Below are 144,179 nucleotides of genomic sequence, written 5' to 3' on the forward strand. Positions count from 1 at the left end.
TTTTTCCTGTATTTCTTAAAAAGACTGCAGATTTCTTGGCTCTAAAGTTACCTGTTATTTTCCGAAAGTTTGTAAGAAAAGGTTTTCTCAGCACTTGTTGGAGAATTGGTAATGTTAGGCTACTCCATTATATAAATGTGTCTGTGGTAGCTGAAGTCCAACTGACTACCACCCAATTTCCATAACTTCTAGATTATCTAAAGTTTTTGAGCGTCTTTTGACAAAACGTCTATAGTAAATAGGTTTGATGAAGCTAATCATGTGTTCCGTATTTTGTAGTTTGGCTTTCATAAAGGCCTTGGAGCATGTGATGCCCTTCTAATATCTCTAATGCTGTACAGAAATCCCTTGGTTGTGGTCAGGAAGTTCGTATGATTGGCCTTGATTTTAGTGCCGCTTTTGACCGTGTTAATCATGAGGCCCTTGTTTTCAAACTCAAACAGTTCGGAGTGGGTGGGATTTTTCTTAGTATCATTGCTGAATTTCTAAGTGATAGATTGCAAAGAGTTGTTGTTGATGGGCATCATATTGAGTACATAAATGTGATATCTGGTGTTCCTCTGGGTAGCTCCATTACTTTTCATACTATGTACACATGACATGTGGTTTGACTTAGAAAACAAGCTCATTGCATATGCAGATGATGCTCCTCTCTTTACATCAATTCTATCGCCTGAATGTACATCTTGGGTTGTTGAATCCCCTTATAGAGATATAGCTAACATTAGTGCTTGGTGCAAATTATGGGGCATGAAGTTGAACCCTAACAAAACTCTAAGTATGATTGTAAGTAGGTCGAGGACAGTGGCTCTGCGGATCTCGGCATTGATAATTATTCAAACTTGAGATTTTAGGTGTAATTCTTGATCGCAAACTTAGTTTTCAGAAACACATTCGATTTGTCTCTTCTTCAATTGCATAAAAAATTTACTTATTGAGAAAGTCTTTTAAGATATGCGGTGATCAATCTAATCTGAAGAAGTGTTTTAATTATTTCATTCTACCTTGTTTCGAGTATTGTTCTCCGACCAGCTGCTGAATCTCATCTTAATCTGTTGGACAGAAACTTGTGGTCTATGAAATTTCTTATTCCTGATGTAGATATTAATCTATGGCACCGTCTTTCAGTTAGTTCGCTATGTATGTTGCATAAGATTTTTCCTAATTATATTCCTCCTTTGCATTCAGATCTTCCCGGACAGTACCATCCTTTTCGTAATAATAGCCATACTGTTAATTCTAATAACCAATCCTTCTTCATCATGAGGCTTAATGCAACACAGCAGTCTAGAGTTTATTGCAACTGCGACCAAGTTGTGGAATGATCTTCCAAAATCAGGTAGTTGAATCGGTGGAACTTCAAAAGTGCAAACTTGCAGCGATTTTTTTTATTTTGAACAGGGTGAATAAGTCTCTTTTTATAGACTATTGGTGAAAGGTCTATTTTAATGTTGTAAATGTTCTTGAAATATATCATTTTAATCGTTCATTACTTCTCTTATAGTTTATTTATTTCGTTATTTCCTTTCCTAACTGGGTTATTTTTCCTTGTTGGAGGCCCAGGGTTTATAACATCTTTCTTTCCCAACTAGGGTTGTATGTCACGTAAGACGAGAATAAAATTATTGAAGTTAGGAAACGAAGCAACGGTCCATTACCTCCTGAGAAATAATGATAACGGATTCCGACAGTATTGAGAAACACTGCGTCCATGTGGCGGTGTAAAAATATTGTCAACACAACTCCATTTAACGCATTGATTCATCCACCAGGTCGAAGTGCGTGAGGGAGGAAGGTCGAAGGTCGCGAGAAACTGCGGTTTGCAAAAACGAGTTTATTACCATCTCCGAGCAGGGTGACCAGACGTCATGTATTTGACTGGATTATCCCATATTTATGACATTTGTTCCGTGTCCGTATCGACCTTCCCCGGAACGCCTTTTATCCCGTATTTTCAATATTATATATATATATATATATATATATATATATATATATATATATATATATATATACATATATATATATATATATATATATATATATATATATATATATATATGTATATATATGTATATATATATATATATATATATATATATATATATATATATATATATATATATATATATACACTTGTCCTGTTCTAAGCTCATCACATATGTTCAATCCAAACACCATCTCTTTGGAATAGTTGGATCCAGTGCAAAATATGACGAAAAATGAAAAATAAAGTACTAACAACAATGAGGAAATAATTCCTAAAGGAGTATGAAAAATTTATCATCTTGTGTATTTTATTGGCTGCAATTTATTCAATATGTTGTGACAAGTCACTTCAGTCATGTTATCCTTTAAAGCAACAAAACATGCTTGATTGCAATATTGTAATATTTTAACACGCATAATGGACAGCTGTTTGTAACAAATTCTACAACGAATGTACTGTAAAACAGAAGAAAAGTCGATAAAGTAGGTATTAGACAATCTGGGCCCAGCTGAGTACTTCGCGTTGCTTAGTGTGTTCGTAACTTGACAGAAGTGCTTTTCAACTACATCTCCAACTTAGGTTTCATTGGCTTAAATGTTCAAAATCTGATCACCCTAGCCAAAACCGTCTATTATTCCTTCGAATAATTACATTATACTTGAAATGCAAAATAATACGAATTACAGTTACAGTTCATTCACTATCTAAGCTCGATATAATAATAGTACATATTTGAATATCGAATATCAATCAGTCATTAGCCAAACTGTAAAGTTCATCCTACTCCTTGTGATATTCGAAAGATATATTATTCCTAATAAAAATAATGATTTGTTAGTCAATTTATTCCTCTGATAGAATATGTTATACAAACATCATATAAGAGATTGTCCAGCATAACTAATTCTCTTAAAAGAAAAAAAAAAAATCAGGACCGTCCTAAGTAATCGTTTAAATGTAAATTCATCGAATTTCAGGCTAGATTTTCGAACAGCAAAGCATAAGTGCTTGGAACTCCCTGAAGGCAATACATTCTAGTCCTCTGGTTAGCTATTATAACTTCCTCAGCTGTGATTGGTTGTTGCCTTCGTTATAGCTTCACACACACACACACACGCGCGCACACACACACACACGCACACATACATATATATATATATATATATATATATATATATATATATATATATATATATATATATATATATATATATATATATAAACACACATATATATACACACATATATATATATACATATATATACTGTATATATATACATACATATATATATATATATATATATATATATATATATATATATATATATATATATATATATATATAAAACATCATAGCCAAAGCAATCAATTATTCCTTGAAATAATTTACATTGTAATTTACATTATATTTACACTGCAGTTCCTTCATTATGTAAGCTCGATGAAATAAATAGTATTTATTTGAATATCGAATATTAGCCACGTGTTATTCAGTACCTCACTCAAACCAGCAAACAGAATTATGACGTTACAAGACTTTTTTACTTAATAGAAATATTTTTAGGATAATTAGAATGAATCTCTCCGATAAAATATGTTATTAAACCTCTTATAAGAGACTGTCTCTATATATTTTGAAGAAAATATATCTCTAATTCCCTAAAAAAATAAAACAAAAAATCTTTAGGTCCCCCCCCCCCCCGTAGCTGCAGCGTTTGAAAACGATTTTATGTAAAAATCGGACAATTTTTTCGAACAGCCATTCATAATTTCCCAGAAATCTTAATTGGCGATAAATTCCAGTCCTCTGATTGGCTATATCTTCCTTACCCGTGATTGGTGGTTGCTTAGCTTACTACCTAAGACAGTACTGGGAGGACTGGAGCGTCCCATGAATTTCTGCGAGCATTTGCCCGCTTTAGTAGGGTGGGTCTGCAACAGATGGCGCTGATGTATTCAGCGCTTGTCGTCTATTACTTGCTTACAGAAGTCAGTGTTGCCAGATAAAAAAAAAATAAAAAAAAATCACCAGCGTTCTTTTCAAACTATGATGGGTGTTTTTATCAGGCATGATACAAATATATGCTAAACCATAAATACAACAAAATTCAGCATTGAAAAATAAGTTACTAAAGGCTTTTCTATTTCCATTTAAGCTTATGGTTATGTCGTATTTCCATCATTTTCAAGGGAATTTGGGATTTAACAATCTGGTAACGCTAACTCAAGTCTTCAAAATAATTGTAGCAATGCCGTCGCCTTATGTAAAACAAGAAGACTATGTTGAATATATTTCCTTTCAAGCATAAACTATCATTTAATGGTGCATTTTATTTTTCCTCGCATTCATCTATGCAAAGTTGAGATAAAGTTGTATATGGAATGTTTATATGATTATAACTTGCAGAGCATGTGCACTTCATCAAAGTCCCAGAAACATTGAAACAGGCCCTAATGAGGCTAAGACCACTTCGAGGGACCCTTATTTTACTACTGCAAACTCGTACCTGAAGGAACAAAATTCACATTAAATATATGAAAAATCAGAGCATCTTTACCATATCTCTATGTAGTAAGAGAAAAAAAATATGACAGTTAGCAAGCCTAAAACAATATTAAACCAACCACTATTAATCTTATCCCCTCTTAGTTTATTCTTAGGCACAGGTCCTTTTTCGAAAAATTCGGATGAGTGTGTTTCACATATTCTTTAAGGTATTATTAGCAATATTGTATATACATGAAATACACAGCCTAACCTTAACTTGCATTTTGCAAATTGACAAGCAACAATCTATATAAATATGAAAAAAGAATATAGGTAGTCTAATGATCAATACAATTTAACAAAAATATATGGAAAATCACTATAAGACTATAATAAGCCAATTATTGGATAATTTTTATAGTAACATATGAACCTTCCAAAATACCGAAATCGCATAGGTTTTTTTTTCTTTTTTTTTTTCTTTTTTATAGCTAAGTAGTAGTGTGCGTCAGCAATAGATGGCGCTGATTAGCCGCACGGATATTTTTTTTCTCTTATAGGTAGGCTTTTCTCTCTTCCCTTTACTGTCCTTGCTTACTACAGTTTAACAGACAAACACACATACATCTAACATTGTAGCCAGAACAAAGTCAAGCATTCCTTCGAATATGATGTATATATTTAACCTATACCCTTTAACAAGATTCATTTTTTTTTTTTCCATAGCTAGATTAGTAAAAGTTTTAAGTTTATTTCCATAAAAGTTTTAATTTCTAAGTCATAATTTATCTGTGATAAGTAAAGGTATTTCGCCACTACCCAGTTACATTCATTCATAAAATACTAGTTGTATGACGTCACTTACAACAACTAATCACAGCAGAGGACGAATCAGCCAATGAGACGACAGATATTTCCCGCTAAAACTGCATAAGGTGAGAGCATTTCTCTGGCTGAATGGGCTGCTGTTGCCACACGCGTTAAATTAACTATCGTTAAACAGCCTGAGAAGAATATTTTCTTTCGTATTTCTCTTTATTTATTATTGTATTTTACATATTCAAATGTTATATATAAATATATATATATATATATATATATATATATATATATATATATATATATATATATATATATATGTATATATATATATATATATATATATACATATATATATATATATATATATATATATATATATATATATATATATACCTACATATATATATATATATATATATATATATATATATATATATATATATATATATATATATATATATACATATATATATATATATATATATATATATATATATATATATATATATATATATATATATATATATATATATATATATTTATGTATGTATATGTATTTACATATATTATCAAAACATTTTATAAAGAAATCCGAGAAGGAAAAGATGCTTTATTGTAATAAATGGGTTCCAAGCTTAAACATTGCAAATTGAATATAAGGTAAATAAGGGAAAGGGTACTGTTTTTATGTTATATCCTTTAAGAAAATAATTTTCATCGTAAAAACAAAAACAAAAAAACCCTTGATGAATTTTATACCCCTGCAGGCTAAACCGTTTGAATGGGTAATCTTAATATAATCAAAATGGACAGGATTTCAAACAGCAGCTCAACAATGCTCGGAACTCTCTCATGGCGGGATATTCCAGTCCTCTGATTGGCTATAACTTCCTCAACTCTGATTGGTAGTTGTCTTCCCTTACTACAGCTCAACAGACGCACACGCGCACATCCATCATCGTAACCAGAACTCACACAAATATTCCTTCGAGTATGACGTATTTATTTAACTTGTGCACCTTTCAACAACATCCCTTATCTATTTATAAAAATATTGATAATCCTTTTAAGGTTTATTTTCATGAAAATTTTATTTTTTTTAGTCACAATTTATCTGCAATAATTATAGGTTTTTCAATGAAATCCATTCAATAAATACGATTGCATGACGTCACATATAACCACCAATCAGAGCTAAGAAAGAATCAGCCAATAAGACGCCATATTATTTCCACGCTAAAAATGCATAAGGTGAGAGGGTTCCTCTGACTTATGGGCTACTGTTGGCGAATGAGTTAAATTAAGTAGCCTGAGAAGAATATTTTCTTATAATTTAAATACCATTTATATGTTTATCAAATACAGGCTTTCCTTTCAGTAATCCCACTTTTCAATTAGGAGTTAGAAACACAGATAATAGGATTTTTAAGTAAATTTTATTATCATCATTTTCTTAGTATAGTCATTATCATAATGATATTGTTGAATATAAGCTTTTATGAATATTGATATAGCAAAAAACTACCTCAAGTCAGAAGTCCAAAAAGAATACGCAGTAAATAGCAATGCACTGTACCTGTATAGAACTCAATTTCCTTTCTGTATGTTTTTGTTATAAACATTATTGAAACAATGGTTGAAATAAAGAATACAGAAGATACTGTCTTATCAGCGGAAAAAAAGTAACATTTAGAATTTCATTTTGGCAGAATAGGCTTCAAGTTTTCTTCTCAGTTTCCTTTATAAACTGGATTAATTTAACTGTTAAGAAATCAAAATAGCAACTGCAAAACTGATTATTGAATAGTATTCAGCCTACTTCTAAAATTTCCAGTCTTCAACACTCAATTTCTTAACCTAACCTAATAAAGTGCTCGTATTCTTAACAAACTATTGATTGACAAATAAATTACAGGTGTAGACCCATTTGGCGAGAACGTCCAATCAGACTATATTGTATAGTCCTGATTGGCTCAGTCACCTAACATTTTCAAAAACTTTAATTTTACAAATTTGTGAATTTGAGGTCTATAGCCTAGCGTTGGGGTCTGTGAGGCCGTTCAGAGCTAGGATGAACAGACGGGAGTCCCATGTTATGACAACAGTTCCGTATCGACCATCCATGGGAAAAAATGAAATTTTTTACCGACAATGTATTGATAATATCCTTCAAAGCTGCAAAACATGCTTGGTTGCTAAATTGTAATGCTTTGACACATGTAATGAACAACTATTTGTAACTAAATCTACAATGAACGTACTTTAAAACAAAGGAAAAATCAATGAAGTAGGTCCTGGACAATCTGGACCAATATTATGTGCCAATATTGTACAACTACCTTTCCAATTTAGGTGACCCTTATTTCAATTTTCAAAGTATGCTCACCCTGCCTCCAAGTAATATACAGTATATATATATATATATATATATATATATATATATATATATATATATATATATATATATATATATATATATATATATATACATATATATATATATATATATATATATATATATATATATATATATATATATATAGATGTGTGTGTGTGTGTGTATGGTGCTTGTTCATCTCAGCTTTTCATCAATCTTTATCTCTAATCTTTTTAGAATGAGCAATAGCATGCTATATATCTTCATGACAACTGACTCAAGTGTCAGGCCTCTGTAATGATTGCAATCAGTCATAACTATCTATCTATCTATCTATCTATATATATATATATATATATATATATATATATATATATATATATATACATACATATAAACGTTTACCTGGGCTCTACAAGGCACTAGAGGATTTGGAAGACCCAGGCCTACATGGCTAAGGACTATGAAGCATAAAGTAGGAGATGATGAATGGGGAAGTATTGATTTAAAAACTCGAGCCAGAGACGATTGACGAAATTTAACTGAGGCCCTTTGCGTTAATAGGCGTAGGACATGATAATGATGATGTTGATGATGACGGTGATATATATATATATATATATATATATATATATATATATATATATATATATATATATATATATATATATATATATATATACATGTATGTATATATATACTGTATATATATACTGTATATATATATTTATATATATCAACGCTTTTGAATATATATATATATATATATATATATATATATATATATATATATATATATATATATATATATATATATATATATATATATATATATATATATATATATATATATATATGGGGCTTGTTCATCTCTCAGTTTTTCACCAATCTTTATCTCTAATCTCTTTAGAATGAGCAATAGCATGCTATATATCTTCATGACAACTGACTCAAGTGTGCAGGCCTCTGTAATGATTGTAATCAGTCATATCTATCTATCTATCTATCTATCTATATATATATATATATATATATATATATATATATATATATATATATATATATATATATATATATATATAAACGTTTATCTGGGCTCCACGGGGCACTAGAAGAGTTGGAAGACCCAGGCCTACTTGGCAGGGGACTATGAAACGTACAGTAGGAGAGGATGAATGGGGAAGTATTGATTTTAAAGCTCAAGACCGAGACGGTTGGCGAAATTTAACTGAGGTCCTTTGCGTCAATAGGCGTAGGAAGAGATGATGATGATAATAAGGATGATGATGATGATATATATATATATATATATATATATATATATATATATATATATATATATATATATATATATATATATATATATGTGTGTGTGTGTGTGTGTGTGTGTGTGTGTGTATCTGTTTCAACTCTCTTGACAGCATAAGTGTCAGCACTTTGATAGCAATAAATCACCCTTTGGACTGTTATTTGGTCTCGATCATTATCTACAATCTATTCTTGGATTTAAAAAGAACCAACGTAAGAAAAAGTGAAAGCAAATTGATCTGTTGTTGACTCCATTATCAGAGGTCTTGTAATCAGCCTCCTTCTTAGCAACTTCGCCATGTCAGCAAGAACACTTCAGTAGAGCTTCGGCGTGACCTACTTGCCTTAAAGCAATTTAGTTAAGCATACAGCTTAGCTGCTTAGTGTAATAATAATAATAATAATAATAATAATAATAATAATAATAATAATAATAATAATAATAATGATAATAATAATAATATGTTTGCAATGATTTCAACTGTTCTGTAAAGATTGCCTTGCTTTATGCAAGACACGGGCTCTTGCGTTGGTAGCCCGTATAAGCGAATGTGATTGTAATCTTCTTTAATTTACGTTGAAAGAGGGAAGCTTTTAACACTGATATGTTAACAGAGAATAAGCCTAGATATCTGCTGTTTCAGTATTAATGATTTCATAATAAAACAAAAAATGGCAAGGAGTAACTTGAACAAAATTGAATAAAATCGACGTCATTAAGCAGATCCTTGGAAAGCTATTCCTAAAAATTATTTCTAGACACCAATGCTCTTCGTCTCTCTCCCTCTCTAAACAAGAGAATGTGCGTCTCTCTCTCTCTCTCTCTCTCTCTCTCTCTCTCTCTCTCTCTCTCTCTCTCTCTCTCTCTCAGAAAATAATCCTCGGGGCGGGGCTTGCTACACAGGAGAATCTAGATTTTTTTTAATCTCATATAATAAGATAATCAAAGTCCAATTGAAAATCTGATAGAATAAAAAACACGTGACTATAACGTTATCATTGTTCTTGTAATTAAATTGAAGGAGGCTCAAGTTCTAGCGCTTATAAATGACGTGCATACGGCCACCTTTTATTAAGCAAATATTAATAGAATAAATAATGAAATATATACATTATTCGATATATAGAAGAAAGGGTAAAACAAAAAGTCATTTTGGCAAGAACTGTAAAATTGTTTGTTACCAGAGAATTCTTGAAAATCCCCCAAGGTATTTAGAGCGTACCGATGGCTGCACGTTATAATACAATAAGGGGCCCATGTCACCCACGTGGTTGCAGCTTCTACGTCGAAAGTATGGGGTTTGTTCCTTTGCCTACGTTGAAAATCTTAATTCCGTTTATTATTATTATTATCATTATTATTATTATTATTATTATTATTATTATTATTATTATTATTAAATCAAGTTTACAGGCAATTATACTCAGAACAAAATAAAGGCCTAAAAAAAAGTGAAGACTCAGATAGAAATAAAATAACAATTAAGTAGAACATAACTAAAGATTTGATGTGAAGCCTTTACAACAAACTCCGCTGAAAGGAAAAAGGACAAAAAACGAAATATGATACAGGGTTTTAAGTAGGCTATGGAAGAGCATCGGTCTAATTTTCTCTCCTCTTTCCTTATAGCTTGTGTTGGGAAGGATCATTCCCGGACCATACCTCCCTATGGAACTTTCCCCACATGCTACACATAACCCGTTTATCTACTGCGACTAATTTTCATGAGCGCGCGCGCACACGCACAGACACACACACACACACACACACACACACACACACACACTATATATATATATATATATATATATATATATATATATATATATATATATATATATATATATATATATATATATATATGGATGAAAATCAACACAATATCATGTTCAAATAGAAATGTATGAGGTAGACATTTATATATATATATATATATATATATATATATATATATATATATATATATATATATATATATATATATATATATATATATATATATACCGTGCTAGGCGATATATCTTAGCAATCCATGTTTGCCAACGGTTATACTCGTAGGAGCGGATGAGCATCTTGATGGAGTAATGAGAGCTTTGGGTGTGGAGGAAATGCCCCCTTAAATCTCGATGAAGTCACTGGCTGCAGGGGGACGGATTGGGTTTAAGGCGATGGACAAACTGTCTCTTCGGCTTTTACTTCTGATGCCTGCCGGTTGATCTTACTAGAATTAGTATGCCTTAGTTAAATAGTTATTGCGCATCACAAGGAACTGGCTATCCTTTGATGTATCTAGCCAATGAATCCTCTACGATTTAGTCTGTCATGGATAGAGAAGATTAAAGAATGGCCCCCAGTCCCGGGCGTAGCGGGGTGCTAAGAATCTCCCGGTTTATGAATACTAAAGAAAAATTGAAAATAGGTAATTGGAATGTTAGAACCATGAATCAGATTGGGAAGTTACAGCAAGTGGGGAGTGAATTCATGAAATACAGTATTGTTTGGATATCTTGGTGCTAAGGGAAACACGTTGTAGGGGGATTGGTAAGGAAACTTTAGACCAAGGCAATACATATATCTACTCAGGAAGAGCAGATGAAGTTGGAAGAGAAGGGGTAGGAATGATGATGACACCAAGAGCAGAAAAGGCATTAACCGAGTGGAAAGCTGTAAATAGTAGATTGTTATTAGCAAAGTTCAAATCAAAGCAGTGCAATATGAGTTTTATAGTTTGCTATGACCCAACAAATGATTCCCCTGAAGAAGGGAAAGATGAATATTGTGAAGAACTGTAGAGTGTAATAGATGAGATCCCATAGAGAGATATGAAAATCATTGGCGACTTCAGTGCTAAAGTTGGAAGACATAATCAATGGATAGAGAATGTGATAGGTGTCAAGGGTCTTAGCGAAGTTGCAAATGAAAATGGAGCACATTTCATAAGTTTCTGTTCAGCAAACAACCTTGTCATTGGAGGTACTCTTTTTCAACACAAGAGCATCCACAAGTATACATGGACTTCATCATGTGGCAATTACAAAAATCAAATAGATCACATTGTCATTAATAAAGAGAGGAGGACTCTGAGAAATGTAAGAAGCTATAGAGGGGCAGATATTGGTAGTGATCACCAACTCCTCATTGCCAAACTGAAATTAAAACTGAAAGCACCCAACAGAAATATAGATAGAATACCTAGGTTTGATACAACTAAGCTTTTAGAAGAAAAGCAGAGAAACATTTGCAATTGAATGTAGGAATCGTTTTGCAGTTTTGGAGACTCTAAGAGATGAAGAGCAGACAATCAATGAAGAATGGTGTGATATTAAGAACATATGTCAGTCAGTTGGTAGTGAAGTCTTGGGACACACAGTTACAAGGAGAAAGCCATGGATATCAAATAATACTTGGGATACTATAAAAAGGAGACAAAGGCAGAAATTGATTATTGAAAGTTTACAAGGAAGTAATGAAAATTACAAGGTAGAGCATGCTAAGTATTCCAGTATTGATAGTGAGATCAAAAGAAAAGCCAGAAATGACTGGAGAGAATATCTAAACAGCAAAGCAGATGAGGCTGACAAAGCTATGATTTCAGGAAGTGGCTATGGTGAAAGAATTTCTCATAGAATTATTAATGAAATCTCGACTGGGGCAAAGAAGAAGCATATACCCATCAAAAAGAGAGATGGGTCTATTATAACAACAGAAGATGAAGAAAGACAATGTTAGATGGAACACTTTGTGAGGTTATGAATAGGAGATATGAAGGGAATAAATTGATTGATATACCTGAATTTCATGAAGACCTTGATGTGCCCATGAATAAATTCAGTGTGTTTGAAGTCGAAGCTATCCCCAAAACAATCAAGAGATGGAAAGCTTCGGGATACAATGAAATAGCTGCTGAGATGATATTGGCCGAAAATGAAGTGACTCAGACTACTTACAAAATTATTTTGTAGAATGCGGCATGAGGAGGCAAAACCTGATGAATTGGAGTAAGGAGTGTTGGTGGAAATGGCAAAAAAACGAGTCCTGACTGATTGCAATAATTACAGAAGCATCACACTTACGCCAGTTATGAAAATATATATAGTATGCTTATTCTAAAGAAACTGGAGAGAAAGATCGATGACAAGCTGAGAGATGAACAAGCAGGATGTAGAAAATATAGAAGCTGCACTGACCAAATTTTCATCTTGAGAAATGTTGTACAGCAATGCGTAGAATATAGAAACCCCCTTTTGATGGTATTTGTGGATTATGAAAAAGCCTTTGACAGTGTGCACCAACCAATTTTGTGAAGAGTCCTGCATTATGGAATTCCTCTTGAATATGTAATTTTTATTAAGTCTGTTCATGAGCATAGCAAGTGCAAAGTTAATGTTAATGGAGTCTTATCAAATGAATTTCCAGTGAACAGCAGAGTACTCCAAGGGAATGCGTTGTCACCTATGTTGTTTATCCTCCTCATGGATTTTGTAATGAGTTGAACAGTCAGAGATGGTGAAGAAGGATTGAACTGGATTGTTGACAGGAATTTAACAGACATAGAGTATGCTGATGATGCTGTCTTTATTAGCAGAACACCACAGGATTTGCAATGCTTGCTCACCAGAATGCATGAAATATCACAGGAGGTTGGGCTGAAGATAAATAGAAGAAAGACAGAGATGATGAGAACGGAGTATACAATTGAAGATAAAATATCATTGGAAGGAGAAAGGATTAATGAGGTAGAATCATTTAAGTATTTAGGAACTATGAGCTTAGTGAAAAAATGAAAAAAATATATCAGACAATGGCTAGATTAAGTAAAATTTGGAAATCAAATCGCCTGAAATTACATATAAAAATCAGACTATATATATCAGTATAGTGAGACCAGTGTTACTCTATGGACATGAGTCATGGTATGACAATGTAGCAATCTTCAATAGATTTAGTAGATTTGAGAACAAAGCCCTCAGAAAGATATTGGGGGTTAAATGGAAGGACAGGATTAGAAATGAAACTATAAGAGAGATTACTCGGGTGCCATATGTGGATGAGATCATGATGAGGGGTAGATGGAGATGGTTTGGGCATGCTTTTCCCACCCACAAGAGAGATTAGTTCACCAAACGTTCATCTGGGCTCCACAAGGCGCTAGAATATTTGGAAGACCCAGGGCTACATGACTGAGGACTATAAAGTACGAAGTAGGAGATACTGAGTTGAGAAGTATTGAATTAAAAGCTCAAGATAGAGACAACTGGTGAAATCTAACCAAGGTCCTTTTCGTCAATAGGCGTAGGAGGAGATGATGATGATGATATATTATGCAGATGACATAGTACTGTTTAGTGAATAATGGGAAGAATTTCAAAAGATGATAGAAGATTTGACTAGAATAGAAATGTGGGATAGAAAATAAATATGAGTATAGCTAAGATAATGTTCAATGAAAATGCAACGACAACATGTAACGGTTATGGACGAACCTTTAGAGATAATGTTCAATGAAAATGCACCGACAAGTAACGGTTATGGACGAACCTCTAGAGATTTTTAATAAATATATGTAGTTGAGACAGGCAGTAAGTGTTTCCCCTGGACATAAGGCCTAACTTAAAAGTAGGATAAACATAGGATGGATAACTGTTCGTAAGCAAAATGATATTATGAAATGTAAAATGTCACTCTCTCTTAAAAGAAAAGTATGTTATCAGATGGTCCTATAACAGTATGAACTTATGCATCAGAAACTTGGATCCCTACTAAAGCCATAGAACATAAGCTAGCTATAACTCAGAGAGCTATTGAAAGAATATTAATTGGAATAACACTGAGAGACAGAAAAAACGTCAACTTGGATACGAGAGTAGATGATGTCCTAAAGACATGAGCAGGACATATGATGAAAATTACAAATGACAGATAGATATCAAGAATAACAGAATAGATCCGTAAAGAGTGAAAAAGAAGCAGAAGAAGGAAGAGATGACGATGGATTGGTGAACTAAGAGTTTGTGGGTGTGGGCTGGCACAGAGTCCATAAACACATGGGAGTAGAAGAAAATGTTTCAGGCCTTTGTTCTGTAGTGGACTAAGAATGGCTGATGATGATGAGGATATATATATATATATATATATATATATATATATATATATATATATATATATATATATATATATATATATGTATATATATATATATATGTATATATATATATATATATATATATATATAAATATATATATATATATATATATATATATATATATATATATATATATATATATATATATATATATATTTGTGTATGTGTATATATAATCATCATCATCAGCCATTACTAGTTCACTACGGAACAGAAACCTCAGACATGTCCTTCCAAACACGTCTGCTCATGGTCTTTCTATGTCAGTCCACAAACATTCTTAGTCTGTCAATCCATCGTCTTCTCTTCCTTCCCCTGTTTTTTTTTCTTTTTTATTTTAAACTCTAAGAGTCTAGGGACCAATTCTGTTTTTTTTTAATGTCCATCTATTATCTGTCATTCTCATCATGTCCATTTTTTTTTTTTTTTCTAAATGTTGTCAGAATATTGTCTACTTTAGTTTGCTCTTGTATCCAAGTTGTTCTTTTTCTGTTTCTTAGTGTTATCCCCATCATTATCTCATCATAGCTCTTTGAGTTGTAACTAGCTTATGTTTTAAGGCTTTAGTAAGGCTTCAATTTTCTGATGCATAAGTTAAAATTGGTAGGACCATCTAAGCAAATATTTTTATTCTTAGAGAAGGTTGAAGTTTACTTTTCCTAATCTCATTTAATTACCAAAAGCTCTCCATTCCATGCTTATCCGTGCCTTGCATTTTTAGTTAGGATAATTCTGCTAGTTCTATTTCCTCTCTCTTGGATTTTACCCTCATTTCGAATCTTTTCTTTATTAGGTTTTTTATTTTTTCTGATAGGTTTCCTTGATCTTGTTTAGGAACTTCACCACCTATCTCTTACGATGATTCTAAGACAAATTTTGTTAAATCACTGTTCGTTTCTTCTTTATTTGCTTCCATTTCATCATGTAGATGGGAGTACCTATTTTGTATTGCTAAACTAACCTCATCAAATTAGTGTTTATTTTCTTTCTTAGAATGAGTTTTTCTCTTTCTTTCCTTAGATATAAACAAATTTTGCTTTTCCTCATTCAATGGTCGCTTGACTTGTAGTTATTATACAGTGATACTTCTTCAACTAAATTAATCTTTTCACTGAGAAAAGAATCTATTTAGTTTTTTTGTTTCTCTATTTGGATTTCTATGCTCATTTTTATTAAAAAAGGTGTTCATGATTTCAAGATTGTTTCTTTTAGCAAATTCTACAAGCATGGCTCTTCTGTCATTCCTTGCGCCTACTCTAAATTTACCTACTGCTGATTTCTCTTTTCTGCTTATGATCTACTTCAGCCTTGAAATCACCCAAAATTGAGTCTTATGTCTTTTCATAGATACCTCCAGGATCTTCATACAAAGTTTCTCTTTATCCCACTGTATATAACATACGTTTGAATGATCTGCAGTCTATATATATATATATATATATATATATATATATATATATATATATATATATATATATATATATATATATATATACTATATATATATACTATATATATATATATGTATGTATGTATGTGTGTGTGTGAGAGAGAGAGAGAGAGAGAGAGAGAGAGAGATGAGAGAGAGGAGAGAGAGAGAGAGAGAGAGACAGCAAACACCTTGATCCTGAGGCTTGCTCCTGAAGGTTGAACTCTCTCTAGCATTACCTACATGAACACACAGATATTCTCTCTCTGGAGAGAGAGAGAGAGAGAGAGAGAGAGAGAGAGAGAGAGAGAGAGAGAGAGAGAGAACTCTCTCTAGCATTACCTACATAAACACACAGATATTCTCTCTCTGGAGAGAGAGAGATCGAGAGAGAGAGAGAGAGAGAGAGAGATGAGAGAGAGAGAGAGAGAGAGAGAGAGAGAGAGAGGAGAGAGAGAGAGTATCTGTGTTAACACCTTGATCCTGAGGCTTGCTCCTGAAGGTTGAACTCTCTCTAGCATTACCTACATAAACACACAGATACTCTCTCTCTCTCTCTCCTCTCTCTCCTCTCTCTCTCTCTCTCACTCCTCTCTCTCTCATCTCTTCTCTCTCTCTCTCTCCTTCCAGCACTGCGATGGAACTAGCCTAGCCTTGTGTCACATCAACGGTACCAACTTTTGCATATAGAGAAGAATGGGTTCATGATAAATAATCGTAAGAAAATCTTGGCAGGAGACAATGAAACAAAATCCTCGAGACACCATCTATTAAGCGGCCATCTTATGTAATACTGGCCCCCAAATTGTCTGACTCCTGTGCCTGCCTGCCTACTCAGAAGCTCAGGGGCCACACCAAGTTGAGTACAATCGTTAGGCCTACCCGAGGTTCAGTGGAAGAAAACCTTTATAAGCCTTACTTCCTTGCCTGGAACTTGGTCGGGCTAAAACTCCGCCACTTGTTTGCTTGTTTCACCTTTCCTTCTTTGTATGCTAACTTAATTATAGTATGACTAATTTTATTTTCAACATCTAGACCTAGTTAGTCTTGCTTTCTCGTCTCTTATTATTACTACTGTAATAGAAAGCGGGGCAAGTTGAAATCAATAGATCTAATGCTTTAAATCGTCTGTAAAGAAATGAGGCATAATATACCACCCCAAAAATAATTACGAGGCTCTGTGAACTAATAAAAGAATTATTTCTATAAGATATAATTGTTGTTAGCCAAATCTCTCAAGATATCGCACCCTCATCCTACGAAGGGGTGGTGAGTGGTAGACAATCTTGGTGGCCATGGTTGTTCTCTCTCTCTCTCTCTCTCTCTCTCTCTCTCTCTCTCTCTCTCTCTCATCTCTCTCTCTCTCTCTCTCTCTCTCTCTCTCTCGTGATTACTGGTCATTCATCAAATTTCCAGCATCATAATGAAGTAGAAGTTAAGCCTACATTCTGCAAAGTAATAGTAACTAGATAAAAAATGACTGGTATAGACTACTTTCCGTGAGACTCCATAGCCCTAATCTTTCGAGTTTAGTTAAACATTGGTTCTTCCCTTGTGTAGGACGTACGAGCAAGTGTTCACGTGACAGGGAGAATCTGGGATCTTTCATTAATCACTCGTAAATTCCACCACCAAGGAAGCGATCGGACAGCCGCCTCCCTTCCCTTTAATCTTCGACAAGATCTGAGATAAGCCAAAACTCAAAATTTCTCTCTCTCTCTCTCTCTCTCTCTCTCTCTCTCTCTCTCTCTCCTCTCTCTCTCTCTCTCTCTCTCTCTCTCTCTCCTCTAAGATGGAAGATGAAATGAAACGGGGAGCAAAATATAAAACGAGGTAGGTAGTAGGTTGACATTTTGGATGAAAGAAAACTAACTTTTATTGGACACCAGGTTCGGAAACACAATACTCTGGAAAGAACGCTACTAATTGGATCAGTCTATGGTACAAGAACGAGAGGAAGGCCTAAAACTAGATTGAGTGACAATATCAAGGAGATGTGCGGGCTAACGATGGTGGAGTTGGAAAGGAAGGCTCAAGACCGGAATGAATGGAGAAGTTTTGTGCAGAGGACCACGGCCGTTCGACATCGAACACCCCGTACTTGATGATGACGTAGTAGGTTGACCAGATCATCCGACATCCGTTGAGATACTACCGCTAGACGCAGTGGTTCCCAAACCGGGGGGCGCGCCCCACTAGGGGGGCGTGAGGACGATACTAGGGGGGCGTGAAGTCATCTGCTCGAAATTACTTGTTTAATAGAATAATAAAATCATTAAAAGAACAGCAGCATCCATCTCAAAAAATTTGACCAGAAATTGTGCCTTAGTCTCATAAGTATTTCCAAGTATTATATGCCATGTTTTTCAAATTATCTATTCTTAAAATTGCAACTCAATTTTGCTAATTTGCTAATGTTCAAACTTTTTTTTCGTTCACTTTGAACCAAATATTTCGTTTTTAGTTACTGGAATGTACTATTATTTGTTTGAGTGGCTTTTATTATTAAAATGTAATACAAACAGAAACCTGTTTTCCTGTACAATGCTAAGAAATAAATGTAAGAATCATTTCATATAAAAAAAAAAGAGAGGAGTGGGGGCGTACGAGTCTACTGGAAGCAAAAAGGGGGCGTCAGGTAAGATAGTTTGGGAACCACTGCGCTAGAGAGTTATTGTCCTTTGACTGGCAAGGCAGTACTACATTGACCCTTTTCTCTGGTTACGGTTCTGGCCTATTCTTTACAGATTCTCCTCTGTCCTCATAGACCTGTCAACACTGAGATTCCCAATCAATTCTTCTTTACCCAAGGGCTTAACTACTGCACTGAAATTTATCAGTGGCCACTTTCCTCTTGGTAAGGGAAGAAGAGACTCTTTAGCCATGGTAAGCAGCTCTTCTAGGAGAAGGACACTCCAAAATCAAACCATTGTTCACTAGTCTTGGTTAGTGCCATAGCCTCTGTACTATGGTCTTCCACTGTCTTGGGTTAGAATTCTCTTGCTTAAGGGTACACTCGGGCACACTATGCTATCTTATTTCTCTTCATCTTATTTTGTTAAAGTTTTTTTATATAGTTTATATAGGAAATGTTTATTTTAAAGTTGTTACAACTCTTGAAATATTTTATTTTCTTTCCTTTCCTCACTGGGCTATTTTCCCTGTTGGAACCCCTGGGTTTAAAGCATGCTGCTTTTCCAACTAGGGCTGTAGTTTAGCAAGTAATAATAATAATAATAATAATAATAATAATAATAATAATAATAATAATAATAATAATAATCAAAGTAAAACCGGTACGCAGATATAAAAATTGAAAGAAATTTGTAGATATCAACTGAAAAGAAATCTTGGGATTTAAACACAAAAGCCAACTGGCAATTTCAAATTACTTCTGGAACAATGACACCAACATCCACATTTAGTTATAAGACAAAATTAAAACAGGAAATATGGGTAAGGATTGAATAGTACTGCATCTTACTTAGCTATCATTTTTAAGGAATTTGTAACTCCCAAATAAACACAATAGTGCTCTAGTTAAGTTAAAGTATTCATGGACAAAACATTTGTTTACTAACAAACAACTATAAGCAGGGTTCATCTATCTCTTACTATGACGTGGGGATAAATAAATGCCGATTATATGTGTTACAGTAATTTGGTCATAGAAATATCTATTTTTCTCATGACATAGTTCCATTGGCATTTTCAAGCCTCTAAACTATTTTGGAATTAACACCGGTAAAATAATAATATTATTTAGAGAAGGTTGGACATATAAGGCTATGTGCGTGACTAATATACTGGAATGGAAGTGCGCGTCACCAATAAATATCATGTTACACAATGTTGGGTTATGAATATTCACCCAATATCTACTTCCTGTTTCTGTAGAAATAACCACCAGCTACTATACAATTCTAAATGACCGTATTGACCTCTTATAAGAATACGCACCCTACTTCTATAAGTATTGAATTTGCCAGGCAGATGAGAAAAGGTCTTTGATGCTCTCATGTGGCGTAACTTTGTACCGTCAGTCACCCACTTGTGCGCACAAAAGAATAACAAAGCTTCACGTTACAGCAAAGTTCTTTGGCATCAGAACCTACGCCGATAGTTGAAGGTTATCTTTCATTTTGCAAATCTACCTTCGTCTCTTTGGGATCTGATAAGCGTTGGTAAAATTATCTGTCACAGACGCAAGTCAACTGAAACCAAGCCAGTCTTCTAGATAAGACACAGAGATAGAAAGAAAATAAATACACACGGATAGTGGATGCATCAGGCAAGTGTTTCTTCCTCTTATGTGTTTTTGGGGATTCTAAAGGAAACTACTTATAAATAATACAACCGTTCAATTCATGACTCAAAAGTAGGACTTCATTTCTTGGACTAAACAAACATATGATGATAATAACATTAGGCCTACTGAATATGCAAATAGATTCAAATGAATGATTCATCCTTAAAGGATGATAAGGAATTTTGAAAAGAAAATAATATACGACAAGACCAGAAAAATTCTATGTATTGTGTGCGTGACATTATGGTATCGAAAATTCTTATTTAAGGTACTTTTGTTATTGTTTTGGGTGTCATTTGCGGCGCCCATATGAAAGATGCCAATTAGTGTTAAATTTATCTTTATACATGTTTGAATGTTAGTGAATGCACCAATATAAATTATTATAATGCATACAAATGCCTTACGAATGTTATCGTAAATGATAATTTGGTAAAGATAGATATCTATATAAAATACCGGGTCTTTCGTGTTTCCGCCAATAAGATTGCCCACGTGAAACCTCACGTACACATCTTTGAATGTATTGTTCAATAAATAACCACGAATTTTGTCTTTATGGAATTATAAAATGATTTTAAATAAGATATAATACTTCAATAATTTATAAAATATGTAACCAAGGTGACTATATGATTTTGTGATAAAAATTATATATATCTTTAAAACTAGAAAGATGTACATCAAGCTGCATCAGCCCTAATTCCAAGAAGTTCCGCAGTGGCGCTGTGGTTTGTTGTGAAGTGTGAATGTCGCTCCGCGTGTCTATGTGTATTTATGAGAATTTGTTGAGTTATTGTAAGTATTATTCACTGACAGTAGTATATACTATATAGTCAAAGTGCCGTACGTGTTTTGGTGAAGTAGTGAAATCGGTAGAAGCGTAATTAATGGGAGAAAATCGTGTCAATATTGCGGCAACTGTCGTCTGCAGGGCTCTGGCTCCCATGCTGACACTGAGGAGGTTACAGCATGGCCCCGCTATGCACTATAAATATATTTTGGCACTAAATGTCATCTTTTAACAAAGCCTCCCTGTCATATGCTTTTGCCCTTTCAATGCGTGGTTCAGTGTTGCTCTCGCTGTGTCCGAGGAAAGCGGTTAAAAGTAATTTCGCCCACTTTTTAATCTTATTTAGGCTTATTCGTCTGGCGCCATTTAGTGGGATGGTTTTCAGAGCGGGAGAGAGATCTCTAGCACGTCAATTCGTTCGTGAAATCGGGATTTGCAAAGCGGGAACTGAATTATTATTGCCTTCTTTGTTATTTTATTCTTCCACTGTAGGATTACTCTAGTTTTCAGTCTTGTTCCAGTTACTGTTCCGGGCTTGTTATTGTCTAATAGCTGGAGGGGATGAGTTCGAGCAGGTCATGACCCATTGTGGGGGGTGGGGGGTGGGGCGGGTGGTTTGCGCATCACTAAGTTGTTTAAGCTCTGTATTGTTTTTGTTTTTATTTCGTATTCTTCATAGCAGTGTTGGGTGCTGTGCGTAGCCTGAAAGACAAAAAGATGCCATATTATATCTGGACTAGTTGGATATGTTGCAATCACTTTTTTTTTTCTTAACTGGATCAACTGGTTTCTTATAACTACTTCTTGGCTAGGAAAGAGAAATGATGACTTGTAATTCTCAGAATCCCGAAACCATAATTTAAAGCTTTAGTTTAAGAATTGGGGGTTGCATAGTATATTGATTATATATATATATATATATATATATATATATATATATATATATATATATATATGTATATGTATGTATATATGAATAACTACATGGCACACCAGTTAAAATTTTAAACTGGTGCTCTTTTTCATTTTAATAAAAAATCATTGGTGAATTGTCAAAACTTACGGTTGGTTAGACCATTGATCCTGCCCCTTTCAGAATTTGCAAACATTTTGCCATTTATTTAACATGAGCTAAAATTGCCGTATCTTTACCCTAAGCATATGAAAAGTATTGTGTGATATAGCGTGGTGATCTTTCATAATGGAAAGGAAGAAGAGTGTTCGTTTTTCTCTACATAGTCTCCCTTCTTTTAAAAGGTATATTTATTTGAGTGTGGAGGTTGGCCTATATCCTGTTGTAGGGTAGAACTTTACAGAATTACTCACCGCCCTTACTGTTTACGTGCGGCCAACTCACTGCCACATAGCAGGTGTCAAGCTTTTTGGTTGGGAAGATTTCCAAAGCATAGAAATCAAATTGTACAAGGTATTCAGGCATTTTACAATATCCTGATGATTGAGTTAGACAAAATGCACTTGTTCATTCTATTTCCCAAGGAATAATTAGAAAAAAAAAAACAATAAATGAAGACATCAGCATTGTGTTACTTGTGAGCTTGTTTACTGACTGGAAAATAAAATGAAAAAGTGCCAATTGTCATCTTGAGATTCAAGTAGTCAAGTTCAGAGTTATGGAATTGCCCGGTATACATATATTTTTCTGCTTTGGTAATCTTACCATATCAACTTGCTATTGTTTTGATGTTTGCTATTGGAGATTGAGTTGACTGGGTAAGAGTGGTGAGTTTTGTGTAACGGAGTAGACAGCCCACCGATGTTCGCACTCACCGTATAGCTGTAGAACATTACCATAGATTTTAGATGGTTTAATTTTTGTTGTCCCACTGTAAGTACACTAACATTGCTGCATTATAAACTTCCATGCCATTTGTGCACATCATGATATTTTGCTATTCCCCTCTTACATTAATATAATTATTTATTTTGGGGGCTATTATGCAATCTGTGTTGGTATTTTTTCATGTGGGTTTTACCATCTGTCCAGTAGATAAAAAGCACTCGTTTGTTAAAATGCAATTAAGATTTTGTGAGCTTCATTTTAAGTTGCAATTTATATCCACACACAGACACTACTTTGTATCTAAGAAACATACAGTATATACTTGAAGACCAATTAAGTGTTCACCATTAGATGCTCTTGTCTTTTTTATTTTTATTTTTTTGCAGTTAAAACTCTTCTGTTGGGTATTTTTCAGAATTTAGAAATTTATACCATACATTAAAAGTGATAATATAGAAATAAACAGCTTTATACAAGAAGAAATGTCTTAGGTATTATTTCCTTTGTTTTGCTGTTATTTTAGGAAGGATTCTACTTGTCAGACTGTTGATTTCACTGGTATTTTGTTTTGTAATGCAATTTTATTCACTTGAATGCTGTTCTGACATTCAGTTCTTGGGAATTGCTTGTTGAATGTTTACCCCGATTCACTACTGCATATTTGATTATTGCTTCTCATAGTGTAACTTTTTTGTTAAAATAAATAGGCCCCAGTTATTCCCTTTGGGTTTTTCATATTTCTGGGACAAGAGCAATAAGTATGATAATATCCAAAGTATACAGTTGACCATTTTTATCATTTCATGAGAAACTTAATGTGCAGACTATCAGGTATTAATTAAATTACCAAGAACAAGAAACTCATTTGATTATATTTGGAAAATGAAGTAAATATCTGCGAGTTATCAGCGGACGTTGTCTAGTCGTAGCTTGGGTGGAGAGGGGTTTGTGCCCAGGTCATATATATGGTCAGTCTCTAAGGCATTGTTTTGCTTGATAGGGCAATGTCACTGTCTCTTGCCTCTGCCATTCATGTGCGGCCTTTAAATCTTTAAATATAGTTGTGTGTAGTTTTATGTCCTAGCCTTCTTATGGTATTTTGATTTTACTGTATTTGTCATTTAGTATCAAGTAAATTTTTTATATGTAATACCCAAGTGTATATCTTGTATACAGCACTGTAATACCATAGAATACTATATACCTCTGATTTCTCATAAACATTACAAGATTATAAGGGTGCCACTATACTTTGATATCTACCATCCATTTCTTATCAACCAACTGCTGTTATTATGAAATATGATAGAAATAATTAAATCATTATTATAAAAGAAAATAAGTGAAAACTATTTTGAACTAAGTGATTAAAATAATGCAAAAATACTAGCCCATCGAGCTAACCTACACAGTGAAACATACTAGGTCGCAAATAGATGGATATACTACTGCATGGTGGTGCCGTTATAATTTCTGATGTTCTGTGCTGTTTGGTGAGGTATTTGAAGTTTTTAATGAATGAATATTCACTATAAGATTCCTTATTAACTTCTGGGACTAAAAAAGGTTTTCTTTTCTTTTCAGTGTACGTAGTTTCCATGTGATGGAAGCCATAAGTCTAGATCTAGGTGGAAATATAAACTATCTACAGGTAAGCTTTAGTGTTCTTTGAAATTTTCATTAGAAATTCCTTGTTGATTTAACTTGGAATCTTGTATAGTGCTCCCAAACGAAAGTGGCAGTCGAATGACAGTTCTTCTTAATATTTCGTATAGATTTAAAATAATTTCATATCTTCACGACCTCTCGGTGAGGATACAAGAAAACAATTTGCCCAGCTTGACATTTGCGGATTAACTGATTTAGCGTGTCGGACTAATCCTGTTCTTCTCTGAGAGTGGGTGACCTCTAAATCTTAATCTTTAGATTCTTTCTGGGTTATTTTCAGCACACTGGAATTTTTTGTTATCCTTTTAAACACATACATACATATATATATATATACACATGTATATATATATATATATATATATATATATATTTATTTATATACATATATATACAGTATATATATATATATATATATATATATATATATATATATATATATATATATTTATATATATATATATATATATATATATATATATATATATATATATATATATATATATATATATATATTTATATGTATATATATATATATATATATATATATATATATATATATATATATATATATATATATATATATATATATGATTAATGCCGTATATATTCACTCAGATAAAGATGTAAAAATAATAAAGACACATGCGCCTTGTTTTTAAATGCATTAGAGACTGTTAGTCTATTCCAATTTCTTTTCCATTGGCCACCTGGGAAAAATAGCCGAAAAGGGAACTATATCCGGGATAATGACTGACGGAACTGCCCCACCTATAAGACCTTAATCCATCCTCTGCTTTAGGGGCTTCTCCTGGTAAAATGACCGAAATATTTAAGATTAGATGGGAAAAAATAAGCTCTCAGCTGCCACTTTCATTTGGGAGCACTTTAGTATAATTACTATTTGTATGTGTTAAAATAGTTACGTAAAGTATTTTGTAATTTAGCACATGCTCGTTATTCATAGCTTTCCTCTTGCAGATGTCAGTTTATTTTCAAGGTTTTTTTTAAATATGCTAGTTCTGGTCATGGTTCTACGATTATTAATATTAAATAGGTAGGTCTCTTAGTCGTAAATTTTTCGGGAATTAAAATGTTTTCCAGTTTTGGATTCATAGGATACTGTACTATAAATACAAGGGAACACCTAATTTTTGTATGTACAAAATATTGTTTACTTTATACATTGTACACTATTGTATGTGCATACTGTACAGTATTGTATTGGCATTTTGTATACTGTACACTGTATTTTACTCTGATAAATATTTCTGAATCTATGATTAGAAAATTTGCATGAGATATTCAGCTCTCTATTCTGTAATGAACACTGCTGATTTTGTATTGAGATGATAACAAATGGACATAGAGGATTCGTGAAGGTCTAGCCAGACATTTTGATAGTTTGATGGTAGGTTCCTTTTTGGGTATGACTTTAGCCTAAATGTGCATCCTCTAGGGCAGTGAGTCTTAAACTGGGCCCCCCCCCCCCCCTTGGAGGGCGCCAGGAGCTTTCAAGGGGGGCGCAAGTAGTTAAAATAGTAACAATGGAAATAAAGATGTAGTAATTATGATGTTTTTTGTTTTACAATACTACATAAATATGGATAAATCAATTACTAAGGAGGATGTGTAATATTTTTTGATGTGGTCATGATCCAGGAATGATTGTTTTATAAGAGTAAAAAATTTTTATTTTTGCAGTAATTAGTATTTTTTCTAGCATTTTCTATCAATGTAATATGTATAATGCTAAAACAGTTTGAAAAAAGATTATGATAAAATTTTGTTTCATCATATATTTATTTTACCCATTTTCTATGAACAATGTTTATTTTATTGAAATAATACTTTCTACTTTGGCAGAAATTTCAAGGGTGGGATCTATGCTTAATGCAGAAGGGGTGTGCAAGGCAAAAAAGTTTAAGAACCACTGCTCTAGGGTTTTCCAACCTCTTGTGCTAAGAGTTTTAGTGCTGATTTGTTCAGACTGTGTATGTTGGGTAGGCTTTGTATTGATGTCCGAGAATGCCCAGGAGTTTATCAAGAGGCTGCCTTTTCCTTATCTTTTTCGTTATCATTATCTTTGAATCTTCGTTTTCAAAACTAATACTACTGGTTTCTGTATAGTTTATATAGTCTGTTATATTTTTTTTTTGATGGATCATTCTTTACTTCTTTCTCTACAGTAAAGGGTTGTTTTCCCCATTCTACTTTTCCAATTTCAGGGTTTTAGCTTAGTATTAATAGTAACATTTTTAATTTTGATTCACAAGTGATTACTTGTGACAATGTGTGTAATGTATTTTAGTGAGCAAATAATCCATACATTACACACACTAATCAGTGATATGGGTCACAAATTATTTTTGATATTACATAGATATGTTTTAATTAAATTCATGGCATATAGATATTCAGTTAAACACTGTCTTGTTTGTTCATTAGTTTAATTGTGTTCTGTGAAGAAAGTAATTGTAATGTTTGTGTTCTAAACTCTATTCGTCTGGGTCATTAAGAAATGTTCAATAATCAATAATAATTTAATTTCGTATGTTGTGCTAGGTATAGACATACTATGCCCATTTTATATAAGGCCACAGTTCATTAAGGAAGAAACTTCCGGATAAACTTTTTTCCAAGCCTTGCCTCCTTTTTTTACTCTACTTGAAACTTTATTCAACTCTGTCGTCTTGCTATGTCCATTTTTGTCCGTTCTTACTTCTTCGATTAATCCTGTGTCTAGCTTTTTCATGGCAAAATCCACTTGGAAGAATCAGTTTGTGACATCTCTCTGGTCAATATTATTATTATTATTATAAAAAGGTTTAAAAAGAATCTAATGCTTCCAAAGAATTGAAATAGGTCAATCGATCATTGACCTAAATAAATCTGTCAGAAATCATGGATGATAGACTGAGAATGAATGAACATATAAATAATATGGTAAGAAATTGTAACTATCATATTAGAAACATAGCATTTATTAGTAACTACTTAGATGAAAAATCTATGGCCATACTCATTAATCACCACATATTTTCAATAATTGATTACTGCAACTCACTGTTCTATGGCTTACCAAATAATCAGCTAAAGAAAATTCAGAGTACAAAACAGAGCCGCTAGATTAATAAAAGGACTACACAATAGGGAAAGAGTTAACCCTGCACTAATTAAATTAGGCCTACACTGGCTGCTGGTAAAAGCGAGAATTGAATACAAGCTACTCTTTCTAACGTTTAAGATACAGAACCAAAATATCTAAAAGAATGCCTGAACAAACTAGAACTAGAAACAAATGTTAACATAGACACATGAGTGACAAACATAGGCTATCTGAACCAAGAACAAATAGTAAATTTGGTGAAAGGGCTTTTAGCTACTGTGCGCCTAGACATTATAATAAACTGCCAACTGAAATGAAGGACCTAAAGGGAGGAATTGAATTTAAGAAGAAACTAAAGACATTACTTTTCACAAGATCATATGATTTGGAAGATGCTACAATCAAAGAATTGTATAAGTTATAATGAAAATGTTTCGTTAGATGATTGATATGGACCCGCCCGAGTAGTTCACTCGACTTCAGTGGAGGGTTGGATTTAAACCCAAAACAAGTAAGTATTATTACTAGCTAAGCTACAACCCTAGTTGGAAAAGCAATATGTTATAAGCCCAAGGACAACAACAGGGAAAAATAGTCCAATGTGGAAAGGAAATAAACGATATAAGAAGTAATGACAATTAAAATAAAATACTTTAAAAACATTAATAACATTAAAACATATTTAATTTATCAACTATAAAAGGACTTGTGCAAGTTTGTTCAACTTAAAGGTTTTTGCTGCGAGTTTCAACTTCTGAAATTCTATTAATTCAACTACCCGATTCGGAAGATATTGCATGAGATTTTATTCTCTCTCTCTCTCTCTCTCTCTCTCTCTCTCTCTCTCTCTCTCTCTCTCTCTCATGTTTTGAATTAGTCTTTTGTTTGTTATATCTGAAGTCTGCTTAAGATCTAATGACTTTGTGAGCTCAGATTTTAATCCCCAGAGACAAGCACAACAGCAATGATTCATCCACTTGTATTTTTGGAAAATTACAAAGTATGTTCTTCCTGTTAACTCATTTTGTTCTTTTTTAATTATTCTCTCCAATTTTGATTTTTTTTTTTATCACTTATTACTACTGCTTACTAAGCTTCAACCATAGTTGAAAAAGCAAGATGCTATAATCCCAAGGGCTCCAACAGGGAAAATGGCCCAGTGAGGAAAGGAAACAAGGAATTAGATAAACTACAAGAGAAGTAATTAACAATTAAGATAAAATATTTTAAGAAAACTAAGAATAATGAAAAAATTATGAAAACTTCAGAAAACAAGAGGATGAGAAATAACAGAATAGTCTGTTCAAGTGTACCTCTCAAGCAAGAGAATTCTACCACAATTCAGTTTAAGATCATGGTACAGAGGCTATGGCACTGTCCAAGACTAGAGAACAATGGTTTAATTTTGGAGTGTCTTTCTAGAAGAGCTGCTTACCATACCTAAAAAGTCTCCCACCTTTACCAAGAGGAAAGTACCACTGACCAGTTACAGTGAAGTAGCTAACTCCTTGAGTAAAGTGTTGTCAGGTGTATGAAAACAGAGGAGAATATGTAAAGAATAGCCTTAACTGTTTGTTGTATGTGTAGGCAAAGGGAAAATGAGCCATAACGAGAGAGAGGGCTCCAATGTAATAACTGTCAGGCCAGTTAGAGGACCCAATGACACTCTAGCGGTAGTATCTCTATGGGTGGCTAGTGCCCTGGCCAACCTACTTCCTAATAAAGTATTCCTTTAAAGGGAGTACTGTACAATTTCTGAATTATCTGTATGTGATGCATTGTGGCCTCCTTGTCTCTCGTGGGTATTCAATTATTGTTATATATTCTTTCCAAGCATCTTGTTTTCTTTGCTATTCACCTAATAATCTATCAGGAAGTAGCTTTGTTATTCACCTTTCGTAATGTTTTTTTATCTTTTTGTTCTGCCTAAAGTGAGGAATTCGCTAAGCAATTACTGTTATGTAAACAGCCTGTGGCATGATGGAGTGTTCTTTTTTTGCTGTGATTTCCATAATAAGATTGTGAATGTTATCATTTGTATCATGAAAAATTAAACTTAGATAATTAATGAAAGAGATTTCTTCATGAAAAAAGAAATAAAGCAAAGCATGTAGTCTAGGTGTCTTGCATTTGCAACATTGCCTTGTCAAGCGTATCCGAGAGGTTTTGCACTCCTTGTATTTTGTTGGCCAATTTCCATGTCTGACTGGTGTAGTAGATCTAGAGAGGGGATTTACTCTAGTGTAGTGGCTGACTGCCAAACTATTTCTTGCAAGGTGCCAGAAGGTCTCGGTTAATATTATATTGTGAAGTATTGGCTTGTGCTGATAGTACACTGTCTACATAGGTTATTGCTCTTTGGAATTTTAATTCATGATATAGCTCAGGAATATTGGGAGTTTTCAAATAGTGTACGGTATCATAAAATGAATTCTGATAATTTCTATTGGCTTCTGGGATTAATCTTGTAGCAGGCTTTTTCATGGCAGAATCAACAAGATCCTTAATTACTGTCTGATCATGACACATGCAACTTGGAAGAATCTTTGTCCCATGACTTGAAATCTTTCAGGCCACTATGACGTGAAATTTTTTTTTCTTAACTTTTCCTACTTTTAAATCTCTCTCTCTCCTCTCTCTGATATGATTTGATTCACACTCTAATTGGTCTCTTATTTGTATGCAAAGTTTAAGGTGTACTGTAGTTGGATATCTAATAAATGAACGAGCTCAGTGCTTTCATCATCATTTGCAGCAAGCACAAGACAGGAATTCATCCTTGTGTGTATTTTGGTAAATTTGGTCTCCTTGTTATCTCTTCAGATTTGCCTTCAGATAATAACAGTTCATATTACAACCCCTCACTGTAGGGATTGGATTTGTATAACTTGGAAAATACAAGTGTCCTTTGAAAATTGTTTTTGTATTTTATACAATCGAAGTATTTCTGTAATTGGAGTCCATGCTCTTAAATATTATCCAGAGTGTCTATACAGTAGTTGCTGCATGTCCTTATCTTGTTCATGGGAATTCAATTTCCTTTCTATAGAGCTGGAAGTTGCATCTTACCGTTTACTGCCAGGTATTTTATTTCCTTTCCAGTCTTTTCTTAAAACTATCATTTGTGCCTTTATAATTAAATTTGCAATCATTATCATATGATTGACACCAAGTATTTCCTAATAGGCTACAGAAAAAGCAAAGCATGTGATCTATATGTCTTGCATTTGCAACATTGTCTTGTCAACCATATCTGGGAGGTTTTGCACTCCTTATAGTTAGTTGGCAAGTTTCCATGTCTGACCAGTGTAGTAGACCTAGAGAGAGAATTTACTCTATTGTAGTGGCGGACTGCCAAGTTATTTCGTGCAAAGTGCCAGGAGGTCTGTCAGTAATGTATTGTGAAGTATTGGCTTGTGCTTTTAGTACACATCTACATATACTGTACTTGTGAAGTTCATGAAATGACTCAAGTATATTAGGAGTTTTCAAGTCCTGTACTATATCTCAGAATTCATGAATTCAAGACTGTAATCTTTCATATTTAGAATTTTTTTCTGTTAATGTACCTCTAAGTAAAGTATTTGGATGTACTGTACAGTATTTCCTATACTGTAGAGCATTGTTTCTAAACTACGGGTCTACAGAATGTGGAGTTCAAAAATTGCAGTTAATCCTGACATGGCCTTGGTTTCTTTATAATTCATGGTTACACAAAGCATCTTAATTTATTTGTCCAATTTTTTTTCCCTGACTGACTGGTTATGTTCCTCAGAGTGTAGCAATGCTTTGTATGTTATAGTGTTCCTATTACTAAATGCTTTAAAAAGTGAGGAAGTTATATTGCGGGGCAGTGTTGCTTCCAGGGTGGCATAACGTAATACAAAAGCTATGTAGTATGTTGTTCAGAGCTCAGCCAGAGGGAAGTGTTGTCTTATGCACAATCTGAATTGTACAAATACGTTATCTCAGGAGTTTTTTGTATCACCATCATTGTCTCCTTCCTCGCCTATTGGCGCAAAGGGCTTTGATGAGATTTTGCCAGTCGTCTCTATCTTGAGCTTTCAATTTAATATATCTCCATTCGCTGTCTCCGACTTCCCGCTTCATAGTTCTCAGCCATGTAGGCCCGAGTCATCCAATTCTTTTAGTACCTTTGGAGCCCAGTTGAATGTTAGGTGAAATAATGTCTCTTGGGGGAGTGCAAACATCATGCCCAAACCATTTCCATCTACCTCTCACCATGATCTCATCGACATATGGTACTTGAGTAATCTCTTAGTTTTATTTCTAATCCTGACCTGCCATTTAACTCCCAGTATTTTCTGATGGCATTGTTCTCAAATCTACTAAATCTGTTGGATATAGTTTCATTATCATACCATGACGCTTGTCCATACTGTGACACAGATCTCACTAAACTGATATATAGCCTGATTTTTATATTTTACTCAATGTAGCCATTGTCTGATTTGCTTTTTTCAATCTTTCATTAAACTCCAATTCTAAAGACAATGTATTAGAGATCATAGTTCCTAAATATTTAAATGATTCTACCTCATTTTTTGTTTTAATTTCTTCTTTGCTCTCTGTGAGCTTAGCTAGTTTTTCCAGGGGAAAAATACTATAGATGAAATTCTTCCACCGTATTTCCAGCACATTTTCAATTCCCTTAAGCAATGGTCATTATGCAAAATAAAAATAAAAGAAATATATAAATTTATACATTGTATGTATGTCTTATAAAAAGTATAAGTTAAGGTAAATGTGGAAAATTATAAGGTGTATAATAATTTCACTCTAATTTCACTGAAATTCTATAATTTTGGAAAATTTATTCTGCCTAAGGAAGAAGTTGTGTACAATCCTCTCAGAGAAGCCTAAGCTTGTAGATTTTAAGAATGGTAATTGGCTTCTTCAGCTGAGCTAGTAAATAAGTTCACCAAAGCAATGCAGGGTGCAATCACAAATATTTCTCTGTACCATAAAGTTGAGGCTTTCAAAGAAGGCTGAGGGTGTGGCATGTTTGTTTCTCATTATGAATCTTATATATATTTGAAAATATTCAAGCATGAGTATCAATGCAGTCAGAAGCACAGGTAACATTGCACTTGTCAAAGTTGTTGGAGAAATTCAACAGTTTTGTCCCTGAATTAACTGAGAAGCAGACTGATGCTTACTGGTAGATAGAAAACCCTTTTATTGAGAATATCGAGGTGAAGCTTCCAAAAGCCTCACAGTCAAAATTATTAGAGAAGCCCATTGACTTATTTTCTGATGGTACCTTGAAAACTCCATTCAGTGCAGTGCCAATAGAAACCTGGGTTCAATATCTTACAGATTTCTTGTGGAATAACTATGAAAGAGGTGTTACCTTTCACCATCACCTACCTATGCGAGTGAAGCTTTAAATATAGGTCAAAATTAAGGATTGAAGATAACATGGATGTCAGTTTATCAAGGGTATCTACCAGCATTGATAACAATTGCGTGTAGTCCAGCATTGATAATATAATTTCTTGTAATCAAGGCAAATGGCAACAACAAACTAAAGTTGATTGACCATGAATAGATTTTAATGTGGTCAGCTTTTGTATGACCTTGTTATTTGTAACTTGATTTTTCAGTCACTTGATAAGAGTTAATCATTTTGAAAATATACAAATTTTTTACTATTTTTATTATTATTTTGTATAATAAAAACATCTGTTGATTAACACTACTTGCTGTGAAAAGAAAAGCTTTTATTAACAGTGTAAATATATAATGACTATATCCTATCCAATCCTATGTCAAGGTATCCACTGAAATATATAAGTAGGATGTAAGGTTGAATGGTTGAGAAACTACTGTACAGTTCAGTGCATAGTATTTAAGAAATTTTTAATGTCCAAAATAATGTTGAAAAATATAGATAGATCACAGACTTTGAATAGCAATTTCTCAAGATTGCCGTTGTAACTACACATTAAGATATGAACAGGTAAAGTATTGTGTAAGCTTTCTAAATGACTAAGCTTCTCATACTCTTTCATTAGGGAGATTTTGTTGTACAGTAGCCCTCAGCAGCAAGCTAATGAGAATCCTGCATGTATTGTATGATAATTAGTCGTAGTACAAAATGTTTTGACCATTTTCAGTATTTATGACACATCTGTTTGTTATGGTTTATCTTTGTTTACTTTGTTTGTTATGCTGTTCTATTTTGTGAAGTCTCATTTTACCAGTCGTTGACCTTTTATACTTGAGCTGTGTGAATGTTTGCTATATGTGAATAATGAAATTTTTTGTCATTAACCAAGTCTCTGCTTTGTTATAGTTAATATATATTAATGCTGATATCCTTAGAATACATTCGGTTAGTTCTTGGCTGTTAAACAGTAAGCATTTCAGCCACATATATTCTGATGATATAAGGGGAAGAAGGGTGAGATTGTAGGTGAAGGGGAATATTATTGCTATATGTCGGGTCTGGAAATTTATAGGTATATTGAAATGGAATGCTTTGCTGTATATATATGTACAGTACCTGTAAAAGTACAAATGTTGTACTCTTAGGCTGTATCCGGACAGGATATTATTTGACAGGCGTTGGCATAAACATTGATTTTAAGGAGACTTCTGTTCAAACCTCTTTTATGTATCTGTTAATATTTTTAATTCTGTATACGGAAGAACTTCATACCATTTTTCATTGAACTGAAATTTGCCCTCTAAAAATTCTCATGTCATTCCGGTACCATGACGAAGGTTCAATGACCCCAAGGTGTACTTTCACTTTTGCATTCCTGTTATCTTATTGTATTATTTGAAGCATTGAATAGCTATTATCTTAGGGAATACTGTGCTACATCTTTTTCCCAGTTAATAGTTTTGGAAGAAATGAACATTTCAAGTACAATATTCAATTCTTATGGGTAAAGGAGTGAATTGATTTCTTAACGGAGCATTTCTTTTCAAGTGTGCCATTTTGTCATGTCTGCAGCCTTGGGGTAGTCTAGTATTCTTTGTTTTAAGAAGTGATATGTAATTTAGATGGAGTTTTCTTCTAATGTTGTATCACGGATATGTGAACATTCGTGATGCTTCTTTTTGTTTGTTTTTACGGAGTTAGAAAAAAATTATTTAAATGACACTCAATATTTTTTTTAGTAGTCAATCCACGGACAATGACCCCATTGCTTTTCAGTTGTGCTAGATAGAATAAACTTGATATTTTAATAATATTAGTATTGTCATGCTTGTTCTGTGGCTAATATGAAACTGATCCACATACTTGCTTTAGCTGTGATTAATGTGATATTGATATTGTACTGTAATTTGTAGCACTTTACAATATGTCAAATGATGGCCCTATGTTTGTTGATGCGTAATTTTGGTCTTGCGCAGGCTTATTCATTCTTGTCGACCCCATTTTCAAAATCGAGAGATTGTATCTTGGTATCATACTATTATCTATCATTTGTGTTTCCTTTAGTTCTTTTTTTATGTTGAAGATAAGCATTTAACCTTTCCTGTATTTTGTCTATGTTCGTAGGATTTGGCCGTTACCACAGATGGAAGCAATCTTCTGGACATTATCGATCAAAATGTCCCTGGATATCACAGGGTCACCAAAACAGATCCTTTTCAGGATCCTTTGGATGATGAGCCGTAAGTAGATTGGTTTTTGTTTTAATTTTTGTTAATGATTTAATATTACAGTAGTGTTGTGTTACTGAATGAAAAACGTTAATGCATCTAGTACTTAAAAGGACTTTAACCTTGAATGTTGCTTTAGAATGAATTTGTTTGTTTATTGTGGATGCTTTGAAGTTCTTAGATAGCTAGTGAATACCCATTGGTGTACTTGTATAATTCATCATTTTGCTAGACAAGAGCTTTTACTACATTTTGAAATGTATACAACAGGGAGAATGTTTGCTATGGTATTTTGCACACACATTTTGAAATTTACACAACAGGGAAAATGTTTGCTATGGGATTTTTCGCGCACCTTTCGAAATTTACACAACAGGAAGAATGTTTGCTATGGGATTTTGCGCTCACATTTTGAAATGTGTACAACAGGGAGAATGTTTGCTATGGGATTTTGCACACTGCTTTATTATTAGATACGTTTTACAATAAACATTCTCTAAAGTAGAGCTTTCAAAGAAAAGAACCAGTATGTTGCATAGAATTTTTTTTTATTACTATAAGTGCAAAATAAAATACAAATTAATTAATATAATTTTAGAATATTTTCTCATGTAGAAATTCTTGATACCTGTATAAGCTGACTGAGAACAAAGCCAAGTTGGAATGGCACTGAAATTGTGACTTGGAATCATGTTAGATTTGAAAACTTTCAACTCAAGAACCTGTTTCTTGTCACTTGCCCTTCATGAGTAACCTATAAATCTTTGTTTAGAAATGTACTGTATTAGTATTTGTTTTTAACAATGGACTAATGTGCCCTTTATCCTTATCTACCTATGCAGGTTTTGCTGCATGCACCGCCAACACCTCTTGACCCCTGCCTCAGGGGTCGGGGGTGGATTTGGGTCGGTGACCTCTGCCATGTGCGAAACAGCCTCCTTGGAACTGTCGCCAAATATTACAGAAGACTTTCAGAAGATGTACAGTGACTGGCAACAACACCTAGGCTCACTACAGGTAAATGCAATGAAGCAATTATACCATATTACTGTGGCTTTCTGATTACTATTTCATATTTGCATGCACAGGGAGTTCCTAGGTGAGGGTGTGGTTTTTCTGCGGCTTTGGATTTTTTTTTTTTTTTTTTTTTTTTTTGCGCCAGTTCGCTTAGGTGTTTTAGGGCTTTGCTGTTTGGTTCATTAATTGATATATTAGTCAGCCAATATCTTATTAATAAATGACATTGCATGTTCAGATAAGAAAGACCTTGAACTTGGAGGAAGGGTTTTCATGTGCAGGAAGAGGTCATTTTCAGGCTTAGATGGAAGGGAATTGCACTCTTAGTTTATTCATTAGTAATCCCCATCCCTGGCATTGTCGGATCTCTAACATAGTAAAGGTGACTTTCGTTATATTTGAATTGTTGTTGAATACCATAAGCACTAATGTAGAATGCAAAAAGTTTTACATCAGTTCGTATTGAAGGTTTGCAATCGTTTTATGTTAAAGTAATTCATTTTGAATTATCCCACTGAGCTCCCTGTAGTAATAGATTTACTGTATGTTAATCCAGTTTATATTATAGTTTTATATATATATATATATGTATATGTATATGCATATGTATATATATTATATATATTATATATATATATATATATATATATATATATACATACATATAAACATATACCTACATACATACATTTCGTAAGGGGGATTAGGAAGAAAGTATTAGGTGAAGTTGCCGTATCATTGCATAGCTAATTAGGTTTAAGATTTTAATGTCTTCTCAACTGTAATTTGCATAGAGGTGAAATCCCTTTCATGTAGTGCGTGAGACTGGCATAACTGTTAAATGTTAGTAGATTAGAATCTAAAAGGTTTCTCTTGGAAATTTCTGTAACTTTTTAAATGTTTTTATGATGTGGTCAAGGTAAGTCGTTATTGAGAACTCCAGTGTTCCATTTTCCCCTTGGATATAATATTGTTGCTGAATAAAGGTGAGTGAGAGAAATATATATAATGTTTTCTGTCTTGTGTTGGTTTGGTAATTGGTTTTCTGTTGGGGGATAGAATCCATGTAAATATCGTTCTTCAGAGTGAGGAGGTTATGCTGATATCGAAATCTACTTTCGTTTTTGTTTGGGTCGAGTTATTCATTTACGTTTGAGATGAGTAGTGTGACTTAGATAGTGTTTGTTTCCCTTGGGGTTTTCATTAGGTAGCTAGTAATTTTTTCAGTATAGTATTGACTTACAGTTCTGAAAATTAACATCTGTGATTAATTGATTAAAATTTTAACTAATTCAATGTAATTGCAGTACGTACATGAGTACAATGGGCTTATACTTCATATAATATCGAGAATTTATCTCCTAGATAAGCAGTGACTTACGTTTTCTATATTAAAAGAATGTTGGACTAATGTTCCAGACAACTTGAAAACTAAAAAGGTCTCGTTTATCGCCGAACCTATGCTAGAATATGGATCAGGGAATGTAATTTGCGTGACTGCCAGTTACTTGTCTTCCATCTCAACGTATGCCAAGTGTCAACACGGGGTTTTTGGCAATATCGCTGGCGACCTTAAGTCCCGTGACTGGTTAAGGAAGAGGTGGCGGTGGTGGTACGCACGCTCTGTCTCGCGGCCGTCTTGTCCTAGCGCTTCCCGTTCCTTAGTCGAAACGCACGAACTAACAACACTCAAGAAGATGGCGTGAACAGGTTGCTTGGCGAGTTTGTCTGCCGAGAATTTTAAATGGTAGAATGCATAGGCTGTGGGCATTCGAGACTTTTAGTATTAATACCGTGTAAAAAGTACTTGTATTTGCTGGTTGTTTTTCACGAGGAAATATAGGTCAAGGAAATAATCTCGTGGACAAACAAGGTGACCGGGCAACTAGCACCAAGCCAAAGAATGGAATTTCCTCTCTCTCTCTCTCTCTCTCTCTCTCTCTCTCTCTCTCCTCCTCATCTAAGAACTTATTTAAGAGGGCAGACTTCATTCTGTAACGAAATCAAGATTTTTATGCATCCTTCGCGAAAGAGTGAAACTACAACAATTAGGGGGGGGGGGGGGTTGGTTTGGAGGTAAATAACCCGAAAAACCTCTCGTCGAAAAAAAATCCTGTTTTGGGGGTCCTTGGAGTAAAGCTTCAAATTCAGGTTTTTAGGAACTGGATCCCATAGATGATATAACAGGATTAGATTGCATTCCGACACGTTATGTATGTAATTTAAGTATATTGTGGTATCGGTGACAATTGCATAATTTTCTTGGCCGGATATATCACCGTAGTTATATATAGACGGTGGTTATATTTTCCCGGGGAGGGGGGGGGGGTTGCGTTTCTCTATTTCGATGGATTTTCAGACTGAAAATTTCCTGCCTATAAAGTTTTAGGATATTTTGCGGTGATATGACGTAAATGGTTCTCTTTATGATGGAAAATTACTCATTATCATCCTGTAATCATATGTGTTTCTCTCTCTCTCTCTCTCTCTAAATCTGATTCGAAAAACTCGTACCGTAAATCGTGATTCTCTCTCTTTCTCTTTCTCTCTCTCTCTCTCTGAGCTACACCTAGTTTGTGTTAACTTTCTCTCCATTCTTGCTCCTTTCTTCTGTCTTCCTGTCCAACTTTTTACGTATAACTTGCAACTTCATTGTGTAATACAGGGCGTCCCCCCTTGTACCTCATCGTTGAATGACTCTCTCTCTCTCTCTCTCTCTCTCTCTCTCTCTCTCTCTCTCTCTCAAAATCTTAACACAATCGTGACATTTATGTTATGAATTTGAACAGCGCTTTCTGTTAAAATGTAATTCTTTGTCGCTTAGGTAGGATTGCTTCTTCATTTGATTCAAATTGTATTTATTTTCTCAATTACTCTGCATTTAACCAGCGGATTTTAAATTCTTTTTGGTATTTAAGGATAGGGTGTTTCACAAGAAATAAGTATTAAGGCGTTTGACTTTAAATGTTTTGATTTATTTTCTGTTTTTTTTTTATATAATTTAATTAATTCCTGTCCTAATTCTACCTTTAATCATTGTGGGATAAACCTCTCATTATGCGAGGTTTTGTCGTTGTGTTATCGGGACCGGAAATACACAAGCATTGTTTTTTTGTAAACATCATAAGACAAGACATGTTGTCCAAGAGGGGAATGGAATGTACATAAAGAGGGACATAGTTTTCATAGTTTTGTTCTTCACTCGGTAGTTAATCAGACTCATTGGGTTGGTAAATCTCCTCCTTTTAATAATAATAATGATAGTAATTATAATTTCCTTGATAGTCTTAAGTGGTAAATTTCAAAATGATGGAGACTTGTGTATTGTTGATTAGTTTTTCTTATATGCAATTTTAGGGAAGAAAAATAGTCGATCACCATTTATCCCTTTTGCTTTGGTGGCTGTGGAAATAATTGCCCTTGGCTATACCAAGGAGGAATTTCTGGAGAGGTTTGGTGGTTGGGTTATGTTGTCTGAGAATTTGGACCTCGTGATTTGAGATAAGTAGCCAAGTTAAAAGAAAATGTGGGAAAATTGTTGTGGGATAATATAATCTCTTTCATTTCTCTTATAAAGAGTATAGCATTTAAACTGGGACGGGGAAATGTCTCAGATGAGGAAAATTTGAATGTATACCCGGGAATTTCCTGTCGACGTCATAATAAAAAGTTGAGAACAATATTTAGAAGTTGGAAGCCGAACAGATACAGAAGTGATTGGTATAGAAAGGTAAAAGCTGATCAATGTGTTTAGCGATCAGGAAGTGAAACCTTGATGGTGGTACTTAAAGAGTCTGGCAGAGCATATCGAAAGCCCCCAAAAGGCAAGAATGGGGAACCGTTTGTCATTTGGTTTTGTCGGCAACAAGTGGATGACTCGGGTGTCGTCCATCCCAGGCTTCCCAGCCAATGGTTTATCTCTCTCTCTCTCTCTCTCTCTCTCTCTCTCTCTCTCTCTCTCTCTCTCTCTCTGCCACTTTGTAGCTTCATAGACGTTTCATAAATAACTTCCGTTTGCCAAAAATTGTCGAGTCACACTGAGAAACTGTCTTTACGTTAGTGAAGATTCAAACCCTAAATCATTACAAACGAAACGGAGTTGTCTGTGTATAAACACCTGTATATTATTTATATACCACGACAGTTGTTGATTTGTTGTCTGGTGTCCCCAATCTCTCATTATCTCGAAGCGATTAGATTAAAATCTAATGTTTGAGAAGAGACGGACTCAAGCTGTCCGTAAACACAGCCAAGATGCGTCTACCCGGCTTATTTCAAGAGCGCTGACTAATCACTTATATCCTTGTGTATGCTTTTAAATAATGCGAATTATGGAGAAAGTATCGATAGGTTGCGGCTATAAGTTTCTCTCCTCTGGTGCATTTGGGCACTGAGCCAATGAAACGTTTCTAACGTTTGAGATATGTTTACCTTGACGGTATAACTGGAGCCACGTGATGCAGCCATGATGTCTGCCAGTAATGTTTCCGTCTGGACAACCTGTTACTCTTCGAATCTCAGAGCCGGCTGCTTCTGCTGCTGCTTAATGTTTTGACAGAATCAAGTAGAGTAAGAACTAGCAGGCACCGGGCGCCAAGACAAGTATTATTTTCGAAGTTGCCGGTGGTTCATGTAGTAGAGTTTCTCTTGCTGGTCCGGTGTGAGCTTGGTGGTTAATTTGAAACTTTCCTCTCCCCCTTAAACCATCCCCCCTCAAGCCTCCGGCTTTTGAGGCATTGTGGGTTGTGAAGGGCGTTGAGATGTAGCCCTGATGAGGGAATTACCAAGTTTCCGTTAGAAAGTACGGGAAATATTTTTCAATATTTTTCAGTATTTTAGTTAATTCTGTTGGTGTTTTAAGTTTGCTCTGCAACTTAATAAGCTTCATTGGAATTCTTTTAATTCATTACATCATACAGCCGGTTTCTTTATTCCCCTACCCATAGCTTCTTGACTGACAGCTCCCCTATCTGTCCCCCATTCTTAGTTTTGTTACACGTCAGTCCCTCTTTTCGTTTTAGCATTTGCGCTTATTCCCCGCTACCCTCACTTCCCACTTACTAGCAACCTGTTTGCTGCATGGTGGGGCACGAGACTCTTGTAAACAGGTTTCTTGGATGATGCTTTCGACTGGCGTTCAAACACACAGATATATACTCACACACACATTATATATATATATATATAATATATATATATATATATATATAATATATATATATATATATATATATATACATACAGTATATTCCCTAATATGATAAAGAGCAAGATTCTTGTTATCTACACAAATTCCTTTCCGGTCACGCTCATCACTCCCCATCCCGTCTGGAGGTAGGTGCTTGTGTGCATATGTAAATATTTATCAGTCTTTTTTGACGGATTGCATACACTATATATACATATACATACACACACACACACACACACACATATATATATATATATATATATATACATATATATACATATACACACACCACTCTCCATGTAACTTTGTCTCATGATCATAATCTATGCTAAAACTAGCGCCTTCTAAGGCGCCCCACATTTCGTGACTAGAGAATAAATTTGAGTTTTAAGGAAACAAACCCATATTGGGAAACGCAATTTGTCAACAAATACTGAAAAGTCTTCCCGTCATTGGTTAGCAGTCACACGTTCTCACCATATTTAGGAGGAATGAAACCCTACACGGATCTCTCATGCAAACACGTGAAACTTCAAGTTTGAAGTTTTGTCTCTCTCTCTCTCTCTCTCTCTCTCTCTCTCTCTCTCTCTCTCTTGTTAGATTTGACATTAATGAATTCAATAAGCAATATTTTGAGTTCAAATGTACCTCCTCGAAGTGATCCATGGAGGCGATCAACAGGTGACCTACTACTTTAGACGTAATCAATATATTGATTTCGGTTGCAACCATGACAAATGTTCATTAATGGAATTTTTTTGGTAACTGACAAAATTTTCCGATTACTCATTAGCTGTAAGTAATGAATCACTAGCAAAGATGTTCAGATTAGATTGTAAGATAAACAAGAACCCTTTAGGTGGATGAGATAATCCGGGGTCTTAGATTTGAAAGTGATTAAATGGAAAATTTAATTCCTATTGTCAAGCACACTGGTGTAGATATTTGTTATCCCTTTAATAATAATAATAATAATAATAATAATAATGATAATGTTTATTGGACAAAAAATATTTACATATAAAGATTTACAAAAAGAAAAAAAAAAAGACTCGGTCCAAGCCCATGTGGAGCAGAGCTCTTCGGGCAATGATACAAGTAAAATAATATCAATTAAGTAAAATAAAAAATAAAGTAAATATGGATATAGATATACAAAATGTACGCATACATATACATAATCATATGTATACAAATAGATACATATAAATGAGATTCTTAGCCTAAAGATAAATGGAAATGCATATTTATATGATAAAGAAGGATGGTATATACATTGAATTACTGGCTGCAGGATTTCAAGAGCCCGTGCTTTCCCGGAAGGGCCAGGCAATCTACAACAACAACAAACCCTTTAAAACTGTCCAAATTCTTGTTAAAGTAAATGGATCCCAGATGTATGTCTACTGTAAATCCTAGAGCTTTCAAATATGCTGCCTCAAGACTGTACTAGCTCCCACTGGACATCCGAAAGACTGGATATATTAAGATTTTCAAGAAGCTGAGACTTGTTTTTCTAAATGCTTCGATAACGTCCATTTAACAAGTAACTAAGAATAGGCTGTGATGCTGTAGTTACCTAAGAATGTAAACGACAAACAGATCCTATAGGGCACAAAGTTTTCAAGTGTGATAGGACCAAGAGGAATGTTTGCTTATTATTTAAATACAGTACACGTGATTTCAATGCTATCCTTTTTGTTGTGGGTGCATCTAGGATAGCATAAGAAGATGATGGCAAGGAGGTTTAAAAGCGGGGTTATGGACGCCCCGGGCCTCGGTCGGGAGATCTGGAGTCTTGGGGCTACGTGAAGGAAGTCCAGTTTTTGTGTACTTGATACCGTTCGTTCGTTTGTTGCCGAGATGCGGTCGAAGAAGCTTCCATTGGTTCCTTCCCTTCCTCGAAGTTCATTGTGATTGATACCCGTCTCCCTATTGTTTTCCTTTTTGTTTTTGCAATAAAAAAGACACTTACAATTTTTACAAGGGAAAAAATATCGTTTCATCTTTATGGACTTATAACACTTTAAAGAATATGTAGATCGATAGGCTTTTGTTATTCCTAATAATATAACAGTATTTGGTTTTATGGACTTTGAGGGGACAAGGATTGTTAAGAAAGTTTGTGGTTTGGTTGAAAATGTTTACATTTACCGTATTTCAAGAGAAGGTTTTTTGGTCCAAATGATCCCTTCTGCGTCACATGGTCAATAAAGGGATACATGGCAATAATCTTGTTCATAGAGTCCTTCGTCTCTGTGAGTAATAGTAATAATAATAATAATGTTTATTGGACAAAAACATATTTACATACAAAATATTTACAAAAAAATACTCGGTCCAAGCCCATGTGGAGCAGAGCTCTTCGGGCAATAATACAAATAAAATAATATCATCAATTAAAAAAAATTATAAAAAGTAGATATTGATATAGATAAACTAAATGTACAAGTATATATATATATGCATACATATACACTTACATATACATACATATACACACACATGTACATATACATACACATACACAGATACATATAAATGTGATTTTTAGCCTAAAAATAAATGGAAATGTATATTCATATAATAAAGAAGGGTGGAATAATAAACAGTGCAAATTTTGAATTTAAACATTAATATGGTAGAAATCCTAGAATTACAAATGTATACAAGCAATAAACAATATAAGAATTAAGAACATTATAATGTGCATAAATGGTTAGGTCATGAAGAAATGTCTACTAATAAAACTTAGTACACATAATAACAGATTAGTAAAACCAAGTCGGCTATGGATTAATACCAAAATAGAAATTATCTACTGCAATGACATTTAGTTGTTTTATTTTAATTTTGCTAGACCTCAAGAACAACAATAAATTCTTAGAATGATTCTACTGATGCGGTGAAGTTTCTCGGGAAATGGTGAAGAGCTGTCCTTGGTACCATTATGTACCAAGGAGGAGTATTGACCGTTACTCTCTGTACCGTAGATGCGTATACATACTACACTACGCTCTGTCAATATTTGGTTCTTCCATGTCTTTGGTTCTCTCGAGTGCCAAAGTTGGTCTTTTTTTATGTTCTGTGAAATGCATCATACATTCATCGAGAGAGAGAGAGAGAGAGAGAGAGAGAGAGAGAGAGAGAGATAATGCTTCAATGCTGAACACTGGTCGTTTGTTCAGTATTCGTAACATTTTATTTGCAGGACGTGACGTCAAAGGCATGGAAGTTATTGGACGCAAATTTTATTCATATATATATATATATATATATATATAATATTATATAATATATATACGTATATATTCATATATATGGGGGTCATATGAGAGAGAGAGAGAGAGAGAGAGAGAGAGAGAGAGAGAGAGAGAGAGAGCAGGTATATTTAAAGCATTCGTATTACGTACTTTCTGGTCGCTGCCATGTGAACCAGCGACCGTAGCACAACACCCTGTACCACACTTTCCTCTCTCTCTCTCTCTCTCTCTCTCTCTCTCTCTCTCTCTCTCTCAGAGCACAGTGGTAAGCAGGCTTAACCCACAGTCTGAATGACTTGGATTGCAACTAGCATGGAAAAAAATAACACTCGAAACATAACAGTTCATTGCTCCGTCAAATTATGTACTGTCCAAAACGGTATAAATCTTCACCGGTATAGTAAAACAATTTCTCTCTCTCTCTCTCTCTCTCTCTCTCTCTCTCTCTCTCTCATATATACTGACTCTCCCATCCTCCCCATAATATGTCAGTTTTCATGGAATTTGCATTACATTATATGGTAATATAGAGAGAGTGGGTTTATGCTTACAAATTTCCCATTGTTCTTATGTGTACGCAATATTAAATGTAGGTTTTTTGTTCATACATAACTTGTTCAATTCGTAAAGTTAAAAGTATCGGGGGAAGTGATGATCGTGAGGGATCCTACTGTTATAGCTGGAGATCCCGGGGGGTGGGGAAGTGAGTATTGCTGCACCCGTGACTGCTGGATAAGTGAACTGCTTCCCCTGGGGCTTCTGACTATGTGTTGTAAACCTATTTTCGCTCGGCTTGTTGCATCTCCGGGTCCGACTGACCTGTTGATATTCTTTAGAAATCCAGAATAGTGTGTTGCTTCCCCCTTTTCCTTCTCTCTCTCTCTCTCTCTCTCTCTCTCTCTCTCTCTCTCTCTCTCTCTCAAGGTCAAGTTTAAACTCGTAGGCCCTTCATCCCGCGTTCAATAACTCTCTCGAGGTCGAGTTTCACTCATGTTGAGTTTTAATTACTTTAAGAGGTGTCATCGTATAATGGTATTTGGGTCTCCCGGATGCTTTTATCTTGATCTGTCTTACAATGCAAATTGTTGTTTACTTTTGCTTGTGATATACAGACGTTATAAGGTAAAGGGTATTTTAGATGCCCCTTACGGTGTCTGCATATTTCCTTTACTAGGCAAATATTATTTTTGAAATGACAACATAAGTAATTTAAAAAAAAATATATATATAAGGAATCGAATGTTAATAATAGGTACCAGTTTATCATCATAAAAAAAAATATGAATATAACAACACGTTTGTTACGCATTTCTCTGTCACCTTGTTTTGTTGGTAATGAAGTTTCCTCCCTTTATTTACTTTCTGAATCAGCTGATTCAGTTCCGCCATTTTTTGGATGGACGCCAGCTGCTGCTCCCACACCGCCGCTGCTACAGCACAACACAAAGAAATGGTCGTCAATACGGCCGGGTTTGTGTGAGTCTTCAAAGAGGAAGACCGACCTTATGGTAGTTCCTTTTGTGCTTGGGCTTTGGCGGAAAAATTTTCCTCAATGCCTCTGTTTCGTTTTCATGAGGAGACGACGTACTCTTGGGAGTGTCTTGAGAGTCGAGATGAAATTTAACAATGAATAAAGGTTTTTGTTTCTTTTTTTCTGTTCGTCATCCTATCGAAGGTAGGAAGAGACGTGCAATGTAAAAAGAGTAATATTACACTCCATGTAATTAAGAAATATTAAGCTCGTTTTTTTTGTCAGATTTTAAACGCATCGAGTTTTAAACAAAATTTTTTTATAAACTAGAAGTTATGTTGCATTTTTTCTCTATAATGCGTGGTAAGCCTCGTCACTGTCAGATAACGTTATATAACAAAGAATTGCGTAAGAGAGAAGTAAAGGATACCATTGATGCATTTAAATGGCTTTTGCTAAGTCTGAGTCGAATGCTACAGATAGAATTGTACATTTGTACGTTTATTCGTACTCTCGACTCCGTTTTGGGTTCGCGGTGAAGAAACGTCAATTCTTTGTCTTCTCATTGGCTACTGGACAAAGAAGTGAGTTAATTTTTACATCAACATAAACCAGAGATGAACAAAGAAACTTTAATTCTTGTTTTTTATGTAAGAGGAACTAAGCTTTTCGTCCGAATATCTAAGTAAACCAAATAAAAATTTCTTGCTATTAATAAATATATTCTGAAAATAATAGTTATGAATTCTTTTACATTATTCAATGTAAATTTTATGCCTTTCTTGTCCATGTCAATTATGGCTACATCGTATTAGCAAAAGACAATTATTAGTGTATTCGAAGCAGAGACGAACATTAAATAACACCAATTGCAGTATTCCTGTGTAAAAGTTTCCATTTCAATTTGTCAATTGATTGAAGTATGACTTGTCTTTTTGTGCTATTTGAAGCAAAGACGTCATACGTAGGTCGTTTTAGGCACGCCCCATGCGAACTCTCGCACCTTTTAAATCATGAAAAATCTGCATATAAAATCCAGCTAAACAATGGTAAAATGAGTAATGCAACATTTGTGTTATTAAAATGAAAAGATATCAATGGTGATTTTAATACTTACTCTACAATTTACATATTTCATTCAAAACTTGATTGGTTGGAATCGAAATCAGGCGAGATTCTGGAATTAATTATATTAATTCTATGATTGCTTTAGAAATTGCTTTGGTTCATTCATCTTTTTCATTTTATGAAATTTCTGTCAGCGCTATTGTTGTTGGTGGCTGTGGTGTGATGTTGGCAACAGATGTAGCGTTGAACGGGTTGGGGCCGCAAGTGTTATGTTGCGTGTGGAACTTTTCATCCTGTTATAAATTATTGTTATTATTTTGGATACCTGATTGTAGACTTACGAATAGAGAGGAAACGCGAGGATATTGTACCCAGTTTGTATTTAAAACTAAAAGATCCGTTTTAATTTTGTTACTGTTACTGAAATATTTTATCCTTTGGTTATTGTTCATTACTTCTCTTTTAGTTTATTTCCTTATTTTCTTTGCTCACTGGGCTATTTTGCCTTGTTGGAGCCTTTAGGTTTATACCATCCTGCTTTTCCAACCAGGGTTATAGCTTAGCTAGTAATAATATTTCCTTATTTCTTTTCCTCACTGGGCAATTTTTCTCTGCTGGAGGCTTTGGGCTTATAGCGCCCTGCTTTTCCAACTAGGATTGTAGCTTAGCTAGTAATAGAAATATTTCTTTTCCTCACAGGGCTATTGTCCCCAGTAGGAGGCCTTGGGCTTATAGCGTCCTGCTTTTCCAACTAGGATTGTAGCTTAGCTAATAATATGAATATTTCCTTATTTCTCTTCCTCACTGGGCTATTTTCCCCTGTAGGAGGCCTTGGGTTTATAGCGTACTGCTTTTCCAACTAGGATTGTAGCTTATCTAGTAATAATACTATTAATAATAAAAAAATGAAATACACAGAAATGTTATGTGGGCGTATTTGAATCTACCTAGTAAGCTGACTTGAATAAAACCTCCATCGTGTTATTATTTTGTACTACCATTTCAAATGGATCAATTTCATTGCAACTGTGCTTGTAATTCGACTCCCAGTGCAACCATCATACAAAGCAACCAACCATTCTGTTCAAGTCGTCAACTATTGTCTGGGTGTTCCTTTACTGACATGCGTGGGAATTCTCCTGTCGTTTCTGTGTTCCTATTTTTTTTCTGCCAACTTTCCCTCTTCCAGATACCGGTTCTCTGATCATTTGACCCATATCCCTCTACATTTTTCGCCCCTCTCTCTCTCTCTCTCTCTCTCTCTCTCTCTCTCTCACGGACTGGGTACGGTAATGTCATTTGATGCGAATTGACTGAATTTTAATTTTAGAAGTCAATTTGGGTTTCTATCCGAGTTCAATGGACGCAACATTATTTTGATGTCTTCATACTTAAGAAAAAAATATTAATGCTCTATATATTCAACTGCAGTTTATTTAGTGGATCAAACTTTACTTCATAGTATTGGACTGTAACTTTAATTTGGTGTATCTTACTGCAGTAGTTAAAATAGTAGGGTTTATAATGATAATGAATTTAATTTATGTCAGAGTTAGAGAGAGAGAGAGAGAGAGAGAGAGAGAGAGAGAGAGAGAGAGAGAGAGATCAATCACTGGTTTTCCAGACATATCCAGCTTAATATTAATCCCATCAACTAAGCATATGTCGTAGTAATCTTGTCAACAGATTTGTCTCTACAATGCCTACTCCTTCCCCCTCCCCCTCCTCCCCTCCCCCTCCCTCCTCCGTGCTACTAAGGAAGCTGGAGGTGCCATGCTATACGTACCCTGTACGTTACGAAAGTCATGCGCGTTCCGTTATGCGGTGCACGAATTGTGGGAGAAGCCTCAACTGTCTGATTACGTGGCATGGTACCCCTGGGCTGGGGTACGGGGTGCCCATTTACATTGATGATGCCAATGAAGGTCGTTGCTCTCTCTCTCTCTCTCTCTCTCTCTCTCTCTCTCTCTCTCTCTCTTTGCGCGCGTGTGTGGCTTGCAATTTCATGACTTTGCGATGGCCTTGTAAGAATTTAAATCGGGTTTCCCGTCTTTCGTCACCTTTTGAGAAAAATCTATAGATAAATCTCTCTCTCTCTCTCTCTCTCTCTCTCTCTCTCTCTCTCATTGTACTTGTTTTTTTCGGGTATTATCAGTTTTTAAGATAACCCATTTTTTGAGGGGAACTAATTTCTCTCAAATTGATTACACTTGTTGATTAGCCTGTCGCTAAGTACGATAAAGTTCAATGGCAAGACAACTAATGAATGAATGTTTTCGTCTACCTGATATATTGATAAATTCATCTTATTTTTATTTCCTTAATTAAACTAATCGAAACGTCATCAATATGTGATGTTGGTATTAAATGATAAACTCCAGTTATCATTTTTATTTATTTACAAAGCCTACGCCTTTTTTTTGTCATGTCCTTTTATTATTATTATTATTATTATTATTATTATTATTATTATTCCTTGCTAAGCTACAACCCTAGTTGGAAAAGCAGGATGCTATAATTCCATGGGCTCCAACAGGGAAAATAGCCCATTGAGGAAAGGAAACAAGGAAATAAAATATTTCAAGAAGAATAACATTACAGTATCTCCTTTTTATTGTGCATTACGGAATTTTTATTCAGCCGTAGTTTCCCGACTTGGAGATCTCAGGTCACATGTTTTTCCATTCTTAGAAGCCGAATAGAGTCACTAAGTAGCGAGGCTTCAAACTTAGTTGGAAAAGCTGGTTGCTATAAGCCCAAGGGTTCCAACAGGGAAAAATAGCTCAATGAGAAGTAATGAAAAAGATTATAAAATATCTCAAAAGATCAGTAACAACGTTTGACTGATATAATGAGGCAATAACACATAAGCTCATTATGGTTTCATCTGTGACAGAAAGTACTGGTAGCTTTGTGTTACTTGTTTTTCAGTTACCGTAATATTTTAGTGAAGCATATTCTTCAAATTCAAAATTGTCTTGCTAATAAATTGAATATTAATAATTCTTGAATCGCATAAGCATTTGTAAGTGACACAGCATGAATACTGTATAAAATGTGAATTGAATATATATATATATATATATATATATATATATATATCAACAAACCGAACTTCTAATATATGTCTTTAGCCAATTATTGTTTGGAACTAACTTTGGTATATGAATAATAACAGCGAAATCTTCATGAGTGTATTCGTATGTTAGCGTGGAACATAGAATTAAATTCTTTCAATCTTTACTCTCAGCTCCTAAAAGTGATTTTCCGTACATACCTTGGCCCCCTTTTTTCTCACCTGTGGATTTTAAAACATTCTGGGCACTCGATATACTGTACACCAGCTGCGTTTATTATTACTTTGGTAAAATGACACGTTTTTCGTGTTCACGACCCCTTATTATCTTCGAAAGCTATTAATAAAGGTAGATGTTGAAATTTGCCATTGTTACGAAATTAATTTTTTCTCTCTCTCTCTCTCTCTCTCTCTCTCTCTCTCTCTCTCTCTCTCTCAATCAGATTACTCACTGGTGGGTAATGAAATAGAAACTTTGGACGAGGAGGAAGATCTCTCTATTATTATCAGCAAGGATTTGATCCTGTATTATTATTAGCAAGGATTTGAAGTTCACCAAACAGAGGATAAAAGCTGAAAAGAGAGCACAAAAACTAATAGGGTACATAAAGAGACAATTCAAATACAGAAGCAGACATTTTACTATAGCTGTACACATCATTAGTAAGACCCCATCTAGAATACGGAGTCCAATTTTGAGCTCCAAGTATTCAGAATTATATAGATAGACTCGAAGCAGTACGGGCTAGGGCCATCAAACTAGGTCCATCACCAAGGCAATTTGGATATAGACGGAGGATGGAACGTTTGAACTTCGAGCTACAAACTCAACGACAAAGGGGACAGTTAAGAGGCATTCAAAATTAAAGGAATAACAAATGTGGATTGCAACAATCTATTCACGCTTAGCACAAATCATTCCAGAGGGAATGGATACACAAACTGGAATTGAAAAGATACAACACTACTCAATGTGGCAATTTCTTTACATACAAAAGAGCAAATACATGGAATAGATTTCCAGCGGATGTAGCAAACAGTAACACGGTAAACGAGTTAAAGAATAAGTAAGACAAGAACATAAAAAATCTAAATGCTCAAGTGAATCTCTCTACCCAAGAGCAAATGAAGTTTCCCCTAGACTAAAAATTCTTGGAGACATCCTAAATCCTTGTAACTCGCAAGATAAATGTAGATTTTGAAATTTGTAATTCCTATGGAATGAATTACGATCATTTCTCTCTCTCTCTCTCTCTCTCTCCTCTCTCTCTCTCTCTAGTGTCATGCAAGAGGTAGCACCATGGACTTGTCCAAAAGACCTAGTTAAGTTGGCCTAAACTCCTGCTTTTAGTTCGCAGTGTTAAACTTAACACCTGCCGCCATTTCAACGAATAAGGTACCTCATTTATGAACTGCTTATTAATCCTGCAAATACTTGCGTAAATTATGAGTGAGTTTAGTATAAAACTCCGCAATATATATCAGGTTTGGAGGTGGCATTCTTATTGAGGTTATGAATCCTGGGTTGGGCGGAAGTCATGTCTTTTCTTCTGTTCGCTATAATGATTTTATTTCGAAGACACAGTAATCGACATAACTGTGTCTAGAATATCCAACCTTTCTGTTTCTGTTTTAGAAATTTGCTCTGATTTTTGTAGTGAAAGGTTGCAAGGAGGGAAGCTAATTCTATTTTTAGATTTTATTTTGTCGCTGTCACGTGAAGTTAAACACATTGACCTGAGATATGCATTTAATAGCTGGTGTTGTAAATTATCCATCAATTTCTTATGAAATTTGTTATCGTAGTTATCCAGAAATAGTTGTAATAGTAAAGGCTTTGTTAAAAAAAAAGAATAAATAAATCTGTGCTTGCGAGCAACACATTTCGGTCGGTGGAATTCACCACGTCACCGCTGGCGGTCGTTGCTGGATACTACCAGTTCTGGTTGAACTTTTGTCTTGCGTCTCAAAAGGAAGTTGCGTTGAAATTGTTTTGTGGTTGTAGATCGAAGATACTGCAGTAACTCTCTCTCTCTCTCTCTCTCTCTCTCTCTCTCTCTCTCCTCTCTCTCTCTCTCTCTCTCTCTCTCTCTCGTGACGAATGATTCGAGTGACGTCACCATCTGACATCTAATATGGCATACTCGTTGGCATGGATACAGAGAACGCTCTGAAATATGTCAATAGTGTTTTCACACTATTGATGAGCATTCTACCAGTTATTAGACATTTTTTTTTTTTTTTTGTATTAAGAATTAATAAAAAAAACCAATATACAATTACTCGCCAGCAAAGTGTTCATACCTAAACTTAGGAAAATTTATAATCTTAAGAAAAGATTAAAACTAGGTTGTCATGTGTTAAAGCTGCGTCATGAAAAAATAGCCTCTGGCGTAAGCTAAGGATCTATGCAACCATAAAATCCAGGAGGTCTTGGTGCTAAATCTGCCAACACGGCTTAAACCTTTGCCCTTCAGTCTTACCACTATCATAAAGGGTTTTCATAAGCTTCCTATTGATTTCGTCACACTTGCATCATTGGGCGATTTCCAGTCCTTCAGAACTGGTTTTAAATTTCTTTCGCTGCGTCCCAGCCATTACAAATAATGACACATCTATCACCCTAGCATTCCTAAATTTATCTTATACCTTGTACTCAATACTGAAGTCAAATCTAGTGTTACTTTCAGGTGATACTATATAGTTAAAAGATTTAAAGGCCGTGAATGCAGAGGCTAGGGGCTGTGACATTGTCCTATCAAGCAGTACAATGCCCTAGAGACTGACCATATATACATATGATCAGCGGCCAAGCCCCCTCTCAACCCAAGCTAGGATCAAGGAGTGCCAGACAATGGCTGCTGGTGACTCAGCAGGTAGACCTTTAGGCCCTCCCCCAAACCCCCCACCCTTAACTCACAAGGATTGTGAGGTTGCAACCACCAAAGGAACTAACGAGTTTGAGGAGCATTCGAACCAAAGTCTGGCGATCACCAACAGACCACCCAGACTTCTTAATTTCATCCCTAGTACATTATGAGTTTCAAACGTTTTCTACACAATGATCATTAGGAGGACGTCTACCCATCTGACAAACAGTCCCATACCCGCTATTTAGTACGACACTCGGCACATAGGTACCAAGTTACTTCTATTCCTTTTTACATACAAGATTTCCTAGATGTACGTAAGTCTCTCACTTACACACACACACACACACACACACACACACTCTATGGATGCAACACATTTTTGTATGTTTCAAACGTGGCATCACAGTGTGTTCACTAGCGCGCAGGTGTTCTTTTGATGTGGTTTGTAGATGTGTGTTCTACACCTGTTATTCGAAAATGTATTTATTTTTACATTTAGAATTGCTTGGCTAGTTTTAATGGGCATTTGGATTGGGTTCTGTTGGTAATACTTACGTAACAACTTTTATTCATTATTTACTGTTTGTGTGTATTGTTTATTTATGGCTTTTATATTTACTGCGTGGTTGTTAAACAAATTTTTGTAAATAGAAAAAAATATTGTCGTATATAACGTTTTTATGAATCCTGATACGACTTTAATAAAACAGCTGAAAATACTGTTTTACGAGGAAAAATCATGTTCGATATCTGAAATTGTCATAACCTAAGTTTAATCTCAAGCTACTATAATAGCTTCTATAGTTAAATCAAATGTTCAAAAAGTACTAAATAGAAGTATAGTAAATTGGTAAAGAATGTGTGCATGGAAGGAATACTATACATTGCATTTTCGAAAGGACTAATTATAATTTTTATTAATGTACGCCACCCGTCAAAAAAGATGCACACGTACACATCTTTATTCAACGCTTCCCAGCCCCCCCCTTTCCTAACTACAACATGACAATTTCGGTAATATTTGGGAGATTGTGGTTTCCAAGTGTACTTCTCAGGTTACCCCCTCTCGTTTGGGCACCCGAATGACGGGGAGAGTTCGAGTAGTCTTATGTTTGACAATGCCGCTCAGCGTGGCAGGAAATATATAAATATATATATATATATATATATATATAAAATATATATATATATATATATATGCATATATATATATATATATATATATATATATATACACACATATATATATATATATATATATATAGAGAGAGAGAGAGAGAGAGAGAGAGAGAGAGAGAGAGAGAGAGAGAGAGAGAGAGAGAGTATGCCTTGCATTATATAGGGAATATTTTTCAAACTTTAAAAGGCTTAATTGCTTTCAAGATCATTGTAATTTAAGTTTTTTTTTTTTTTTTTTTTTTTTATCCCCACTATCAGTTCTGCTTTTCCAACAATAGTTGCATCTTGATTTACAATAACAACAATTTGTAACTCGTTTCGTCATGGAACAGGTAGACAACGCCATCAAGAGGATTTTCAATGGAATTTCCTGGAAACTCTGGAATGAGGAATTCTGGATACTTTAATTACATTTTGGTCTGGATGGTCTTGTGTTTTGACCAAGATCTGCAGAAAGGTTTTGACTGATGCTTTCATGATTCAATACCGGATAAATTAGTTTTATGTCAGATAATGTCATTAGAAAAAAAAAATCTTCATCAGACTCGGCTTCCATCACTCCAAACAGTAAAATAAAGGGTCGTAGTTATTAACAATACTTGCAGTTATGCCATTCATTGGAAGTTTTGGCATATTGAATCATACTGAATCAATAAGCGCTTGTCTGTGCGTATAATCAATAAGGATTCTCTCTCTCTCTCTCTCTCTCTCTCTCTCTCCTCTCTCTCTCTCTCTCTCTCTCTCTCTCTCTCTCTCCTTCCTTAGTAATCATGGTGATAGTTTGACAGCAATCAATCGATCTTTCAATTAGCAAAGGAATTTCACTTTCTATGCCTTGACGTGCGTGACCTTGATTATTATGGCGTCTATTTACCTACGATTTAGGTCAATTCGTGGAGACAGACATATACAGCCAGTCTAAAAATAAATTATTCCGAGTCTCTCTCTCTCTCTCTCTCTCTCTCTCTCTCTCTCTCTCTCTCTCTCTCTCTCTCTCTGTTTTCTTTTCGTATTTCTTAGTTTCCATATATTTTCTTGTTGAACGTTTTTCTAGAATTTTATGCCTTAATGTTTTTATTTGTTGATTTTCACTTTTTTTTTAAATAACCTCTTTTTTGCAAGGTCTGATAAAAATTTCTAAACGCCACCTAATAGATATTGTCACTTGTAAAGTTTTCAATATTGCCATTATATCAAATGAAATATTTGCATTAAAAAAATCTTTCTATTAATGAATCAAGGTTCAGCGTATGTGATCATGAGTTTGTGAATAGATTAATAATTAATTTTTCTTCGGATGACTACGTACCATGTTTCATTTATTTATAGAATACTTCATCAGATTATTTATCAGTTATGTAACATGTTACTTTACGAGTGGAACGGAGTTTTATCTATACATACATACATACATACTGTGCATATATACATAATGTACCAGGAGATCTTTTATACGTATTCCCCATGTGTAATCCTAAGGTTGATTAATGTGTCGCGTATTTGATATATGCCATCACAGTTACATAAGACGTCCTTCATCCTTCATCAACGTAGTCTGTTTTTACTGTTTTATTTACCAAATCTTAAAACTCTCTCAATTAATAAAATCTAACTTGTCAAGTGATGGGACTATTTTTAACATTTTTCTTAAGGATAATTTATTTTTATACGTAGTCAGCTGTTACATGTCTTGCTCTTTATTAAAGTGAACGTAACGTTGCCAGGAAAATTACGATTACTGCACAAACTAAAAATACCGAAATGTGTTGTGGGAAGGTTCTCCTAGATGATGTGGCAACTGAGAGGTCTGAACGAAGCCGCCACGCGGGGAAACGAACCCGGCAGTGTAGCCTGGGGGCGTTTGCTATGTGTCTACGTGTGCCAACAGTCGGCTAAACCGGCCTATTTTCCCCTCGTTTTCTTACATGTGTTTAATGTTATAACGTTGTTAGTTTCCACGAAGATAGAATAGTTATGTGAGACTGCCTAGAGACCGATAAAACTTGTTGTCATTTGTTTATAAAAGGAAGTAAAGGACATTCTTCTGTGAACTTGCCTCGGCCTTGTTGTTTGAATATAAACATAACATCTCTCGTCTCATGATGATTCGTTTAGTCCTCACAATACAGTGTCGTTTCATTTACAATGTCGATGATTTTAAGCTAGTGTCATTTGCAATGAGTCTGTGAATACATCGCCCCATGAATTATCCAATAACAAACACATGTCGCAAGGAAGAAGACACAGGTGACGAAGTAGTTTCAGAACTTTAATTTGCCGTATCTCATTAAGTATCGCTCGCTAGTCTCGTTAGTTATCGTTTACCTGTTGGCATGAGTGCTTGTTGTTAACACCAAGTTGAAATCATTCTTATCACTAATAAACGAAGCAGTGGAGCTTTGTGGGGTTACTATAGTTAAAGGCTTCTTACTGTTTAAAGGTGTAATCTAAATCCTTATCAGAGATCATCTAAACAGTTTTACGAGTCTAAAATACCTTGGGAATCCTGTGATTTGCCGTTGGACGCTGTTCAGAATTAGCATCCGGCAACAACAGTGTGATTACCTTTGCCGGTGTTTACCTTACAACGTTGAAACGAACCTTCATTGCAACATAATGTGAAAGTTTGTGATCGTAATCGTGAAATGTAAACATTTATAGAAGCTGTATATATGCTGAAACCCAATTAATATCATACAACTAAGTTATACCACAGAGTACAGTATGGTTGTTGTCTTGTACACAATACTCTGCAATTCTGTTTAATGTCTTGGAGCATGTGATAGAATATCAAGTGAAAGTGACGAAATTACTTCTCTAATGAAATTACTTTAAGAATCGTCGTATTACTGAATTAAGTGGAAACCAGGAAACACAGAAAAAAAAAATTGGAGAAGGAAAATTACCTCAGTGCTATTTTTGTTTTCATCGTATCTGTATTGCCAGCTGATAGTGCACTTTTTAACATAAGTAATGGTCATGACAGCACCCTTTTTTTTTTTTTTTGAGATTTTGCAGTTTTGTTTACAAGAGCTTGAACTGTTTATGGAATTCACAACTAAAGTTAAGAAATTTGGTTTCTTTTGGGATTTTTAAGTATTTTGAAAGGTTGGCAATTGCTACATTTTAATACTGCTGAGATGGAGCCAAGAAATGAAAATGCAAATTTTGCTTCCTCACATAAAACTGCTTGTGATGGGCAGTCACTGGAGAATTCAAGTTTACTGATGCAGCAGAATACACTTCTGACAAATAAAATCCAGTTAATTGAAATGCAAAATTTAGACCAGCAGAGACGCCTTCAGTATCTGGAAAAGTTGATTTTGGATCTAACCGCTTCCAGGTCACCAATTAAGACTGAGCAGAAGACATCATCGACTATCCAGCCACTGGAAGAACTTCCAGATTACGATGGAAAAGTTTATGTGAAGTGTAATGCAGCTAAAGAATTTCATGACATTGATCATAAAGCATGGAGTCATTCTCACAGAATGAAGAAACCGTGCCCATCATTGGGTTTAACCGAGAGAAGTGGTGCACACGTAAAATTTCCCGCCAGCAATTATGGAAGGATGATTAAGAAACTCAATCTGAAGAAAAGTGGTATTTGCAGTGATATTGATATGAATCATAGTCAGTTTGTTAGAGGGTGTCAAGTATCCAGCAGGGCAGGTAATGAGGAACTCCGTCAGTCTGATGATGTTCTAAGTATTATGGAGGAATTTGATCAAACTGCCCGAGAGAATGGTGTTAGGTATGGGGTGACTCCTGAAGGAAGTGTTATCAGTACTGAAGATCTGAGTGACATTCAAGAGTATTTTCCAGACAACTCTAAGGGTATGGCGAAGTGTGATTTTGGTGGCGATGATTATTCAAATTGTGATATAGACATTCTAGCAACTCCTGCTTCGGTGTTACTCACCCCATCATTTCAGTCTCCTGCTCCTACGCTTTCACAGTATCCAAGTGAGAGTGGACCCATGATTACTCCACAGCCTTGTCTTACCACTCCTGTCCTCCTTACATCAGAGGCTTTAAGAGCTGTGGAGAAGGCACAAGATCAACAGACTAATCCTCTGCCAAGATATAGTCTTTCTGAGAGGTTAACAATTCCTGAAACAGAAGAAAGGAAAAGACAGCTGCAATTTTTAGATTTTAAGAAGAGAAAAATGAGTCTATTTTCCAACCTCCTGAGTGGATTAAATCAGATTTCCAATTCATATATAGAAAATGACAGCCCTAGGGCAGATCAATCAACAAAAATTTGTCAAAGGGGTCAGAGAATTTTTAATCAGAATACTTCAGAACAGCAGCAGCCCTTCTGCAGTCCAGCTCACAGCAACAAAAGTATCAATTCTTCCCGCATCAGAGAATGGTGTCAGTCTATGAGGCGTGGTTTTCTCTCTCCCATGCCCGAAAGCCTTGCCGGGAGCGAAATACCTCAGTCTCCGTTTTCTAGTCCAAATAGTTATTCTTGTAGCTTTATTAGAGACTGGAATCGTTCAATTAAGTTGGGGTACTTATCTCCAATGTCAGAAAGTCACTCGAGCCTCTTGGAAGGTCAGCCGATCTCGAGGAATCAGTGCTGTAACAGCTTTTCCAGTCACAAAAATGCATATGAGGATCATGAGCAGTCTCTCGGCTGTTTATCTCATGTAAGTTAATTTCCCATTGCAGCATGATTCATGGACAAATATTGATGTAGGAATAGCTTAACCATATTTATAGATAAATTTATACATGTTGAATGTTCTTTATCCCATAACCCCTTTTTTGCCATACATAACTTATAACAAGGCTTGACCACTTGTATTTACAGCTTGGTTTTCTCAATTCCTCATTTATTGTTCTTAGATAATATTTGAAGCTTAGTACTTAATAATAATAATAATTTTTTTTTCCTGGTCCTTTACACTATGAAGAGATTTAGGGTGGCTCAGCATCTTTCATTTATTGGCAATTTTTTTATACTGGTGTACTGTATTAGATTTCATGAATATGTTCCTGGAGCACTCGCTGTTTTCTCAAAAGTTTGGATGATTTGAAAATTAGGAGATTTTGTGGTTAATTTTTATTGTTATTTAATGCAGCCCATACATCTATACTTCGTTCCAGTAAAACTAGTACCCCATTAATTGGTGTTGATTGGTTTCCAAGCTAAGTGTATCATTGCCTTTTGAGGTTTGTGTTATGAAGATTCATTTGAAGGCATTTATTTATTTGTTTGCTTTCATTTTTAGATATTTCTACACATGATCTACAAGGGAAAATGCACAGGTTATTAGTATTGACTCGTCTTAATCGTTAGTTGGTTCCATGATTACTATACTGTATATCCATTTTTATCCCAAAATTGAGTTTAGGCATAGTGTAGTAGTTTCTGTCTGTTGTATATAATCTGCAAGGCATCATGGTCACTAGGTAAGTACAATGGTTGGCTTGTACTGCAGTTTATCTTGGTAGAAGTAAAGGTATAAAGTAATTTACGCAGTATCAGTATTAATTCTTTCGTACGATTACTGACCGACCCAGCTTATTATACTGTAAGTATTATATATTGGTTTGTTTTAACATCTTCAAGATGAATGTTTTTTTTTTTAATTGAGGGAATTGATTGATTGATATAAGGTTTTCTGGCATCCTGATTAATTGAGGTGAAGGTAACCATTTTCAGGTGTTCAGGTTATATGCTTTCACAACAAGTCAGAGCAATGTATACTAGACAAAACATTTTGTTTTTATAGCCTATCAGACCAATGTAATTTGTAAATGAGCATACCTTTCAAGTTGTTTGTGCAGTATTTTTGTTGAAAATTTTCATAGCTAGGTTTGCTCTTGATAATTGCAGGTCAACATCACACAGCAGTCAGTTATGCAGTCATACCTAATAGTAGTACAGTGCATATATGTTCAAGTAAAATTTTCATTGTGTATTGTAAAGATGAGATACTTATTATTTTCACCCAGTCAGACGAAAGCAAAATGTATTTTAAATTTTTTATTTTGCATATGCATTGAAATTTTGTTTATGGTTTATTTTTATTTTTACAGTAGTGCAAATATCTCCCCCTTTTTTTACACTGTGATCCTTTAAGAATAACTCCTACTTGGCCTAGATTTACGATTGTTGATCTCCAATTAAAGCATTGGTTCTGGTTGATACGTACCGTTTAAATGATTTGTTTTCATCAAGATATTACTATGTATCGGAATATTGAAAATATGTAAGTACAGTACAGTATTGAGAGAATTAAATTCTGGTGGTTGAAATTTTTTAATAAAACAATCTCGTGTTGTGTACAGTTGACCTTTATTGCTGATGTTTGATAGAATAATAACTAAGTGGATTCCATCATACAATGCTTTCTTGTTAAATTGCTGCTAAAGTAAACAGATTCAGTTGTATGCCTTAATTCTACTGAACGCTGTTCAGTTTCTCGGCGTTTAGTGTCAATTGACAAGTGTTCCACAAATGAGAATTAAAAATTAAGCTATTTAAGTTAAACATATTTTGAATTTGTTTTAATTTGAATTTCTAACCTTTCTAAAATCCTCCTTTCAGGATTCAGATGAGGAATTAACTGGTTTCATGCTCAATGAATTGGAGAATGCTGATGATTGCGAGGTATAATTGCCGCACAGATTAGGCGGGTGGTGTTTTTGCAACTTATTTTTCATTACATTTCTTCTAATTGCGTTTTAAAATACCGATAAAGGTCAGGTCATTCTTGTTTGATATTTGTGTATTTTTTTTTTTGAATTAGGAAATATAAACTAAATTTTTTTTTTAATTGTTAAAGTGCTGTGTTTTGTCTTAAATGATAGTACGTAAATGCTTACCAAGTACAGTAGATGAACTTATAACATTTGATAGTATTAATGCATTCTGTATTCCACACAGGTAGTAAAGGGTGAGGCTCCTTTGCTCGTTCAATGTGCTGTTGATGCAGATCCTTAACTTTATTTTTTCTAATTTTGATTTTCCACATTTTTAAGGCATCTGAAGAGGAAGACTTGGTGGTTGACGAGGAAGTTTCGCTCTCTATGGGTGAAGAAAGTGCGCCATGTAACAGTACCCCAAATACTCGCCAGCGTTCCGAATCTATTTGCTCCGTAACTGGTCCATGTGTACCGCCTGACCTTCTCCTCGACACTGGCATGCACAATGTGGTGAGTTTTATTATCTCTAAACTTACCTGTATTTTATGTTTTGTATTTTAAAGGTATTTCAGCTTTTACTGTTACAGACTTTTGTAAACCATTACTTTCAACAAGTTGCAGTCTTTAGCTTCATATTTTTTTCCCATATTAGTGGGGGCATTCCAGACTTTGATATTAGTGCTGTAAAGTGGTAGTAGTTCTCATTGTTTAATTGAAATAACAATCAGGCTGAAAATTGGCTTTTGGAAGAATACGTGAAAGATCACTTGAATATGTAGTACAGTACATACAAAAATCAAAAGGGTTTGTTAATCAGCGTGATAAGAAAAAAAGAACCGGGAAAGGCTGGAAAGGTAAAAGAAGCAAAAAAAAGAAAAAGAAAAAAAAGAAACTTTGGATAAGTTGGAAATTGATCGTAAAAATATGATGCATGGAAATCTCATGCTTGTAAAAAATAAAGAAAGCAAGAACTGATGATATTCTAACTATTCTTATGTGATACTTTCTTATAAAGATAGAAGTATTGCACATTACTTAACTACATTGACTTGTTTATGTATTAAAGGATTATCAGTGTTAATTCATTTTAGGTAAAAATTTGGTTAGGGGCTGCTGATTTTCTTTAGTTTAGATTGCTCCTAAGGGGTCAGTATGTAGAAAAACTTAGTTAATATGTTTAGAGCATTCTTATTGGACTTTGACAACAAAACTTAGGCGATCTATTTTTACATATTTCCAGACCATGGACATAGTCAACTCTGACGTTGAGGAGGAAATTGCTGGACTCTTGGATGGAGATCTGCCATTGGAGGACTCTCTGATAATTCCAGATGATGGTATTATCTCTGCTCCCCAAGTTAAAGTGGGATATGAAGAATTAGATATCAGGGTTGACGAAGAGGGTGATGATGATCTTGTGTTATGTGAAGAGGACATTGTGAACATGAAAAATGCAGATGAAAATGAAGAATTGAACATATTGGATGAAGACTTTATTGAAGTAAATGCTGAATCTCCATTGGAGACCAAAGTGGGTAGGTATATGTGGATTTTGAAGTTGGATTTATGATTAAGGAGTATCTTGTACTGTATTGTATTTCCTTATGGTTTTGATTTTGTAATGTACTTTAAGAACTTGAGTGATTTTGTTCTTGAAAGAAATCTTACGGGAGTGTATTATTTACTGTAATTACAAAAATAACCTAAACTTTTGGCATCACTTACTGGTGAAAATTCCATCCCCGTACAGGTGGTGGCTTTAGAAATGTAGCTGACTTAATCGGAAATAAATCACCAAGCTTCAAATGTACTAAGGTGAGTGTGTAACAATTGAAGAATTATTAGGTAGATAAGACCGATCAAATTAGGCTTTCAGATTTAAGATTTTTTTGTTTTCCCTCCACCGGGATCCATTGGCATTATTGCTACTTGCATTGGCATATTTAATATGTTATACTTTGAGGAGCACTGATTTTGTTTTTGGAAGGGGGTTGGTTAAGTTGTTTCTAGATTCTTTAAAGGGTAAAAGAGAAACACTCATCATGTTAAAATAGACATCTTTTCTGTAAACCCTATGTAGTGCACTTCTTATGCGAAAGAACCCTCAGTATGTGTACCTCAGATTTGCTGCCTATATTTTATTCTTATCTCTGCTACGTACAATTGTTGTCAATCTTGGTGCAAAGTCTATTCCTGGATTTAGTAAATATTTATGTTGACCTTCAGGATATGCCAATCACTGATTTGGTGTACAGTATGTATATTATTATCTTGGGTGTCAGGTCAATCATGATTTGTTATATACTGATCACCTACTGGTTTGGTAGGTCATAGGTTCGGTGCCGTATGCAGTGATGTGTGTTTTCATTTTGCTTTACCATAATCATGTCTAGTCACTGTTGGCATTGGAATAATTTTTGTCAGTAGTTCCATTATGTAGACAACTGTTTCTAACAGCATTGTTAAAAGTGATGTAAAAACTTGGTCAACAAAGTTTTTTTTTTTTTTTTTTGTTTCTTTTGTATACCTTTATTCCTGTAAAGTGCTTTATGTAATTTGCAATAATTGATTTTACGATTATATTTTTGTTTGTCAGATAAAATCGGATGAAAGTCCTCAAGAGAAAACCATAAATGTCGATGGACGGGACATCAAATTGCAAGCTGGTTCTATTATTTTGGCTGTTGTCAACGAATCGGGAACTCTTGTGCCTCTTCCTCAGTTACCAGTGAAGAGCTCCAAGTTTGGAAGAAGTTTAAGACTTGAACCATCCCCAGAAAAAGTGTTTGAAGAAGAAATTGACGTAGAAACTGTTACAGAGAAGGCTCCAGGTAATAATGGATTTATCATTTGTTTGTTATGCTTTTAATTTTATTCTCTAACCCCGTAACTTCATGCCAAAAGTATTCTCAATGGTTTCCACAACTGAATCTTGCCATAGCTTTTTTGTGGTGAAGCAGAACAGTATACTGTATATGTTAGTTTGGTGGTAAGTAGGAGAAATAGCAAAAAGTAGTTGTTAGTATTTTAGAACAGTATAAAAATTGATTATTCCTGATAAAATTTTATATTTAATTTTTACTCAAGGTTTGTGAAATATTTGAGACCTTTTTTCATTAGCAAAAAATATTGTACAATACTTTGTGTTTTATGCTTCTACACTATTTTGATTGAAATAGGAAAGTATTTTGTTCTAGCTAATGTATGTATGTATATATATATATATATATATATATATATATATATATATATATATATATATATATATATATATATATATATATATATATGTGTGTGTGTGTATGTATGTGTATATATAAAGAAAATTTTATACTAGGTTGCTGGTGATATGGGTTATTCCCAGTAAAGAATAATAATTGATGCATGAATTTGAGTCGAGTAACATAATGTCAATGTATTTGAAAATTGTAAGCTCTTTAAAACTAAAAATATTAATTACCTTGATGATGATGATGATCTGGTTTTAAAGATTGTAGAAGGTAAAGAAAGCCCTAGGTGGCAGGAGGATAGTTGTAAGTGAGGCAAAAGAGTGTGCTAGAAATAGGAATGGCGAGCAATTGCGACACAGTTCCGATAGGCTGTGGTGCTACCTCGGGTCATTTTGGTAACCGCTGAGGTATTGCCAGTAGAGGTGTCGTCATATGAAGCTTCTTTTATGGTGGAAAAAGGGGGTAGCTGGGCTGTGGCACCCACACAAACTCGACTGAGTCTCTTGTCAGGTAGAGAGGAGCGGTAAGAAGAAAAATCCCCTCATCTCCTTCTTGAGGTCAGCCACCTCCCAAAATTGGGGGTAGTTCCATGATATAGATATCAGAGGGTGAATTATACTGTTGGTAAAAAAAAAAAAATTTTCTCAAGTAATTATTTATGCTTATTGTATATATAGAGCTCTTTGTTAGTATATAGATTTGTGAATCTGGTCATATTTTTTGTTTTTGTTGAATACTGTAGTCATTCCTGTTTTGAATGATCATGTAATTCCATTTTTCTAAAAATTACAGTTCTGGAAGCTGGTGATTTAGACAGTCTGCTTGCTCAGTTTGAGGCATCAGAAGCTGTCAACACTCCAGCTGTTGAACGTGGTATTGCAAAACACAAAAACAACTCTTCTGTGCCTCGAGTTCCCACAAATGTCAAGATTGGCCTTCAAAACGCACTGTCTAGTAACACCACTACACAAAAGTCTTCTCAGGGAACACCTGTGCATCAGAAGATTAAAAATGCTCTTCCAAAAGAAATTATAGAAAAGATTAAAGGTATGGAATTTTCCCATTGTTCAGTTCTGCTGGCATTCCACACACACAGTCCAATTTGATTATTTCAAACTTAGTCATTTAACAAAGTATTTACTGTAGTAGGTTGTATAAAAAAAGAAAATATTCTGTTCTTAAAGTACAGGGTTTTCTCAAATTTTTTTTTTTTTTAATGGGTGTGTACTCTACGTAAAGATGAAAAGAAAGACAGGAAAGTGTATTATGTGTATTATGTTTGTATTGTAGTGTTATAAAAATGAATTACATGAGGATTACACCTATATGGGTGTTGGTAATTGCCATTAGTGCAATTCAGTTATTAAAGTCTTTGCAAAGTTCCCTTTGCTCCTAGTTGCACAAGATTTTTACCCTTTTCTACTTCTGTTCCCTATTCTTTTCCTCCACCTTGCTGTCCATCCTCTTTCAACTTTTACATCATAGTGCATCTTGAAATTTTTATCCCCCCCCCCATTTGGTGAAGTAGTGGAATGGAAGGAAATATCATCTAGGGTAATGTGGGTAAGGGTTAGGTTGGGTAGGGAATGTTGGGCTTTTGTTAGTGCGTATGGGCCAAGTTGTGAGAAAAGTAAAAAAGAGTGGAAAGAGTTATCGAATGAATTAACTAGGTGTGTAGAAGGAATTATGTAATTGTCATGGTTGACTTAAATGCTAGAGTGGGTGCTGGAGAACTAGAAGGTGTCATTGGGAAGTATGGCATACCAGGTGAAAATGAGAGTGGTGAGAGACAGGTAGATATGTATGTTGAGCAAGAGATGGTGATAAGTTCTAGCTTTTTCAAAAAGAAAGATAAAAACAAGTATAAATGGGTAAGAGTGGCAAATGGAAAAGTGGTAGAAAAGACTTTTATGGATTATGTTTTGATAACTAGAAGATTGTTTGGAAGATTGAAAGACGCACGTATTTAAGGGTATGGCTAACAGTATGTCTGATAATTTTTTGGTGGAAGGAAAATTAGTTGTAGCAAAAGACTCGGGGCTGGATGTAAAAGGGAGCTAGTGAGGGTTGAAGAGTTAATAAAAATGTAAGGTAAAAAGTGAATGTCAAAAAAGGTTGAAAATGGCATATGACAGAGTGAAAGTGAGAGAAACTGGTAATTTAGAGGAGTGGAAGTTAGTAAAAGAAATTTTTTGTTGGGATTGCAAGTGATGTGTGTGGCAAGAAGATTGTTGGAGGCAGCATGAGGAAGGGTAGTGAATGGTGGAATGAAGGAGTGAAGGTAAAAGTGGAAGAGAAAAAGAGGGCATTTGAAGAATGGCTGCAGAGTAATAGTGTAGATAAGTATGAAAGATATAGAGAGAAAAATGTGGAAGTAAAGCATAAGGTAACTGAGGCAAATAGGGTGGCTGACCTGAGGTGGAGTCAGGGATTGGGTTGTTCATGTGAAGAGAATAAATAGTTTTGAAAAGAAGTGAAGAGAGTAAGGAAGGCTGGTTCGAGAATTGAAGAGACCATGAAAGATGGAAATGGAAGGACGAAGATTCCCGTCCCCAGGGGAATCACGTGAGGAGAGACTTTCCCCCATCCCACCAATGGGGGAAACCCCTCGCACCGAGGTGTCTACTCAATCGGGGGTTGAAAGGAACATGCCTTCCTCGTCAATGTTGGAGCCCTACATCCTTTCCAGGAAGGAATCTAAGGATTCCAAAACATTGTTGAAGTCCTCTACTAGGATTAGGATGGAGCCAGCTAGCTATTTTGGGAACGTCCACGAATCTCCCCAAGAAGGCCTTTGGGGACAGAAGGAGACTTCGCTGCAAGTCCTACATCAGGAGGAGACCAGCAAGAGCTGGAACATGCATTTTGGCAAGTTCTGACTCTAATGAGGGCTCTCAACGGGTTTTCCGACCCAGAGATCCCTCCTCGAGAGAGCAAGGACACTGTCTTGGACCGTGTCTTTGGTACTCAGAAACCCTCCATGACCAGTGCAGCACTGTCCTGGTCTCAAGGGGTTAAGAGTACCAGGGACAAGATCTCTACAGCTCTCCGAGATGTCCTCCTCCAACCGTTCCAGTGCCACCAACAAGCTCCTCCCACCTCCTCGCGTACAGCAGAGGAGGTACTTCGACTTGAGGAGCCTTGTTTAGCTCTTCCTCTTCATCACTCGTTGGAAGAGCTTACCAGGGGAGTCCCTCTTGAGAGACTCTCCAACTGGCAGGTCTCGTTCTCGGCAGCCGAGATCCTCAACCAGGAGAAAGTTACGATGTGTGCTAGGCAAGCCATTTCGTGGCTCGATATCTGGTTGGGGACATTAGGTATCCTGATACGTTCTGAGGATTTCTCCAAAGAACGTACCAGGAAAGCTATGGAGACCTTTCTTCTCTCGGGTACTCGCACGATCGAGTTTCTGGCCCACCAAGTCTCGAACTTGTGGGCAAATACCATTCTGAAACGTCGAGATGCAGTAGCTGAGAGATTCCATCAGAAGGTCCCTAGCACCGAGATCAATAGGCTCAGACATTCCTCTCTAGAGGGATCCATCTTGTTCGAGCCTAAGGATGTGGAACATGCCGCTGAGAGGTGGAGGAAGTCTCATCAAGACTTCCTTCTTCATAGAGCTTTAACATCCTAGCCCTATAAGCCTCCAGCACCACAGCAGTCCCGTCCAGTCAAGACCACTAAGACGACAACAGCAGCGAAGACCTTGGTGTCTAAGCCCTTTCCTGTCAAAGAAAGGAAAGGCAAAAAGTCCTCCAGGGGAGGCAAGAATCCTAGAGGGAGCAGCCGAGGAAGCAAATGCTAGGTTAGGCAGTCCCCCTGCATGTCCACCAGTGGGTGGGATGCCTACAAAGTTGCTCAAACAGGTGGAAGCAACTCGGGGCCGATTCCTGGACAATCTCCATGATCAGTCTAGGGTATCGTATCCTGTTCATAACATCTCTACCTCCCCTGACAACGAATCCAGTGTCATTGAACTCCCTTGCCATGGGATCGGCTAGGGTGCCAAGCCCTTTGGGCAAAAGTCCAGACCCTGTTGAAGAAGGGCGCTCTCCTAGAGGTCCTCGACAGATCTCCAGGCTTCTTCAGTCGCTCTTTATTGTAAAGAAGGCGTCTGGAGGCTGGAGACCAGTCATCGACCTCTCAGCTCTGAACAAGTTTGTCAAACAAACTCTGTTCAGCATGGAGACGGCGGACACGGTCAGACTAGCAGTAAGACCGCAAGACTTCATTTGCACACTGGACCTAAAGGACGCGTACTTCCAGATCCCAGTCCATCCGTCCTCAAGGAAGTACTTAAGATTCAGCCTAGACAACAGAAAGTACTAGTTCAAGGTGTTGTGCTTCGGTCTTTCCACAGCACCACAAGTCTTCACCAGTGTTCACCCTTGTATCATCTTGGGCACACAGGATTGGCATCCGTCTCCTCCGTTATCTGGACGACTGGTTAATCCTAGCAGACTCAGTGTCAACCCTTCTTCAACACCGAGACAAACTTCTGAGACCTTGCCAAGATCTGGGGATCATTGTAAATCTCGAGAAGTCTTCACTGCTTCCCACTCAAAGACTGATATCACTAGGCATGATTATAGACACCAATCTCCACAAAGCCTTCCCATCAGACGACAGGATAGCAAGGGTGAGGAAGGTCGCAAGACCTTTTCTCAGACGAGAAGAACTTCTAGCCCAATCGTGGTTACGTCTCGTCGGTCACCTTTCATTGCTGGCCCGTCTAGTTCCCAATGGTCTCCTCGGGATGAGATCCCTCCTATGGCGACTTAAGTCCAGTGGAATCAAGCGTACGACTTCCCGGACATCCAAATCCCCATGGGACCTGCGGAACTGACGGATCTCCAGTGGTGGGTGGCAGACGAGAACCTACGGAAAGGAGTGGACCTTCTCGTCCTCCCCCCGGATTTGATGCTGTTTTCGGACGCCTCAAAGAAAGGGTGGGGGGCCCACGTACTGCACCACACGACCTCAGGCCTGTGGTCAGAATCAGAAAAGTGCCTCCATATAAATCTTCTAGAGATGAAGGCCGTCTTTCTGGCCCTTCAATAGTTCTAACAATACCTGGCGGGTCACTCTGTGGTGGTGATAAGCAACAACACCACAGTAGTGGCCTACATCAACAAGCAAGGAGGTACTTTTTCACAGCAACTATCCCATCTAGCAGTAGAGATACTGAGATGGGCCGGGATTCGATATCACTATCGGCACGCTTCATTCCGGGAAAAAGGAATGTGCTCGCCGACAACCTAAGCAGAGCATCTCAGATAGTGAGTACCGAGTGGTCTTTGGATAATCTAGTAGCCAACAAAGTACTGACTTTGTGGGGTTCTCTGACTGTGGACCTCTTCGCGACGGCCCTGAACTTCAGGCTCCCGCTGTACTGTTCCCCAGTCCCAGACCCCAAGGCTATCTGGCAAGATGCTTTCCAACAACGGTGGGACAACATCGACGTTTACGCCTTTCCCGCGTTCTGTCTGATGAAGAGGGTACTCAACAAGACCAGAACATCGGTCAATCTTTCAATGACCCTCATAGCTCCACTATGGCATCACGCGGAATGGTTCCCAGACCTTCTGCAACTCCTAACGGAGCCACCAAGAGAACTCCCTCCACGACACAATCTACTCAAACAACCACATGCCAACATCTTCCACAAAGCCGTAGGTTCACTACAACTTCACGCCTGGAGACTATCCAGCATCTCCTCTCTGAGAGAGGATTTTTGCAACAAGTTGCGATCAGGATGTCTGGACACCTGCGAAAGTCTTCTGTGGTTGGTGTCGTGGAAGGGGTATCCCTCCACTCGATGCCACTGTTCCAACAATAGCGGAGTTCCTCATGTATTTGCGTGAAGAAATGCGCCTTTCAGTCTCGGCAGTGAAAGGCTATCGCTCAGCCTTAAGTCTAGCCTTCAGGCTGAAAGGAATGGACATTTCCTCGTCGCTTGAACTTTTGCTACTCATATGTAGTTATGAACTTACCTGCCTTCAGTCGTAAGTGAGACCTCCCCCATGGAATGTGGTTCAAGTTCTCAGGTCTCTTAAGAGACCTCCCTATGAACCATTACGCTAGGCATCAGATCCCCACCTAACCTGGAAGACTGTATTCCTGCTAGCTTTGGTCTCGGCCAAGCGACTCAGCGAACTTCATGATCTCTTGTATGGCATCGCCCATTCAAGGGGATGGGGGGAGGTAACATTCAGCTTCGTCCCTGAGTTTATTGCTAAGACTCAGAATCCAGGAGTAGCAGATCCTCGATTCGACTCCTCCTGGATTTCTAGTCTCCGTTCTGTAACAGATGACCCAGACCATCTCTTACTATGCCCAGTAAGGAGCGTGAGGCTGTACCTCAAAAGAACAGCTGCAGCCCGTCCTCGTGTGCCAGCACTATTCGTCAGCACAGGAAGGACTAAGAGGAAGGTCACCAAGAACACCATCTCTGCATGGATTCGCAGGGTCATTGACCTGGCCCTGAATCCAGACCCTCCTCCGTCACGTCGCCCCAGAGCACATGATGTCAGGGGCATAGCTACGTCCCTGGCCTTCAAAAGAAATTTTTCAGTGACGCAGGTTCTACAAGCTGGGGTGTGGAAATGTCAAACAACATTCACATCCCACTACCTGCAAGACGTGACCCACAGGAGACTCGATTCGTTCACTATCGATCCTGTGGTGGCTGCACAACAGCTGGTTTAAAACCTCAAGCTCCTTATTGGACAAGTAGCAGAAGGTTGAGAGCATTGTTACCTGGTTTTAGTCTGCATGAATGAAAAGGTTTGACTGGCCCTTATTCTTTTCTTCATCATCCCCTCTCTTGGGGAAAGCAGCATCCTGGGTTCTCTGCATAGCTGACCTCAAACCACTGCAGGTAAACCATGCTCCCTTGTGTTCCTAGTATTAATATTAATACTGTTACGTCCCCATACCCTGACGAGGTGGTATTGGGAAAGTCCTAGTCTACAAGTTTCCATCTAAAGATCTTCGGAACAACTTTCTAGGACGAGTCACACTTCTTCATACCTTCACACACAGCTTGCGTAGGCCGCAGACCTTGCGTAACAAGGTTCTAGTGAGGTGCAGGTACTCCTTATTTCTTGGGTGCTTATACACTCAAATAACGAGGCCCCGGGCAAAGCCAAAAGCCAGACTGGCTGGGACGTCCACCCTTCCTAATGGGTGAGTCACCCCTATTAAATAGCGTTATTTTATATTCCAGTTACGGAACAAATGACAAATTCGTAGATAATTTGTATTTTTCCTAACTATACAAACCTTAGCTATTTAACCAAACTTGCCTGCCAGCCCTTTCCCCTTTGAAGTCCTACCTCCAAGCAAAGTGAGCTCAAGCACAGGTATGTGAGAGGGGGGAGGGGTAGCAAGCTACCCTCCCCTACCCCCACTAACTAACGGTGTGGGTAGTAAACCCTTGTAATACCCCTATTAAATGGCTAAGGTTTGTATAGTTAGGAAAAATGCAAATCTACGAATTTGTCATTTTATGTTGTCAATGGAACCAGTACCAGTAGATTGGGTTTGTGCATGTATTGTACCATTATATAAGGTTAAGGGAGATGTGCATGAGTGTTGTAATTCAAGGGCTGTTAGTTTGTTGAGTGTGGTTGGAAAAGTGTATGATTAATAGGATTAAGGATAAAACAGAGAATGCAATCTTAGAAATACAGGTTGGTTTTGAAGAGGTTGGGGATGTATGAATCAGATTTTTAGTTAGGCAGATATGCGAGAAATGTTTAGCAAAAGGTAAAGAGGTGTATGTTGCGTTTATGGACCTGGAGAAAGTGTATGATAGAGTTGATAGGGAAGTGATGTTGAATGTGATGAGGTTATATGGAATTGGTGGAAGGTTGTTGCAAGCAGTGAAGAGTTTATACAAAGGTAGTAAAGCATGTGTTAGATAGGAAAGGAGTGAGCGATTGGTATCCAGTGAGATTGGGGCTGAGACAGGGATGTGTGATGTTCCCATGGTTGTACAACTTGTATGTTGATAGAGTGGTGAATGCTCGAGTGCTGGGGCGAGGATTGAAACTGATACACGAGAATGATCATGAATGAGAGGTGAATCAGTTGTTGTTTTCGGGTGATACTGTACTGGTTGCAGACTTGGAAGAGAAGCTTGGCTGATTAGAGACAGAATTTGGAAGGATATGCGAGAGTAAGGTTATGAGATGTATGAGTAGGGAAGTTGGTGCGAGGTTGAATGTCATGTTGAATGGAGAGTTCAAGTAGATCAGTTCAAGTACTTGGGGTCTGTTGTTGCAGCAAATGATGGAGTGGAAGTAGATACATGTCAGAGAATGAATGAAGGATGCAGTGTTGGGGGCAGTGAAGGGAGTGGTAAAGAATAGAGGGTTAGGCATGAATGTAGAGTTCTGTATGAGAAAGTGATTGTACCAACTGTGATGTATGGATCGGAGTTGTAGGGAATGAAAGAGACGGAGAGACAGATATTGAATGTGTTTGAGATGAAGTGTTTGAGGAGTTTGGCTGGTTTATCTCGAGTAGATAGTGTTAGGAACGAAGTAGTGAAGGTGGGAACGGGTGTAAGAAATGATTTAGCAGCTAGAGTGGACATGAATGTGTTGAGGTAGTTTGTTCATGTTGAGAGAAAGGAAAGTGGCTGTTTGGCTAAAGAAAGTGATGAATGCAAGAGTTGATGGGAGAAGTACAAGAGAAGGCCAAGGTTTGGGTGGATGAATGGAGTGAAGAAAGCTTGGGGTGATAGGAGGATAGATGTGAGAGAGGCAAGAGAGCTTAATAGGAACGAATGGCGAGCGATTGTGATGCAGTTCTGGTAGGCCCTGCTGCTTCCTCCGGTCACCCTTGGATGACCGCAGAGGTAGCAGTAGTAGGGGATTCAGCGTTATAAAGCTTCATCTGAGGTGGGTAACTGGGGAGGGTGGGCTGTGGCACCCTAGCAGTACCAGCCAAACTCGGTTGAGTCCCTCGTCAGGCTGGGAGGAGCGTAGAGAGGAAAGGTCCACTTTTTTTTTTCAGTGTTTTGATGTCGGCTACCCCCCCAAAAAAATTGGGGGAAGTGCCTTGGTATATATATTAATAATATGTATATATATTTGTACCTTGCTAGTGAGGGCTTCCAATCTCCGTTTTGTGTCTTGGGGTTGAAATTTAATGCATCCTAGTAGAATGAAGGAGTTATTGCTCTAATAAAGCTTATATTTAGGTAATTCTATATGTCAACTATAAGTAGATGTTTTTATTTTTAATGAAATCTTTATTTTTTCAGCTTCAACTAAACGTAAGAGCACACAGATGTTGTCTGAACCTTTACTGGTACGAAAAGGTCGATGCATCAAACCAGCTGAAGCAAACCAGCATTGCAAGAAGTCCCTTCGGGCATCAGCCAATTCAGGAAAAAATGTGAGTGTTTGAGACTTTGTTTTTATGGGAAGGTCACATCATTGTGGTATGTAATGCTGTGTAATCTGGTGAAATGATAGATTCTAATAATGCGGGGAAGTCTATACTGTATAGATATATTCCTGAAAAATCTATGCAAAATGTTGAATTTAGTCTCTTTACTCAAGGGAAAGATGGGATAACAGAAGACTATAGATTTTTGAACCTATGTTTAGAAAATTAGATCAAACTGTATTTGTACTGTATGTGATATTTAAAAAGTTTGACCAGTGAAAGTGATAAATTTAGTTCTTTATACAGTACTGTATGTAGAGAAGCATAATTTTAATGGGTAAAATTCAGTACTGTATTTAGAAAAGCATAATTTCAATGGGTAAAATTAAAGCTTGCATTATCACATAGATAATTCAGGCAGGAATTGGTTTAGTATGAATCTTTTTTTTTTTTTAAATTAAATTATATAGCTTTTCTGTAAAGCTATTAGGGATTAAATGTCTTGTAGAAGAAAACCCATATGTATATATCACTAACTTGAGGCAGGTACATGGTTAGTGTTTGGACAATTGAAATATTTCCCTAGTCCTTTATAATTTGTAAATTTGAGTGTGCAGTGCATTAAAGGCAATAAGGATAGAAATAGATTTGATGTGGTAATTTACATCAAAGAAATCTGCTTACTAGTTTAGAATTTTTTTTAAAAAAGTAGAAAGAATGTTAGATTTTGTTTAGCGAAGTTTTATTTTATCAATATTTTTGCATCCTGTATGTCATTAGGAAGTTGAAGACATTGTCAGGTCTAATTATTAGTTTCCTCTTGTGTTTCAGGTAACTAACGATCGGGTACCCCCACCATTAGACCATGATTACTGTTATTCACCAGACAAGCAGAAGGGTAAAGCATCTAGTACAGATAATGCCTCACAACCTGGAGATTACTTCAACAAGATACCTGATTACTATACTGTTGCAGCCTCAAAAAAGGATGATAAAAAGGCCAATGGTACCACTGATGACAATCATGACGACAATGGAAAAAAGGACAGTGGTGTTGAATCTGGTGATGTCAGTGATGCTAGTGTTGAAACAGAAGATCGTAAAAAAGACACAATGACTGTAACATGTGGAAAAGTAATTAATAATTGGGCTAATGGAAAGAGTTGTGGTGATGTAGCAGCGAGCAAAGATGACCATGTATACAACAAACTTCCTCCTTATATGACTGACATTGGTAACACCAAACCTAAAGTTGAAGTAGAGGAAGGACCTGAAAAAGAAGATTGTGAGCAGACAGAAGAAAAAGAAAAACAAGAAGCAAAGAAGATTAAAAGGAAGCTTAATTTGTCAGAGTATCGGCAAAGAATTCAAAGTACACACAGTAGTCGATGCCCATCTCCTAATCAGGCAGATATATTGTCAAAAAATTCTAATAATGCTCCCCTGTCACTTGGAGAATTGATTCAGAAAATGAAGGAAGCTGAAAATGAAAAAGAATCCGTAAATACACAGGTACCTGAAAAGCAACCTAATGATTCTGCACTACCTGCTGAAGATGTTGAAGAAGGAGAGTTAAAAGGAGACTCCGATAATGAGGTTTTGAAAGCCACCAGTACTGATGATGTGTCTGGAAATCTTTCAGAAATGAAAGCTGAAGTAAAATTGCCTTTTGGCAGTTCTATGTCAGTGAGCAGTCCAGCTTCTTTAAGCTGTCGGGAAAGCCGTAAAAGCAGTAGTTCTCAGGGTTATGCCTCAAAGAGGTGGTCTTCCTCTAGTCATAGTAGAAGTAGAAGCAGAAGCAGAAGTAGAAGCCCACGAAGAAAACATTCTTCTCACTACAGGAGATCATCCAGAGGAAGGAGAAAAGAAACTCGAAGAAGAAGTTCAAGATCCTCTGTATCGTCGTGCAGAAGTCGATGTTGGTCGAGGTCTAAGTCGAGGTCCTATTCCAGATCAAGAGGGAGAAGTTCCTCTGAATACAGTGATTGTTCCACATGCTCATGTAGCTCTAAATCCAGGTCAAGATCAAGGTCACACTCATCAAGGAAAAGGGAAAGGTACGTCTTACAAGGTCTCTCTTGGTTTTTTGTTCTCAAATTTCTAATTGGAATATTTATATTCATAAAAAGGGTTTCAGATAGAATAAAAAATGGCAGCATGGGACTTATTAGAAAGGTTGAATTTGATAATCTTTTGGCACTTTTAAAGACCAATACTTATGAAATAAAGATGTCTTCATTTGCTCACATGTTTATAAAGTAAGTTCCTTATTCCTTGCAATACTTTTGAATTAAAACTACTGTATTTGTGAAAGGGTCTGCAGTTGAGATTATTGAAAAAATAAACATCACAAATTTAAGGTTATCAGTGACTGGAGGGCATCGATAACCAGTCAAAGTTACTGGTTCAATTCTTATTGGTACATATTAACAGCCAATGCTGAATATTTTTTTAATAGATGCATCACTAATTTCTGTTTTTCTTTTTTTTTTTCTTTTTTTGAACTAAATATATCTGGTTTCATGTAATAAATATGGTAACCATGCTGGTTATATTTGCCATCTTAATTGGGAGGAAGTAAACATTCTAAGACTTTAGTGCATATTTATGGTCTATTAGAATTTCCAAATAAGAGAAATAAACAAAACCAAGAATACATAAAGAAAAAACTATCATATTGGTAGTAGTAGTAATTTTGTTTATAGAAATCTGAACATGTAACTTGTCATTTATTAATTTTGATATCTACTGTACATATTTTATTTACACTTAAATTTACAAAATATATATATTTTTTTAATACAGAAGTTATTCTAGGAGATATTCAAGCAATTGGGACCGAAGAAGAAGATCCAGAAGTTGGTCTCGATCTTCTCGATATAGTAGGGACCATAGGTCTAGATCACCTGACTGGAGAAGTTCTAGAAGATCAAGATCACCATCAAGAAGACCTCTTAGGCCCAGAATAGGGGTATGTATAATTTAATTTGAGGTTTTTTATCAAATCTCCACCACATGCTTATACTTGAAACACGATTAAGTTTATCCCATTAAAAGTGTAGTGGTGCATCAGCTTGAGAATCTTCAGAAAGCTCTAAAAATATTTTTCATATATTTCTCCCGAGAGTACGCTAGCCTGTAGCGGACCAAAGCCTTTGTAGAAGCCAATATAGAATCTATATCACATTCCTTCATATTTAAAGTCTGATTTCATAGATTTATATGAAGGATGATTTCATAGATTTATATGAAGGAAGAATTAAAGAAGTAAAAAGTACCAAAATTTGGCATTTTCAAAATTAGTTGTACAATTGTACTTGATATCCCTTAACCCTTTTACCCCCAAAGGACGTACTGGTACGTTTCACAAAAGCCATCCCTTGACCCCCATGGACGTACCGGTACGTCCTTGCAAAAAAAATGCTATAAAAATTTTTTTTTTCATAGTGTTGATAATTTTTTGAAAAAATTCAGGCATTTTCCAAGAGAATGAGACCAACCTGACCTCTCTATGAGAGCAATTTAAAAAAAAATATACTGCAAAATGTGCTGGGAAAAAAATAACCCCCTGGGGGTTAAGGGTTGGAAATTTCCAAATAGCCTGGGGGTTAAAGGGTTAATGTACAAAGTTTGGTTAACAAGTACCAAAACCGTAACCATGTATGCCTAATCATGGGTGCACAATCCTCAATCTGCATGAAAAAAGTTGGCAAGTCTGTAGTATGTGTCGGCCTTTTTCACAGGACAGGAGCGCCACTTCAGTCCATCAGGACAAACTGAATGGCCAGTCCTCCTCATGCATGGCCAGCTTTAGTCTCCAACTCTGTTTCAAATGCTTCTGTAATGAAATTTTATAGTCAAATATGGCACGAGTTTTCATGATTGATCAGATTGGTTAAGCGTAGTATTTTTACATCGCACTATTAGTCTATATACTGTAGTCCCTTTTATTCATAAGTAACCCCAAGGATTAGCCAACATTCTATCTGTTAGCTAGAGAACATTTCCATACGTTGGTTTTGATGTGAAATGAGTTCCCCTCTATCTTCCTGAGCTCTTATCAGGTCTTAAGTCTTCATATATTGTATATCCTTCAAAAATTTCCTAAACATTCCAACGGTCTTTGTCCACATAGCACAATATCGACTGCTTTTCTAACAACTACTCCCCATATTTCCCACATGTCTCCAAACCATTTCAGTGATTTGTTTTTTCCACTCTTTGGACACGTGGCTATACTAATTCTTGAGATAATCTTTAGTTTTTTTATGTGCTACTGTTATTTTTAAGTTTTCACTGCTCTCACAAATTCTAATTTACATTAAAATGGTTTTTCAAGGTAATAGAAATGCTGTACTTCTTTTAACCATGTATATTTTGTTACCGGGAGCATATCTTGTTACCGCAGCTGTTACAGGATGCAGTTGAACCTCAATATTCAAGGTTTTGATCTTTGCAGATGCGGTCATTAAATGATAAATCGCCGATTTTTGTTATTGACGGCCGATGTTTTCAAACCAACCACGCAATTACTGGCCGAATAGAATGCGATAAGGAACTTCGGAACTAATAAAAGGCCTTCTATAAGATTTACTTCTAAAATAAAACCTGCATTAATGCGGGTCTCATTTCAGAATAATAATTACTGTATAAGAATAAGTTGATAATACAGTAATAGAAATAGTAATGAATTAAATAATGATAATTATAAGAATAAGAAAAATGAAAATATAATAAAACATTAGAATACAAAAATATTTACAAAGACGAAGGAGATATGAGAGAATAAACATCAATAGAGATAAAAATACAAAGCAATAATTCTAAAACAACAAAGAAAACTAAGTGAACACATGTATTTACTTTGCTGACCATTCTGGATGTACATCTTGAATTGACAGTGACCACTGAATGGTACCAATTGTTCATCCACAGTGAGGGGGCATTAATTGAAGCAAGACACTCTTGCCTCGCCCTCTCTTTACAGTTGGCCGCATCGTCAAAGCAAAGATTCCAAACAAAGGACCAAATGATGTTCGCTCATACACCGGTACAAACTATTGCCCTCTCTCTGGTCCCATGTACATAGTTATATGGATGTCAGACTTAATAGCTGACATTATTAAAATCCCAAAGAACACCTTAAACTCCCTCGGGTCCACGTCCGTAATGGCAACATTCCCCATATAATAGTTATGGTCCTCAAAAGTTCATGGCAGTCATTAGAACACAGAAGGGTTTCATTGACCGTAGTGTCGGTCGGAAACTTAACTCATATCGTGAGAATCTTTTCTCAAGTAGACATGAGACTGCACTTTTGCACCTCTCCAGGTCAAAGTTGTTTGACATAACATCCTGAGCTTTTATACCACCCGGCTTAGTTATAGAGACTTGCACCCTCCTTATGAAAAGTCTTCTTTTAAGAACAAATTACTAATTTTAAAAAGTAATTTGTAGTTTTTTTTTTAACTAAACCCCCCCCCCCCCCCCCGGTCCTTCAAGTTTTACTTCCTGATCATCAAAGTAGCTACTGTCTACTGGTGAAGGGCTGGGGCTTATTTGCCACCTTCCCATAACTTACAGACACCTTGTTATATTATAATTTTAGCAGTTAAGTTCCAAGTATGCTGAAATTCTACTCTTATTGTTGTTGACCCTATGAGAATTAAGAATTTTAACTTTGTTGTCTTTTCAAACCTTGGGAACAGGAATTTTATTTACTCCTCCCTCTTTTAACTATTTGAAGTTTTGAGTAGTAGTTTAATTACAAGTAGAGAAATGCAATGGGTTGTATAAATGGCAACCTCGTTTAGAATCTAGTCTGCCTTTTAATAGTGCTCTAATCACTAGGTTCCATGTATTACATATTGTGTCAAGTCTTTCTTTCCCATTTCAAAATTTTGCAATTCTGGTTTTCAAGTCTACTTTCTAAGTATATTATAGGTTTAAATTTTATCATCGTTAGGTGGACATATATCAATTTAGCCTAGAGAAAGGAGACATCTTCAGCTACTATTTTCTTTGCCAGTGGTTGGAGTTGAACTGTGTCTGACTGGTAGTGTTAATCAGTAGGAATATACATACTCTTGCTTCTATTTGTTAATAACATTGTAGGTACATTCTTTACAATGACTAAAGTAGTCATGGAAATTTAATTTGTCCAACTTGAAAACTGGACACTCAGAATCTGAATTTTTTCTTACATTAACATTGTGAAGTATTTGAATAGTTACTCTCCCTTTGTTATTTTTAATATTCTTAACCTTGAAAAACAGGTGTGGGAGGAACTGCTTATAAATATTTAATTGAAACTTTCATTATTTTTATTAACAGGAGGATAAAGACAGAGTGAAGCAAGTTGAAGAAAGGAGGGTTATATATGTTGGTCGCATTACTGAGGGGACTACAAAAGCAGAGCTTCGTCGTCGATTCCAAGAGTTTGGAACCATTTTGGATATTAGTGTACATTTTAGGGAACGTGGGTAAGTAGCATGTGGTATTCTTTTTTTTTTTTTACTACATGAATGTTGTGTGCTCTTCACCTTAAGATGCTTTGTCTATATTACTTATTTGAGTATCACAAGTACAGTATAATAGCTTGAGTTATGTCCTGCTTGTAATTTTGGAAAATCAGATAATTGGAGCTTTGTCAATATTTCAAGTTTAAAATAGTTTTATCTTAATTTTTTTTTTAATAACAGTTTGTTTGATTATGGACAAGTCCTTTTCATATGTTTACACAAGCGCATCTAGTCCCATAGGCGTTAGGCATCCCTTTTCTGAACGGGTTACCTATTTACTTACTTTTAAAAACTTCAAGGGAAAACTTTATATTGTATGCCATATAATTCCACCATTTTCTATGTAATTTTATTGTTATAATTAAGTTCAAAGGTACAAGAAGTGTCAAACAATAACTCAATGGGCCAAAAGCATAAAGTGTGCCCAGAAAAATATATGAGGATATACTACGTTAGCCAATGTTGCTTGTGTGTGTGTGGCGAACAATATTATCTGGATTTGAGGAATGGCTCACCACAAGTAAACAAATAATTCTGTAATGTGATGATTATATACTTATGAACTTCAGTGATGAGGTAGAATTACTGCTAAAACCCCATACATATACATGCTTAAGTCTTTTTAATCAGTCTGTAAAACAGGCCACTTTCAGAAAATGTGGAATATCTGAGGAAATTGATTCAACCTTTTTATATTGTCCGGTATTTGCTGTTCAGACATGAAAAAATAAGGAATTTTATAGCCTACAATTGTATATTTGTTTTTAGCAAAAACCAAAAACTTCCATATGAAAAATAGTGACCTTTAAAAGCAACATATATAGGCTGCATTGATGAAATATGATATTGCATATAAGAAGGTATAATGGTACAATACAGGGTTTTGGTTATGAAATTATCCTTCAAGTAGTACTTAAATGTAAAACATTGGTTGAGAAACATGAAACTAGATGGAGGTTGAAGTAACCCCTAAATGATATTTTAATGAGGCTACGTTGTGCTCCTTCAGTACTGTGAATATTTAAGCATCTATTAATACACTTTATATAGTGTTTTGTTCCTAAGAATATTGATATACAGTAACAATAATATTGATATCACACATTCAAGAGGTACTGCAATGCTTATATTTGCCTTTACATATAAAACTGCTGGCATTTCATCGTAATATTTTATATTCATTATTACCGCTGCCAACAAAGTTGGAAGGATTTTATGTTTTCATCTATTTTTCCGTTTGTTTGTGGAACTTCCTGGCCATAATTTTACTCAGGAGTAGTGAAACTTTCAGGGATTAATTGTTATGTTGAGACGTGGAAGTTATTAAATTTTGAAAGTCCTAGGTCAAAGGTCAAGGTTGAGCAAAAAGTTGCCCAAAATTTGTTTTTAGAAAAGGCAAGCTGATTTCGAGAAACAGGCTGCCATGGCATAGGTCTGCACTGTGAGCTTTTCTAGTTAAATCTGCTTTTCCATGTTAGGCATGAAATTAGTTCTTAGTCACGTAATCTATCCAGTACCCTGTCTTCTGGAAGTCATATCAGGTGTAGATCTTCATGCTTTCCACAGTATCTGGGTCATTCTTATAGGTGTTTGTTTAGCTCCTTCTACCAAATATACTGCTTTTATTTAATTTCTAAATTTTTCCTTGTCTTATGTTTTGGTGCAAAATTGCCATCATATAAAATATTTTATTATAGTATACTTTCCCTCACATGCTTTTTGTGGATTAGTTAATTTTTTTTAATCCCATCATATATAAGTATTCATTTTTTTTTTTTTTTTGGGTAAGTTTTCATGATCCCTGTTTTGCTTGTCCCTGGTATTCATCCTACAGCTTCCAGTATTTATAACTTCATTTTTGACGGGTCTCCTCTGCTTCTCATCACATAACCAAACACATTTGTGTTTTCTGGCAGCACTCCTCATTCTTCACCAACTTATTCATTTGTGATTTGCCAACGGTTATCAAGTAGATTTTCTCAACAATAACATCGGACAGTCTTGTGGCTCTCTACTTCACGTTCTTTTTAAATCCTTATTCAGTAACCCTTAAGGGATAATGATGTGAAGATTTCCAGTTTACCTGAATATTAAAGAAGAAAAAGAAATTGCACTTTTAAAAGAAAACAGTTGAACAATAAAGGAAAAGATTAGCGTGAGGTGAGAACTGTGATATAGGAGAGAAACAATAAATAAGGCCTCTTGTGAATAAAGGGTTATGGTGAATGAAAATTTAAGTACTTGACATTGTCTTTTCAGTGTTCAGATTATTCAGATTTTTTTATATTTTTGTCTACATTGCACAAGGATAGAATACATTTACAAGGATATTTTTATCTAGTTTCATTCCAAGATGGATTGTTGCAGGATGAAATAAGTTTTCAATGGTGTAGTTTTCCTGCAATTTAGTGATGCAAGGCTAATTTTTTCCAGGTAAATAATTGTAAAGTTTTGGAATTTTGTATCCTACAAAATGTATTTTTAGATTAGTTAAAATTACAATTTTAATTGAGTGCTAATTTTGTAATCAAACAATTTCTTAGTAATGTTTGCATTTGTTAATTTTATATTACAGGGATAATTATGGGTTTGTAACATTCAAGAACAAAGATGAAGCCTATAATGCCGTGGAACATGGAAATGATGATCCTTCATACCCTCGCTATGATCTATGCTTTGGAGGACGAAGAGCTTTCTGTAGGGTTCAATACTCAGATTTAGGTGAGTTTCTATATACTGTATAATTTTATTGCTGAAACATGTTAATAGGAAATCACCTCGAGTGAATTTTTTTTTTTTTTTTTTTGATTACCGGTACTTTTCCTAATAAAGTTTCCTTCAACCCTTGTAACAGTTGCGGTGTCTACTCTTACTCTGCAGAAGTGTAAAAGAAACACTTTAAATTTAATAGATATCTGGAAAAATTTTCTTGAAATTTAATAAATATCGGGAAAACTTTTCTTGATGGATTTTTTTAAATATAAAAATTACTGTTGCTACAAATTACAATGCTTTTAAAAAGTTTGTCAAAAACCAAGTTCTTTGTAGCAAAGAAGGGAAATTTTTACCAACATTTTGACTGAATGTGTTGAATAATTTTAGTAAGATTATAAACCTATTATGTTGGCATAGGGTAGTGGGAAAACTATACATCAGACATGTGGTTTCTCCTGTCCCCTCACCTGAGGAATATAAATGATATAAAGAGGAGTTTAACAGTTGATTATTTATGTTTTAACTTATAAATCCATACAGGCATAAATCAAATTATAAAATTTTCATTATAAATATTTTTATTGCAGTAATAATCAATTAGTGGTCACAATGTGTTAGTCTTCAGTAAGCTCAAATGACATTTAGATGATTTTTTTACCTTATAAATACTTATCTGTTATGTAATTGGAATCAATTTGTTCACTTGAATAGATATTACCTCTACTCTTCATTTTAACAGATGCGCAAGATGAAGGATCGTCATATCTTGGTGGCTCAATGGGTGGGGGTAGTTCTAATATTGATTTTGATTCTCTTCTCCGCGCTGCCATGAAGAGGAAGACACGATGACCTACGGGGTGTATAGAAGTTTTCAATTTGGTAACCTTCAGCTGACAAGCATTGTAAATAGGAAATTTTATATGTGAATTTATTAACCCCTTCCCTTCCCCCCTCTATGTTAAATTTGCTCATTTGTGTTTTTCTTGAGTCCCCACATTTATGTCATGATGAGCATCAAAATTTTTCAATTCAGGAAATTACAATGCTTTATAGGTTCACGATCAATGTGTATGTAAACTGTATATATTTAATAACTAATTAAAACTTTCAAAGCATTGAATTAAAAAGGGGTATATGAGGAATCCAAAGCAATCTTGTATCAAAAGCTTTTAATTAGAGATCCTTTTTGTGGATCACGTTACTGGCTTATTCTATTACAAGATATTATATATAATAAGCACAACAGATTTGATATATCTTTACAGTGTAGGTCTAAGTTTCATTTTAGGGTTAACAGTGACAATTAGTTTTGATTAAGTTTCATTAAATGAAAGCACTGATAAGTTGAAAATGATAACTGTAGTGTGACCTACACCTCTGTAAGGTTATTTTTAAGAGTTGTGAATGTGATAAGTTGCATAGGGTATTTTATATTTGTAAATTATTTTTTTGTATTTTTCTTGTTAATGTATGTTGCCTTTCGATAGAGATGTCAAAATATGTATTTTTGCCAAAATAATGTTAATTTGTGTAATTAAATATTTCATTTCACAATAGACAAGAAGTAAAATGCATAATAAAACAAGATAATTTTTTGCTGGCTATTTGAAAGTAGCAGTGTACAAGGGTTGCCAATTACATTTGTTCAAGATCATGAAGCTCTTCTTATTTGAATATAGTTTACTAAAAATAGGACCCATAATGGTAACTTAGTAGTGCAGAGTGGGTTTACGACCTGTCTTTTCCGTCCAACCATCAAAACACTACATTTTGTATACCCATTCAAAACGTAATAATGATGACTTGGAGGATTTAATATGTGAAGTAGGTAGAATAATCCCTGGGCAAACATTCATTTTGTGTAGTGCTGCAATATCGTATAACAGGAAAATTTTTATTTTTAAATATTTAAATGCATTCATAACCATTTGGCAGTGTATACAGTATTGAGAAAATTTTCTTTAGTAACTTGCCAGTGTTCTGAGGAATAAATGCACCATGGCTTTTGCATATTAGAAGGGAAGGATAATTAATTGTTGATACATTGAATGTAATGATAATGTTATTCGTTTTTTTTTTTTTTTTCATTTCGAGAAATTTTTATTGCAATCTTGAATCCATTATGTATTTTATTTCTCTGGAAAAAAAAAATGGTTAACTTGATCATCTCTAAAAATAAGGCTTACATTAACACAGTAAAAGGGTCACTGACTAGCTTTTAATGGGTTGGAATTTTTGAGATTTCATTTTTTTTTTTTTTTTTTTTAATATTGTTACAGACTTGCATTTGAACCCCCCACCCCCAGTAGAGAACGACAAAATATGGTGCTTAATAGTAGTAGTGTGACCAAACCTTAGTTGTGCCATTCCCAATATTCTTGGAGGTAGTTTTCAGTAGTGTTTATGATGTCAACCATAGGCATCTGCATGTAAAATGTGTAAACTCTTAAACTTGAGCTGCATTGTTGCACTGTTAAAATAGTTTGAGATTTAATGCAGTTATAATGATTTTGATGTACATGTTTATTAATGTAACAAAATATTTACTAAAAGACAATTTCAAGATAGATTCTGAAGGAAGTTTTGATATATTCCAGTGTTTGAAGACTTAAATTTTCTGAAGGAAGTGAATTTGGTGGAGGAGGAGCTATTTTTCCAAGCTCGGAAAGCTTCAGAAATGTGCTGATATTGCACAAGGGCACTTGTGGCCTGAAATCATTATAATCATTATAAAGACAAGATTTATAACTTTTACCTTAAAAATCAACCAGTACAGTATTTTATCAAGGCTTTCATTCATAGGCAGTTATCTAATGAGTACTCAATCTACTATTATTTTTATAATTGTTGTTTTGCCAGTTTGAATGAAAGTGCCATGCCCCAACTTCATTTTATAACTTAAAGCTCAGTTGAGCACGTATGTTCAACATAAGGTAAGGTAATCATAATCGAACCTTGAGCTCAGTAAACGATCTTGTGTTGAGAATCCTAACTCTGGTTGGTTATAATAACAAACATTTATCATGTTAGTCTCCCTCGAAAGTATTAATTGAATGTTAAATTGATTAAAATATCTGTTACTGTTATTGTTGATATTTACTTTTTTGGGAATTTATGCTTCTTTATGAATACTAAGCAGCATTTAAAACTGGTCTTTTATACCATTTAGCAACTATTGATAACAAGGTCTGTTACCAGTTTGGGACTTAATCTGTTAAGGTTTTTTTTTCTTTTTTTTAATTTAAAGAGATTGTTTGGACTGGCACATAAATCGTGTTAGCTTTAGCTATGTAATATATAGGAGTTATCTTTGGTTTTTATCTAGATTACAGAATATTTCAAGTTATAAATTTCAACAGTAATAGGTTAAGGATTATGTTTTAAGTCAAGGTTTTGTTTACATAATCATTTGTCTCATTATTACATATTCTACCTTTCATATAGTGTATTGGTTACTCCAATTGGTGAACTCAATTAAGCAGATCTTCAAGTTCAACTGACAATTCCTATTTGTTTCCATACTTCTCTCAAGGAACAGGCTTTAAAGATGCTTGGTATTTTCTGTCGTTTCCCTAGAATTAGCAGCGTTACATGGCCCATCTTGGTCAGTGGCTGTGCCTCGACCTGCAGAAGGTGGACTTGTACGTCCCTTTCCTAGTTTTAACATGTCTATAATAGGGCGGACATATCACCTGGATCTGCAAAGTACATCTGGTTGTCGAGTCTTATAAAATGTATGAATTTAATTTTAAACCTTAATTTTGCTCTATTTTCATTACATATCAGTGCAAGCCTTTATAATAAGAGGGTTGGTGGCCTGCGCTTGTGTATTGTAATTTACCTCTCTCTAAAGTAACCGCTGTGTTTATTATTATAGCAGTGTAAATTGTAGTTGTAACTAGAAAAAGTATATATATATCTTATTCATTAATAGGAAGCTGTTTTAAAAAGGCTGTGCTCATATGGTTGACAGAGGAATATTTTGCTATGGGTACTACCTGGCTAGTATTGAGGACTTGCCTGTGAGTGTGCGAGGTGTATTTATGTACATACATTTGTTGGTAGAGTCATCATGGGTAATCTATTAAGGCAAGTATCATAATCCCCTACAGCTTTGTTATTCATGTCTTACCTTCAAGATTATCAGATAGCTTGTGTATAATGTCATTTGAAAGATGCCTATAGATGTAAATCTAGTGAGGAGAAACCATTAAAATTTCTGCCTTAATCTATTCAGCTCTGGTATTGCAGTTTTATGTGCATCTTTAATTGCTGTGAAAATCCCACTGATCATCAAGACGATCGGATCCCCCCATCACTCGCACTGTATTTCCTAAATGAACTTCTAATGTCAAGATTATCTTCAACATGTGTTATTTTAAAACTTAGGTCATTTATTGGAATGATACTACAGTGTCAAGATTATATACTTCAAGATTCCCACTCTTTAGGCAGAGCCTTGTGGTGGACGAATGCCATTTCTTTGGAAGATATGACATTCCCAAATAACTTCTATGTTGTATATATATTTTTTATAAACTATAATTAATGGAATTCATAACTTTCAAAGGAATGCATTGTTCAGATTGCTTGGTTGTCTGATATTCTTTGCCCTTTTAATTCCTTCACATCTAAGTACATGAATTGGTGATATAAATATTATAAATAAAGTGGGAAGTGTGAATGTTAGTATGATTACCCTCTTCTTAAAACTAGGACCCTTCCTCTACAAAGAATAGTATATTATGGGTGATGCAATGGTACTATATTTTTCACATTTCAAAGGTATCTGAATATGTATTTTCTTTTTATTAGAAATATGGAGAAAATCAGTATACAGAAGAAATTTTTGATACATATTTATGCTCATTAATGAAAGCATTGAAAATTACAAGACGACAAAAAATAATTGGAAGGAAATAAAAAGATGAAAATTAAGCACAGGCATAAAAGATAAGGTTTTTAATTTTATCTTTAACATTGTCATTGGTTGAGGATCAACTGCCAACTTCATAAAATTCCAAGACAAAGGCTGCGAATAGAAAATTGTTCCAACGTCACTAGCCATTCCACTTCTACAACGGTTACAAGATTTAGGCCAATCATGATTTCCTACTAATTTATAGAACTACAGTATTGTCAGATCCGTAAATTATCTAATGTTGAAGATTTTTTTTTTTTTCCCTCCGTCTTTATGTATAGTGTTCCTTCGAATAAAAATCTAGTCAACATAATTGATAGGCGTATCCCTTTGTGTGTGCTAAGGTACCGAGCGAAAGACAAACCATAGTTCAATGATGATTGTACAGTTGACTTGCTTATTTGGAAAAGCAGGCAACCTATCATCTTTTTTGGGGGTAAAGATCAGATTTGGCTTGGAATAACCATACTCTGCTTGAGCTTTTGCTCAGTTTATGCTTCAACTGAAAAGGAATAAAATTCCACCATAAAAAAAAACCCTTAAATCTGTACTCTGGTGTAAATGCAACAAACAATTCCTCCTTTAAACCAGATGGCCTTTTGGGTGATGTGTTTGTCAGTTAGCAGAATAATGAGAAACTTGATCTTCCTCATTCCTATTTTCCCGAGGCTAAAAACTAACTAGTTTAGCATTTTGATCTCATGAAATTAAGGCTCTCTGAATGGACTTTACATGCTTAAGGAGGTGTAGACCCTAGTGATATTTTTCTTTAATTATTTTAAAGACCAGATTTCTTAGCTCCAAAGTTAAGTTATTTTGGCCAAGCTAGCAAGAAGAGGAGCTTTTAGCACTTGTTGGAGAATTGGTAATGTTACTCCATTATGTAAATGTGTTTGTGGTGGCTCAAGTCCAACTGATTACCACCCAATTTAAATAACTACCATATCTAAAGTTTTTTAACATCTTTTGGCAAAATGTCTAAATAGGTTTGCTGAAAGTAATCATCTGTTCCTTAGCAATTTGGCTTTCGTAAAGGCCTTGGAGCATGTGATACCCTTCTCACAATCTCCAATGCTATACAGAAATCCCCTGATTGTAGTCAGGAAGTTCATATGGATTGGCTTTGATTATAGTGCTGCCTTTGACCGTGTTAATCGTGAGGCCCTGGTTTTCAAACTCGAACAGTTGGGAGTGGGTGGGTCTTTTAGCATTATTGTTGAATTTTTAAGTAAAAGATTGCTAAGAGCTCTTGTTGGGCACCGTAGCGAGTATAGTAATGTGATATCTGGTGTTCCTCAGGGTAATGTTCTTGGCCCATTACTTTACATACTATATACACATGACAAGTGGTTTGGCATAGAAAACAAGCTTATTGCATATACAGATGATGCTCCACTCTTTGCATCAATTCCATCCCCTGAATGTAGGTCTGTGGTTGCTGAATCTCTTAATAGATATCTAGGTAAAATTAATGCATGGTGCAAATTATGGGGCATGAAGTTGAATCCTAAGTATGATTGTAAGTAGGTCAAGGAAAGTTGCTCCTCAACATCCAGATCTCAGCATTGATCATGTTCTTTCTTTGTACATGTATGACTTGAAGTTTTAGGGGTGATTCTAAACAGAAAGTTTATTTTTGAGAAGCACATTAGATCTGTCTATTCTTCAATTGCACAAAAAAAGGGTTTATTGAGAGAGTTGTATGATTTTCAGTGACCAATCTATTCTGAAGTGTTTTCATTCTTTCATTCTACCTTGTTTTGAGTATTTTTCTCCTGTTTGGTCTTCGGCTGCTGATTCTCATCTTAATTTGTCGGACAGGAACTTACGGTCTATTAGATATCTTATTCCTGATCTCTGGCATCGTTGCTCAATTAGATCCTTATGCGTGTTGCACAAAATTTTTCATAATTCTTACCATCCTTTACATTCAGATCTTCCCAGACAGTACCATCCTGTTCGTAATACTAGGTACAGTATGTAGTTAATTCTAATAGTCAGGCCTTCTCCATCATGAGGCTCAATACTATACAATATTCTAGATTTATTCTAGCTGTGACCAAGTTGTGGAATGATTTTCCTAATTGGGTAGTTGAATCGGTAAAACTTCAAGAATTCAAACTTGCAGCAAATGTATGAAAGATCAGTTTTCATGCTGTTACTGTTCTTAAAATATTTTAATTGTTCAGTACTTCTCATACAGTTTATTTCCATATTTCCTTTCCTCATAGGTCCATTTTCCCTTGTTGGAGCCCTTGGACTTATAGCATCCTGTTTTTCAAACTCGGGTTGTAGGTTAAATAGGAATCTGAATCCCGTAAAAAATAGTAAGAGTAATAATATTACTTGTTTTATGAATATGAAATGACAGCTAAATAGCAACTAAACGGATTTTGAGCAAAGCGAAAAATCTATTTTTGGGTGAGATAGCCATGTCGTCCTGATGGAAGTTCCTTCATTAGTAGCTTCCTAGGTTATATGTGACTACAGTGATATATCCCAGAGAATTTACCGAAGGTACCCAGAATTCTAACTCCTGGAGTGAATATCCCTTAAAATTCTAAGAAGGGATATCGCATAAGGACGTAATGGCACACCTCATAGCAATCTGCACCCCAGATGATAGAGTTTACGTTCGAGGAGGTGTGGCAAAAATAAAAGGGGGGCCCTTCAAAGGCCATCCCCGTTCCCTACTACTATCGATAGTACAACAGCGCCATCCCTACGATAGTGGCCATTCCTTGTAGCATTGAGCATAAGCTGTTACAGATACAGTACTTACGGGAGGGAACTGAAGATCTCTTCTGCAGAAGAGATGGGTGGGTCCATCAGGACGACATGGCTATCTCACCCAAAAATAGATTTTTCGCTTCGCTCAAAATCCGTTTTTTGGGCTCAAGCCATGTCGTGCTGATGGAAGCATACCAGAGCATTAATGTATCTGTGGATTTTCCATCAGTGCCTAAACCTTATATCAACCTTTTCAATGGTCATACTGACCTTATGAGACTTGTGACAATACCGTTATATGTCATCATCACTAATCATAAACAAGGTTAGTGCTTCCTGCCTCCTACAGGGAAGAGTCATCTAGACAGTTGAAAAGGGATTTCGAGGTTAACATAAATAGTATGACCAAACTTAAGTACCCACTGAATATACAAATAGTCTCAAGTTGTATATTTGGTCAAAAAGACATCAGTGTCTCTTATGTCTAACCTTAGATGCATACAAAAATGTGAAGGATGCATTCTAAGCAAATAAAAAGTCTGGCATGTATAGATACAATTGTCTGGCGAAGATGGACGCACTACATTCAAATAGACATTTATTTTTAATAAATGACTACAAGAGATAGTTAGCAAAATGAATGTAGTCTGACAATGGGATTATACCTGAAACAAGTACAGGAATCGTATTCTTTCTTGAAGGAATGAAGTCAAGAAATGCCACTCTAGATTGAAGAGAAGGTAAAAGATAACCGCTCTTCATAAAACCTGTACTAGTTACCATTAACTGCCCTATGTACTTCGTACACCGGCACTAGAGCTATCTGTATAATTTCACACCTGGGATTTTAGAACAGAGCTAGTGCTACCATGGTAACACATAAATAAAAGAAGGCATACTTAAAAAGGATGACTTCCTCTCCCCTTAATTGACAGTCTCAGTCAATTATCTGTTCATCGTAGAATAAACAGCAGAGTAAATAAGTTACCTGACGTCACCACATATTGCTTCAGATCATGGACTAGCAAAGCATAGTGTTTGTAGAACATCCTGGATGATTTCCATCCAGTGTATGAACGAAGACGCTCAAAGTCCATGTACTGAAAGAAGTTCAGTGATGAAGCAATCTTTCTCGGATCATGACCTGCGGGAGTACTGTCCGGATCCGCTCTACGAATAAAGTAGGTGAGCTTCGCCCTTAGTTGATTTAAAGATAAATTTGATCCCGAAGTTTCTCCTCTAAAGAGCTGACCTCCCCTGAAGTCTGAAGTTCTACGAAGATAGACCTTTAGACACTCTACAGGACATAGAGAGACATCTTCCTTCAGAGGACAGATTCTCCAGGGACCCCACCTCTTAGTGGGTAGCTCGCATTTAGCGAGAAATGATGGATCAGGGAAGAGATTGAGTTCTCCTAAATCTGTGAACTGAATGTGGCCCTCATCTCTCGATAGAGCCACTATTTCACTAACTCTAGCCCCAGAGGCTATTGCAAACAGGAAAATAATCTTTTGGGTTAGATCCTTAAGAGAACAATCTTCATTGTTCACCGATGAGGCATAATGTAAGACCTTGTCCAAAGACCAAGAGATGGGCTTTGGTGGTGCTACAGGCCTAAGTCTAGCACATGCTTTCGGAATCTTGTTAAAGATTTCATTTGCCAGATCCACTTGGAAGGCATATAGGAGAGGTCTAGTCAAGGCCGATTTGCACGTATTTATCGTATTGGCCGCCAACCCCTGGCTATGAAGGCGGACAAAGAAGGACAGACAGAAGTTCATAGAAATTTCTTTCGGTCCTTTTGATTTAACAAACTCCACCCACTTCTTCCAGGAAGACTCATATTGTCTTTTAGTAGACTTAGCCTTGTATTCTTCTAAGAATTCTATATTGCCTTCTGAGATCCTAAACCTTTTTCTAACCGCTAAAGCAATAAATTTATGAAATGAAGGGTTTGGGTTCTCTGTGATAAACTGAAGGCAGTTAATTTCTGAACCTTCTTAAATATACCTAGAATCGGAGCTAGGACCGGCCTCATCTAGTCTATCTGACCCATTAGAGGATCCTCGTATGGGGCTATTTAGCGAGGTAGTTTCTTGAAGACGCTCGTGATGAAGAGGTCGAACTGCAGTTCCGGGACTTGTTCCCATTTGGGAGGGAATATGTCTGCGTCCATGGACCATTCCAACTCTATCGCCTTGGACCGTGATAGAGTATCCACCATCACATCGTGGATCAAATGTAAATGAACTGCTGTTAGGTGCCTTCCCTTTAGGAAAATGATGGGTAACATCACTAAGACTGTACGAGACGTTCGATTGTGACGTCTTATTATCGCTTCGGTGTACCAGCTCAGACGTAGGGAGTCTGATCTGTGTGGAGGGTGCTTCCCCGCCCACGAAAGGACCAGCAGAGTCCTGGGACTTTCATGTTTTAACTTTTGTTAAAGAAGCGATTAAAGAGGGACCGATCTCAGTCTTTTTTTACCTCTTCAAGCGTTTGATGCGTGTTTTCTCCAGGCTCTTAACGCATCTTTCCGATGTGCACTTTGCACTAGGTCTGTCACTATTGCGAACTGGGGAAAGTTTAGCACTTTTCCTTGTTGGCATTTTGGGAATCTGATCGATTAGCTGAATCTCCTGACAGACCTCGCGAGTTCCTTTTAACTTCCCGAGGGAAAAAGGAGCTGATGTGACTGAGGGCTTCGATGGTTTTTTAGCCATCGAAACCCTAGAGCTGGAGAAAGTCGAGACTTCTAGAAGCATATCTTGCATCTGTGAAGTCCCAGGAACCGGGTCATCACTATGAAGATACTTAGGACTGTGAGTCTGATACGTATCTATTCTAGGATGAATGTTACTCTCCGTGACATGAATCCTAGGCAGGAGGAAGGGGGGTGGTTGACTGGAAGGTTCCAGAGGACACCTTTCAGGTCTGACAAGACAACGAACACCCTTAGTTGGAACAAGGTCCATATGTTCAGAAGGATTAACATTCAGAACTTGCAGTTTATTATGAAATTGTTGAGTAGCGACAGGTTCAGAATGACTCAGAGACTTCTTGAGTCCTTCTTGTGAACACAAAATAACCTTCCCTGGGACTCGATGAGCTGTAGCTTTCTTACTACCTGTATGCTCTATAGCTCTCAGGTATACTCCTCCAGGAGGGTTTTGAACTGTAGGAGGAGGTAAGGAGATAATAGTAGGGATATTTCTGTTCCCCATCAATGGCTCATCTTGAATAGGCTCTGGACTGAAGGATCGAAGGTCCTGCGATCCTGAGGGAATGTTCCTCCTAGCCAAAGCATCTTTATGCTTCGAACTGCCAGTAAGTTTAGACTTTTGACCATCTGCCTGTAGCATCTTGGTCACTAGAATAATGGGCTGTTGTTGAGCAGCCCGGATGTTTCCAGTATTTTCGATCTTCTTTTTAGGTTGGGGACCCACAACCACAGAAGATTTTCTCTTTGAGGGAATGCCCCATTTTTGGGGAAGACTTGTTTTCCATGGCGGCATTCTTAATTACTTCCTTAATGACCTCTTGTGGGAAGAGGTCTTTACACCAAATGTTGGAAGATATTAGCTTCCTTGTTTCGTGTTTCACCGTTGCAGCAGCAAACACAAACTCTCTACATGCTCTCCTAGCCTTCACAAAGGCGTAAAGGTCCTTTACCAAGGTAGCCATATGCATTTTGGCTAAGACCATGAGCATGTCTGGGGTGTTCTCGTAAGTTGAACACAACTCTATGTAGTTTTGTAGAGAAAGGGATGTCGTCAGTCTCTCCTTTGACTCGTGTTCATTAAACAAGAGCAAATCGGACAATTTAGGGAGACATACATTAAATTGTCCGCTTGCGACATCCTTGTCTAATTTTCCTACTGAAAATGTCAAATGGACTTCCTTCCAATCCTTTTCCTGTCCGGAAAAAGCTGGTGACAAAGGCTTGCACTCATCGAGTGTGGGACATGACTCACCCGCCTCTACAGCTTTGGTAACGGAAGTAAATGCCTTCCCCATAAAGGGGAAGGAGAGTGAAGCAGGAGCAAAATAGGAAGGGTGTAGGTTATTCAGTGAGAAAACCATCGTCTCTGAATAACCCGCCTTCTTCAGATTATTTGAAAGGATAGTCTGTGCCTTATCATGATCAAGAATCGTGACCTCCTTTTGTTCCGTTCTTTTCCTTGTCTTTGGTTCGAACTCAGTCAAACCCAACAATTAGGGAAAACCTCAGAGCTTGGCCAAAATTGGATTTTGTCCAAGGGAACAGTACCTATTTTCTCTGAAATGAAGAGATTGCCATTTGAAATCGACATCTGCTCCGCAAACCTCCAGGGATTGGTTAAGGAGCATGAAAGAAGGTCTTGATTCATGGGTCGTTTAACTGACCCGTGGGAAGCAACAAGAGGAGCTTTACGAGGTTCTATCTTGTGTTTTACTTCCCGCTTTTTGCTTTGTTTACTAAAGCTCTCTATCTGATTCTTCAGTTGGATACATAATTGTACCATATTATCCAATAGAGGGGTAAAAGACGAAGATGTTGACATCGATGGCTCTTTAGCCGGCAGAGGCGGAGGAAAGTCCGATACAACATATTTCTCTTCTACCTTAGGGCACTTCTTGCCATCGATCCCAAAGGTTTTCTCGCCATCAGGGAACGTAGTTGACTCCTGAGGCACTACTATTTCCTCACTTAGCTCTGGAAATAATAGCTTACGCATCCTATCATTAGGTAGGAAAGGTCCCGGAGAGATCTTTTGGAAGCCTCTCACCCAGTTACGTAATTTATACTGTGCTATATCCTTAGTCTCTGTAGACTTGGGATTATCAAAACCTTCAGACATCAATGTCCAACATATATTGCAACCCTGTGGGTTCCAATAATGTAGGGATCCGGAAATAATATTGCAGGGGGCATGTATTATTATTATTATTATTACTATCCAAGCTACAACCCTAGTTGGAAAAGCAAGATGCTATAAGCCCAGGGGCTCCAACAGGGAAAAATAGCCCAGTGAGGAAAGTAAATAAGGAAATAAATAAATGAAGAGAACAAATTAACAATAAATCATTCTAAAATAAGTAACAACGTCAAAACAGACATGTCATATATAAAACAAATATGTCATAAATAAACTATAAAAAGACTCATGTCTGCCTGGTCAACAAAAAAGCATTTGCTCCAACTTTGAACTTTTGAAGTTCTACTGATTCAACCACTCGATTAGGAAGATCATTCCACAACTTGGTAACAGCTGGAATAAAACTTCTAGAGTACTGCGTAGTATTGAGCCTCGTGATGGAGAAGGCCTGGCTATTAGAATTAACTGCCTGCCTAGTATTACGAACAGGATAGAATTGTCCAGGGAGATCTGAATGTAAAGGATGGTCAGAGTTATGAAAAATCTTATGCAACATGCATAATGAACTAATTGAACAACGGTGCCAGAGATTAATATCTAGATCAGGAATAAGAAATTTAATAGACCGTAAGTTTCTGTCCAACAAATTAAGATGAGAATCAGCAGCTGAACACCAGACAGGAGAACAATACTCAAAACAAGGTAGAATGAAAGAATTAAAACACTTCTTCAGAATAGATTGATCACCGAAAATCTTGAAAGACTTTCTCAATAAGCCTATTTTTTGTGCAATTGAAGAAGACACAGACCTTATATGTTTCTCAAAAGTAAATTTACTGTCGAGAATCACACCTAAAATTTTGAAAGAGTCATACATATTTAAAGAAACATTATCAATACTGAGATCCGGATGTTGAGGAGCCACCATCCTTGACCTACTTACAATCATACTTTGAGTTTTGTTAGGATTCAACTTAATACCCCATAATTTGCACCATGCACTAATTCTAGCTAAATCTCTATTAAGGGATTCACCAACCCTAGATCTACATTCAGGGGATGAAATTGATGCAAAGAGAGTAGCATCATCTGCATATGCAACAAGCTTGTTTTCTAGGCCAAACCACATGTCATGTGTATAAAGTATGAAAAGTAATGGGCCAAGAACACTACCCTGTGGAACACCGGATATCACATTCCTATAATCACTATGGTGCCCATCAACAACAACTCTTTGAGATCTATTACTTAAAAAATCAATAATAATGCTAAGAAACGACCCACCCACTCCCAACTGTTTCAGTTTGAAAACAAGGGCCTCATGATTAACACGGTCAAAGGCAGCACTAAAATCAAGGCCAATCATACGAACTTCCCGACCACAATCAAGGGATTTCTGTACAGCATTGGAGATTGTGAGAAGGGCATCACATGCTCCAAGGCCTTTACGAAAACCAAATTGCAAACTAGGGAGTAGATGATTACCTTCAGCAAACCTATTAAGACGTTTTGCCAGAAGACGTTCAAAAACTTTAGATAATATGGGAGTTATGGAAATTGGGCGGTAATCAGTGGGATTTGAGCTACCACAAACATATTTACATAGAGGAGTAACATTACCAATTCTCCAATTAGTGCTTAAAGCTCCTCTTCTTGCTAACTTGCGCAAAATAACAGATAACTTTGGAGCTAAGAAATCTGCTGTCTTTATAAAAAAACAAAGGAAAAATACCATTTGGGTCTACACCTCCATAAGCATCAAGGTCCACCAACAGAGCTTTAATCTCACGAGATCGAAAAGCTAAACTAGTTAGTTTAGCCTCAGGAAAACAGGAATGAGGAAGTTCAAGTTTTTCATTACTCTGTTTACTGTCAAAAACATCAGCCAAAAGGGTTGCCTTTTCCTTTGGACAGTGAGTGACTGAGCCATCTGGTTTAAGTAAAGGAGGAACTGTTGCATCTACACCAAAGAGTGCAGATTTAAGGGTAGACCACCATTTATGTTCCTGAGTTGTACCAGAAAGTGTTTCTTTTATGGTTAAATTGTACTCCTTTTCAGTTGAGGCATAAACTCTCTGAGCAAAAACTCGAAGCTGAGTATAGTTGTTCCAGGTCAAATCTGATCTGTTACCTTTCCAAAGATGATAGGCCTCCTGTTTCTCCAAATAAGCACGTCTACAATCATCACTGAACCACGGTTTGTCCTTCACTCGGTACCTTAGCACACGAGAAGGGATACGCCTATCAATTATGTTGACTAGATTCTCATTCAAAGGGACAACAGGATCTACACTATTATATAATTGTGACCAATTCAAGCACAGAAGAACATGTAAAATCCCATTCCAGTCTGCTTGGGATTTCATATAAATTTTACAAGAATATGATATATCAGGGACAGGCTGCTCAGTCTTCACTAATAATGAAATCAAGGCATGATCAGATGTCCCGACTGGAGAACCGACCTTACTAGTTATAACGCCAGGGGAGTCAGTGTATACGAGGTCCAAGCAATTACCAGACCTGTGAGTAGCTTCATTTATGATTTGCTCACAGCCTGATTCAGAGGCAAAGTCTAAAGCTCTTAAGCCATGGCGATCGGTAGGAGAGATAGAACTTAACCACTCCCTATGGTGAGCATTAAAATCACCAACAAAGACAAAAGAAGCCTTTCTATCATCTTCTTGTATCTTAGCCATAATGGTAAGAAGACAATCGAAGATAGAATCATCTATGTCTGGATTCCGGTAGATCGAACACATAAAAGTTGTTATGCCTGCCACAAACTTTTATTACCTGAATCTCATGACATCCACATTGATAGCAGGACTTATGAGAAGCAGGGTACTCGGTCCTAATATACACCGCCATTCCCCTGGCCCTAGGGATGGCATCACGTTTCAACATTATTGGCTTCTTAAAACCAGTTATAAGGAGCTCAGATGAGTGCCTCATATTAGAAACCAAAGTTTCTGAGCACAAAAGAATATCATACTGTCTGGACGCAACTGTAAGGTCTTGGATATTTGCATGAAGACCACGAATATTGCAATACAGAAGACGACATTGACGAAATCTAGGACGTACTGGTCCCGGATTTCGCTCAATGTCTCCAGACAGCATAAGAATTAATATAAATAAAAAAGAGACATCATACTTAAAAACTAGATTAACAAGAATTATAACAAAAACAATACGTACAGAATTATAAACTAAGTGATTGATGATACCCATAGACTATAGTAAAAAGTCGGAAAAACTGGTCAACATGGAGGAGCCGATACACCATGCAAGGCTAAATACCCTCCAGGATAGCCACTTCAACTGAAGGAACCTGCAAGTATTATGACCGTAAAAGTCCTTACCCTTGGCTCTGCAGTGGACTGCCGTACAAGGTATCTGGTGTTCCTTCTGTAAAGAAAGAAAAACCAAATGAGTATATAATGGATTATTACTTTAATAATCATCATGTAAATGTCATCTAAAACAGAATAGCTTAGGATAGAAGCTACAAAGGGATAGTAGGAGATACATACCTGTATACCTCCACGAGCAAATGCTGCTACCTCCCCTCAGTATTAACTTACATGGAGCTTTCTCTGTGAGAAAATCCAAGTAGAAGGGTTATTTACCCTTAGGGGTAGAAAAGTATCAATTAACTATCCCAAAATTGTTAATACTGTGGGGTCAGGATGACTGATTTCAAATCAGACTATTGAAGAAATTATTCCTTCAATATATAAGCGGTATCAGCAGAAAACTCACTGGAGGATACCCAAGGTAAGTTAGGAAATACTACTGTAACATGGTACTGTAGTTTCTAAATTGCAAAAGTGTAAATTGCAACATATCGACTACTGTACCTATGTAATGCAGTCTTATTATTATGCTGCCTACAAGGCAGCATATGACAGTAGGGTCCATCTAGCACTAGATGGAACAGAAAAATAAAGACATAAATGAACATCCTACTCGGGTCATTTGCTGTAGTCTTCCTACTAAATTAAATCATAGAGTTTCCTGATCAGGGAGACTCAAAGAAAAAAGGCGCTGTACACTTTACGGGATAAGAGTGTATTACTCTTGCCTGAAATATTTAATATTGCAGGATAATCCTAAACTGATTTCTAATCAGGATATTGAAGAAATCATATTCATTCAATATAGGATTAGGCTCAGCAATTGCCCGAATTGGATATCCAAAATATAATGGAAAAAACCACTAGTATAAGAAATATAGTAGTTTTCTATCTACAGTATATTCTATACTGAGATATACTGGCTATCTGTATAACCTATACAGCAGTATATCCGGCATGTTGCCGGTCTGGCTAGGATATGTCTGCATACCTTGCAGACCTAGCGAGACAGAGAGAGAGACAGTATGGAAAAAAGGACTATCCTTTACTGTAACTATATACAGTAATTAAGGAAGAAAAGTCTAATAGACTACCTTTTTACCAAAAGGTGGTTCTAATTGAAGGGGAGAATGTAACATTCAGGCTTCTATATAGCTACAGTACTGTTGCCAGTAACCCGCCGACAGTACTGGTACAGTCGGCGCACCGCGTTGCCGGCCCTGCCGGCAGCATACAGGCAACAGAACCTACAGCTACAGTCCAAGGGAGGACTGAGAACCTCGGGGACAGAAGGGACTAACCACTCACAGCCATCATGGGCGCCACTGCCGTCCAGGCCAGCAACTGGTGACAGTCCATGATTGTCGGCAGCCATCTTGGTTGCCGGCCAGGCCAGCAAAAGTCTATCATGCCGACAACGTCGGCAACCGCCGGCAATGTCGGCAGCTGCCGACAGTCCATGACTGTCGGCAGCCATCTTGGTTGCCGGCCAGGCCGGCAAAAAGGCTATCATGCTGACAACTGCCGGCAACGTCGGCAGCCGCCGACAACGTCGGTAGCCGCCGGCAATGTCGTCAGCTGCCGACAGTCCATGACTGTCGGCAGCCATCTTGGTTGTTGGCCAGGCCGGCAATGCTGGCCAAGCCGGCAGGCGGCAGTATGCCCTACCGTCAGCCAGGATGAGAGAGGTAGTCTGGCTGCATCCAGCACTCTACCGTTAAGGAAAGGATGCAGGATGTCAGCCTAAAAGGCAATGGATAAACCATTAAAAAGGGGTGAGGGGAAGGGGAAAAGGGTCCTGTAACAATTGTGAAAGGAACTGTCAAACTTGACAGTCCTAGCACCTATAAAAGGAATTCTGTTTCTGTATGGTATCGACAGAATCCGGGTGCTAGGAGAGACACAGTTCTCCAACCCAGAGACTGCCGACACAGTCAAGGGGAGGGGGCGACACTGCGCCTCCTCCCACAAAGGGAAACAGGATTCCAGTGCCATGTTATCTTAGGCTAAAAGGGAATTACTTTCAGCCCAAGGAACTGTGGCACAGGACAAGTCTTTAGTCGCAAGGAGAAAATGGTATACTACCATAACCAAAGCGACTATGGAGGACTAACCTCCATTGTCGGTAACCTTGTCGGCAGGGGAGTAAAGGTATCCTACAACCAACTCACCCTGTCGGAAGGTCAACGACATAAGACTAAATACTCTGAGATTCTGACCAAATCCCAAAACCTGCTGGTATATCCACAACCAAAGGTTAACGGGATAGGCAGAAACCAAACCCCAGGTCAGCCATGTCTGAATAATATTCAGCCACGGCTATAAGGGTTGTAGTCTGGAACTACACTCAGAGGGAAAGGGATTACCTTTAAGTCTCCGAAGAGACGTGAGAAGTTTCATAACATTACAGGAGGTATTAGTCTCTAATGGAATGAAAACAACACACAAAGGTAATCGGGGAATGTCGAACGTATAGACAGTGTCTAGGTTAGGCTAACTAAGCTAGACGAGTTCTCGGTTACCTAAATCACCGAAACTCTAACTATACGATCGACAGAGGAAAAATGAAATAATTATGCATATAATCACATCTTCACAAGAACATGCCTAAATAGCTAATTAATTATGAGAATTAAATAAACGGATTTTGAGCGAAGCGAAAAATCTATTTTTGGGTAAGATAGCCATGTCGTCCTGATGGAAGTTCCTTAAAGGCAGCTTCCTAGGGTATATTACAACTACAGCGATATTCCCAGAGAATTTACCTTCAGGTACCCAGAATTCTAACTCCTGGAGCGAGTATCCCTAAAAAAGACCTTAGGGATATCGTAAATATCAGTGGACGTATTCTTGACACGCCTCATAGCAATCTATACCCCGAATAGAGTTAACACTTCGTAGGGGTAAAATGGCAAGAAAACGAAAACGATAAGAAAGGGGGGAGCCGTTCATAAGGCATCCCTCCTCACCGCTTCGAAAGCGTGCCCTGCGCCGCTCACGGCGCCATCTGTATTCCTTGTAGCGATACACGAGGTGCTACAGATACTGTATGTAGGGAGGGGTCCTACTATCCTTTTCACTCATATTTATTTTGAAAAGGAGCAGGGCGGGTCCATCAGGACGACATGGCTATCTTACCCAAAAATAGATTTTTCGCTTCGCTCAAAATCCGTTTTTTGGGCTCAAGCCATGTCGTCCTGATGGAAGTATACCAGAGCATTACTGTATCTGTGGATTCTCAATACGTGCCGTACTCCTCAAAAGTGTTTCTTAGTCAACTTGACTGACAGACCTAAGATGTTACCGTTATACATCTTTTCACTAATCATAAGCCATGAGAGTGCTTCCTGCCCCCTACAGGGAGGAGTCCTACTAGACTCTAGAAACGAACGAAGAGTACATATACCTATGTATGAATCACTCGCTAGCCAGTACCATATAGTGGTCTCACTCTATATGAAGCGAAGTCTTACGGGACTACCGTATCCAAAAGAAAAAGTCCCGACCAGCACCCTGGTCGAAGTAAAAATAGACAAAAGGTTATATCTGCGTAGGATTAAACTTGCTACTACCACCGTCCTCAGAAAGGGGTGGAGTCCTTATTGCTAAGGAAAGTATAAGCCAGTATAATCCAGGCTTTGCATTAAGGAATAGGCTATTATAGATATCCCCGATTAATATACATAGGCTAAATGCTCAAAAAACAATATGAAATCAAAAATATAGGTGAAGGAGACGCAAGGTTCCCGAGAACAAGTTTATTGAGAAACAATAAATAGGTATGGTCACCATAAATATGTACATATGCTAGGTGGATGACCAACAATTTTCACAAGTACTGTAGTGCATGGATGAATGATTATCTGAAAGAAAACATATGTGTCACTTACACATACCCCGGTATCCAACTTAACGTCCATGTTACTACTTTGCTGACAATAGCGTTGGCAAACGCTTGGCACCCTGTCTGTACTTATGTTACCATCACCATCACGTTGGAACAGTCATTGTGGGCTCTGAGAGCCTACACTACCAGTTATATCAGCATATATAACTAACTATTCACCCAAGAATCCAAGTCCCAAATGATTCCGCTGTTCCTCGCAGAGTTAAACAGCAGGGTTAACGACGCAACCAACTGCTACCACAGACCTCTTTAGCTGCTCCACTTGCTTAGCATAGTGGCGAAAGAATACCCTGGAAGACTTCCAGCCAGTGTATGAACGAAGGTGTTCAAAATCCATAAAATTAAAGAAGTTTAAAGATGAAGCAACTTTCCTCGGATCATGACCTGCGGGTGAACTGTCAGGATCCGCTCTGCGAATAAAATATGTAATTTTCGCCCTAAGTTGATTTAAAGATAAATTCGAGCCCGAAGTTTCTCCTCTGAATAGTTGGCCCCCATGGAAGTCTGAAGTTCTACGAAGATAGACCTTAAGGCATTCTACGGGACATAGAGATGCATCTTCTTTCAGAGGGCAGATTCTCCAGGGACCCCACCTGTTGGTGGGCAACTCGTTCTTAGCGAGAAACGTAGGGTCCGGAAACAGGTTCAGTTCTCCCCCATCCAGGAACTGAACTCGGCCCTCCTCTCTCGAGAGGGCCACAATCTCACTAACTCTGGCCCCAGAAGCAAGGGCAAAAAGGAAGATCACTTTTTGAGTCAGGTCCTTCAATGCACATTCCTCATTATCTAGTAATGAGGCAAAATGAAGGACTTTGTCTAATGACCATGAAATAGGCTTTGGAGGAGCTGATGGTCTAAGCCTAGCACAGGCCTTAGGGATCTTATTAAACATTTCGTTAGCGAGGTCTACCTGGAAGGCATATAGAATGGGTCTTGTTAGAGCTGACTTACATGTAGAAATTGTGTTCGCCGCCAGCCCCTGTTCGTGGAGGTGAATGAAGAAGGATAGGCAGAACTCCGTAGAGATCTCGTGCGGGTTCTTATCTTTGACAAAGGCTACCCATTTCTTCCATGCAGATTCGTACTGCCTCCTAGTAGACTTACACTTGTATTCTTCCAGGAAGTCGATACTATCTTTCGAGATTCCGAACCGTTTCTTCACCGCTAGGGAGAGAAAATCATGAGCTGCAGGGTTCGGGTCTTCTGTAATGAAGCGAAGACAGTCGACTTCTGGACTTGCTGGGACAGAACTGGGTCCGGGAGCGGTAGGAACTTCAGTCGTAGTTCCAGAGCCAGAGGGAACCATACACTGTTCGGCCACTTGTGGGCCACTATTGCTGCTACTCCCTTGAAGGATCTCAGTTTGTTGAGGACCCTCAACATCAGATTGTGAGGGGGAAACAGGTAGATCCTGGACCATCTGTTCCAATCGAGGGACATCGCATCTATTGCTTCTGCCGCGGGGTCCACATATGGGGACACATATTTCGGCAGCTTCTTGTTGTCCTTCGTCGCGAAGAGGTCTATCTGCAGTTCTGGGACTTGACTCAAGATGAAAGAGAATGATCCTGCGTCTAGGGACCATTCTGTCTCTATCGGTGTTATCCTGGATAGAGCGTCCGCGGTCACATTCCGGACTCCTTGAAGGTGAACTGCTGACAGGTGCCACTTCTTCTTCTCCGCCAGTCGGAATATGGCTAACATCACCTGGTTGAGAGGTGGGGATCTCGATCCCCGCCGATTCAGACATTTCACAACCACCTCGCTGTCCAGTACCAACCTTACGTGGATCGAGTGACGTGGGGATACTTTCTTCAGGGTCAGAAGTACTGCCATAGCTTCTAGAAAGTTTATGTGAAAGGTCCCAAATAGCTTGGACCAGATTCCTTGCACTTTTTTCCGATGGGAGTGACCCCCCCACCCTACCTTTGAGGCGTCTGTGTGGATTGTCACTGACGGGGGGGGTGGCTGAAGAGGTAGAGACCTCTTTAGACGACTGGCTTGAGACCACGGTCTGAGAAGAGAACGTAGCCGAAGTGGGACCGGTCTCTTTACGTCCCTTCGCTCTTTCGATGCAAAGGTTCTCCATACTCCCGCTGCATCTTTTAGCTGTGCTCTTAGCACAGGGTCTGTTACTGATGCAAACTGAAGAGAGCCCAAAACCCTCTCTTGTTCGCGTCTTGATATCCTCTCGGAACCTAGAAGTCTCCTGACAGACCCTGCTATTTCCTTCCTCTTTGACATCGGGATGGAAAGACGGTGTGACACTAGATCCCAGTGAATTCCCAACCACTGGAACCTCTGAGCTGGAGAAAGACGAGACTTCTTTCTGTTGATCATGAAGCCTAGATATTCCAGGAACTGAATCACTTGTAGGGAAGCTTGCAAGCATTCTGCTCTGGATGCTGCCCACACCAACCAATCGTCCAGGTAGGCTACTACCTGGAACCCTTTTAGGCGTAACTGTTTGAGAGCTGCGCTCGCAAGCTTCGTAAAGATCCTTGGGGCTATGTTTAGTCCGAAGGGCATCGCCCTGAAAGCGTAAAGTTTTTGTTGTAGCTTGAATCCTAGGTAGGGGGAGAGACGACGACTTATTGGAACGTGCCAATATGCGTCTGACAAGTCGATGGAGACGGTATATGCCCTCTTGGGCAGTAAGGCCCTTATGTGTTGTAACGTTAGCATTTTGAACTTGTGGTTCACTATGAACTTGTTGAGTGGTGACAAGTCCAGAATGACTCTGAGTTTCCCCGAGTCTTTCTTGGGAACACAAAACAGCCTCCCTTGGAACTTGATGGACTTTACCCTCCTGATCACCTTTTTCTCCAACAGATCTTGGATGTACTCCTCCAAAACGGGGGTGGAGTGTTGGAAAAATTGAGGGCACAGGGGCGGAGTACTGTACCAACTCCAACCCAGTCCATTTTTGAGAAGGCTGTGGGCCCAGGGATCGAAGGTCCAGCGATCCCGGAAATACTGAAGTCTCCCACCTACCGGCGACACTTCACTTTGACTGTCCTGCAGTCTTGCCTCCCTGGCCGCGACCACCTCTGAATCCTCGTCCCCTAGAGGGGCGTCTTGATGACCCTCTAGCTGCTCCTCTGGGTCTTGCACGAAACGTGGTCGACTGTCCCTCGAACACGGGATTGAATGCAGGGGAAGCTGATGACATTGCTTGGGGAACCCATTGGAAGGTGGTCGGGGTCTGGGCTACCAGTTGTGGAACCGGAGGCAAAGCTGGCTGTTGCTGCTGTGGTCTTTGCTGTTTGAAGGACTTGGCTGGACGGGAGGAAAACCTTGACTTCTTCGCCTTTCCTTTCGGCTGAGGGCCCTCATCCGGAGAAGACTTCCTCTTAAGGGACAGGCCCCACTTCAGGAGAAGATTGCGGTTCTCAGTGGCGGCCTTGTCCACGATCTCTTTGACCACGTCCTTGGGAAAGAGATCCTTACCCCAGATGTTAGATGAAATGAGCCTCTTGGGTTCGTGCCTCACTGTGGCCGAGGCAAACACAAACTCCCTACAGGCTCTCCTTGCTTTCACAAAGCAATAGAGGTCCTTGGTTACTGTGGCCAGATGGATTTTGGCCATAACCATGAACATCTCTGGCATCTTGGGGTCGCTAGCCATCGTCTCCATGTTGGTCTGGAGAGACATCGAGGCTGCCAGGCGCTCCTTTGTGTCCAATTCCCTCCGAAGAAGGAATTCCGACAACTTGGGAAGGTTTTCGCCGAACTGCTGACCTGCAATGTCGGCGTCTAACTTCCCAACCGAGAAAGTAAGGTGCACCTCCTTCCAGTCCTTGTTATCCATTGGCAATGCCAGCGATAGAGGTTTACATTCCTCCAAGGACGGGCACGGCTTGCCAGCTTCAACTGCCTTGATGACGGCCGCAAACCCCTTTTGCATAAAGGGGAAGGCCCTAGCTGGGGAGGATACAAAGGAGGGGTGTTTCTTGCTCAAGGCGGCAACCTTCGAGTTTGAGAACCCCCTCTCCTTTAAAGCAGCTGTCAAGGTGGCTTGAGCTTTGGAGTGATCTAGGATAATCACTTCCTTTGGTTCCGTCTCCTCCTTCGAAGCCGGCTCCTTCTTCAAACGGACATAGCAGTCCGGGTAGGCCCCTCTACTGGGCCAGAATTCCACCTCCTCAAGGGGAACTGAACCCAGTTTCTCCGACATGACGATCTTCCCAATCGTCATCGGCATGTGCTCGGCATATCTCCACGGGTTGGCATCCGAGCACAGAGGAAGGTCCTTAACGTTGAGCTTCTTTGGAGGTCCACGTGATGCTGTGATCTTCTGCATCTGGAGCTCCAAAGTAGCGGCCTTCTGATTATTCTCCTTCTGCATCTGTTGGATCATACCAACGATGGAAGAGAGAGCCTGTCCAAGCTCTGCTGGAAGAGCGGACGAGGTAGAGGGGATAGGTTCAGGGACCTGAACCGGCACGTCTGATGAAACGGGAACCTCTTCCTCCACAGCAATAGGATCTCGATCTTGCTCCTCGCCCTCTGCGAGGAGATCCTGCTCCGCACGATCAGACAAGTCGGACATCTTGTCGTCCAACTGGATGTCCTGCAAGGCGTCAGCGACATCCTCCTCCACTGGGATCTGGATCAGAGGGATCTCCGGCCGAGGCTGGGGAACAACAGCATCAGGGGAAGCCTTGGGGAAAAGGTATGCCCTCATCTTCTCGTTAGGAAGATAAGGTCCAGTGGTGTTTTTCTGAAAACCCCTTACCCAAACACGAAGCCTCTCCCTCGCTGCATCTCTTGACTCCGCCGACCTAGGGGATTCAAAAGCCTCTGATAGCAGGTTAGTACATACAGCACATACCTGCGGATCCCAGTAACGATGTTCATCATTGGAGGCTGCACAAGCTGCGTGCCTCCTACACGAGGTATGTCCGCAAAAGTTCTTACTGCGGACATTGCAGAAGACACTATCACACTTCGGATGCTCCTCCTGTAAAAGAAGAAAAATTTCCATGAATATCAAGTGAATTTTAATTCACATGTAACAAATGAGTATTCAACAAAAGAATAAGGGAAAGACACCTACTTGTGAAACCCACACAAACACCTGTGGAAGCCCACCGGCCAAGTCACATAGTTAGTCTTTACTAGAATAACCAGAGAACGTATTTCCAAAGGAAATTAGGTGTAGCTCACACCTAAGGTAAAATAATACCATTCGGCCAGGAATAAAAGAATTATCTTTTATCCTTGTAAGGCGACACCAGGTGATTATACCAGTAACACAAGTAAGATAGAAAAGACAGTGTTGTAACCTACTACATCATGAACTCCTTTGGTTGAATATACCACCAAGAGAGGACTGATACAGTACCTGAGGGTGGTATGCCAGCCGGCTACTGCCGCTCAGCACCCCCCCCCCCTTGTTTTGGAAAGGCAGATCTCAAGTACACAACCTCAGATCACCTTTATTGGGGAGAACTCCAGAACCCATGCCTGAACCGGCCGGCAGTGGTTGCCAGACCGTAGCCACCCGGTTTGCACAGAGTTGCCGGCCATCATACTTAGTGGCCGGCTGACTGGGCAGTGTCGCGGGCCGGCCGGCAGCAGTAAACAAACCCTGCCGGCTAGCCCCCACACACCAGGCAGCACTCGGCTGCCGGCCCCACTTGTAGTGGCCGGCAGATGAGCAATAGACCGGCCGGCAAAGGTATACACCCAACGCCGACCGACAGCAAGAGAACTGGAGAACACCCCTCCCCACCGACAGCCGGCCTGTAGGCCGGCAGCCGGCAAGGACAACACATACTAAGACAAAAGAGTGAGTGCCGGGTTAAGAGACTATAAGTCTCTGAGCCCGGCACCCGAAAGAGTGCCGAAAGGAAGGGGAAGACACTACGTCAAGCTTCCTAACCGCTGCTTACTGAATTTTCAGACGGCAGCGATAGAGGGACCAAGAAAGGACCGGGCAGCACTCACAGTAATGGTCTCTGCCGGTCGGCACACTTTGCCGGCCGACAGGAGACCACGTCAGTTCCTCATCCCAACCTAGGCTAGGCAAGGATGAAGACGACTGACACAATGAACGGAAAAAGAGAAGGGAAGGACAGAGGGTCCTATCCAACCTTACCTTGGTTAAGGGTCACTCCAAACTAAGACAGTTCATCTCAGTAGAGAAAGACCCGAGAGGGAGGCCGGCACTACTGGCTGCCTCCCACGAACCACGGCAAGGAAGGAATTGCCTTTCCAGAAAAGGGAACATATCCCGAGACCGGAACGGCAAGGACAGTCTGATGAGTCACCGAGTAAAGGGATCACTACTGGAACCCAACAAGGTGGACTAAGGGGGGAACCCTTAGTGCCCGAGTCAATCGGCAAGGGAGACTCTGCCCCATGCCAGACAAACCGGGCTCAGACTAAACACTGTTGTACTGTCACCCTCTGAACCAATACTATTGGAACGGGAAGGTACAGTACTACCCCAGCATAGATATATTTGAAGATTAATTCAAATAAACCACTAGAGTTAAGCCTAAGGCTTAAACAGAGGGAAAGGGTTTGCCCCTTCCCCTAAGAGAAGGGAGCAAACGGGGAACAGATAATATTATAATGACCTAAGACAACCTAGCCTAGGCACTAAGAGAATCGATTACCTAATTCACCGAAACTCATATCAATACTATCTTGGAAGGTACTCGAAAAGGACTAATATGTATAACGTTGCCTAACGCTTAAAGCAATAAATTCACATTTGGAAGACTAATTATCATGCAGGAAGTACATAGGCCAACAACTAGCCTACGAAGACTAGTGTTGGTAGCCTTGGTAATTTCGCCAGGCACATTACTATCGCATCATAACAGAATTCCTAAATAAGCTAAGTAGCTAATATTTAAGCGCAAAGGGGGCTGGGAACGTCGCTCTTGCTAACAAATAAATCCTATTCTAGCGAGCGACAGCATCCATGATGCCTCCAGCAGGCAACAGCTCTTGTATCAAAGATAACTCTTTTAATAACTTTAATTTTAACCAAGAGCCTACATTTATACATAAAAGAAATAATACTCAACTTATCCGAGGCAGAAGAAGTTGGAGAAAGCATTATAAACGAGAAAATTCCAAGATTAGGTAGTAAACAGGGAAAATACACCGAGTCGTAGAGCTACGCAAAAAGGAATACAGATGGCGCCGTGAGCGGCGCAGGGCACGCTTTCGAAGCGGTGAGGAGGGATGCCTTATGAACGGCTCCCCCCTTTCTTATCGTTTTCGTTTTCTTGCCATTTTACCCCTACGAAGTGTTAACTCTATTCGGGGTATAGATTGCTATGAGGCGTGTCAAGAATACGTCCACTGATATTTACGATATCCCTAAGGTCTTTTTTAGGGATACTCGCTCCAGGAGTTAGAATTCTGGGTACCTGAAGGTAAATTCTCTGGGAATATCGCTGTAGTTGTAATATACCCTAGGAAGCTGCCTTTAAGGAACTTCCATCAGGACGACATGGCTTGAGCCCAAAAAGGCTATTTAAAAACTGGAAGTCGTTCCGCTAACTAAATAACGCATGCCTAAGAACGACAGCGCCCATGGCGCCTCCAGTAATGACCTAGCTCTAGAAACACAATAAATACTCAATATCATTGAGAAACAAGAGCTAAAACATATTCAAAGTAAAGACCCGATACTCAACTTTCCGAAGGCGGAAGAAGATGAAGAAAGCATAATAATAATCCTTTAACCAATCAAAATAAATTCAATCGCCGGAAAATACCACCGAGCGAAATCGCTACAAATAAAGGAATGGCCACTATCGTAGGGATGGCGCTGTTGTACTATCGATAGTAGTAGGGAACGGGGATGGCCTTTGAAGGGCCCCCTTTTATTTTTGCCACACCTCCTCGAACGTAAACTCTATCATCTGGGGTGCAGATTGCTATGAGGTGTGCCATTACGTCCTTACGCGATATCCCTTCTTAGAATTTTAAGGGATATTCGCTCCAGGAGTTAGAATTCTGGGTACCTTCAGTAAATTCTCTGGGATATATCACTGTAGTCACATATAACCTAGGAAGCTACTAATGAAGGAACTTCCATCAGCACGACATGGCTTGAGCCCAAAAAAAATTATGGTAATAGGTAGATAGCTAAACTTTTAAAAAAGTTAGTGCCATTCTTGTAAATTACCTCTGCCAACGAAGTTGGAGGGAGGTTATGTTTTACCCCCTGTTTGTGTGTTTGATTGTGAAAAGCTTCATGGCCACAATTTTAATAGTAGAGTAATGAAACTTGCAGTGATTAACTGTTATATAAAAAGCTGGAAATTATTAAATTTCGGAAGGTCAAGGTCACGGTCAAGCAAAATGTCCAATTCACGTAATCAGCCATAAGTTTGGACATTGTTGTCACAGAGACTTCAAACTTAGTTCATATTGGAGTGTATGAAAATCCACGCCAATTAATAATCATTAAAGTCTAAGTTCAAGGTCGAACCCTGGGTCAAGGTCAAGCAAAAGATCAAATTCCGGTCATCAACCATACGGCCACAATTTTAATCGTAAAGTAATGAAACTTGCAGGGATTTTAAACTTATGCAAAGAGCTGGAAGTGATTATAGGAATTGATTCTGGGAAAGGCACGTTGGTTTCGAGAAATAAGCTGCCATGGCAGAGGTCTACACTCTCAGAGTGTTTTTCTAGTTAGGAATGATTTTACAAGATATAAGAACATAATATTCATAAACCATTCCAAATTATGTACAGTAAAACCTTCTGAGATACAAGCAGTGGCTTCGTTGATTTTTGCTACATGATGTGAGCAAAGACCTTAGTTACGATTAAGCGAGCTTATGACAACCACCACTATGTAAGTACAGTGTGTTTCTCTTGCCCTTGGATGTAAAGAACACTAGGAAGGTGCATGTGTGTTGTTTGCTTGGGCGAGGGAGAACAGTCGCTGTACAGTAGCCTACTTCTATTAAGTTTGATCCTAAAACAAGTTGATAAAGGATATGTCACCAGTCAATGAAGTCAAGATTACATTGAAGCTCAGGACCTATGTCCATGGAGAGATGGAGAAATTGTTGGTGTGGTTGACAGAGGTGCAGCCTGCAGGAGATAGTGTAAATGAGAGAATCAACTGCAAAAAGGAATAATACCTTTACGAGGATCTTTTGCTGCCGACGGCAGGAACATCAATGGACTGGGCTTCGGGAGTCATTCAAAACCTGTCTGGGATTTGATAATGAAAAATTTATAAAATATTTTACTGAACTGACAGAAGGCAAAGGATACACCCTACAGCAAGTCTTCAACTGTGATGAGACAGTGTGAAGTCTTATGGAAAAAAATGCCGAGAAGGAAGTACAGTACATAACGGCAGAGGAGAAGAGCATGCCAGGTCACAAACCTATGAAGGATATGTTAACCCCTGCAGTGCATGCAAATATGAAGGGTAACTGCAAGATTAAACGGCTACTTGTATAACACTGAAATCCAAGAGCCTTAGTCTTTTATAACGGATTTTGAAGCAAAGCGAAAAATCTATTTTTGGGTGAGATGGCCATGTCGTCCTGATGGAAGCTTCCTATAGACAGCTTTCTAAGGGATATTTGGCTACAGTGATACTCCCAGAGAAATGACCATAGGTCTCCAGAATACTAACTCCTGGCACGAGTATCCATAAAATTTTTCTTAAGGATATCGCATAATATCGGGGGACGTATATCTTGATACGACACATGGCAATCTTCACCCCGAATAGAGTTTTTGCTCTGAGGGGAAAGAGTGGGGAAATTGAAGGGGAGCCGTTATCAAGGTTAACCTTCCTCCCCTACTATTACAGGGCCCAAAATGGCGGCTCATTCCTTGTAGCATTGAGCATGGTGCTACAGATAGAGTAGTTTCGGGAGGGGATTATTACATAATCCTTTTCTTAGAAAAAGAGGGTGGGTCCATCAGGACGACATGGCCATCTCACCCAAAAATAGATTTTTTCGCTTTGCTTCAAAATCCGATTTTTGGGCTCAAGCCATGTCGTCCTGATGGAAGTTTACCAGAGAATTACTTGAAAGTACTATATCTGTGGGTTTGTACAAGTGCCTCAACCTTGGGTCAGCTTCTATATGGTCATCCAGACCACTGAAATATATGACAATACCGTTATACGTCATTACCACTAAGCATGGAACAATGTTAGGGCTTCCTGCCCCCTGCAGGGAAATGTCATACTTGACGATAGAAGCACAAGGTTTGTATTCATATAGGAACAAATATACATATCATTCAGATCTTTTTGTTCATATGATTAAGTACCTTAAGTATGAACTTTACTTAGGAAAATAAATAAATTACTCCGGCTAAGTTTATTTAGCTACATATGGGGCAAAATAAGACGCAAATACCCTTTCACCATTTTATTAAATCGATAATCAAATGGAACAGAAGGTGTATTAAAATTTGTAATAGAATTATACATTCAACATATACAAATAAAATTATTTTCTACCTGAAAGGGAAGAAAATTTTGATGCCACTCAAAACCAGTTAAAAAATTATTAAGATAATTTCACTGTAAATGTTGGATAACTATTAACACTGTGTACAAGTTTACACATGGCACTAGTGTCACCAGGGTGACACTCAATAAAAGGGCATTGCACTGAAAGGTGTCAACACCTTTTCACCCAAATTGAAAAGTCCCAATCAATTCACTGTTCATCGCAGCACTAGACGACAGGTTTCACCACGCTACCTTCGCATAATGTTTATAAAAAAACTCTGGAGGATTTCCAACCAGTGTTTTAGCGGAGACACTCAAAGTCCATATACTAAGAGAAGTTCAGTGAGGAAGCAATTGTTCTCGGATCATGACCTGCGGGTGTACTATCAGGATCCGCTCTGCGAATGAAGTAGGTGAGCTTCGCCCTCAGTTGTTTTAGGGATAAGTTTGATCCTGAGGATTTGCCTTTGAAGAGCTGTCCTCCCTTGAAGTCTGAAGTTCTTCGAAGATAGACTTTTAGAGACACTACTGGACATAGAGAGACATTTTCCTTCAGAGGGCAGATTCTCCAGGGACCCCACCTTTTGGTGGGTAGCTCATTTTTGGCGAGAAAAGTAGGTTCAGGATAGAGATTCAGCTCGTGAACTGAATATGGCCCTCGTCTCTTGATAGGGCTACTATTTCACTAACTCTAGCCCCTGAGGCTATAGTGAACAGGAATATCACTTTTTGTGTTAGATTCTTAAGAGAACAATCTTCATTGTTCAAGGTTGAAACATAGTGTAAGACTTTGCCCAGAGACCATGGAATGGGCTTCAGAGGGGCTGCTGGTTCAAGTCTAGTGCATGCCTTCGGAATCTTGTTGAAGATTTCATTCGCCAGGTCCACCTGGAAGGAGTATAGAGGAGGTCTAATCAGAGCTGACTTACACGTAGTTATCTTGGTGGCAGCCAAGCCTTGCTCGTGAAGGTGGATGAAGAAGGACAGGCAGAAGTCTATTGAGATTTCTTTCGACCTTTTTGCTTTAACAAAAGCAACCCACTTTTTCCAAGACGATTCGTATTGTCTTCTGGTTGACTTTGACTTGTATTCTTCTAGGAAGTCTATACTGCTTTTCGAGATCCCAAATCTTTTCTTGACTGCTAAGGCGAGAAAATCATGAGATGAAGGTTTTTGGTTCTCTGTGATGAAGCGAAGACAGTCGACTTCTGAACCAATTGGGATAGAGCTGGGTTCGATAGAGGGACCAGCCTCAGTTTCAGTTCCATCACCAGAAGGAACCAATTGCTCTTGGGCCACTTGGGGGCCACTGCTGCTGCAGTTCCTTTGAAGGATCGCAGCTTGTTGAGGACTTTCAGCAGGAGATTCGTTGGAGGGAACCGGTAGATCTGGGTTCATCTGTTCCAATCGATGGACATGGCATCCGTCGCTTCTGCCAGAGGGTTCTCATATGGGGCTACATATCGAGGTAGTTTCTTCTTGTCACTCGTCGCGAAGAGGTCGATCTGCAGTTCTGGGACTTTTTCCAAGATGAAGGAGAATGAGTCTGTGTCTAGGGACCATTCTGACTCTATCGGCTTTAGCCTGGATAGAGCGTCCGCCGTCACATTGCGGAACCCTTGTAGGTGAACTGCCGATAAGTGCCATCTCTTCTTTTTTGCTAAACAAAAGATGGCTTACATCACGTGGTTGATGGGGGACGATCTCGAGCCTTGTCGGTTCAGACATCTCACTATCACTTCGCTGTCCAAGACCAGCCTGATGTGGGCTGATCTGTGAGGGGATAGTTTCTTCAGCATCAAGAGGACTGCCATGGCCTCCAGAATACAGATGTGAAAGGTCTTGAACAGGGATGACCAGGTCCCTTGGGCTTTCCTTTAATGGGAGTGACATCCCCATCCTTCCATCGAGGCATCCGTGTGGATGGTCACCAATGGGGGAGGTGGTTGTAAGGGAACGGTCCTCTTTAGGCTCTTGACCTTCGACCACGTCTTGAGAAGTGATCATAGTAAGGTCGGTATCGGTCTCTGTAGATCTCTTCGAGCATTTGCTGCGTATCTTCTCCAGACTCTTGACGCATCTTTCAGCCATGCTCTTAGCACTGGGTCTGTTACTGCTGCAAACTGGAGAGAGCCCAGTACTCTTTCCTGTTGGCATCTTGAGATCCTGTCGGATTTCAGTTGTCTCTTGACAGAACCCGCGATCTCTCTCCTCTTCCTTGGTGGAATGGAGAGGAGGTGTAACTTCAAGTTCCAATGGATTCTCAGCTATTGAAACCCCCTGAGCTGGAGAGAGGCGAGATTTCTTGAAGTTGATCTTGAATCCCAGATGTTCCAGGAACTGGATCACTTTTTTGGATGCTTGCAGAGAAGCAGTCTTGGATGCTGCCCACACCAGCCAGTCATCCAGGTACGCTGCTACCTGAACGCCTTCTAGGCGTAGTTGTTGTACGACTGCGTCCGCAAGTTTCATGAAGATCCTTTGGGCTATGTTTAGTCTGAAGGGCATGGCTCTGAAGACATACTTTGTCTTCTGTAGCTTGAATCCTAGGTAGGAGGAGAGGGGGCGGCTGACTGGAAGGTGCCAGTAAGCATCTGCCAGGTCTATTGAGACTGTGTACGCCCCTTTCGGTAACAGGGTCCTGATGTGTTGAAGGATTAACATCCTGAACTTGTTGAGTGGCGACAAGTCCAGAATGACTCTGAGTTTGTCCGAGTCCTTCTTGGGAACACAAAACAGCCTTCCCTGGAATTTGATGGACTTTGCTTTCCTTATAACCTTCTTATTCAAGAGTTCTAAGGTATATTCTTCCAGTAAGGGGGTGGAGTGTTGGAAGAATTGAGGAAATGAAGGTGGAAATCTGTTCCATTTCCATCCTAGTCCATTTTTTATTAGGCTGTGGGCCCAGGGATCAAAGGTCCAACGATCCTGAAAGTGTTGGAGTCTCCCTCCTACCTGTAGCATCTCATTGCTTAGGTGGTCCGGAGGGCTTGCCACCCTGACCGCGTCCTTCCGTGCCTCGTGAGGGGTGTCTTGAGGAGCCCCGTCGAGATCCTCTTCCTTTCGGGCGAAAGGTAGTAGTGTGCCTCTCACACCCGGGGTTGAAAGCTGATGACTGGGCAACCAGCTATTGAGGCACCGCTTGGAAGGTGGTCTGTGGCTGAGCGACCACTTGAGGCATCGCGGTCATGGTGACCGTGGGATGTTGCTGAGTAGGCCGAGAAGGTAGTCTTGGCTACTTTGTCTTCTGTTTGGGTTGGGGACCAGCGTCCGGGGAAGATTTCCTCTTTGAGGAGATGCCCCACTTTTGGAGAAGGTTCCTATTCTCCGTGGCAGCTTTCTCAACTACCTCTTGGACCACTTATTTTGGGAAGAGGTCCTTACCCCAGATGCTGGAAGAAATCAGCTTCCTGGGTTCGTGTTTCACCGTTGCAGCAGCAAACACGAACTCCCTACAGGCTCTCCTGGCCTTCACGAAGGCGTAAAGGTCCTTTACGAGGGTGGCCATGTGCATCTTGGCCAGGACCGTGAGCATATCTGGGGTGCTGTTGTGGCCTGCACACATCTCTATGCAGTTCTGGAGGGAAAGAGAAGCGGCTAGCCTCTCTTTTGTCCCTTGCTCCCTTCGCAAGAGAAAGTCCGATAGCTTTGGTAGGTTCTCACTGGACTGCTGTCCCACGATATCTGCTTCAAGCTTTCGTACTGAGAAGGTTAGGTGGACCTCCTTCCATTCCATCTCATCCGTGGGCAAGGCCAGAGACAGAGGCCTGCACTCCTCTAGTGCAGGGCATGGTTTGCCTGCCTCAACCGCCTTGAGAACACTTTGAAAAGCCTTCGACGTGAAGGGGAAGGCTCTCGAAGAAGGAGCAAGAAAAGTAGGGTGTTTCTTGCTCAGTGCAGAAACTCGCGAGTTAGTATAACCTGCCTTCTTCAGGCTACTCGTCAACAGAGCCTGTACCTTGTCGTAGTTGAATACCATGACCTCCTTCGGTTCTGTCTCCTCTTTCAACACTGGTTCACGCTTCAGCTGGATGAAGCACTCCGGGTAAGCGTTGAAGTTCAGCCAGAACTCAATGTCGTCCAGGGGGACGGCTCCCAACTTCTCCGAAATGTAGAGTTTGCCGTTGGTGATAGGCATAAACTCTGCAGACCTCCAGGGATTGGTCTCGGAGCACGGTGGCATGTCCTGTACTCTGGGTCGCTTGGAAGACCCTCGGGAGGTCACGGTCCGAGTCGCATCGCGAAACTCTCTCGTCATCTCTTCTTGCCTTTCTACGTTCTCCTTACTTAGATTCTCCATTAGGGCGGTAATGTGGGCTAAAACTGCCTGACCCATTGCGTCTAATGGGGGGGTAGGAGCCGAAGACGTAGACAGTGTCGATTCAGGCAGAAGGGACTCCTCCGCTTCTGTCGAGTCGTAGTCTTCATCTCCTCCGGATGGTAGAGTAGACTCTTCTTCAGGATCGTCTTGAAGAAGATCCTTCTCTGTGTCCGTGGACACTTCAGACATCCTTTCCTCTTGGTGGATGTCCATGCCTTGCATGGCTTCAGTGACGTCAGCCTCGACTGCGATCTGGACACAGGGAGGCCCGGGTCGTGCCTGAGGTACGATGGCATCAGCTGTTGCCTTCGGGAATAGCAAGCTTCGCATCCTATCGTTGAGGAGGTACGGTCCAGGAGAGTTCTTTTGGAACCATCGTACCCATTTCCAAAGCTTCTCGCGTGCTGCATCCCTCGACTCCGTCGACTTGGGGTCATCGAAACCTTCGGTCACCAAGGCCGAGCAGACTTTGCAGTCCTTGGGGTCCCAATACCTCAAGGTTTCAGTTGTTACAACGCAGGCAGCATGAGACCTGCACATAGTGTGACCACAAAAGTTCCTACTTTTGTGGTTATAGAAGATCACCTCACACTTCACTTTCTGCTCCTCCTGTAAAGAAAGGAAATTGAAATGAGTATGCAGTAATTTATCACACTTGATTAATAAAAAATGTCATGCATTAAATTTTTGGTATCTTAACCATTATAGCTTAGGATAGTAAGCTAGAAGGAAATAGGAAGGACACATACTTGTGCCTCCTGTCCAGCCAATTGCTGTGACCTCCCCAAATATTAATATTAGAATTTCCTTATTAAAGGAAAATCAAAGGAGAAGGGTTCTAACTTCTAGAGTTAGAATTAGTGTATACTAGCACTGACCCTTTCATAAAAATATTGATATTGTGGGGTAAATTATGATCTGATGACTTTAATCAGTGCATTGAAGGAATACTTCACTTCAATATAAGATTGGTCTCAGCAATAGACTGTGAAAGGATACGCAGGGTATGTTGGAAAATATAAACTACTGTATAATATATACTATAGTTTTCTGCCTGCAGTATGTACTATACTGCAGAAATACTGGCTACTGTATAAGCATACAGTATACTGTAGTTCAGCCGGCATGTTGCCGGCTAGGCTAGTACCTGGCGGCACCAGTCTAGCCGGCAGGGTTAGTACCTGGAGGCACTAGTCGACAGAGAGAGAGAAAGCATGGAGAGAAGGGCTACCTTATTAATATAGTTTAGTGCAATAAATAAGGGTGTAGGTATTATTATCCCTACTGCCTTCCTCCAGAATGAGGGTTCAAATGGAAGGGGGGAAGGGGATGAATCATTCTAGCTTCCACCCAGCCACAAGATCTGCTGCCTGCTGTTGCCAGTTTCAGGGATGTGGATGGCAGTCCAAGGGAGGACTGAAGAACATTCAAAGACAAAGGGTCTCCCACCGGCAGCTGTCATGGCCGGCACAACCTTTCCTGGAGCCTTGCGTCCGTATGGGGAAGGTCAGAGTGGCTATCAAGCCGCCTACGTAGGAGACCGGCCAGCACCACAGTCTATCCGGCCAGCACCACAGTCTATCCGGCAAGCGGGGAGATTGCAGGACACCGGCCAAAGACATGCGATGGCTAGGCTATCGCTAAAGGACAGAGTGGCAGGGAAAGGGTCTTGTGTGTTGTGTTGGGAGAAGGCGGCAGGATTGCCGGCCATTTCCAGACACAAAAGAAACCTCGTTTCAGTATCAGCGCCGTCCTGGGTGGCAGAAGAATAATGATTCTTCATCCCAGGACCTTGCCAAAACAAGACTTGTCTTCTAGACCGCAAGGGAGAAGGTGGGGGCATCGTACTACCACCTCGGATGCGGGCTAGGGAAGCTAGGCTTCCTATGTCTACAACTGTAAGCCGACAGGGGAGTGACTACTCCCCCGGCAGCCGAGTTGTCGGCATAAAGACTGAATACTCTGAGTTACTATCATAAAACCAAGCCGGGATACTCACCGGCAAGGGGGAAGACAGAAAAACACTAGCCTAGTCAAGCCGGCGTATACTACTCTATGGCAAGACCAAGATAGGGTTGTCACTTAATGGCGGCACTCAGAGGGAAGGAAGGGTTTACCCTTAAATCTCCGAAAGAGACAAGTATCGAATTATATAATTAATCCTAGGAGATATACTATCTCCTGTTGAATTGATAAAACAATACAAGTGGGTAAACGGGGATAATGTATGAAAGTATACTAAAGCGCATAGGCTAGGTTAGGCCAGCGCAGGGCGAGACCTCGGCTACGCTATATCACCGAGACTCTAACGTATATGATCGATACATTTAAGGAAGAGGAAAAATACGTGCATAATCTTATCTTCACTAGTATAATTTTGCCTAAATAGCTATAATTCATCAAAGCTAAATACCGGGAATATCGTTCTGCTGACTAAATAAGGCATGTATGACAAACGACAGCGTTCAAAATGGCGCCTCCGGTTACTGGCTATGCTCCGATAAACACATTAAAATTATGCTAATTTCACTGTGAGAAGGGAGCTAAAAGTTATACACAGGAAAGATTAAATACTCAACTTTCCAGAGGCAGAAGATGCTGGAGAATGCATGTTAAATTCCTCAAAATAGAGGTCTAGAACACTAGAGCAAGCAGGGATATACAACGTGCGAAAGCGCTACTGAATAAGGAAATGAGCGGCCAGTTTGGGCCCTGTAATAGTAGGGGAGGAAGGGTAACCTTGATAACGGTTCCCCTTCAATTTCGCCACTCTTTCCCCCAACAGCGAAAACTCTATTCGGGGTGAAGATTGCCATGTGTCGTATCAAGATATACGTCCCCTGATATCATGCGATATCCTTAAGAAAAATATTAAGGATACTCGCGCAAGGAGTTAGAATTCTGGAGACCTATGGTCAATTTTCTGGGAGTATCACTGTAGCCAAATATCCCTTAGACAGCTTCCATCAGGACGACCTGGCTTGAGCCCAAAAAAGCTACTTAAAAGATACACTACATGTAATATGGAGGGCAAACCCAAAGGCATGGATCACCTGGGAGTTCGAGTTCACTGGGTAAATTTGGTCCTGATATCGAAAAGTACCTTACGGAAAATACATTAATACCGCAATCTCTTCTCTGTCAAACCTAGCAAATGAGATCATTGTAGAATTCAAGTTAATTAAGGTACTCTACCTTCCAACCAACACCATCTGTATTTGGCAGTCCATTCTAATTTAAAAAAGCTCTTTACCAAAGACTTGTGTAGGAACAAATCACAAATCTAAAACGTAATTTTTATTTTTCCTAACTATACAAACGTGAGTCCTCTAATTATTCAGGAGAAGATTTTAGCACAGCTGAAACTCGGCCATTTAACTTTTCTCAAGGTGTCAATAGATGTTGGTAGTTACCGGTCAGTGGCTGGAGAGCCCTGCCTCCTTGCTGTTACACTGAACAGTCACTTTGATTGCATATCGGACTTACTGGGGGAGGTGATGGTGGGAAGTTCAAGGATTCAGGATTGTATAGCTAGGAAAAATACTAATAATTTCTTAAATTTGTGATTTGTTCCTTCACAAATAAAAACCTTCATCCTTTAATTAGGAGACTCATCCCTAGGTGGGCAAAAGTCCACTTACCCAATTGGCTTGCTCACATCCCAGGATTGCTGACTTCAGACCTTTATAAGGTGCTGAGAATCACATCCTAGACACTTTACAGAACAAATCTCTTTACCTTTTGACTAATCAGTTTGTGACTTGAGGCATAAACGAATTATGGGTTTGTACATATCCATGCTTCCTCTCGTAAAGAGGATGGTGGAATGAACACATCTATTTAATGAAATAGAAAAGTTGCTAGATGAAGGTGATGCTTACCTGTATCGACATCTGTCCATCTACAGTATACAGTATAAGATTCCAACAATTATACCCCAAGATAGGGGAAGAAGAGAGGGAAAGGGGCAAGGCACTTTCACTCTAAACTTAAAATTACATTGTAACAACTACCTTACAACATGATACTTCTGGTCCTTTAAAGGAACTAGGGCCACTACACCACTTTCTGAGGAGCAATCACAAGTCCAAGTGAAAATGTGTCTATGACCTGTGAGTGCATTCCTGCAAATAATGAGCAGTGAAGGGGGTTTGATGCTTCCATACTCAAACGTCTAAAACTTAAGCCTTCAAGAGATTCTTCTTAAAGGCAAGTTATACCAACTCCTCTGATCTCGTGGGTGCGCACCTCCATTTGTCCTGGTGCTCCTGGGGATCTAGGCCTTAATGCTCTATTAATAGTTTGCAGCTGAAATGATGTTGTATTTTTGTTGATTTTTTCATTCTACAAGAACTTACAAAAAGGTTCTGTAACCCAGGACTGGCAATCTGGGTTCTTTTAAAGCAGCGCCTTAGTGCCCTTACAGGATACACAAGTAACTCATCCGGATTGTCGGTTACTTCCCTAAGGGAAGATACTTTAAAAGAGGAAAATCTGGAATACGGGCCTGATGGATTCTGAGTCTTTGCTACAAAGTCATATACACACGATAAAATGACCTGCCTCCAGTGTTCCAAGTGAAAGAATGAATATGAGAGTCCACATAACCCACCTACTCACTTTGATGAAGTTAGGGCAAGTAGAAACAGTATTCACGGTAAGATCCCCATCTGAGGCTTTCCTCAACGGTTCGTAAGGAGCGCTCTTTAGAGACCGTAGCACCTTGGTTATATCCCAACCTGGAGGTTGAACTTCAGAATGAGGACAGGTCTGCTCCATACGGGGAAATATCCACTCTTCTGAGTCTCAGTACTTGGCTCAAGGCTGAACAATACCCATTCAAGGCTGATACTGAGAGGCCTTTTTCATAACATAGTTAAGCTAGAAAGTCTGCCACTGGTAGAATAGTCTCTGAGAGATGAAGTATTCTTTTGATATCACCAACCACAGAAGATGGCCACTTTGCTTAATACATGTCAATGGAGGATTTCCTGAGGCACAGAGACATGTCTTTCGCTGTTTCTCTCGAAAAGCCTCTCTCTCAACGGTTCGTAAGGAGCGCTCTTTAAAGCCTGTAGCACTTTGGTTACATCCAAACCTGGAGGTTGAACTTCAGAAAGAAGACAGGTCTGCTCCATATGAGGAAATATCCACTCTTCTGAGTCTCGGTACTTGGCTCAAGGCTGAACAATACTCTTTCAAGGCTGATACTGAGAGGGATTTTTCATAACATGGGTAAGCTAAGTCTGCCACTAGTGGAATAGTCTCTGAGAGATGAAGTATTCTTTCGATATCACCAACCATAGAAGATGGCCACTTTGCTTAATACATGTCAATGGAGGATTTCCTGAGGCACAGAGACATGTCTTTCGCTGTCTCTCTCGAAAAGCCTCTCTCTCAACGGTTCGTAAGGAGCGCTCTTTAGAGACCGTAGCACCTTGGTTACATCCAAACCTGGAGGTTGAACTTCAGAAAGAAGACAGGTCTGCTCCATATGAGGAAATATCCACTCTTCCGAGTCTCGGTACTTGGCTCAAGGCTGAACAATACTCTTTCAAGGCTGATACTGAGAGGGATTTTTCATAACATGGGTAAGCTAAGTCTGCCACTAGTGGAATAGTCTCTGAGAGATGAAATATTCTTTCGATATCACCAACCATAGAAGATGGCCACTTTGCTTAATACATGTCAATGGAGGATTTCCTGAGGCACAGAGACATGTCTTTTGCTGTCTCTCGAAAAGCCTCTCTCTCAACGGTTCGTAAGGAGCGCTCTTTAGAGACCGTAGCACCTTGGTTACATCCAAACCTGGAGGTTGAACTTCAGAAAGAAGACAGGTCTGCTCCATATGAGGAAATATCCACTCTTCTGAGTCTCGGTACTTAGCTCAAGGCTGAACAATACTCTTTCAAGGCTGATACTGAGAGGGATTTTTCATAACATGGGTAAGCTAAGTCTGCCACTAGTGGAAAAGTCTCTGAGAGATGAAGTATTCTTCCGATATCACCAACCACAGAAGATGGCCACTTTGCTTAATACATGTCAATGGAGGATTTCCTGAGGCACAGAGACCTCTTTCGCTGTCTCTCTCAAAAAGCCTCTCTCTCAACGGTTTGTAAGGAGCGCTCTTTAGAGACCGTAGCACCTTGGTTACATCCAAACCTGGAGGTTGAACTTCAGAAAGAAGACAGGTCTGCTCCATATGAGGAAATATCCACTCTTCTGAGTCTCGGTACTTGGCTCAAGGCTGAACAATACTCTTTCAAGGCTGATACTGAGAGGGATTTTTCATAACATGGGTAAGCTAAGTCTGCCACTAGTGGAATAGTCTCTGAGAGATGAAGTATTCTTTCGATATCACCAACCACAGAAGATGGCCACTTTGCTTAATACATGTCAATGGAGGATTTCCTGAGGCACAGAGACATGTCTTTCGCTGTCTCTCTCGAAAAGCCTCTCTCTCAACGGTTCGTAAGGAGCGCTCTTTAGAGACCGTAGCACCTTGGTTACATCCAAACCTGGAGGTTGAACTTCAGAAAGAAGACAGGTCTGCTCCATATGAGGAAATATCCACTCTTCTGAGTCTCGGTACTTGGCTCAAGGCTGAACAATACTCTTTCAAGGCTGATACTGAGAGGGATTTTTCATAACATGGTAAGCTAAGTCTGCCACTAGTGGAAAAGTCTCTGAGAGATGAAGTATTCTTTCGATATCACCAACTACAGAAGATGGCCACTTTGCTTAATACATGTCAATGGAGGATTTCCTGAGGCACAGAGACATGTCTTTCGCTGTCTCTCTCGAAAAGCCTCTCTCTCAACGGTTTGTAAGGAGCGCTCTTTAGAGACCGTAACACCTTGGTTACATCCAAACCTGGAGGTTGAACTTCAGAAAGAAGACAGGTCTGCTCCATATGAGGAAATATCCACTCTTCTGAGTCTCGGTTCTTGGCTCAAGGCTGAACAATACTCTTTCAAGGCTGATACTGAGAGGGATTTTTCATAACATGGGTAAGCTAAGTCTGCCACTAGTGGAAAAGTCTCTGAGAGATGAAGTATTCTTTCGATATCACCAACCACAGAAGATGGCCACTTTGCTTAATACATGTCAATGGAGGATTTCCTGAGGCACATTGACATGTCTTTCGCTGTCTCTCTCGAAAAGCCTCTCTCTCAACGGTTCGTAAGGAGCGCTCTTTAGAGACCGTAGCACCTTGGTTACATCCAAACCTGGAGGTTGAACTTCAGAAAGAAGACAGGTCTGCTCCATATGAGGAAATATCCACTCTTCTGAGTCTCGGTACTTGGCTCAAGGCTGAACAATACTCTTTCAAGGCTGATACTGAGAGGGATTTTTCATAACATGGGTAAGCTAAGTCTGCCACTAGTGGAATAGTCTCTGAGAGATGAAGTATTCTTTCGATATCACCAACCATAGAAGATGGCCACTTTGCTTAATACATGTCAATGAAGGATTTCCTGAGACACAGAGACATTTCTTTTGCTGTCTCGCTAGAAAAGCCTCTCTCTCAGAGGAGATACTGAATATTCTATAACTGTTATAGATAGGGAATCCACTGATTTGTGGAACCTCTACAAGTGGGGTTGACAAAGCAGGATTGGCCACTGGAACTTCTGCAAGTGGTGTTGACGGAACAGGTTGAGCCCCTGGGGATGTTCTCTTGGAAACTCTAGTAGTAGATGCAGAAGATCCGGGTACCATTCTGTTTGAGGCCACTTTGGAGGTACTAGTGTCAACTTCAGATCTTAGGGTTGTGGTGGCCTATTGGTAACAACCTTGTCTGGTGATCGCCAGACTAGGGTTCGAATCTCGCTTAAACTCGTTAGTTCCTTTAGTTGTTACAACTTCACCATCCTTCTGAGCTATGGATGGGTGGTTTGGGGGAACCTATAGTTGGGAATAGGACTTTTTAGAGCACACTTTCTGACGCAGGACTTTTAAGCCCACGCTTTCTGGCGCGGGACTCTTTGGCGCTTACCAGACGTCAGAACCACATAAAATCTCTCTAACCTGAGATCTTCTTCAGAAAACCAACATTCTGTTAGCAGATGGGCCTCTGTCAGCAATTAAAAATTGTTCCTCTTTTTCACCACAGCCTTTGTAAATTTTATAATGATCTGGAATTTCTAGATTGAATAAATTAACAGGATTGTACAGAGCTTATAGGCTTAATTACGAGTTCTTCTAATAATTTTCTTTAGAGAATCAATGAGTGGTAACACTCCATGAGCTGCCTGCAATATATCTACTAAGCATTCGTTGAGAACTGTTGATGTATTCTCTAAATTTTCTGTTGCTCAGAGTTTTATAGAGCTTTTAATGTGAACAGCTTTAACTCATGTAGCTGACGATCCGTGGTATGGTGGTTTATTTTGTTAATCATTTCACCATCTTTAGTGTAAATTCTGTTTTTACATGAATTTTTCATTTCACATTATCAAAATTTGATTAAATGATCACGTAAACTACATCTTTTAAAAATGTAAACTTAAAATTCCTGGAACCATAATGGGCTATATATGGGTATTTTTGGAAACTCAAATCACCAGCAGTCCCAATGAATAACAGATTACTTGAGAATTTTGGACTGAAACAAACGGAGAGAAAGCAGGAAAAACCGTAAGGTAATTAGTTTAAAGTTTGTTTGTGTGTTTAATGGCACTTTCGTGTTTGTGTACTTACTGAAATTTTCATCAAATGGTAATTTACTTGAATACTACTTTACTCTAAAAGCTAATTTATCTCTTAAATTAGCCAAACAATCTAAAAACCATTATTAGAGAACAAAATCTATCCGTATGTTAATATATACAGTGATGCCTCAGGATACGAAAGTAATCCGTTCAGGATACGGTTTCGTATCCTGATTTTTTCGTATCCTGAGTTGCGTTTTACATGTAAATAGCCTAATCCGTTCCAAGCCTTACGAAAAGACACCTTTTCTTTCATAAACACGCTAAACTGTAGTAATAAACATGCAATGCAGCCATTTCTATCATTCAATAATTAACCCAACCGTTAAAAACAGCCTAATCCATTCCAGAAACCACCATGAGATTATTCAATAATGTAGTTATAGCCTAGTTATCCCCTCCAAGCCCTAAGAAAACGGTCCGTTTTCTTTACTACTGTATAAACGTTACGGTACTGTATGTAAAGCATTTGGATCAGTGAAGGTGTATTGTTACCTGTACGTACACCTAAATTAAGGATTGATACCCTGAAAAAAAGATTACAGTTAATTAGTGTAACAAAAAAGTTGAAACTTACCTTTTGATTGAGACGATGTCCGATAGCAAAGTCGCGGCAGAGGAGGATGGCATAAGGCAGAAAACGTAACAAGTGACAGACTACGTACAGTAATTTACACACTTAACACAATAACACTTAAACTTTACTGAATAAAAAAATGGCAGAAATAATTAACACTCAACATTACGTATGGAAAACTATAAAATGAAAGAAAATTTACTTTAACACTTAACGGTAACATAAAACTTAAAATTGAATTTTTTTTTTTGCTTTTTTATAACTATGTTTTTCATATTTTCTAAATTTCTTCTACTTCTTCATCACTTCTTTTTTCTGTTTCTTTTCTTTACTTTCACCTTCTAATTCTTCATCACTTCCTCTTTTCTGTTTCTTTTCTTCACTTTCACATTCGTCTTGGCCTACTAATACCGCTGGCCTCTTTAATAAGAAACTATCCATTGAAGCTTGTTTCTGCCTACTTTTCAACACATTTCTAAAATGCGTTAGGCAAACGTCATTGCAGTGTTGAAGCGCACGGTTGGTATAAACTTTTTCTGGATGTTACTTTTCTACGTACAGTAGTCTGCCATTTTATGGAAACATGCGAGAATTTCCTTAATGTCTGCCGTTTTCAAAGGTGTAACATCCTCTCATCACCGCTAGAGAACTGCTCTTGAACAACACTCATTTGCATCGTCTCCAACTCCTTCAGATCGTCCGTCGTCAACTCCTCGTGGTGCTCCTCGATAAGTTCATCTATATCCTCGGCGCTAACTTCCAGCCCCATGGACGTACCAAGATGTACGATGTCAGCCACCTCAGACTGCTGAATGTGTTCAGGATCGTGAACGATCTCGGCTTCGCCTCCAGGCTTCCCGAACCCCTCGAAGTCTCGTGCAGAGACAGCATCAGGCCACAGCTTCCTCCAAGATGAGTTCAGGGTACGCCTCGAAACTTCCTGCCAAGCGAGATCAATGAGTTTGAGGCATATCACGATATTAAAGTGATCTTTCCAGAATTCACGCAGAGTGAGGTTTGTACTCTCTGTGACTTGGAAACATCTCTGGAAGAGATGCTTCGTGTACAATTTTTTAAAATTTGAAATAACTTGCTGGTCCATGGGCTGGAGGAGAGGGGTGGTGTTAGGCGGTAGATACAGGACCTTTATGAAGGAATACTCGGCCAGAAGATATTCCTCGAGGCCAGGAGGGTGAGCTGGAGCATTGTCCAACACCAGCAGACATTTCATAGGGAGGCGCTTTTCTTCCAAATATTTTCGGACAGTCGGACCAAAGCAGACATTCACCCAATCAATGAAAAGTTGCCTCGTTACCCAAGCTTTAGTATTCGCCCTCCACATCACGGGAAGGTTCTCCTTGATGACTTTGTGGGCTTTGAAGGCTCGGGGATTTTCAGAATGGTACACCAGCAGGGGCTTTATCTTGCAGTCCCCACTGGCGTTTGCACAAAAAGCAAGGGTAAGCCTGTCCTTCATAGGCTTATGTCCGGGTAGCCTCTTCTCCGCTGTGATGAACGTCCGACGAGGCATTTTCTTCCAGAAAAGCCCAGTTTCGTCGCAATTGAAAACTTGCTGCGAACTGTAGCCTTCCTGCAGAGTCAACTCGTCGAACGTTTTAACAAAGGCTTCGGCGGCCTTCGTGTCCGAGCTGGCTGCCTCCCCATGCCGTACCACTGAATGAATGCCAGTCCTTTTCTTGAATTTCTCGAACCACCCCCGAGAAGCCTTGAACTCTGAGGGTTCCTGCTGGGATGTTCCTTCTCCTGCCCCTTCTTCGGCCTGAGAACGCACGAGATCACAGAAAATGGCGGAGGCCTTCTGGCAAATTGTAGTCTCAGTGATGGTGTCTCCTGAGATCTCTTTGTCTTTGATCCACACAAGAAGCAGCCTCTCCATCTCGTCATGCACGTGGGTTCTCTTGCTGGAGAAAATAGTGACGCCCTTAGAAGGTGCCGCTGCTTTGATGGCCGCCTTCTGCTTCAGGATGGTGCCTATTGTAGATGGATTCCGGCCATACTCCTTGGCGATCGCACTTAAACGCATGCCAGACTCATACTTTTTTACGATTTCAAGTTTCGTCTCCATCGAGAGCATCGTCGTCTTCTTCTTTCCTTCGGCAACATTCTTGGGACCCATGGCTACAGTAATACGTAATATAATACACTACGTACGTTATATACAGTATTATGTATAGTAAACACTAATACAGTACAGTGCACAGTAGCGAATGTTTAATAACGATAACACGTGGCGTACGAATGTACTGTATATAACACTACGTCAAACAAGCGAAAGCACACAATGTCTGTTAACGATACCGCGGTCGCAACGAAAAGAGAGAGAGAGAGATGAAAGCCCATGCGTAAGCAAGCTGGGATAGTTGCCGACCAATAGGAAAGCAGGATCTTATGGCGTCAGCTAGCATCTGAGTAGGGAGATAACCAATGGGTGAGCGGGAGGCTGTAAGTGAGTCTACCCAAGTTCAAAGTCTGGCGGCGCGCGCTTTTTAAAATTACTCTCGGCGACAAGTTGGGATCTCGTAAGGTTTTTGTATCCTGAAATTTTATTCGTATACTGGGGCATAAAAATCTTCGAATCGCTTTTTGTATCCTGAATTTTTCGTAAGCAGAAACTTTCGTATCCAGAGGTATCACTGTATATATATATATATATATATATGTATATATATATATATATATATATATATATATATATATATATATATATATATATATATATATATATATATATATACATATATATGTGTGTGTGTATGTGTATGTATATATATATTAACAGACAGATAGATTTTGTTTTCTAATAATGGTTTTTATTAATAAACACACACACACACACACACACACACACACACACACACACACACACATATATATATATATATATATATATATATATATATATATATATATATATATATAGTGTGTATGTATTTTATTCTGATATCTACTACCTTAATTTATTTTCTATTATAATCAATACAGCCTAATTTTTTTCAGGGATTCTATTGAAGAATAAAAACGTCCTGCACCAGAAGCGTGCGTCAAAAAGTGCTGCTCCAGAAAGTCTGTGCCAAAAAGTCCTAAACCACCTATAGGTCTATCTGCTGAGTCATCAGGAGCCATTGCCTGGCCCTCCCTGGTTCTATCATAGTGGAGAGGGGGATTGGGCACTGATAATATGTATATGTGGTCAGTCTCAAAGGCATTGTTCTACTAGCTAGGGCAATGTCATTTTCCCTTGCCTCTGTTTATTACCCTTCAGAGAAGGCAAAATGGCAGAAAAGCGTAAACGTTGAAGCATTCAATAGGGCTTAGAAAAGGGTATTTAAGAGCTGCAGCCGGGTCTGACACTGGTGAGCAGTAAACAAGCAGTTTCCTGTTGAGGCTTATAATAAACATGTATATTTTTGGAGAACCCTACAAAGCCAGGAGCTTTGTTGCCTGGTTGTAAAAACCATTCTGACCCAAATATTTGACCTTTCTTACTTGTGTCCACTATTTTCACAAGAATGTATCAGGCCGAGAAGATTATTGTGTTGTGGATATCCCACTCCTGAGCTGCCATTGTCATCTAGCAAGGCATTTATGATACTGTGCCTCCTTTATTTTTTACATAGTGTATACCATTACGGTTGCATGTTGTTCATGAAGGCAACCAAGTGACTGACTATAAAAGCTTGGAAATGTTGAAGAGCCAGATATCTACTTTCAACTCTAGCACATTGATGTGCAGAGTTTTGTCCTCATAGGTTCACTGACCTAATGTCAGTAGGGCCTTGAGATGGGTTTCCCACCCTTTCTTCGATGCATCTGTAGGAGACCTTTCTAATGGAGAGATCTGAAAAAGGTTCTCCTCTTCTAGCCATTAAAGCAGATCGAATTTGGTGTCTTGCTCTATTGGTACTAGTGTATGGGGAGGGTCTGCAGTTTTGGATCAGTGTCTTTTTAGGGACCATTGTATTAAACTTAGATGGAGAATGCCAAGAGGAACCAGTTTCTCCAAGGACGTCAAATGGCCTAGAAGTTGCTGTCATTGTAGAGCTAGTAACTTTGAGTGGTAAAGGAAAGGATGAGCCACCTTTTAGAAATGGTTTACCCTGTCCTTAGATTGGATAATCTTTGCTACTGTATCTATATCCATGCCCGAAAGCTTTTCCTAGCTTTCGGAAAAGCTCTGACTTCTTTATATTCCTCACACTCCCCAGACTGCTCTCTGTACCGATGATGACAAAGTTGGGACTCTGATTCTGCTAATATTAGCCAGTCGTCCAGGTACTGAATCAGATGTATCCCGTTGACATGAACCCAAGCTGAAACCAACTTGAACACACGAGTGAATATCTGAAGGTCTGTGAACAGCCCGAAACAAGAGAACTTTGAACAGGAAAACTCTTACTTCATAGGATAAAGCGTAGATACTTCCTGGAAAAGCAACTTATGGGGATCTGGAAGTAAGCGTCTGTGAGATCTAGTGAAATCACAAAATCAATCTTTCTTACCTCATGTCTGACTGTTTAGGAAGTTTCCAATCGGAATCGAATCTGGTGGTCTTCATCTCCCTGAGGCTTTCTCGACTAGAAACACAGCTGAAGCCCGGGGACCCATTTTGGACTTCTATAACCCCTTTTGAGAGCATAGTCTGTACCTCCGAGTGAATGGCCAGGTTCTTTTCGGATTTCTGTTGATAAGAGGACAGAGTACTCGGAGTTGAAATGAGGGGAAGAGAGCTGGTGAATGGGAGGCAGTAACAAAACTGAAGAATGTCCACCATCCACTGCTCCGTCCCATGAAACTGCCACTTCATTTACCTCTCTGTCAGGCATTCCCTCACTGATGGTGACTGAATAGAGGCATTGCTGGCCCTAGCATGTGCAAGGGTCTTATCTGCCTCTGCCTCTATGATTTTGGCCTCGAGCCCTTCGATGTAGAAAGGGCTGACCAAACTCCGTAGGGTTCTGTGAAGTTAAAAGACCTAAAATCGTTCCTAATGATTAAATTTATGTAGTGTACGCTTAACGTAATTTACTGTATTTTAATAAAAAAAATATTTATTTTTTGACAGGTTTGTTTTGGAAGAAGATGCCCTCGAAGACGTTCACTTCCAGGGAAGATCGCCATACTCCAGGTTTTAAGGCAGCAAAAAGTAGGTAGGGTAGGTGTATTTTCATTTTTTTACATTTCTCTAATTTAAATTCATATAACTCACCATCATCATTATATCCTCCCACGCCTATTGACGCAAAGGGTGTCGTTTAGATTTAGCCAGTCATTTCGATCTTGAGATTTTAATTCATTACTTCTCCATTATCATCTATTTCATGCTTCATAGTCCTCAGCCAAGTAGCCCTGGGTCTTCCAACTCTTCTAGTACCTGTGGAGCCCAGTTAAACGTTCGGTTGGGTAACTAATCTTTCTTGGGGAGTGCAAAGAGCATGCCGAAACCATCTCCATTTACCCCTCACCATGATCTCATCCACTTATGGCACTCGAGTAATCTCTCTTATAGTTTCATTTTGAATCCTGTCCTGCCATTTAACTCCCAATACCCTTTTGATGACTTTGTTCTAAACTCTACTAAATTTTCCACATTCTACAAAATAATCTTGTAAGTATTCTGGGGGTCACTTCATTTTCAGCCAGTATCATCTCAGCAGTTATTCCATCGTAACCAGGGGCTTCACATCTCTTGAATATTCTAATGATAGCTTCGACTTGAAACACACAGAATTTATTCATGGACACACTAAGGTCTTCATCAGCTTCACGTATATCAATCAAATTATTCCCTTCATATCTCCTATTCATGACCTCACTAAAGTGTTCTATCCAACGATGTCTTTCTTCCTCTTCTGTTGTTATAACAGATCCATTTCTCTTTTTGATGGGTATATGCTTCTCCTTCTTTGTCCCAGTAGTGATTTCATTAATAATTCTATGAGCGATTCTTACTCCATAGCCACTCCCTGAATTCATAGCTTTGGAAGCCTCATCTGCTTTCCTGTATAAATATTCCCTCCAACTATTTCTAGCTTTTCTTTTGACCTCACAATCATTACTGGAATACTTAGCATGCTATACCTTGTAATTTTCATTACTTTTTTCGAAAACTTTCAACAATCAATTTCTGTCTCCTTTTTATAGTATCCCAAACATCATTTGAATCCATGGCTTTCTCCTTGTAATTGCGTGTCCCAAAATGACACTACCAACTGATTGAACAATGTTCTTAATATCAAACCATTCTTCATTATTTGTCTGCTCTACGTCTGAAAGTCTCTCAGACAGCAAATCGGCCCCTACATTCAATTTCAAACGTTTCTCTGTGCTCATCTTCTAGAAGCTTAGTTGTATCAAACCTAGGTATTCTGTCTACTGTTCTGTTGGGTGCTTTTAGTTTTAATTTCAGTGTGGCAATGAGGAGCTGGTGATCACTACCAATATCTGCACCTCTATGGCTTCATACATTTCTCAAGAGTCCCCCTTCTCTCTTTATTAATAGTAATGTGATCTATTTGATTTTTGTAATTGCAACATGGTGAAGTCTATGTATATTTGTGGATGTCCTTGTGCTGGAAAAGAGTATCTCTAATGACAGGATTACTCTTACTCGTTGAACAGAAACTTATGAAATGTGCTTCACTTTCATTTGCAACTCCGTCAAGACCCTCGACACCCATCACATCCTCTATCCGTAGATTATTTCCTCCAACTTTAGCAATGAAGTCGCCAATCACAATTTCCATATCTCTCTGGGGTCTCATCTATTACACTCTGCAGTTCTTCATAGCATTTATCTTTCCTTTCTTCAGGAAAGTCCTTTATTGGTGCATAACAAACTGTAACACTCATATTGCACTGCTTTGATTTAACTTTGCAAATTTATATGAATAGGTTAATATATCTTTGATTTTCTTGTTTTTCATTATTTATCACGTTATTCTAATAAATGTGCCCTATTCTGTCTTTCCAAGGCGTACGCTGAATATGTGCGGTAGCATCGCCAGCCATCTTATTAAACCCGGAATTATTCATAAGTCGGGAAGGCCCTGTTCACTTCAACGTCACATTGCTGCCTGCATATTGGATGCACAACAAGATATGGACGACAGAGGAGCTCTTTTTGAGTTGGCTCCAGTACTGCTTCTCTAGAGTAAGGGTATGGAATTTAAGGTCCTTCTCACAATGCTCCTGGACATCCATCCTCCATTGGGGTGACAGTCCCTAACATTTAAGTATTCTTTCCTCCAAACACCACTGCCCTTATCCAGTTCATGGACCAGAGGGTAATAAAAAATTTCAAGGCCCCCTGCAGCCGATGAGTGACGATGCATATCCAAGAAGCTACCGACAATAACGTTGACTTCAATGTGATGGACTATTGGAAGAAGTTCATGATTGCAGACAGTCTGTCTGTTGTCAAGGATTCCTTCCACGACGTCAAGCCCGAGGCCATGAATGCATGCAGGAAATGTGTGTGGCTAGTTGCAGTAAGGACTTTGGCAGTTTCAGTCCTTATGTAGCCTTCCAACAGGCTATCAAGAAAATCATGATATTGGCTAGGGCAGTTGAGGACAAAGACTTTGAGGATGTGGACGAGGACAACATCTTAAGAGTTACTAGATGGCCATGACTGGCTGAGGAGGACCTAGCTGAATTAGTCTGTTCTGCAGTGAGGAAGAGGATGAAGATGATCCTAACAAGAAAGAGGAAGGCATCATGCTCGAGAAGTTGGCAGAGATGTGATGGTTGGTGAAAGACTTAAAGCAAGGCATACAGCATGGCTCGTTCTTTGGTCCATGCCCTGAAGTTCATGAGACTGATGGATGAGACTTTCACTGGCTACAAGAGCATCTTAGATGAGATGAAGAAGTCAGAAAAGCAGCTGCCCATATCGATGTTCTTCCCCCGTTGCCAGAAACAGCCACCATCACATCCGCCACCCGGTGAGTCAGAGCCTCAACCATCACAACCAACTCTTCCAACCACGGAATCTCCTGACCCTAAAACCACTCCAGCAACCCCTCCTCCGAAAACCATGATGGAGCTCAGTGATGAAGATGGTGTACACGATCCTCCTCTCCTTGCAGAATGGTAAGATATTTTTCTACGTACATTTTCCATTTCTACAGTTCAGTTAGTACAGTACAAGATTTATAATGGTAACTTTGAATTTACACAAGTAACTTAAAAATTATTCGCATAGAATTAGTAATAAGTAATTATTAAGAAGTTATGTAGTTTTAAATTACTTGTACTGTACATTTTTCATTACTGTATACATCCTGTATTAATCCATTTTATATCTCTTTTCCTTTACAGCCGTGATGCCTCATCCATGAAGATGTTGTCATGCTATGTAGTTACGTTCCTTCATTGTTCATTTCATCCATTTGTAACTACGGCTTATCCTCCATCCACCTCACCATCTGTGCCTTTTGTCGGATTATTTTTCAGTAAGTACATGTACTGTCACAGCAATGTTATATTTTTGTAAATACCTAATGTTATGAAAACTATATTTGTAAGTACGCTACATACTGTACATACATGATCAGTACAAAAAGTCCCCAACTTACAAACATTCGGATACAAACACGAATCCAACTGAAAATAACAAAGGTAAGATGATGAAATACTGTAATAAAATAATATTATATCCTCTAATACAGTAAGCAAATTGAGATTTGTAATAACCTGATATCTATTTCATATGAAACCCCACTATTTGTCGACCTTTGTAGCTGGAAATCCTAAACAAGGGATTCAGGTTAGCCCTACCCTAGACCAAAGTTTAAAAAAATTTGACTTATAAATAGCTTCTTGGAACCTATAAGTTTGTAAGTTGAGGACCTTATGCATGTACCGTACTTTGTAATTTTACAAGAATACGGTAAGTACAAAACATACATGATTAGTACGTACCTTGCTTTTGTATTTACAGTATAGTATCTAAATAATTTGACTACTGAATGTATTTTTTTCACAGCTATGTAGTTTAGTACATGTATTTGTATAGTACATATTCTTGTACAGTGTACATATTTACCAGGTAATGTACTGTAGATGTTTGATACCCTACAGATGATGCATCAGGACTAGCATCATGCTTCACGACTGTGTAGAACTTCATATGAAAATGGTTAGTGGTATTTGTATACTATATGTACACTTAGTGAATTTCAACTGTCAAGCTTTGTATACTCAAAATGATTAATAGTGAAGCTTCTAAAGTATTTTATGGATTAGAGTTATTTCTATTGTTCATAGCAATAAGGTTAAATCTTAGCAGACATATTGAAGCAATATCTCAAGAACTATGGGGCATTGATTGTACCATGTGGTTTCATTACTTTACTGGAGGAAATATCTTGTATGAAATTTAACAATTAAAAGTCCACTGAGCTCACAGGCAAGGAGACAAAATTGTAGAACTTGAAATGAGGAGTGGGACACCCTTACAGTTTCTTGCTCACTAAGAGGCACAATTCTGCTATTCTATCTTCTGCTGTCAACTTGTCTCTCTCCTTGTTCATGGATGGCAGGAATCGGACAATCCCATGTCCTCTACACCATGGTCTGGATGAAGAAAATTTCAGAGTCAGGTGACTCTGTTGTGTGGTGTGTATCTGTTTATTTCTGGAGACAGGAGTGTAGAGGCGAACGCCTAACCCCGGGGATGGAGGTACTATAAGGTTAGACAGACCTTGCTGCTAAGCCGACAGTTGTTGCTGGACTCTGCTGGACTGCACCATTGCTCCAATCCTTCTATATACGGTGGTTTGTGTTGGGGCATTTTCCAACATGGTGGATTGTCTCAAAATGGCTGCTAACCCCGTGATTGGACTTCCGGGTAATACACTTCGTCATAAAGGAATTTGATGGTTATCAGACCTGTGCCGCCCAACTTTTTAATGACCTGTTTCGTCCTTCTATACTGCAGTGCTTATAATTTTTATGCCAACACAGCTTCGTTTCTTTGTGCCTTTAGTATGTACCTTGGTATGAATCAAAGTTTACAAAACGCAATACCAACATACCTAAACGCCTCGGTTTGACTCTCTTCTTATGTGGCTCTCTCTCTCTTAATATACATGTTCAGAAACCCAATATAATTCATGTGTGTCTCTCTCTTAATTAATTAAATAAGCATATTCATGAAATAACTATCATTGCATACATATTGTACAGTACAGTATTACAATAATACATTAATGTAAAGTACTGTTTATCATCTATACTGTACAGTACTATAGGTAAAAACTACCGTACTCTACAATATGAAAATGTAGGCTACATGTACGTTGAGTTGTAAAATCATGTGAGTCCACCTGCCGAAAATGGGCAACATTTACAGCACAGTACCAGTGTACATTAGGTAATTAAGCTGTATTACTGTACAGTGATAGTATACATATATACAGTACAGTAATGTGCACACTACACTATCAGCGAGTGTTATATTAGATAGGAACAATACTGTTTTGTTGTTAAATAAGTGTCCTGATGACTAGTGTTACATACTGTACTGTATGTGTACAGTACTGTACCATAGTCCTACCATGTACAATATGTAGTACATGTGTACACATGTACTATACACTTACTGAAATATGTTCATTCATTAACACAATACTTTTACTGTGATAGAAACGAAGTAAAAATAATATTAGGCAGTACTTAGTGTGTTAATCGACCACTCATAGGCAATGGTCAGCAAGTTGGTAAGTTAGTAGTTAACCAACCGTACTGCAGTAACTATTCGCGGATTCTCACCTGTCTCTGCTACCTAATTCTTGCAAAAAGCGAGTGCTGACTGTATTTCCCCTACGATACCAATTACAAAAAGTTGACCACTTTGCCTGATAGACCACTGAGGACTTACAGAGGTATCCTGAAAGATGCTTTACAGTCTGTCTCTTAAAACCTCTTTTTCAGAGGTGTTGGCTAACCTTCACCTGTGAAGGAACAGGTAGTGAACTACGTTGTGGAACTTTCTTATGTATGGTTGACGGTGTGGGGTTGGCCAAGCTGGAAGTTCCATTGGAACTTTGATGAGAAGATCCAGGTCAGGATACCACTCTACCTGAGGTTACCTACGCCAGGCCAACCAGTGTTAATTTCATGTTTATGAACTGCCTTACTCTGTTCCGAACCTGACACATCAGGCAGAATGGGGGGAAAGGTGTAGAAGTCCATCCCATCCCACAGGTGTTGGAATGCATTCTCCACTACCGCAGCTAGGACTGGGACTGGTGAGCAATACACTTAAGAGTTTGTTGTTCAGGTGAGTGGTGAACATGTCCACGGTTGGGTAACCCCATAAAGTCAAAAGACTCGTTACCACTTGAGGAAGCATAAGACCATTCTGAACCAACTGTCAACTCAGATTGTATGCTATCATGTTCCTTCTCCCTAGAATAGAAAAGGCCTTACTCTGTTCAGAACCTGACACATCAGGCAGAATAGGGGAATGGTGTAGAAGTCCATCCCGTCCCACTGGTGTTGGAATGCATCCTCCTACCGCTGCTAGGTCCGGGACTGAAGAGCAATACACTGGAAGTTTTTTTTTTCAGGTGAGTGGTGAACGTGACCACAGTTGGGGAACCCCACAAAGTCAAAGTACTCTTCACCACTTGAGGAAGCAAAGACCATTCTGAACCAACTGTCATCACCAGTCAACTCAGATTGTATGCTATCATGTTCCTTATCCCTAGTATAAAGCAGGCCTTACTCTGTTCAGAACCTGACACATCAGGCAGAATGGGGGAAAGGTGTAGAAGTCCAGCCCATCCCACGGGTATTGGAATGCATTTTTCATTGCTGCAGCTATGTCCGGGACTGGAGAGCAGTACACTGGGAGTTTGTTGCTCAGGTGTGTGGTGAACATGTCCACAGTTGGGGAACCCCACAAAATCAAAAGACTCTTTGCCACTTGAGGAAGCAAAGAACATTCTGAACCAACTTTCATCACCAGTCGACTCAGATTGTATGCTATCATGATCCATCTCCCTAGAATAAAGCAAGGGGAAAAAAGACTGCATTTCTGTGAGCTCAATGGCCTATTCCCACTGACTGCTGGCATAGCTGATTGGATACCGAACCTCCTTGCTTGTTGACGTAGTTCATTACTGTGCAATTCTTGCTCATCAACTACACAGAGGGACCTTTGAGTGTCTCTGAAAAGTGGAGTAATGCTAGTTATGCCGCTTTTATATATACGTAGTTGATATGGAAAGTCTTGTCTTCCTGCGACCATATCCCTGAAATCTGATCTCTCCAAATTTGAGCTCCACATCCTTGCCGAGACACATCTATAAAAAAAAAGAAGAAACTCTAGTGGAGGAACTTGGGGTTCCAGGTTACAAGTTCTCCACCTTCAGCCACCACAGGTATTCCATTCTCACTTCTCAGGTCACTTCTACTGGGGCTGCAGGAGGGTCTGATGTCTGGGACCATTCGCTCTTTAGAGACCAATGCAGCAAACTATGGGGCGTCCTCCCAAAGGGAATTAGCTTCTCTAGGGAGGAGAGATACCCCAGGAGTTTCTACCAAGAATGAGCTGGCAGAGATTCCCTTCAAGACCCTATCTAAAGATGGAAATGCTTTGACTTGGACTGAATCTATGTCCATGGAGGGGCATAGAAAAGTTTTTCCGTTTAGGGGAGATAAAGTTTGAAATGCCACATAACTCTCTCTCTCTCTCTCTCTCTCTCTCTCTCTCTCTCTCTCTCTCTCTCTCTCTCTCTCTCTCTCTCTCTCTCTCTCTCTCTCTCTCTCTCTCTCTCTCTCTATATATATATATATATATACAGTATATATATATATATATATATATATATATATATATATATATATATATATATATATATATATACAGTATATATATATATATATATATATATATATATATATATATATATATATATATATAAAGTGTGTCTCTGTCTGTGTATCCTCATCATCATCCATTGATGGTCCACTGCGGGACAAAGGCGTCAAACATGTCGCTCTTCCGTTTGTTTATGGTATTTCTATGACAGTCTTTGAGGAAGCAATAACAAAGAAAAAGCAGTATAAGTTTTGGAAAGTAGGATGGTTGGAAGATCAGTAGTTTGTTTTGAAATATTTGAGTGAGACGCATGGAAGTAGATGGAAAAATGAAATGAATATCAAACTAAGAGAGATGAGATGAAGTTAGTAAAGTAATTCATTGGAAACAACATCAAAAATACTAAAACATAAATAAAACAAAGCATGGAAACAGGAGAGTGAATGACTTGAAGATAAACAGAAACGCAGATGACTATTTATTCTAAAATTGTTTATTGATAGTGTTATGGATGGAATCAAATAAAGGAAAGGAAATGTAATGAAGTTGAGAAAAAAACACAGGTTCGTAAATAAAATTTGGAATGCCCGTTATTTGCCAATGATACGCTATCGAGTCGTATTAGTCAGGAGAAGCAACAAGATCTGGAGAAAGTTTAAAAGTTTATGAGAGAAGATGTTAGCACAAATAAGAATGCGAGGCTAAATAAAAGCCAGAAAGATGGGGCAGTGATAGTACAGAAAATAGGGAAAAATAGAAGAGTTGGATTTGTTTGTAAAATAATTTAAAGTACTGTAAATGCTAGGTGGCATAATTTAGCAATCAATATTTGCCAACGGTTATACTCGTATAAATGGATGAGCAACCTGGTGGAGTAATGAGAGCTTTGGGTTTGGAGGAAATGCCCCCCTTAATCTCGATGAAGTCACGGGTAGCGCGGTGACAGATTGGGTTTAAGGCAATAGACAAACTGTCTCTTCGGCTTTTACTTCTGATGCCTGGCGGTTGATCTTACTGGAATTAGTATGGACCAGCAGGGATCACTTGCCTTAGTTAGATAGGCACTGCGGGTCACAAGAAACTGGCTATCCTTTGATGAATCCAGCCAATGAATCCTCAATGGATTTACTCAGTCAATCCAAAGAGAAGATTATAGAATGGCCCCTAGTCCCAGACGTAGAGGGATGCTTAGAATCTCCCGGTTTATAAATACTACAGAAAAATTGAAAATTGATAATTGGAATGTTATAACCATGAATCAGATTGGGAAGTTACAGCAAGTGGAACGTGAATTTATGAAATATAGTTTAGATATCTTGGCCCTACTGTAAGTGAAACACGTTATAAGGGGATTGGTAAGGAAACTTTAGACCGAGGCAATATATATATATATATATATATATATATATATATATATATATATATATATATATTCAGAAAGAACTGATGGAGTTGAAAGAGAAGGGATAGGAATGATGATAAAACCAAGAGCAGAAAGGGCATTAACTGACAGGACAGCTGTAAATAGTAGATTGCTACTTGCAAGGTTCAAATCAAAGCAGTGCAATATGAGTATTATAGTTTGCTATGCACCAACATGTGATTTCCCTGAGGAAAGGAAAGATGAATACTATGAAGAACTGCAGAGTGTAATTAGATGAGATCTCAGAGAGAGATATGATAATTGGCGAAGTTGTAAATGAAAATGGAGCACATTTCATAAATTTCTGTTCAACAGACAATCTTGTCATTGGAGGTACTCTTTTTCAGCACAAGGACATCCACAAATATTCATGGACTTCACTATGTGACAATTACAAAACTCAATTAGATCACATTTCCATTAATAAAGAGAGAAGGAGGTCTCTGAGAAATGTGGGAAGCTATAGAGGTGCTGATATTGGTAGTGGTCACCAGCTCTTCATTGCCACACTGAAATTAAAACTGAAAGCACCCAACAGAAACGTAGACAGAACACCCAAGTTTGATACAACTAAGCTTCTAGAAGAAGAGCATAGAGACCCACCTTCGGGTGCCAACCAGAGGAGGTATCATGACATCATGGACGAGTCCTTCTTGATGATGTCTTTCCATATCTCCCTTGAACTGAATGTAGGAATCGATTTGCAGTCTTTAGAGACTTTACGAGACGAAGAGCAGACAATTAATGAAGAATGGTGTGATATTAAGAACAAATATCAGTCAGTGGGTAGTGAAGTCTTGGAACATGTAGTTACAAGGAGAAAGCCATGGATACTTGGGATACTATAAACAGGAGACAAAGACAGAAATTGATTGCTAAAGTTTTCGAGGAAGTAATGAAAATTACAAGGTAGAGCATGTTAAGTATTCCAGTATTCATAGTTAGGTCAAAAGAAAAGCCAGAAATGACTGGAGAGAATATTTAGATAGGAAAGCAGATGAGGCTGACAAAGCTATGAATTCAGGGAGTGGCTATGGTGTAAGAATCGCTCATAGACTTATAATTGAAATATCTACTGGGGCAAAGAAGAAGCATATACACATAAAAAAGAAAGAGGGACCTGTTATAACAACAGAAGACGAAGAAAGACAATGTTGGCTGGAACACTTTAGTGAAGTTATGAAAAGAAGATACGCAGGGAATAATTTGATTGATATACCTGAAGCTGAAGACCTTGATGTGCCCATGAATTAATTCGGTGTGTATGAAGTCGAAGCTATCATTAAAAAACTCGAGATGGAAAGCCCCTGGATATAAAGGAATAACTGCCAAGATGATACTGGCTGAAAATAAGTGACCCCCAGAATACTTACAAGATTATTTTGTAGAATGTGGCGAGAAGAGGCAAAGCCTGATGAATGGGAGTTTGGAGTGTTTGCGAAAGTGGCAAAAAAAGGAGACCTGGCTGATTGCAATAATTACAGAGGCATAACACTAACGTCAGTTGTTATGAAAATATATAGTATGCTTATTCTAAAGAGATTGGATAAAAAGATCGATGAAAAGCTGAGAGATGAAAAAGAAGGGGCTCGAAAAAGTAGAAGTTGCACTGACCAAATCTTCATTTTAAGACATGTTGGACAGCAATGCGTAGAATATAAAAATCTACTTTTGAAGGCATCTGTGGACTATGAAAAAGCCTATGATAGTGTACTCTGGCCAATTTTGTTGAGTCTTGCGTTATTATAGAATTCCTCTTAAATATGTGAATTTGATTAAGTCTGTTTATGAGCAAAGCAAGCGCAAAATTAATGTTAATGAAGTCCTATCAAATGAATTTCCAGTGAACAGCAGAGTACTCCAGGGGAATGTGTTGTCACCTATGTTGTTTGCCTTCCTCGTGGATTTTGTAATGCGCAGAACAGTCGGAGATGGTGGAGAAGGATTAGACTAGACTGGTGATAGGAAATTAGCTGACCTAGAGTATGCTGATGATGATGCCCTTATTAGCAGAACACCACAGGATTTACAATGCTTGCTTATCAGAATGCATGAAATATCACACGAGGTTGGGCTAAAGATAAATAGAAGAAAAACAGATATGATGAGAACGAGTTTGCAGTGGAAGATGAAACATCATTGGAAGGAGAAAGAATTAATGAGGTAAAATCACTTAAGTATTTAGGAACTATGATCTCCAACACAGGGTCTTTAGAATTAGAGTTTAGTGAAAGCTTAAAAAGAGCAAATCAGACAATGTCTAGGTTGATTAAATTTGGAAATCAAATCGCCTGAAATTATATATAAAAATTAGAGTATACATCAGTTTAGTCAGATCGGTGTTACTATAGGGACATGAGAAACGGTATGACAATGAAAAAAATCTCCAATAGATTTAGTAGATTTGAGAACAAAGCCCTCAGAAGGATAATGGGAGTTAAATGGCAGGACAGGATTAGAAATGAAACTATAAGAGAGATTACTCGACTGCCATAAGTGGATGA

The 144,179-nt window shown here is 38.1% G+C and overlaps 1 protein-coding gene across 2 annotated transcripts; it reads left to right on the forward strand.

Annotated features, from left to right (window-relative positions):
- Window positions 1-58,036: 58,036 nt before the first annotated feature.
- Window positions 58,037-88,230, forward strand: LOC137614314 (uncharacterized). 2 transcript variants are annotated; one of them, XM_068344065.1, is made up of 13 exons: window positions 58,037-59,673; window positions 61,581-61,643; window positions 62,015-62,188; window positions 62,919-63,213; window positions 63,429-63,493; window positions 64,275-64,509; window positions 65,701-65,955; window positions 74,183-74,316; window positions 75,142-76,367; window positions 77,116-77,281; window positions 80,644-80,792; window positions 83,407-83,552; window positions 84,286-88,230. In XM_068344065.1, the coding sequence occupies exons 1-13, from the start codon at window positions 58,159-58,161 to the stop codon at window positions 84,393-84,395; spliced, it is 4,533 nt and encodes a 1,510-aa protein (XP_068200166.1). In that variant the 5' UTR covers window positions 58,037-58,158; the 3' UTR covers window positions 84,396-88,230. The 2 variants fall into 2 exon arrangements, with proteins under 2 accessions (XP_068200166.1, XP_068200167.1); XM_068344066.1 differs by having other exon boundaries at window positions 77,128-77,281.
- Window positions 88,231-144,179: the final 55,949 nt, after the last annotated feature.

Source organism: Palaemon carinicauda, chromosome 20 (assembly GCF_036898095.1).
Source record: "Palaemon carinicauda isolate YSFRI2023 chromosome 20, ASM3689809v2, whole genome shotgun sequence".
NCBI classification, from domain to species: domain Eukaryota; kingdom Metazoa; phylum Arthropoda; class Malacostraca; order Decapoda; family Palaemonidae; genus Palaemon; species Palaemon carinicauda.

Coding starts and splice junctions, on each gene's coding strand:
- LOC137614314 (XM_068344065.1), top strand. CDS start 58,159: ATGGAGCCAAGAAATGAAAATGCAAATTTTGCTTCCTCACATAAAACT. Junction 63,214..63,428: donor TCCATTGGAGACCAAAGTGG/GTAGGTATATGT, acceptor ATCCCCGTACAG/GTGGTGGCTTTAGAAATGTA. Junction 83,553..84,285: donor GGTTCAATACTCAGATTTAG/GTGAGTTTCTAT, acceptor TCATTTTAACAG/ATGCGCAAGATGAAGGATCG.